Source organism: Pteronotus mesoamericanus, unplaced genomic scaffold (genome assembly GCF_021234165.1).
Source record: "Pteronotus mesoamericanus isolate MK-2021 breed Mesoamerican mustached bat unplaced genomic scaffold, CSHL_Meso_final scaffold_99, whole genome shotgun sequence".
NCBI classification, from domain to species: Eukaryota; Metazoa; Chordata; class Mammalia; order Chiroptera; family Mormoopidae; genus Pteronotus; species Pteronotus mesoamericanus.
Window position 1 is genome coordinate 1,226,279 of NW_026555330.1, and position 144,179 is coordinate 1,370,457.

The 144,179-nt window shown below is 44.9% G+C and overlaps 1 protein-coding gene across 3 annotated transcripts; it reads left to right on the forward strand.

Annotated features, from left to right (window-relative positions):
• The first annotated feature begins 13,053 nt into the window (after nucleotides 1–13,053).
• Nucleotides 13,054–112,841, forward strand: TBX15 (T-box transcription factor 15). 3 transcript variants are annotated; one of them, XM_054564932.1, is made up of 8 exons: nucleotides 13,054–13,410; nucleotides 68,020–68,233; nucleotides 73,319–73,420; nucleotides 75,110–75,281; nucleotides 76,301–76,468; nucleotides 85,595–85,659; nucleotides 99,329–99,426; nucleotides 110,162–112,841. In XM_054564932.1, the coding sequence occupies exons 1-8, from the start codon at nucleotides 13,206–13,208 to the stop codon at nucleotides 110,944–110,946; spliced, it is 1,809 nt and encodes a 602-aa protein (XP_054420907.1). In that variant the 5' UTR covers nucleotides 13,054–13,205; the 3' UTR covers nucleotides 110,947–112,841. The 3 variants fall into 3 exon arrangements, with proteins under 3 accessions (XP_054420907.1, XP_054420908.1, XP_054420909.1); XM_054564933.1 differs by lacking the exon at nucleotides 13,054–13,410 and adding an exon at nucleotides 55,129–55,863; XM_054564934.1 differs by lacking the exon at nucleotides 13,054–13,410 and adding an exon at nucleotides 55,697–55,755.
• The last annotated feature ends 31,338 nt before the right edge of the window (nucleotides 112,842–144,179 follow it).

Sequence of the window (144,179 nt, forward strand, 5' to 3'; positions counted from 1 at the left end):
ACGCTTGGGGCAGGTGGTCTGGCACCAGGTCTTTCAAGGAACTCGTGCTCTCCAAGGAGCCCGCCGCTGCCTGACTCCCGCCCGTTGCCCACGCGGAACCCGAGAGGCCAGGGCTTGACCCCCTCCTCCCGGGGCCTCGACGCCAGGGCTCAGCGCGCTGAGTGCAGTCCGGGAGGCGCCCAGGCGCTGCGCTCTGCACTTCCCGAGGCGCCCGGCGGCGCAAGGCTTCCGGTCACACTTCCCAGCTGGCAGGCTGCGGGCACGGGGCTCTGCCAATGCCCGCCCGGCCCTCTCTTCTCCCTAACCCCCTAGTTATCCGTATTTCTGCGCATCCCCATAGTTATAGGGACGATTTGTTTAGTGAAGCTCCTCAAACAATGGAAAGTTCCGAGGTTTCCTGGACGTTGTGTTGGGGAGGCGGGGCCGGGACCCGCTGACGGCGGCTTCCCCAGCCCTGCTCCCCCCCTTCTCTGCCCCCTCAGCCAACGGGCAGCAGAAGGAGGCGGCCAGCCTTCTCCTGCCCTTCGGCCGGACGAGCGACGGCTGCCCCGCGCCCACCACCTCTGCACCTGCCTGGCTGAGGTGAGATGCCCGGCGCGCGCCGCGAGGGCGCTGCGCACAGCTCCAGCTGCCGGGGCGATGACCTCGAGTGACGGGCGGGAGAAGGGTGTTGGAGGAGGGTGGAATCACCCACAAGGGAGTGGGAAGAACACACATTTTTTGGTGAACTGGCTAGAGGTTCCTAACTTTGTCGCTCAAGAACCTAGGGCCAGACTACGAAGTTTAGGGACCTTGGTTCTCTTATCTAGAAACGAGGATAATCACACCTGGTTGCCTCGCTCAGGGCGGTCGCGAATCTCCCCTGGAAGATAGAGTCCCGCGGGCGGCGGGGGAGACGCGGGGTTTAGGGCAGGAAAGAGCAGGCGCGCGCTCGGCCGTTAACCCATACTGCTCAGGCAGGAAAATCAGAAGTTTAAGCCATTAGAAATGGCCACGCAGGGCAACTCAGATCAAGTGCAATCGGGGTGACTTTTCTTTCCAGGAAAGGAAAGACAGCCACGGTTTGGGAGAAGCCCAGTCTTCTGGCTTGACCACCTCTTCCGGGCCCGCCCCAAAGGGCGCAGGGAGTCCAGTGGGGACGTGGCGGCCCCCTGTTCTCCTGATGTGGCTGCCTCCCGGCTCCACAGATAACCTCGCCGCGAAAGCCGTGAACGGCCAGCCCCTCCCTGGATTCCCTTCTTTGGCCGCAAAATCCCACAAGCTCTGCGAATTCGCAGCGCACCCCTCGCGACTGCAGGCGCGAGCGCCCCGGCCCACTTCCGAGCTCTCGGCGTGGCTGCTGCCAGCCCTGAGCTTTGCTCAACGAAGCGCGTGGGGGCCAAGGGAGCTCCGGCCCGATCCACCAGGCCTGAACAGCCGCCCCGTGGGCTGCCACAGAGAAACAAATCCACCATCAAGAGCCTTGCTCTCTGCTGCCTGGAAAGCTCGGGACTGACCCGGGTCCCCCGAATAATCCGAATTCTAAACTAGTTCTCCTCAGTCCTTCGGGCGGAGCAGAAGTGACCTGCCAGCCTGAGCCCAGGGGAGGCTGACAAGGAAACTCAGGCAGATGCCTAAGTAAGAACGTAGCGATTTGGTGGTGTCTCCGCGGTGGATTTGGGTATTTGGCGACCCCGGGGCGTGATTAGCCACCCTCCCCCTCCCGCGTACCACGCCCTCGCCCACCCCTCCCCCACTCCGGCACCAGCCCGGAGTCTGCGTCTCAGCGGAAGCCTCGGGCTCTGAACGCTGTGCGGGCGCCTAGTCGGTCACGGCCGGGTGTCTCCGCGCACACGGAGCGCGCGCAGCGTCGCGCTCTCCCACTACGCACCCCGCGAAGTGAAGGGGAAGAGAATTTGAAATACACTGGCCAAAATTCACTCTTGAGAACACTTTGAAGTTGGGTAACTGTGACTGCGCCACTCTCCGCCTCTCCCTCCCCCAACTCCCGCTCAGCCAGATGCACCAGAAAGCGGCACTTTGATCTTGCAAAGCAGCAATTTATATTTCTTTAAAAATTTTTTTTCTGTAAAAAGATGATTGGACCGGGGAGAAAATAATGTAATTCCGCGGGCGCAGGGCTGAGGAGAGGCTTTCTGGGCCTGCCCAAGGGTGGGCCCGGAGCGCCAGGCACATCTGTTCCGCCGGGTTTGCAGCGCATTCCTCTTTGCCAGGGCCTTTCCTTCCCCTCCAGCGGCGGACCGGTCCTTGTGATTCACCCCAGGCAGGAAGCGGGGCTTTATTGGTGTTTGACCTAGAGATGCTGGGAGAGGTGTGGAGAGGTGGTGGCGGAGGGCGTAATTGCAGTGGGAAAAACTAAGACAGAGGATCCACGTAGGGTGAATTGAATTGAATTGAAAGACAGGGGAGGAGGAGCTCAGAGAGCAAAGCCACCTCCTGCCTTCAAGTGGAGAATGCGTTGCTCCCCACCCTCTTCCCCTCCCGGAAAAGGGTACGGAGTGAGGGCAGCCGCAGGCTCAGTGGGTGGAGGGACGCGTCCACCCCTTGCCGTCCGTCTTTGCAGCCAGGGGATAGACTGAAATAAAACCGATGTGTAACCTTTCCTGGCATTTTGACTAATAACCTCAAATTGGATTAAAATTTAGGAGAATATTAAACTACTACAACACTAGTCACACAGCAGACTTTCCATCAACTCCTCCCACCCTCACACCCAGCAGAAAGGCCCTGCCTCCGCGGCCTAGGCCGGCCTGGCGGAAGCCCCACCCTCCCAGGGCCGGAGTGGAGCCTCTGCTTCCCGAGGTCCGGCCCTGTCTCCCCATACCGACGCTCTCCTTCTATTCTCTAACTGGAATCTCTTCTCTTTCCTCTCAAGAGCTGAGGACCTTGTCCAACACATCCGTGCTTGACCAAGTGGTCCCGGAGACACCCATTCCTGCCCTTCAGTCTGTTTGTGCCCTTAGCTGACGGCTGGAAACCCTAGACGGCCGCCGGAGGGTCTCTGCTGTGCAGGAGGGACTTGCTCAGGAGACCCAACCCAGGCCCCTCCCTAAGCCCCTGCTCTGACCCAGCCCAAATCCTACCTTGGGAAAATGGGTCAGAGCGAGGGCCCCTGATTCCATGCCCCAGACCAGGCGTGGGGCTGGGGTTAGAGGGGTTGAAGTAGCCTGGCCTCTTCCATTTGCTGTTTCCTTGTCTTCCCTTTTATTATTTCTGTCTTTCTTGTTCTTTAATGTTTTTTGTCTTTTCCTTCTATCCTTCATATCCCTCTTGTGTTTCCCTAACTTTTACTTTCTCCAGCCTGGAGAAGGGCTTGGTGGTCCTCCCAGCACAGACCTTGCCTCTCCTTTGCCTAACACCGGCGCTCACTCACCTGCCTGCCCCAAAAGACACTGGCAAGGCTGACTGCCAGGCACCATGTAAAAGTTAGGAAAACAGACAGAGAGACGGCAAGCGGATGTCCTGGGCAGGTAGGGGAGAGGACCGGTCAGCGGGCTGGGTGAAAAAAAATGCATCTTCGGCACTGAGGGAAGCTCGGGGCAGGAGGGGCACGGATGGAGGTTACTGGTGAGAACAGGAGAAAGAAAGGTTGAGGCGCAGCGTGGATCGCACACGTGGGGCAGTGCGCACGAAGGAGACCAGAGCAACACTGCAGGAGGCTGATACAGTGTTCCCATAGAGCAGTCTGCCGGTGAGGCTGGATTTGCCATCAGGAGGGAGAAAAAAACACAGCTCGAGAAGAGAGACCATCACCGTTCCACCAAGAAACCAAAATCAGGAAAAGGATAAAGGAAGAGGGAAGGTCTTCTTGCGGTTCATCTCTTTCTGGATCTCACAGCTCCCTGCTCCCTGCAGCCCCAGCTCCCCAGGCCGGCCTTCACGGAAGGGGGGTGAGCGAGGGCTGAGCTAGGCCTGCGGCCTGGCTGACCGGAGGGGGCTGCAGCAACCCCTGCGGGAAACTCGACCAAACTCAACCTGAGCCTCTCAGAGCCCGAAGGTGACGCACGCAGGACTTTGGGGCATGACTGCCCAGATGTGCCCTTTGAGAAATGGGGACACCGATAACAAACCTGTGTGTCCTGGGCGTCCCGCTTCCACGGCTGCTCTGTGGCTTCAAGGGGAGCCCTTCTTGGGGGCCCAGGACCTCTGCTTTACTCCTCTCCTTCCCACCAAATTAAGCCAAAAAGCTTTCTCTCCCAAGCCAAGGTTTTTCTCCCTTACCCCAGGCCCCACGGACCTAGGTGTTTCCTTCCGTGTCCCCTCTTTTGCAACAAATCTGAGTTCCAAATCCTTGGTAACTTTGAGGAATGAACGAGCGATAGGAATCAGTGCTCAGGTCACAGGACCTGTTTCTCATTTGCATGTCAAATGGATCAGAGCTGTAGAAATAAGGATTATGATATACAAAGGATCGGAAAGAGCGTGGGAGAGGAGCCCTGTGAATGCCTGCCTGGGTGCAGGGGGCAAGAGAACAGGAGAACTCAGTGTAAAACATTTGAGGGCCCATCCTAGGGAGCAGCTTCTCTCTAGTGGCCTTAGGAATAAGGCTCCCAGGCCGCTGGATATGCCCTGTACTCAGGAAGCTCCCAGTCAGAGGGCGCAGATGGTCTGCAGGGCACTGGTTACCTTCCTGGAGAGGGGTGCAGCGATGGGGGGTGCAAACTCCCCTGGAGAAGGACAGGTGCTTGGAACTGAGCTGGAGCTCATTTGCTGTCTAATCGCTCAGGTGCCAGCCCACAACTGCCGTAGGGAGGATCGATGGCCTGGGGAAGGGGGGTTGGGGGGAAGGCAGGAAGCCTTGGGGAATCGGGAATCGGTGGTTTGGGGGTCGAACCAATAAGTGAACCCGCACTTTAGAGTGAAGCATCCCCAGCTGCGAGGGAGGGCCCAGCTACAGAGCCTGCGGGGAGAGGCTGGCTAGGGCGAGTGTTTGGGAGCCACTGCAGCCCAATGCAGCTTGGCGCCTTGATCTTAGTTGACCGAGCCCCCGCCAGGAATGACAGTCCTATTCCTGGAAGCAACTATTGTGGCTGGTAGCTTTACGTCTCTCCTGCTCAGCGCCAGGCTACCCCCCCCCCCGCCCCGCCCCAGGAAAGACCGTGGAACTCCTGCCCTTTTATCTTCTCCTTGCTGAGGAGGCCTCCTGTGTGTGTGCATTTTAGATGAGGGTAAGCTCTTTTCCCCTAATATGAGACAATTCCATCGGTGCTCTCTCCCCCACTCCATCCCCTTTGCCAGAGTCATTTTCAGGCAGAGAGAACCCAGGTGTGCAAATTGCATATAAGTGTGTTTGCACCTAGAGGGCCTGGAGGTATCGGGATTAAGAATTCTGACTCCAGAGCTAGCATATATGCACTCAAAGCTGTGAGACACATACCAAGTTACATAGCCCCTCTATACCTCAGTTTTCTCCTCTGTGAAATGGGGCTGGTAACACTGGCTCTTGGGTCATAGAACTGGAGGGGGCGGGGTGCATTAGTGCATGCAAGGCGCTCAGCGCAGGACTGGACATAGAGTAAAGAGCTTCATAAATGTTAGTGCTTCATAAGCGGTGCAGACCAAAAAGAGGAGATGCCGAATGGGACTTGGCAACAGGGGAGGAAAAATTGTGAAAATAAGCACTTATCTTTTCTCTGATTTTCCTGGGAGCCGGGGCCTCTGGATAAAACGGCCTTCTGCTGTCTTGTGAGCTGGGTGGAAAGTTCTCGTTTCCCGTGAGGGCAGCCTGGGAGAGCAATATTGGGGGCCGTGGCCGTGGCACAGTCTCGGCCTACCCTCTTGCTCTTGCTCCTCAGAGCTCTCAAACCGCGGGCCCCCGGGGCTGCGGACACCATTGAGAATTAGGAGAATGTTGATTCACGCATTGTTCTGCCCTGGGAACGCCTTCGTTTGCCTGGAATTGTTGACTGTCCTATAAAGCATGTGAAGTTAAGTGAATATTTTTCCTGATTAGGGATAGAGAGCTTTCCTCGCCCCTGGCTTTCTGGGGTACTTGGCCGTGGGCCAGAGAGCAATGTCTCCTGCAGCTGTTGGAGTGAGACCGGCGTGGGGCTGGTCCCCTCCCCCACCTCTGTCGCAGCTCGGCAACCCGGCCTCTCCGCAGACACCCAACGCGTCTCTGTTCTGGCAGACCCGCCGAGCTATAAAACAACTATATATGTACGAGTATATATAATTGGTTTTATATTATATGGTACTTAATATACATAATATGCATACACTATCCATTGGTTTTTTAATATATAAAAATCCATTTCGAGGGCTCATTTCTCCAGCTATCCGGGGCTCCCCACGTAGATAATCTTCCAACCTCACTAGTTTTGGTGTCACCGGAATCTCCACGCACATCACCCAAGAGTTCTGGATGCTTTCCCACACCCTTTGATTTGGTTTTACCTCCGAAGGGTTGGAAAGGTGGCCTGCGAATTACGGACCAAAACTAACGAAAAGGTCCCGTGACCAAGCTCACCTGCCCCCTGCCGACTCCCCCTTGCTCAGTCCCAGGGCTAGTGGCAGCTACTGCGACACTGGAGGATTAATCCCTCAGCCCTCCCTGGGGCTGTGCAGAGGAAGAGCTGGTTTCCATTCTCCTTGTATAACACACAGTTGGTTCTCACGGAGTGGGAGAGATTGATCCATAAGGAGCCTGTAAAAATCTTCTTATCTGTATTTGCTGGTAATGGCTCTGGGCCGCGCCAGCTGGCATAGTTCTACCAAGGACGTGTTGCCCCTGGGTGGCCCATTTTTATTTGTGACAAGTGAAATCTAAACACTTCTGGCAAAAAAAAAAAAAAAAGGCCCTGTGCCTCAAATCATTTGACTTTAGCTGCTGGTCCTCATGGGTGGCCCCATGGCTGTGCTTGGGCACCTCTCGCCCCTGCCTGACTCCTACCAGCCCCCTCCCTGGGGAACCCCAGGTACCTTCTTTAGGTCCCAGGGTCCCAGGCGACTGTGTTAGGCTGCAGGGCCTGGCTAGTACCCCCTTGACTGCATAAACTTGAGATAATCCTTCCTCTCAGTGGAAAAACCAAACAGAACTCTTAACTTTGCTTAGCCAAGCACCTGCAAAACCAGCAGGAAGGGGGAGATGGAGTCACATTTAGGGGGCAAACTTGGAAGAGCTGGGACTCTGTGTCAAAGGGACTCAAAAGAATGCTCTGCCTAAGAAATGTCTGGCTCCAGGAGTTTGGCTTTCTGGCCAGAGGCCTGCTGGCTGGAGGCCTGCTGGCGAGAGGGTGGAAGGGGCTGCATGCGCTTAAAAACAAAATGCGACCAAACCCTGCTGCTCCTGCTTTTGGTGCCAGCTGCCCAGTCTGCCAGTCCCCGCTGGGTCTCCCAGGCTTTGGAGAATGCCCTAGTCTTGCTCAGGCACTGGATGGCTCTCCCAAGGGGCCCAAGGCTGGGTACTTAGCATGTTCCCCTCCTTTTGCCACCTAAGAGACCTTGACCTCATGGGGTGGCTCTATGAAAATGAAGGCGAGGACACCGTGCGGGGGCGGGGGAACAGCCACATGGATTAAGCTTCAGGGGGCCAGGGAGAGCCAGAGGGAGCTGTGGAGTCGGAAGAGATGAAGCAGGCAGCAAAATTCGTCTATATTTCTGCAGATTTAGGGCCAGTTGAGCGTGTGGCCAGGTTGTTTCCCCATATGACTGTGTGTGACGCTGTGTACCCAAGCATGTGTTGTTTCTCCTTGCATGTTTGATTCTAGAAAGGTATGTGTGTGCATGAGTGTAGCTGTACATGTGTGTGTGTGCTGCTGGATAGATATAACCATGGCTTTGTGTAGTCACACAAAATACATACACAGACCTTGTGCTTATAGGCTTACTATACAAAGTACCCACATTTATTTCGGGAGTGGGGCACGTTGGTGGCCTCAAAATCCTCTGGCTTTAGGTTGAGTTGCCTTGGGCTGCCTGGCAACCCTGAATTCCTGAGGGTGTGGAATGTTACCTTGCCGCCCAGCCCAAGCTGGCGAAGGAAGGGGCCGGAGGGCATTCCCGGAAGCGCCCTTGCCTCAAGCCCCAGGCCGGCCTTCGTGTAGCGCCTGGGTATCCAAAGCCAGGCTCCTCCCTTGCGTTCGGCGGGCTCGGCGCAGGCTGGAGGTTTCGCTTCCTGCGAATGTTGGCAGGGCCCTACTGACGGGGCAGGAGCTGGCGCCCGGCGGGGCGGGCGGACACTGGAGGCCAAGGTCAGGCTGCCAGGCTGCAAGATTCGCCGAGGGGAAGGAGAAGCGGAGCCTGGGGGAACAGGATTTCCTCGCCTTCTGGGCGCGGCTGCCCCGGGCCTGGCCGCACAGGCCTCCTTTGTGGAGGGCCCAGCTCCTGCGCAGACCCAAGCCGGCGAACAATAGCGCAATGTTGCCGCCCGCCGGGCCAGGCTCTCCCGGCTACACCGCGGCCGCCGAAGGCGAGGAAACCGGGTGGCGCTTTTTTATGGTCACAAATATAAAATTGGGGCTTTCTCCCCTTTCGCTCACCCCCTACCCCAACGCCGATAGAAAGCAGATAAATTTATGAAGGGCGAGCTAAGAGAATAATTACAGAGTGAAGGCCGTTAAATTTTATTTCCAGTCCCAAAGGCAAAACTTGCGATTTTATTGCAAACATCTGGAAGGACCGAGAGGAGGGCACACTGCTGGTTTAAAATAAAAACAAAAGATTTTATTTCCCGAAAACAAAAAAACATCATTAATGACCCTTTTGCCCCCACGGGCTTTTATTTTTTTAAAGTGTGAGGGGGTAGCTGAACAGTCAGCGACGCACGACGGTCCCGCAGCTCCCGGCGGCTGGAGACGGCCGTCTACAGAAGTGGGCCGCGCTGTCTCCCCGGGACTGGCGTTGAGCAGACGTTTCCAGAAACCAGCTGCCTCCCACGTCCACCCGAGGTCTCGAAGCCAGTTAAGCCACCCCATAACTGGGTGCCAATTTGGGAAAAGAAGTGAAAAGTGGGTACTTGGCCTCACATTCCCGGATGATTCAATCCCAGCAGTAATAAGACTCGGAGTATGTCCAGCCTCCCACCCACTATCTTGCCTGCTTTGCTTGGTTGTAAAGTATTTAGGGAGCCCTCACCCTGCCAACAGGGAAACTGAGGCACAAGCCGACACGTGACTTGCTTAAGGTCAGAGTTTGGAGCTGAAAGGCATCTGGTTGCGAGGCTCTACTTGCCTCGGAGTCTCCCTGGTTTCCTCCCACCCAACAGTCTTCTCATAACGTTTTATACCTGCCTCCTCAGGCTGAATTCATTGTAATTTCCAAACCCCCAAAGGGTATCCTGCCCACGTGTTTAAGGGCAGCCTGACGTGGCCTGCTGGCCAACTATGTTTAACTTTGTTTTCAATTACTCACTCAAAACTGCAAAAGCTCAGGGTCTGGAGGCTCACCTTGGTGTTGAGGCATTAGCAGTGGTCGTATTTCGGGTGGCGTTTAGTGTGGCGAGAAACAGGAGGAAAGGACAGGGATGTGGAGGAGGTACAGGCTCCAGACTCGTGACCTTACGCTGCAGAATTCTGTCAGGTGTCTTTGAAAGCTCAACATATCTGGACACGGTCAGTGTTAGGTGAGCCCTCTGCTGTCCTTCCCTTCTGTGGCTTTCCTCCTATCAAAGCGAGGCCTGGGCAACCGCCCCTTGTGTCCCTACAGGTGGTCAGTGAGTTCTTCTCTCCCCTCACTCCCTCCTATATCCCCACCCCTGACTTTTCAGGTGCTTATCAGACTAATGATCCATCTTTGGGGCCCTGCAGGGGGTAGGGTGAGGCCTCCAGCTTAATTCTTGCCCATCAGCTTCAGGCCTGAAATAGACCAGAGCTGGATTTACGGCCTGCACACCCCACGCAGGGCCCTAGGTAGAAGCCTGTAGCTGGGAGCGTGAGCACTGTCTCACGCACAGGGGACCCTGCTCTTATTCCGAAAAGTTAAAGGAGAGAGAAACTGGGGGAACCAGAGGGAAATTGGAAAACCTTCTGATATAATTACATGGGAGGAAAATGCATCCATTACTCCCAGATTCTGACATTGAATACCCTAACCCTCTTCCTCTTTGCAATCACCTAAACTTACACACCTAAGTCACAGATGTTATGTTGTCCTGCTTGATCTTTCCCGAGACCTTCTTCCCCGTCAGCACAGGTCACACACCAAAGAGTACATGCCCCTGGGAAAAAACTTAGATTGACCTCTATTGTCACTAAAAGAAAATGTCCCGACACGCCCCTCCCATTTACCTAGAGGAAAACTATTTTCCTGGCTGTTTCAAACCAGCCTGGCTTCATTACCATCTGATTTGTTTTCATGGCCTAATTTACTTTTTAAGGACGTGCGTGTACACAGAATGGGGGTGGGGACGACTTGTGGAACCTGAAGGAGGGATGCAGAGGCTCCTGTGAGCACTCTCCGCTTTGCTTTGGGGGTGCTGCAGATGCCTGCCCTTGAAGGCTGTGCTCGCTTCTCTACGTATGTCTCTGGAACATGTGTCTATGGACACCTACGTCAAGCAGGCCTTCTGGACCTGCATCTAGGTGTGTAGATAACCAAATGGTCCTCTTTTTGAGAAACTATTATAGCTTCAGGGAGAGTGTATGACCTATGGTGCGTCTACTTCTCAGCCCAAACTGGAAGGCCTAGGTGAGAGGCTGCCAGAGGGAGATGTGAGATAAGACGACGGGGAGGAGGAACCTGCTGGGAAAGAACGGGGCCGCTCGGTGGCTACCCCGCCACACCTGGTCCGGGCAGGCTCCAGCCGCCAACGGGGAACCCAAAGCTGGAACCCAAAGAGAGGTCTGAGCTCCTGCGTGTTCCTGGCAGGTGTGGTTTCCGACTCCTTTGCTGAAGCCCAGTGGTGGTGAACACTCCATCACTGCAGGCAGCAGCTCCTGGAAGCAATGCCGAGGGGTGAGCGAGGTGGGAGATGGGGGGCCTCACCACCCCAACTCCCAGTCCCCCAGAGTTTGCTCCCTGTGGGAGACGGGGAAGGGCTCAGCGCCCAGCTTCTGGACCCCAGGGTTCTGAGAGTGCAAATCAGAAACCAGGCTCCTGGAAGACCAGGGAGGCCAAGCCTGGCTGAGTCACACTCATCCAGTGGCTTTTTCCACTATTCTTTCTGCATTCGCTGTGCTGCTATCTGCTTCTCATCTGAGCTGGAGCCCAGTGTGAGGGGGCTCCAAAAGTGACCTGTTTTGCTCTCCCGCGAAAAGACCCAAGTACATTCAGGACACTCGGTTGCAGCCTCCAGACCAGAGCATTTCCAAGTACAATAGCCAGGACCAGATTTCCCGGGCCCCTCGGCGGTCAGGAGGGGAATGCGGCATTTCAGAGGCCTCACAGGCCCTCCCTTCTCGCCCCAGGGTGGGAGGACCCGCTGGGCGCCCCTTCCAGGGGGGCCTATGACATGCCTGGGCCCGTCTGCCCTAGGCTCGCGGGTTCAGCCTCTGGTCAGGGCCCGGCTGTCCGCGAGAGCTGTCTGCTGGGCCTCTGGATCTGCTGCTCGCGCTCGGGGGCTGGCTCCTTCCTGCCTCTTCTTGCGGGCATAGAACTGTCTCGACTAGGGCGTTGGGACAGGAAGATCAGGCTGTGGCGAGGTTGTCGTCCGCGAAACCCGAGACTCTATTCCAGCTTGGTAAGATCAACTTCTGAGCCCCCTCTGAACTTGCTTTGCGCCGGGCTTGGCTCGGGCTTTCCCTGCGGCCCCGCGACCAGTAGCTAAACCTGGGAAGGAGTGTGGGAAATCAGAATGGCCAGTAGTATTGGACTTTAAGTTCCTTAGAAAACTCTAGCGACTGCACTGCCCTGAATTTTTTTTTTTTTTTCCGTAAGGGTGGTAGGAGGACCAGCGGGGCGGGGAGAGCCGGACGCCCAGGATGATCGTATTTGAAGGGAATTTTGAAAAAGCTCCTTCTCCGCTTTCAAGTTCTTGACTGCCCTAGCCCAGCCCCTCTCCGTGGGTTCTCCAGAACCAGCGCCCCGAGCGGGCGAAGCCCGGCTCAGCATCCGCGCCGAAGGAAAGGCGAGCCTTTGCTGTGCGCGGCCCAGTGGGGGTCCGCCTGCAAGCGCGCGGTAAGCCCGGCGCCCCAGCCAGCCTCCTGCTCTGAGGGGCCTATGTCTCCTCGTCTCCTTCTCACCAGGTAAAGCTGGAAGGAGGACATGGCCTTTAGAGTTTGAACGACAAGATTCCGAGTAGCAATAGTGCTTTTTGTTTGTTTGTTTCTTTCGTTTTGCGTGCACCAGAGTAGTTTAGAAATCGTTCAGCAGGAAAATAACCTGTGTGTCGAAACCCGGACGGAACCGGCAGATCTAAAACTATGTGGGGGCAGGCGCGAGATTATCACAGGCGTTTTCTGGCGTTTTGGGCAGGTTGTCATTTTGTCTGTGACCCCAAAGTCCAGACGTGTGATTAAAATGACTCTGGCCTTGCAGCTTCTTTGAAACCGAGAGGATTTGGGAGGAAAAGGTACGGACTGGGGGCTGGCAGGAGTTCGTAAGTGCACAGATCAGACCTTGACCTTCAGCTCCCCTCTCGCCCCACCACGAGGAACCCACGGGGCACCGGGGAGCCAGGAGTTAAAGTCGGCCCGGGAGCATCCCGGGGACGAGGGCGCTGAGCCTTGGCCCGAGCCTCAGTCTCTCCCCTCCGCTCATTGGCCCGCGCTCTCAGGGTTTCTCCTGTTCCCTCCTCGCCATTGGTCGGGGGCTGGCTTTTTTCCCCCTCAGTCTTTCTCTTCCTCCCCCCGCCCTCTCCCTCGCCCCAAGGACAGGAGTGCACCGCCTGCCCCCAGCTCCTCGGGAAGGGAGGAATTTAGAAAAAAAGTTTCCCAGAAGTTTGGATTAGAGGAAGGACGGGAAGACGGAGAGAGGAAGAGGGAGAGGGAGGAGAAAAAGGGAGAGGGAGGAGAGAGAGAGAATAAAAAAAAGATGAAGTCCAGTCTGCACAGCCTGTGAGCGCCTGCCCGGGTGGGTGGGAAGCAGGACGCGGGCGCTCATGCTGCGAGCAGGCGGCGCTCCGGGCGCTCGTGCGTAGCCGCTGGGGCAGCTAGGGGCGCCGGTCCGAGCCGGCGGCGGAGGGCGGGGGAGGGCGCAGAGGGAGGGTGCCAAGGACCCGCGGAGCCGCCGCCTCTCCCGGGCCCGGCCCGGCGGGCGCTCGGAGCGTGAGGGCGCGGGCTGCTCCCTCAGTAGCGGGGGCGAGCGGGACTGGGGTGCGGGCGGCTAAGATGAGTGAAAGGAGAAGATCTGCAGTCGCCCTGAGCTCGCGAGCACATGCCTTCTCCGTTGAAGCCTTGATCGGCTCAAATAAAAAACGGAAACTGCGAGACTGGGAGGAGAAGGGGCTGGACCTGTCCATGGAGGCGCTGAGCCCCGCGGGCCCACTCGGAGACGCGGAGGACGCGGCCGCACACGGCCTGGAGCCTCACCCGGGTGAGTGCGTAGGGCCAGACCGCGGGAGGCGGGCGGCCAGCCCGGGGGCAGAGCGGTGCGGAGGGAGGCCCTGGCCGCCCACGCCCTGCCCTGCTCCAACTCGGATTTCTTTTTCTTTGCACAAATGCCTTGAGCCTTCCCCAAATTCGCCGGAACCAATTTGGGGGAACTGGCCTAAGCCTTGCATTTCGTCGCCAACCTCAAGCAAGGAGGTCTCCTCGCTCGCATCCCCTTCTCCGGGAGCAGAGCGCAGCGTTCCTGGTGCCCGCCGCTGAGGGGCTCGCAGGGCCTTGGGGTTAGGAGGGGCGCCGGTCGCGGACATCGACTGGCGAGGAGAGGAGCTGGGACTCACTCCCGAGAGCTCGGGAGGACTATCGTGGTGGTCTTGGCCCGACACCCCCTGCTAGAGAAATGCCCCGTTTATTCCATTTAGCTTTCACCCTCGTTCCTCGCCCTTCCCCCACCAACTTTTCTGGGTCTTAAGTTGTTGAATTTCTTCTCCTCTGGTGACGAGAGACGAGGGAGCATGGCCATGTTTCTACACCGTTGGTTTTTATGGAAAGAGGAATGCATGTTAGACCCCTCACCCTGTTCCCTGGGTCGGTCACTCTTCGGGGCCCACATCTCTGCGTATTTGGGGGTGAAGCGGTGCGATTAATTCGTATCTCGGGTCTATATGCACACAACACGTAACACACAGGGAGGGTGTCGATGACAGTATTTTAACATAATCCAGGGGGTGGGGTGCGGTGGGGGGGGAGACAACTTAACGTTTTGTGTTAAGTGCCAAGATTTCAACTGTGCAAAACAGTCCCAGGGAACAGCTGTTGTCGGAGGAATCTCGCGCGGACGCGCGCGCGCGCGCGCGCGCACACACACGCACACGCGCACACACACAGAGACTGCAACTTGGGTTAGCGGCTTCAGAAACTTTCCAGCCAGGACTTCTAAAACTATTCTGGAGGTGCTCCTTCTGACCTGCTATGGCTGGGGAATAAACCTGGGCCAGCGCGCAGGCAAGCCGCGGTGGGGGCGGCGGCCTGCATAGGGATGGGGAGGCCTTGCGCCCAGGAACTTGGGGGCTGGAAAACTGGCCGATCCAAGGAGGGACAGCTGTCGCTTACATTTTCTCTTTCGGCAGTGACAGTTCAATTTCCATGCTCCCGAGGCTAATAATAACGCGATTAGCGGGTGACCTGCAGAGACAGAGTTTTATGAATTCTCCGTGTTCTTGTGGCCCGTTATGGTATTTGGGTTTAGTGCTGGGGAATTATTTTTATTAGTCGATGAAAAGAAAATTAAAAGGAGATTTATTTCCTCTGCTCAAGTTTTCCCCTGTATTCGGACGGGGGTGCCCGTCCACGCGGACCACTGTGTGGGCAATCCAGAGAGGAACGCGTGGCTCACGTGTTTCCCATCTCCGGCCAGACCCTGTTTCCTCACCGCATTTATTTGTTGTCAGAATCTCAGTTGGGCCTTCACATAGTTTAATGGACGTTCTTTCAGGCCTTATGACACTCACGATCTGGAGGATGGGTTTGTTCAACGTTCCCGACGGTGAAAAAGGCACAAAGTATTTAACTGCGCGCGGCAGGCGCCCTGCCCCTAGTGCTATTCTCTAGGGAGAGGCCAGGTCTCCCAGAGCGGTCCTCCGGTCGCACGTTCAAAAAGGACCAACATGCAGGTTCGTAATCAGAGACTGAGATCTACGTTTTCTCCCTGTCGGTCTTTGCAGCCATGGTCGTGGAGAGAACAGTGAGGGCTTGGGGCAAGGAGAAACCAGTCCAGGGGCGTGGACGCGAGGACCTGGTGTCCAGGATACTGTTCCCTCGCTCGCGTAGTTTGAGAGTAGAGGGTGAGGACCTAACAGAACTTTACAAAACGGAGAGTTCGGTGGACCTGGCCTTATTACCTTCGTCATTTTTTAAAAGGGAAAAAAGAAAAAGAGGGGGCGTTTGGGTTTTAGAAAACGAAATATGTCTGCGGGGCAAAGGTCCGGGAGGAGGAAGCAGCCGGAAACCTAGAGCATTCACGGGCCTTCTGCGGAGCCGGGCTCCCGGCCGGGCCTGGCCGCGTCGTGGGCCGCGGGGACTCCAATCTGGAGATTTTGTCCCCTGGGAGGTCTCCAAGTTGGAGTTCCGCAGTGGCAAATGCTTTCGTAGGAACCGGACGTTGGACGAGAAAAGATCTCTCAGAAAAAGGGCGCGGTGGCTTGGAGACTAGGCAGCCCCGGGAGCGGAGGAGGCGGAGCTGCGGGCTCTTTCTGCCCCGGAATGGTAGCGGGAGGCAGGGCCAGGGCTCGGGGTCTCCTGCAGGTCTGTCTGTCTTTTGGTCTCTAATACAGAGCCCTACCAAACGTACACAGGGCCACATTAATGGTGTGTGTATAATGGTAAAGGTGGGAGATGGGGCCCTGGCAACTGCAATGTGTCCAGAGCCACGTCTGCCTGGCTGGGCCTCACAATTCTGTTTTAACTCTCTTTTCCTAATTAGGACCGAGGGGGCGGGGGGGGGGGGAGTGGGGCAGGGGGAGAGCTGGACCTGCTGCGTGGCTATCCCGCCCTAGGTCGATAAGAGTCGGGAAAAGAAAAGAAAAGAAACAAACAAAACCTCCAACAAAAACCAAATTGTCACCGGGCCGGGGAAGGATTAAACGCTCAGGACCGACGCCCAGCGCCACTGTGTTTGCCATCCTCCCCATCCCCTCTCTTTGCCTGGTACCATAGTCTCCCGCCCTCCCTGTCCTAGCCTCAAATTTTCGGGGGCCTCGGACGATCCACGGGTCAAATTCAATGTTTCGCTTTTATTCAAAGACGTGGCCTTTTGCTTTTTCGCAGCCCGTTTTTCTTTCCGAGTACCGACCGAGCTGGCTGTAGTTGGCGCCCAGTGTGCGCAGCCTGGGGCGCCAACCTGCGGCAGCGGGGGACCAGCCAGGCCTGTGCGCTGTAGGCACTCACACATCAGAGGACACACAGTATGTATTTCAAAGTTTTCCACCGAGCCTGGTCTCAAAAACTTCCTGAGGCCCCCAGGGCCTTGGAGAAGAGCCTGCGAGGTGCTCTCATTCTTATACGGTGGCCAGCACTCCGCGTCTTTTGGAGGAGCCGCTCGGACTCGGCGGCCGTGGGCTGGGGAGGTCTCAAAACCCCTCTTCGAGGAGCTTGGCTCTCGGGCCTGCTCGCCCCCGCCTCTCCCGCAAAGCAACGGAGGAAACTTTCGCCGGGAACAGCTGCTCGGGCTGCGGCGGCCTTGAAAGTATATTTCAGGCACGTGGCGGCGCCAGCGGTGCTCCTACCGCAACCCAGTCTCCACCCGGTTCCCCAGCTCGGGTTTGGGCCTCTGCCGCTCAAATCCACATTCGAGGGCGGTCGAGGCCGGGTCTCCCGCGGAGCGAAATAATTTAAACCCTCTGCGGGGTCATTTCCCCTTTCAGAACTCGCGATCTTGGATCTTAAATCCGCGCGCTCCGGCGGCCTAAGGAGGTGGCGAAATACGCGGGTGGGCACACCCGGGAACACGCGGGTAGATCGGCACCCCGCGCACACGTGCGCACACTACTGGCGCTCGCCTTCTTCCCCACACCCGTCTACGAAACCCCTAGTGAAACGACACAAGAGAAGCCGTTGCGGTGCCCCAGGGCACTTTCTTCTCTCGAGTTAGCAACTGGTCCCGAGAATTAATATGCCAGTTTATGGCTTGTTTGCTCAGAGTAGAGCTCCAAGATTTTAATCTTAACACCACCCCTCTATCCATCCCCAACCCCCAATAGAGAAACACAGGGTCAAACGGAGGAAGTGACTCTTCACTGACGTCTAAGTAAGGGGAGAAAAAGCGATGAGTACGAAACCGGTGGGGATAATGTACTTGTGCGGGGTAAGCACCAGCCAGGGCGCAGGTCGGGCTGGCACCGCAGTGCAAGGGTGTGCAGCGACGCGCAAGGGATTGCCTGGGCTAAAGTCCCCAGCGAGGAATTCCCCGGTGCTGAGCGCGCCCCTGCACCCGCGCAGGCCTCGAGCGCGCCGGGCCTGTGCCCTGCGGACGAGCCAAGTGTGGGGCCTGCTGAACGTGAGCGAGGTTCCCGCCTGTTAGGTCCCAACGGCCTTCCGCGGCTGTTCTTTGGTAAGTGACCATGTGTGAAGGGAGACGAATTAAGGATCTGAGTTCAAGATTTGAATTCGTCCTATTCCAGCGAGGACGGGGGTTCGCTTGGAATGACTGCCAAACTATTTTTTCGCGCACTGTGGGACGGTGGCTAAATCAGACGACCTCCGAAGGCGAAGGCGCCGGGCCTGGCGGGGCGCACCTCAGTGGCCTGCGGGCATGAGGAGGGGTACCATAGAAGCCACCAAGAAGGAGATACTTCTAACCCTCTCTATCCCATAGACGGAACCAAGTGCTGGAGGGCAGTGGGGAAGACAGCGAATGGGGAGGAAGAACCGTGGTGTCCAGAGTTTGGGTTGCGATGGAAAGAAGTTGAGTGTGCTGTGGTTTGCACCTCTTCAGGCCCCCCCCACCTCCCCGAGGGGTGTTCAGAAAGCCGTGCGATGAGTGTGGAAGGTACGAGGGTAACAAAGGAGCGTGGGGGACACTATCTCGATCCTTGGCTTACTCCCAGAAGAAATGCGGGGCAGCCCCTCCTCCCGCTCCGACGACACCCGCCTCGCCGCTCCGAGACCCGTCCAAAGAGCACAAGCCTAATGGGCGACCACGGCTGTCCTAGGCAGGGCGGCCCGCAGGCTAGGGGCTCAGCGACTCTGAAGTCATGTTTTCCATGCCCAGCTCAACGCTATTTCTCATTAAACACTGTTCAGGGGTTCCAGAGCTGGCCACTTTGGGTTTCTTTATTTTACAGGTAAAACTCCTAGAAAGAAAAGTTCATGAGGGGACGCTCCTGCAAGGAGAGGGGGGCATTCAGTTTCTTAAAGTGGAGTTCGGGCTGAAATTACGTTGACACGCACCCGCTGTCCTTTTCCTGGCGCCCCCATACCAATTACTTCGACTGGTATCATAAACATCTTTTAATTATTAAAGCAAATTGGCTTAAAATCTTTTTAGTTAACACACAAGGCACTTGAGGAGCTAGTGAAGAATGGTATGAGATGCCTAACCTGGGAGCCAAAACTAAAATGATGGGGGTTGGTGGTTCATGTTTTCCTATTGATTTGTATAATTTCCTTTGCGTGTGTGGACTGGAGTTTAATGGAAGCAAGTCCCTCATCATTAATCCTTCATATTAGGCCACAAGGAGAGAGGGACAAGCACGTTTTGGCTCCCAAGGCTGAAACATTTTATTCATCCAGGCATCTCCAAGGGCATTGCTAGTATTACTGAGTGAAATATTCCAGTTCTGTCACAATCACCCTCTCTGTTGCCAAAAATATAATATTAAGAAGATGAGAACATTTTTTGAGATTCTGATTTTGGACTCTGATAAACATTGATTTCTCGTACTAGGGGGGGAAATGACTGCAGTACTTCTTAAATCTGTAAGTTCCTTCTCTAGGTGACTGTAGGACTGTAGGGGTGGGGTTTTTTTTTGTTTGTTTTTGTATTTTTTTTTAAAGCAAGGCTGAACGGTGCAAATTCCAGGATAAAGAGCAGGCTGGCATTTTGCTTTCCTTTCTGGAAATGCATAAGTCCACCCAATGATTATTCGGGGGTATAGCTGGTTATTACTTTCTTATTCCCAAAAGACGAAGTCATTCAGCAGGAGAAACTAAGTGGTTTTCTAGTTTTGACCTTTAGGGATACTCTTCCACAGGGAAAACTAGGGAACTGGTGGAATGTGGAATCTTTCTTTCCTCCATGTGGTTTATTTTTGCTTTGCATTTTCCTGGTTTCTAGTGAGCTTTGAATTTTATATGTGCATGACTGAGATACCCAGGGGTCTGCACTGGGAACAGCAATTAGCAAATTTATAAATTAGGGTCTGTTTACACTTCTTTGGGCAAGGATAATCATTAGTTAATTTAAGTGAGGCCCTCGGTCTAAGTGTCAGGGTGGAAAATGAGACTCAGTAGGGACGACCGGAGGTGAAATGGGAAGAGGTGGAGAATTCAAGCAACTGGTGACGACAAATCAACATTTATTCGGTGCCATTAATGGCTTCACTTTGAGGCAGGACATTTTGCTGACTACAAACTGATGACTAGCTCTTGATACCAGAAGTGGAAATAGGCCTTGAAATCGCTCCTTCTTATCCTGTACTCTTTGTATCAGCCAGTGTGGAGCTTTGCCCTCTATATGAGTATAAAATGTATTCAAGAGTATAGACACAAGTATAGGTGTTTATACACAAGTTTATGTGGGAACACCAGGTTCTGAAATGGGGCATAGTTAATATTTCAGAGAAAAGAAACTGCTTTGAGTGTGTGTGCGCGCGCGCGTTTGTGTGTGGCTAGTGTCACAAATTGAGAGCACCTAAAATTTTGAGGCCAAAAATTTGGCCATCTCTAGACATCCTTTTGACAATTCAAGAGAATCCCAAATTTGAAAGTTCCAATTATCGGCAGAAAACGGGGCTGTTACAGATTTAATTTAAGAAACCAGGAAGAGCGAGAGTTTTCCTAACTCGATTTGGCGTTTAGTTTTGTGAAGAATGCATCTTCGTTTTGGAAGAGCAGAATGCTGCTTTGTGTTCTGCAGAGTAATTAACTTCATGTTCTCCCACGTTAAGGGACTCATTGAGAGAAACCGCGATAATAATTATGGTTAATAGAAGTAACGAGTAAAACATTGTGATTTGGGAAAACAATTTAAGGACATAAGCAACCTATGCAAAACTATAGTTGCTGAGGCTCCCATGGGCTGTTACCAAATCGCCACACACTTTAGAGGATTAAAAAAAAAAAAAATCAAACCTCTAATTCTGGACTGCACACGTAAGAGCTTAGTATAGTCCCCTTTTAAAAATCAGAGCACTCGAGATAACGGTAGAGTTCCCTTGGAAGGGATCACTAGGGGTCATCATCCTACGCCCAGCCTGAAGCCTTGGAGTTTTAGCGCCTAGTTGTCCACAAGGTGAATCCAAATCCCTACGCCGAACACCCGCCGCCTCCTCTTCACGGCCGCGCAGCCCGGGGTGGGTTGTCAGGCCCCAGAGCGGGGCTCGGGAAGCAGTTGACCCTCCTTTTCTTCGCACCCCCCACCACTTCCCTTCACCTCCGCATCCTGTACATCTCCCTTCCCCCAACCTCCTACGCGCACATAGAAAACGCCCATTTTTTTTCCACTCTGAAAAAAGATTTCAGATGACGTTTTACCAAGGAGGGAATCGGGATTACATCCTTTTCCCGCGAAACAGTCCTGGGGACAGCGGGCATTTCGGGGGAACTTTACAAGTCGGCGACGCGGGCCGCGGCCGCCTCCGCCCTTGCCGGGCCCGGGCCTGGCGGCGGGGACTGAGGCCCGGCCTCCGCGCGCGGGCCCCCGCGCGCCTGCCCCCTGCGCTCAGGCCCCCCGGGCTCCGCCGCGTCTCCGCGGGTCTGCGTGGCCGCCGGGCCTTGAAACCAGGGCCGCGTCGCCCTCGGCCCTGCTGCAGTGCGGAGGCTGCGGGATAATCGGGAAGGCCTCGGCGAAAGACCCCCTCTCTCCACCCCACCCCCCAAAAAATCAAGGGGAAAAAACCCCAAACCAACCAAACACTGAACGGAACCCGTGGATCTTATACCTCGCGCCCCGAGGGGAGTTTGAGCTTTTGCTTTCATCAGGCTGAACAAATTTTCGAGGAATCAAACTGACTTCAAACATTAGCAATTAGGAACCAAGAATCCCTCGGACTGAAAAACTTTTAATCCCTAACCATTTCCAAATGGGTAATTCTAGGTCAGCAAATATCGTAGCCGGCCCGTTAGAGAGGAAAGCCGTGCTGTTGGTTCCAGACGCGGAGGATCCCCGGGCGCTGGGACCGGGAGGCAGGGGTGCCCGGTGTCCACAAACCGGCGTCGCCGCCGAGACAAAGGGACGGCGAACAACTGCCCTTCACGCTCTTACGGAGATTAGAAACAACAGAGTAATTCATTTCTTAAAAAAGAAAAGGAAAGCAAAGAAAAGCCACCCAACCTCGCAAAGTAAATTGAGAAATGACTAGAAGCCTGCGGGCCTGGCTTCCAGTCCCGAGCTGGGCGTTGGCAGAGGGGGAGACCTGCCTCCAGGCACCGTCGCCACAGAGCGCCAATCACGCCGCCGAAATGAAGACCTGGGGGCTAGGTGACTTGGGTGGCTCAGGGCTTCCGTTCTTGCTTCTGAAAAACAAATAATTGATTTTCACAGTGGGGAGGGGCAGGCATTTGTGTCGGTAAGTGATTGTAAACACAGCAGTCCTGTCTCTGGGTTTGACAAAGCTTCCTTAACCCAGAAGCCCAACTAACACTCTCTCTCTCTCTCTGTCTCTCTCTGTCTCTGTCTCTCTCTCTCTCTGTCTCTGTGTGTGTGTGTGCTTTTGCGGCAAAGCTAAGAGAGATACACGCACATATACACATACAGACACTATTTAGAAAAAAAAAAGGAAATGAATCGTATAGACAAGCTTGTAGAGGAATACTGAATGGTAAAACATTTCAGAAATCTTAATTGCTCATGTGGACATGAGTCTTCACTATACCCCAAAGCTTTCAACAGGGGCCCTCATAATCTAGATTGTATCCATGTATTATGGTAGGAGGAGGGCTAGACTAGCTTCAAGTAGACCTAGATTCTAGTGCTAGCTTTGTCATTCATATGGAACTGGGGATGTTTGCTTTAAAGGCGGACGTACAAATGTTGAAAAAAATGTTTTCACGTTGTTTCATGGGCACTGTTAGGGTCTCAGGTCCTGGTTTGTGAAATGAGGGACAGAGGCTCAAATGACACTTGAGGCCTGTTTAGCTTTAAGAATCTGATCCTGCCAACTTTTCTTTTTTTTAATAACCATTTTCTCCTAATGCACCTTGGCCATCACTTGACTCACCCTTTACTTTGCTGGTACCAGGAAAGCTTTCCTGCAGTTGTAGAAAGTAACAGTATAGCAACACAAAGCCAAAAAAAAAAAAAAAAAAAAAGTTTTTTTCTTGAGAAGTGTTTAGATTAATATCACATGTTCAGAAGTCCTGAATTGGTGATTTCTAGTCCCTTGTGTTTGATGTAACCTGCTGTTGCTTGTGTGAACGCCCAGGACCCTCCTGCCAAAGCAAGTCTATGGCATTAGTGAATTAAAAGGAACTGTAAGGTTATTTTATGCTTTGAGCATTTTTTATGCCATTCCCACAAATAGCTGAAAAAACTCTGGATTTGAAAAAGGAAGACTGAGAAGAGCCAACTTCATCACTTGTAAATTGAATTGATGGAATCCCCCCCCCCCAAAAATCAGTTGCCCCTCATTACTATTTGAGCCTAATGGAAAGCACTGGTAACTATTTTCCATGTCTAGTCTGCTAAGCCGAGATCTTGATCTGGCAGAGATGTGAGAATGCTAAAAGGATGACTTAGTAACAGGCAAAACGCTTGTCAACAAGATAGATCAGAAGACAGCTTAGCATTCAAGACCTCTATTCATAGCTGCTGAACTTGATGGCAGGGTCAGACAAAAAAGCTGGGCCCAGCACTCACCTAGGAGGGTTTCTCAGGTTTCTATCTTGTGGGACTTTATTTCCTTGCAGACTTCTACAGCTGGGCTTCACACCCTCGTGACAGCTCCCCACCCTCAGCGATGTCCCCGTTCTCAGCAGCCCCTGCCCCCTGTGCAGACCTCTGTCACCGCGGAGCTTGTGCATTGACTGGTCATCCGCTTTCACTACTGCCCTGTAACTGCGTGGGGCCGGGACCTTGTCTTCATTGCCGTTGTATCTCCAGAGCCTAGCACTTAGTAATGATAAAAATTTAATGATAGTACGACAAAAACAGTGGTAACAAGTAGTAACGTGTATGGAGCACTATGTGCCAGCCACTGTACTAAGTTATATGTAGGGCTGTTATATATATTCCAAATATGTGTCTACATATATAATACATATCCTAAATAATAATATGCAACAATTATATATTTCAATTAATATATAACTCTATATATTTGTATATATATAATTACTTATACATAATACATAAAATTCCAAAACACTCTAATGATAGTTAGATAGCTATTCTTACTATCATTCTATTTGGTGCAATGAATGAATGAATGAATGAGTGAGTGATACAGTGGTTGAAGGCTTAGGTTCTTGGGGTTAAACTGCTTGTGTCTGAGGCTCGGTTCCAGCATGTATAGTGTAACCTTGGGCAAGTTACTAAATCTCTCCCAAGCCCAGTTTCTGCATTTGTGAAATAGTACTAATAAATGTGTCCATCAAAAGAAGGTTTTAAGGATGAAATGAGATAATGCACATAAAGAAACAAAGTATTTAGCACCATGCCTGTTATTCCTATCAATTGGCTTGGTAGTGATTACTCGCCTCAGTGACCACCTTGGATAAAATGCTGCTGCAGGTCGTCAGGTACAGTGGCCACCACCCACGCCCCCAGCCTTTTGCTTTAAAGGCGATGTTGGACTGGGAGTGGGATCGCACTTGGTGTATAGTGTGGTTAGAAGCAGAATGCACAATCCGCGTGCACGTGCCGATCGGGTCAAATATATAGGACTTTGAGGGCTGTTGTCATTCAGGGTTTCACTGAGGCAGATGCCAGCACCCCAGGGGGCACCTGGGGGAGGGAGAGAGGCTTCTAAGGGTGGGCATCAGCCTCTAGCATAAGGTAGGGAAAGGGGGAGGGACTGGGGATCCCCAGCCTCCCCAGCTGGACTCTGGCAGAAGACAGAGGGGCCTTTCTGAATGCACGGAGGGAAAATAACACATGCATGTTTCTTGGTGGTTAGTTTCTGATATGTCTTCCTGAAGCCCAGAAATCCCAAAAAGGTCAGGTTAGGGACTAAAGGAGGTTCAGTTGCATAAGGCCTTTGTTTGAAAGGCCTGTAGCTTTATGAACCCCAGAAGTCTGGGCAAGATGTGGCCAGTTGCATCAATTAGTTGGGGCTGCAGTAAAAGATTTGTAGTTATTGCTTTCGGAGGCCGAAGGTGCATTCCCTGGGGAAGAGGATCAGAGGGAGGGTCCCTGTCAAGGCCTCCCTGCTTCCGGGAGCCCAGGGTGCATCAGCAGCAGCCTGGCCATCCAGAAAAGGAGGAGGAGTTTCTCTGCCTTGGTTGGAATTCAGGCCTCAGGTTCAAACCAGCCTCTGTGCCCCGCATTTTATCTCCAGGACGGATGTTTCTCTACTCCCCCAGTGTCATCTTATCTCAGAGTGCCCACAATGCTAACCAGAATAAGAACTTCCATGGGTTAAGGGTGCATCCTGCACCAGGCACTGTGCTGATGGTTTTATTCACATCATTCCTTCATTGCACTCCCCCAATAGTCCTCACAATTAGGTCATTATTTCCTCATTTTACAGATAAGGAAATTGGGGCTCGAACAGATTAAACGACTCGCCCACTGACACACAGCTCCAACCCACTTGAAGTGGACTGGCCAGAATTTAAACCCAGCTCCCCATGGCCCCAGAGTCAGTGTCCTTAACCACTTGCCTCCCCCTGCAGATGGCTCGTCAGTGCTCTAGGGGGAACTTTAACTTTTGTAGATGAAAATTTATGCTTGCTGTTCATTCTGTCCTCTCAAACAGACATTGTTAAGCCATAAATGGTAGAAAGCTGCTTACAGTTTCTGGGTCTCTATCTTCCTTTCCTATTGTTATTAGTCCCTCCAGCCCTAAGGTGCCTTCTGCCTACCAGCTAGCAGATGCCACGCAGGGCTGACTTTCTAAGCTCTGGCTTTTCAATGGCGCATGCGCAGCCTTCGCGGCATGACTCGCTTTTCTCTTTCCTGCACAGAAATCTCAGTGTCTGAAATGCGGTGGCCACATATTGAATTTGATCTAAAACCTCCTCATCCTAAATCCCCTCGTGCAGTGAAATGCAGTGTGCTCTGTTTTACCCATTCCCTTCTCCATTCACAACCGGGATGGAAAGAATCTGATTGGTAATTGATTCAAAATGGAACAGCTTAGAAATGTATCAGTTGCAGTGACGAGCAATTCGTGCATTTCTAAGTACTGCTGGTTTTTTTTTTTTCCTTTCAAACTCAGCAATCACAGCTGAAATCCCTTTGCCATGGATTGAATTTACAAAGGAAGAGATTCTGATTTCCACAGTGGCTTCTTTTTAATGCTCAAGGATTAGGAAACCGCCTTGAGGACCCACAGCAAGTACACCCGCTCTCAGAGTCGCGGCTTTAACTTTAACCTCTGAGTGACTGCTCTGATTCATTTATTTTGTAACAGCTCTATTGAGAGCGGCCTTGTTTGGTATGGGATCAGTTATTTGCAGAAATCTCTCATCCTGTTAAACACTTACACCCCTTGCTCTTTTGCTCTTCTGACACGCTGTAAGTGGATGTGATCCCAGCAGTGAGTTGTAGGCAACTTAACATTGGTTTTCAGGGGGGTTTGGTCCACCTGTTCACCAACTTTCCACCAGTTTTCCTCTCACTCCGACTAACCTTCCTCTCTTAGGAAGTCTGGCGTCTCCAATGGGGATTTGGAGAAAAACTAAACCCCCTGCTTTCAGTGGGTGGACTTTAGCATTAATGTGTTTCTTGGCTGTCGAACTGTAAAGTCTATCACATTCATGTTTGTTGTGCCCAGTGATAGGAGAGTGGCTTTTTAGAACTAAAGAGAAAAAGATGTAAGTCCATGTCTGTTTTAAATCTTTGCTTTCTCCTCTTGCCCACCCCACTCTGTGCAGGCAGCGATGGATGGGATTTGATAAGCTCTTGTAGCAACAGAAGCATATGAATCTCTGGGCCCATTTCCTTTCCCAAAGAACCCAGGTGGAGCCAAACTCTTGAAATATAGAGTGTGGCAGAGGATGAGGTGAATGCTGCAATCTTGGGTGATTTACTGGATCTTACCCAGGAGATCTGTCCAATTAGAAATGTAGATTCTGCAAGATAGGCAACCAGCCAGGCCTGGGCCATTCGTTTTTCCTCCAGTGTTAAGAGCTCTAGTTGCATGACCAGCAGTAATCCTGGGAATGCTGGATCTCATCTGGTGCAAAGGCGCATTACCCAGATTACCCTGGGACACCAGAGATTTGAGACATCTCTGATATTCTGACTGGGTGGTAGGGACCGCAGGAGGCGCTTCCTGCAGACACAAGACCATTTGACTGCTGTAGGGGTGAGCAAACGGTAAACCAAGCCCAGGCGTGCGTGCGTGTGTGTGCGCGTGTGCGTGCGTGCGTGCGTGTGCGTGTGTGTGTGTGTGTGTGTGTGTGTGTGTGTAGGGGAGGGCTCAGAGAGGCGTGTTATGAAGGGTTGGGTGTAACGGTTCCCCAGCCTGCGTGGGCGAATTGGTTCCGGATGTTAACATTTTTTTGCTTGGGGCTTGACTACATTCTCCTTTTTCTTTGCCTGTTTTCCTGCCCAAATTGTTAGGCCTCCACAGCTGTGTGGCTCATTGCTGGTGAATGTTGAGAATGACAGATCTGGCTTCAGGGGCAGTTTTTGGGCATGCGTTTAGGTAGGCTTTTGAGAGGTTTACACCCAGCAACTTCCCTAAACTTTGAGTCCTTTTCTGTCCGTCTTGTTGGCTGAGTACCAATTCTCTCCTGCACTGGATGGCCGCTGCGAGGCAACGAGGATGACTTGTTATAGAAAGCAGATGGCCCTGCCGATGCTAGAAGCAGGAGACACTGGCTGGCTGGTGTGGGAAACAGAGGCAGCAGATCGCGCGAGGTCTGGGTCAGGGAGATCTGACCCAAGCACACAGTTCTGGCTGCGTGACCTTGGGCAGGTGACTTAATTCTGTGCCTCAGTGGTGTGCATATGAAACGAGGGTGACAGTACCTGCCACAGGGCTGTTGGGAGAATGAAGCGCACAGTGCTTGGCATGGTGCCAGGTGCATGGACTGTGCTTGGTATTATCCCCTGTCTACCTTGCTCATAATTGTACTTCCGGTGAACTGAGAAAACTCAGACACTCTTCAGTGTTCTTATGAGAAAACTTTTGATGAGTGTCCGACACAGGACCGTCCCTAACTATCCTTTTTAGCTTATCTCCACTGATGTCTTATTCATAGCTCATCCCTTCACACAGTGTGATTCTTCTTATGATTGACATATATATTGTATATGGTTAAGGTATACAACGTGGTGATTTGATACATTTTTAAGTTACAATGTGATGACCACCTTTTATGGTGAGAACATTTAAAATCTAGTCTCTTGGCAATTTTAAAGTATACGGCATAGTATTTTTGATGATAATCACAATGCTGTGGGTTCGATCCCCAGGGCTTATTCAGCTTCCAGCTGCAAGTTGTTTTCTTTGACCAACATCTCCCCATTTGCCCACCCCCGGCCCATGGCGACCACAATTCTCCTCTGTTTCTATGAGTTCAGCTCTTTTAGATTCGACCTATAATATCAATACCATACAGTATATGTCTTTGTCTGCTTTATTTCACTTAGCAAAATACCCTCAAAGTCCATTCATGTTGTCACAAATGATAGGATTTCCTTCATTATTATGACTGAACAGTATTCCATTGTGTGTGTGTGTTTATATATATAAATATATACATATCTCTCACATCTTCTTGATCCATTTATCCATTGACAGACACAGGTAATTTTTATATTTTGGCTCTTGCGAATAACGCTGCAATAGACACAGGGGTTCAGGATCCTTTTTTCATTTCCTTTGGACACAGGATGACTTTTTTACCATCCTCTGAGCAGTTGCTTCTGCTCTTCTGTCAGGAGCACTTTTCTCCTTCTCCTCCCCTAATTTCCAGGGGAAGAAAGTTTAGCCTATTTTCAAGACCCACGTTAAGCACCTAATGTGACAGAAATATCCCAAGATGAAAAAGGGCAATTCAATAGAAATATTGACAGGATGTACAGAGTCAAACGTAGGATGACTTCAGAAGGAAACTACATGTGTCCACGCAGGGCTTACATGCAGTTTGGGTTCTGCTGCCATGGAAGAAAGTTCTCCGTTGTCACCAACTGTATTTTCCCCGGGAGCCTACTGGAACGAGGTCTTCTTTCAGGGGTCTGTGGTTTCCTCTAAAAATGGTGCGAAGCATGCTTCTGGGATTTTAGAAGGAGTCTCCGCTAGGTAACGTGCAACTCTCAAAGGTGTAGCCGAGATGATAAAAATACAGGAGTCCCCCTTTGGTGACCATCACCAGACAGCTACTCTTGAGGGGAGGTCTTTGCTAAGTAGCCTGATTAGACTATTTCAGAGCAAGGCTTCTGTCCTGCTCTGAGCTTCACAGAATCGCTGCAGGCTTCACATTAGCAGCAGACCAGTAATTTGACATTAGTCCTTTCTTTCCTTGGCAGGATGAACACCTGTTCTCTTCTGGTTGTCCTATTAGATTGGCATTAACCTTTAGGCTCTTGAACAGTTGATACCTGTAGCCACGGAGAGAGTGACTTTGGCCAACTCTGTTCTGCAGCCATCTTTGTGCACTTATACACACAGACATGCTCACATGGTGCCGGCTTTTTTTTTAAATTTTTATTTTTTAAAGATTTTATTTATTTATTTTTAGAGAGAGGAGAAGACAGGGGGAAAAAGAGAGAGAGACATCATTGTGTGAGAGAAACATCACTGGTCATTTGCCTCTCACACACACCCTGGCTGGGGACCGGGCCGGCAACCCAGGCATGTTCCCGGACTAGGAATCGAACCAGCGACCTTTCGCTTTGTGGGACAATACCCAGCCAACTGAGCTACACTGGTCAGGGCTGACATGGTGCTTTTGGTCAATCTTTTCTACATTTAAAAATGGGTCGCAAAAGAATGGGTAAAGTAGAAGCCTATAAAAATTAATACTTTGTACCTTTCTTAGGACATGAAACACATTTCGCCTTGCACAAAAGCTTTTTGGAGGGCACATGTGTTTTATAAGCTGAGGAGACTGGGAAGCCCTGGAGAGCACTGTGTCTTACTCATCTTAGAATCCCTGTGAGCACCCTGTGAACATTTGTTAAACACAACTGGTAGTTGTCAGAAGTTAGTGATGGACTTTGTAGCCTCTACAGCCACTTTACAGATGATTTGGCTTCAAGATGGTCCTGGAGGCCCCGCAGGAGGTGTCTGCCAGTTACCTCTAGGTGTGATCTTGGATGTGTCAATTGATATCTTTATACTCTCAAGTCTCCATCTCTAATGGAGATAAGACCAGTGGATTTTACTAAGAAGGATAGAATAGTGAATGGTACTACTAAGGAGACATTTTTGTAGCTAGAAATTGCTGAATGCTGTCTACATGGAGTCTGTTTCAGAGCTCTCTCCTGATGAGGTGTTCGCCTTTAGAAAAGCAATATGTTTGTGGGAGCAACTGTCCCCCATATTTTCCTATTTTTTTCAGGTCTTGTGTTCATTGCAGCCTCTGTTTCCTGTCCAGCAAGGGAGAAAAAGAAATAGAATAAAAAGCAATCTGAAAATCCCCAGTGTTAAACAGAAGTGCAGAAATATCTCTAAATGAAAGACACATTGCCTGAGGTTGCCTAAGAACGTGGAGCTGGGTTAAGCTGAAGCAGAATGATAGAAATTCTTCTTGCCTTCCCATGAGCAGTGGGAAATATGTGAGTGAACTGACCGTGGAGGGGGGTCCCAGCTCAGGGCTCAGCCCGGTGATAGGGGAGCAAACATGTTGTCGAAAGGAGAAAACCCTCTGAAACCCAAGGTCACCTTTGAGCAGGATGGAGGGCTGAGGAAGGTGGCACAGCCCCATAGGAATGCATTCAGAACAGCACAGTCTCACAGAGAAGAGTCAGGGGCCGAGATATATAAAGTGCCAGGTACCATTTGGTACCTGTCAAATTGCCTATGAAATCCTTTCTACTGTCCTGGGTGTGGCTCAGATGGGCTAGGAGAAAAAGAGCCTCACTTGGCTATTTCCTTTTGTCCTTTGTCTTGTGACCTGCCTTGCAGCTCTGTGTAGCTGGAACTTGCATTGGAGGAAAAGGCTCTCCAAACTTGTCTTTGTGTGGGCCCTCAGCTACCCCGTCTCCAGCAGTGGCTGATGGCTGAGCCCCACTGAGTGCCATTATGGGTTCTGCAGAGCTGGTGGCTTCCAAGCCAATGTTAAATTGCGAACAGAGCAGAATGGAGACCAACTTACATGGGGGCTGGCTGACGGGGATGAGTTAATGCCTTGAGCTCCAAGTCGAGTGAAGGGAGCTTCTCTGCACTGTGTCACGTCAACAACCAGGGTGGCTCCAAGTCTCTCTCTCTAGAGATTTATCTTTCATCCTGAATTGTGAGGATACTTCTGCAAGATGAGTTTGTGGGCCCCTAAACCTTTCTTTAAATTTTTTATTTTTAAAAAAGATTTTATTTATTTATTTTTAGAGAGGGGAAGGGAGGGAGGAAGACAGGGAGAGAAACATTAATGCGTGGTTGCCTCTTGCGCGGCTCCCCCCACTGGGGACATGGCCCGCAACCCACACATGTGCCCTAGACTGCGAAGTGAACCGGCGACCCTTTGGTTCACAGCCAGCACTCAATTCACTGAGCCACACCAGCCAGGGCATCTTTTTTTTTTTAAACAATTAGTAAAAGTATTTTCCTCTTATATTTGCTTTATATCTTGCTTCACAAAGTTAGGAAGTTTACAGCATTATACCAAAATGTAAGAAAGCTAAGCTATTTGCTTATAAACATTTTTGCAGTCAAATGTCATCTGATTTAATTCTTCTAATTCATATTCCATTTAAAAATTCAGATATCAGGGGTGCTAGAGAAGCTTGGGGGCGTGCATTTCTCTTAAGCAGGAGAAAGATCGTCAATAGCCTTGACTCTCTCCTCCCACAATCCAATTTGGCTACTATCTTGAATTTAGAACAAATCTGGGAAACTCTGGTTGCCATGTGAGCCAGCAGGGCCACAGACCTGACCACAAGTTCTGGAAGGTCAGAATTAATAATAACCACAGATAGTAACCCCAGAAGGTCACCTCCTCATGGTCCCTGTAATATTCACACAGAGTGAACTCTCTTCTGCTTCACAAAGATGTGAGCCCTATTGAGTGAAGGAGGGCACAGGATGACCTTGAGCTGCAGGATACTGGGAGAGGCCTCTTGAGCTTCACCAGGCACAGGGAGGAAGTGCATTTGCCCAGGATGCTAAGGAATTTGGTGCAGATACTCTGGGGAAAGATGTTCTGACCACCGTGCCTGTTGCCTTTCATTACTTGCAAGACAGCTTGACTCAGATCTTGTTAACAGTCCCTGCTATAGTGATTATGACATTTGGGCCACTTTGTCTTAGGAAAATCCAAAAAACTGACTTTCTAATCTCACCCACGTTTATACTTTTCAAAACCTTTTGAAGCACCTGGTACTTGCATTTAAAGCCTGGGGTCTCTATCTGGTCAAACAGGGAAGCTCCCTGCGCCTGGCTCTGGCCTGAGTTCATTGCAGACTGTAATCCAACACCCACATCACATGCTTCTCTATAGATGGGAAGTACGGCACCAACGCCCTCTCTCAGGAGGCCAAACCAGAACCACCAGCCCCTCAAACAAGAGCCGGTGCCTGCAGCATCCTGGTCTTTCCTTCTTTATTTGATAGGAGTAAATAAAACAGCCTGTTTACCTATGAGAGCAAAATATTACCACTACCATTTTTGATATCTGAGGAGACTCTGTAAAGAAATTTATACTTAATTTTAACCAGTGGGACTTAGAGCTAGGTGTGCTATATCTCATTTTTTGGAGTATGTAAATTTTCACGAAATGTGTACATAGACTCTCTGGATGATAAACTTGCTTTTCACAGTATAAAGGGTGTTTGTTGCTTTGGGTTGTTCCAGCATGAAATGCTATTAGTGCAAAAAAATTTTTTTCCATTGATAAAATGAAGACAAATTCCTGTCACTTTGGTAATGCTAGATTTTCACATGTGAAATTTGCTAAAATTAAGTCAGATTCTGTATTTCTGTTGGGGCTTGACTAGGCACCCATTTTGTACACTTGTTTACTGGGATTTCGCTTCCTGCATTGCCAAGTTCACTGGCTCAACGTATTTTTTAACTGCAAATCAGAGCGCCTAGTTTCAGGGAATTTCTTAAAGAAAAATTCACAGTGCTTGGCAGAGGTCAACTTCTAAAACATCGCTTAAGCTGTAGCTAGGGAAAGGGCCTTAATTCCACTGGCAGAGGAGAATAACCGACAATACAGGTAGACCATCTGCCCACGCTTCGTCCTTGCTTCTCATGTAAATGAGGGGCAGCGCAGCCTGCCAGCCAGCTACCTTTCAGAGGTCTTAGAGCTTTGTATGGCAGAGACAGGCCCTGGTTACTATTGTTGTTCTCTTTCAGGCAATTAAAACCCATTTCATTAGGAAAATCTCTCAAGAGGAAATCACCACGACCCCTGGGGGATCTCATCGTCCACTTTTAAGGGCATCCATATTTTATAGTTTTATGCATCCTCTTCCTCTCTCTCTCTCTCTCTCTGGAGCATTTTATTTATATTTATTTATTTTTAAAGATTTTATTGATTTAACTTTAGAAAGGGGGAAGGGAAGGAGAACAAGAGGGAGAGAAACATCGATTGGTTGCCTCTCATACACGCCCCAACTGGGACCGAATCCGCAACCCAGGCATGTGCCCTCAGCTGTAGGTTTGCAGGATGATGCCCAACCCACTGGGCCACACCGGTCAGGGCATTTTAAAGCAAACCTCAGACTTTATGTCATTTCACCACTAAATACTTAGGGTCATTTTCTGACCTAAATACAATGCCATCATCACATATAACATGATTAATACTAACTCTTTGATATCATCTTACTCAATCCCTGTTCAAATTTCCTTGATTTCTTCAGAAGCTGTTAGGTCTTTCTTCATTGCCTCCCACTTTTCTCCTCTGATTTGCTCATGCCAATTTAAGGATGCCTCTCTCCAAACAAGGGTCAATCCTACACTAACTACCCGGTGTACCTGAAGGGCGCTTTACCAGGATGGATTCTGGGGCCCCAACCTGGAGGCTTCTTTCAGGAGGTCTGGACGGGAAAGGGGAGGTGAATCTGTGTTTTAGAAAAGTCCTAAGATGATTTTTATGGGCCGCCAGGTTCGGAAAGCACTGTTCTGTATGCTGTCTTCTCCTTAGGAACGCCTGGGAGACAAGGGACAAGTTAGTGCATGACTGGCGTATAGTAAGAGAGCTTTGGAATCTGTATTTTTAAAATTACTGTAACAGTTCTACCAGCACCCCCAAAAATGTCACAATGGAGAGCATTCCTTATTATAGCAAGGTCAGAAAATCACTTTTCACTTTAATAGGAATGACTCGTGGCGATTGAAATAACATGGAGGCAATAAGCAATATCTGATTACTGGCTCCCTAGGCAAGTGAAGCTCAGGATGTTTTTCTGGTTGTGGCAAATACAACTTGTTATTTCACAGAGGTCACGGAAAATGAAACTCCTCCAGGGTTTTCACATTGGCAACAGAATACCATTCTGGAAGTGAATTCAATTAGAATTAAATTTAATTTTATGCAGGTTAACTCAGGGAGTTCTGCCTAACGTTTGCAACTCAGAAGCCTATTTAGACCTGAATGAAACACCAAGTTGAATAAAACACACACTTAAATTGAAACATTTGGTTAACCTTTTCTTTTGCCTTACATGGCTTTAACCAACTTTTGCTTTGTCTATTTTATCTCTAACTTGTCCCTTTCCCTCACTCAGTGGGTGGACGTGATCCGCTGCATTGGCGGATGAGCTGCGGTTTTGAGGAAATACATCCTATGTTTGTCTGGCACAAGGAGAACATCAAACCCGAGCTCGATGGTGGTAAACAGAATATGGAAGTTGTCGTGATTAAACTATTGCCCAGTAATGCTGCCAGATACAGGTCATTTCTTTAATTACCCAGGGTTCCTATCACTGTGAAATCTGAAATGACCACCAATTATGGGGTCATTTTTGGTCCTTTAGTTTTGAACTTATTCAACGACAGGATTGACTAAGTCAAACCAATGCTAAATAAATATGTGGATTAATATGCTGTTTCAAAAATTACTACTAATCACTTGCAGATTTCTTTACAAATGTACAGTTTAATAAAGTTTTTATTAGTCTGTACACCTTGGTATTTGGTGGGTCTGTATTTGAAGGCTGATACTGCAGGTATCACACGGTCAATCCTTTGGTTTTTCCGCTGAGGCATCTTGCTTGTTCCTTTAATAGAATACTGTAGTGATGACATTGGAGTTCAGTTATCCGTTCATGTGTCCTTTGGACTAGACCTGGCATTTTCCATAGGTCAGGAGTCTGTCTTCTCTATCTCTGTGTTTTCAATTCTCACATTGACCCTGGCTTTTAATAAGTGCTCAATAAATGTGTGGGCAATCAATGAATTAATCATAGCTTTGGGTTTATGCTGGTCTCTCAGAATGACTGTTTTAACTGAACCAGCTGACTGGACAATTTAGTCAAATTGCTGGAAAGATCACCTGTATGATACTGCTAATGTTTTACATTTATATAGCAATTTGTTTTTTCAAAGCACTGTGAGTCTTAGGATGGAATATCATGTCGATAATCTCATTGGATTCACTCAAAACCACGCCAAAGGGAGGCAACAGTCATCTTTTCTTAGAAGTAAGAAAACAAATGAAGACAAATCGGCCAAGGTCCCAGCCAGGTATGAGCAGACCTCACTGACCTGTTGACTTCTCATTGCCACCCCTTGCTCTCTGCTCTCATCCAGGTGGGAGGCTGGAGGATGGGCTGCAGACAGGCAGGACACTGTTTTAGCCACCCAGGGCCACTGCCTGTGTGGTGGGTTCGCCCCTGGTCCCACCAGGGTCTGGCTGAGCACTGGGCCGGCAGGCAGGCGGCAGGGACTTGGGAGGGTTCCGTTGCTCCTCCCGAGGAGCCAGTGTCCCCGGCCCGGGACGCCTGCGGTGCGCTGCCCCGGCTCTGCCCGGCGGGCCCAGGGGCACTGCCCTGCACTCTGAGTTCCTTCCCTGCTGAGTGACAGCGATCCCTGGACACCTCCTTCTGGGGATGGGCCTCTGGCTACCTCTGCACCTGTTACATCTGTCTGCTTGGCAAGTGTGTTGGTAGGTTATCCCGGAAAGGCTGAATCAAAGCCTCAGAATCACAAGATGGGTTCTATTCTTTGTTTCCGCTTGAAGTACCAGGCCCACCTCCATGTGTTAGACAATCCCATCCTCTAATACCCCATCCTCTAAGAGGTTCTGACAGCTGTTACTTGGCCTCCTCTTTTACTTATCAATTTAAAAAACTCAGATAATTTATACACATATAAACAATTACAATTCAAACAGCACACAAAAATCACTGAAAAGCATAAATTGATGAGTAATCTACCAGCTCCAGTTTCCCACTTTATCATCCCAGGATCAACCGCTGTTACCGGGTTCTTTTGCATCCTTCCAGATACATGTGTGATGTATGTGAGTCATTGTATATACATATACAAACTTTAAAATTAAAAACACAAATTGTGGCATAATAAACATAGTACTTCGGACTTTATGACTTCAGTTTCAAACTGTTATACTGGAGATTGTTAAATCGACATACTTATAGGTTCCTGCTTCCTGCTGTTTTAAAAGCACAAAATATTCCATTGTGTGGATTTATCATAACTTTTATGGCACCCACTTTAATGGGCCTTTAGGTTGTTTTTAATCATTTGCTTCTATAAATAAAGCTCCATGATTACTTTTGGACACATTTGTGATTGCATTTATAGAATAAGTTCTCCAGGTGGAGGTGTGTAGTTGAAATTATGTCATTTAAATTGTTGATGTCCATTCCAAGTTCCCGTCCAAAAAAGGCTGTTCAGTTTATACCACTTCCACCCACAGGGTATGACCACCTATTTCCCCACCCACTTGCCAACAATATATTAGAAAATGTTTCCACCTTTGCTAACTAATATCCTTGTCTTTGAAAAATGTTTGCAAAATTGATCTTGTCATGACTTCCCTACAGCTCTACCTCCACTTCCCTGTGCTTTCCAGGTACAGAGCTTATGTTTATAGGTCTGTGGGGGCAATTCTTTCTTTCCTTTAAACAGGCATGGGGTTTTGTTTAATCTCTCAGGCTTCCCTGCTCCTCCATTTATTACCAATCATTACTTTAACTTATTCTTTTAGGATCCTAGGGTGCAAGCCATCAGTGCCGGAGGCTTTCAAGGTATTGAGTAAATAAGATATGGCAGCAAACAGTTCTTGTTAGTGAGGGAGAGAATAAAAGGCATGTCACTCAGGGTTTCTGGGCACAACTTTGGTTCAATTATCTTCAGATGTTTAAAATCAAGCCTGTTTCCAGACCGTTTCAAAGAACAGCAGGGCAACCTGCTGAGAACTGTGTGAAATGAACACCCTGTTACAACTAATTAGTGTTACTGTTTTCCTTGCAGTTGGGGGTGAGAGGAAATATATGAAGGGTGTTTATCCCTTCCTGTAGTAGGAAAGAATTGGAACCACTGGGAAGGCCTGGAGGGGGACCCAGAGTACGATTCCCACGTGACCGTTCCCACCTTCTCCAGAGACGGGCAGCGAGCAGGGGCGATCCTGGCTGCTTATTTGATCCCAGGGCTTCTGCCTTTCTTGGCCTGTGCACCAGCTCTGCTGCTGGTTTTGCAAGAAGCCTAAGATGAATAGTTCCTTCGGCTAAATCCAACAGCTATCCATTGAACACTTACAGTATGGAGACGAGCAAGGAATGGGCTCTGCCCTGTGGACTTGAAGATCTAGGCACACACACACACTCGCACAATGATAGGAAGGGTTTTGGAGCCCCTGTAAGATTTCAAGGAGGCTAGTGGTCATGAACTTTGAGTTTGAGTTGTGACATTGTTCCTCCCTGGATCTGAAAACTTGGGCAGGTTAACTGAACTTCCCTTGACTTCCATTTCCTCCTCTATAAAGGTTTGTTATAAGAATGGCATAAAGTCACCCCGAATTAGTGATTAAATAATGTTGTAGATGTTTTGTCATTAGGGCTAGGCCTCAGGAAAATCCAGATGACAGTGGTATCTAAGGTGATAGAGTGAGGACTGGAAACGATGAGGAGGGGGAGATCAGAGTTTAGTCAGGATAGGTTAGGCCACGCGGCTGTGACAAACAAATCCTGAGCAATGCTCCTGTGCCCCAACTTGTGCTGTGCAAACGAACTGCACCCCAGCGTAACAGCAGCAACGCCCCCATTTCAGTGGAGGGAATGACGCACAATTTATCATAGCAGTAGTTCACTCACTCATTCAACAAACAGTAACCTAGGCAGACAGGCTACTTCTCTGCTGGGAAGCAGAAAGCTGAATAAACACCTCCCTGCTCTCAGGAAGACAGATACGTAAACAGGCAGACAGGGTGGCGAGAGTTCTTGCTCTCATTATGCAGGGTATGTACAGCCTTGGGGAGCCCAGGGCAAGGGCGCCTGACCCAGCCTGGGTGCGGAAGGAGCCACAAAGTGATTTTTAGCCTCCTGATTCCCACCAGGTTTCCCAGAAGCAGGGCCTGGATGAAGGAGGACCCAGCATAAATTTCCGGTCCTTGTGCGGTCACCCATCTGCTGCTGTCCCCACTACCGAGCGGCCACTCCTGCTGCTACTGCTGTCTGTGGGTCACTGGCTATGGCTGCCCAGTGTCCATGCCAGCAGCAGTAACAAATTGTCCCTCCTTCACACTGAGAGGATGGGTTGGGTCAAGCCCAGGATGATTCAATTGTACTTCAAGCCACTGCTGGGTTGACCGGGCCTTGGTTCCTGTCTCCCCTCCCCGATATCAAATCAATGAGTAGCAAAACTTCTGCGTGATTGAGTCAGAACGGCCACTTGTCTCTGTTTCCTCACACCTGCTCAGCTTCGGAACATGAAGGCATGATCCTGAGGGACACTCTGCCGGCTCACACGCTAGCTTGCTTGGGAGGCCATGTCACGTCCTATAAATGACACCCCTGTACTTCCTGCTCTGACATGCATTCCCTCAGGCTTCCTGGTCACCCTATCTTATTGCACAAACTTGGGTGCCTTCTGGGACTGGTTCCCTCTTCTTGGGTCCTGGGAAGCCGGCAGCTGTGGACACCAAAGCCTGGAGAAGGTCAGTCATTGTATCTGGTCACTCCAGTCAGTCACTTCCAAGGTTAGATGGGGGGGCTGGGGGCAAGTGCAGTGGTGAGCTGCATCTTCTCTGTGTCTCATTTGCGTCGTTTCCATCCAGAGGCAAAAATGCATTGGGCTTTTGAAAGCAGAGCTTCCTGGTGTGGATCAGACGAAACGTGAACTATGTGGAAGGAGGCACGTTTTCGGCAAGCCCAGCGGGTGTACTCGGGTGGACAGTCACTTCAGGCCCGTGAGCCCAGCGAGGTGGAGAGGCCGCCCACAGCAGAGGCGGAAACAGCGGAGGGGTCCTCCGTCCTGCCTCACTCCAACCCACCAGCTCCTGCCAGACATCCCTCCCCCGTCCACCTCCCCTCCTTCTCTTCTTTGTTTTGCTTCCTTTCTTCACCTTCTGTTTTGCTCCAGGGACTTGCCGGCTAGCCCACAGGCTGCAACTGTCTTGAAGTCTCTGAGGAGCTGAGGCTTTTCTTGAGGTGCCGGAGAGACACAGGGGGGCCCTCTCCCTCGGGGCTGCTCCTCTCTGGGAAGCCACAGGGGCGTGTGTCTCTGCTCCACCCCACGGAAATGGAGTCCAGCTGTCCACACAGGAGGGAAAATTGGGTCCCCACTCAAGTTGTAATGAGAATGTTTTTAGATGTGTTGAACTTACTGCAGATATTTGTGTCTATTCTGGTTTTGAAGGCAGATATCACCTCTTTCTCCTTTGGTTGACAAGTAACTCTCATTGCCCCTGGAATTGAGTCCATTTTCTATTTAATAAGGTAACAACGAACTGGGGAACTGGAGCAGGACGGACTCTGTTCCGGAGAACAAAACTCTCTATTTTGTTAGTGCTCAGAGTGTTAAGACAATTTTGGGAGACGGGTAAAACACAATAGGAATCCAATAGGTACTGTGGCAACAGCAGCTCCAGGGAGCGCTCAGCTCGGCTTGGCAGGGCTGGTGTGTTTTCTGCAGCTACAGAGACGGGAGCCCCTGCGGTGCTACAGAGGTCGGGTGCTGGCAATATCAGGGATCATTATCTCTCAGGCGCCGGTGGAGACGTCTTGTACATTTCGTGTTCAGACACAAAAGCCTTGCACACCTGGCAGAGCGCAGCTTTCTGCCTTCCCGTGGGGAGAGCTGACGGTCTCTCTTGCCGATGTCTATAAACACATACTCTTTTTCACCTAGGAGCCCAGCGCCACGAGTTGGGAGGGTTCAGTGAGGTCCTGTGGAAGAAGCACTGAGCATAGATCTCGATGCGGAGCAGGCATTTAACAGTTGACCTTCCTCCTTCTCGTCTACCTTCCTTTTCTTCTTTATTTGGAATCTACCTTCTCTCTCAAGGAAAGTTACCAGAACCTGCATTTACTTTCCCATTACATACATAATGGAATTATGTCTGGTAATACTTTTTGCTGTCTGGTAAGCCATTGACTCTCTGACTTAGACTCCCTAGTAAATAGTATTTACAATACTGGGACACTGACCACGTCCTATCATCGTTTATCTCTTTGCCATCTCACCTACTATTCCAACCTCTATCTTTGCCTCTTCTGTGCTAAGACATCTGTTTAATATTTTCCTTCTTTGGAACCAGACCATTGGAAAGCAGAAGAGGCAGCGCTGGCCAGGTAGAGTTGCCTAACGAGGCAAGACTTTGGTACAACGCAGGCCAGAAGGCATGGGGATGTGACCGCTTTGCTGTGGGAGGGTGGGCTGGTGGTGATGTGTGAGGATGTTGTGGCGGAAGCAGAGAGTAAGCCTTAGACAGTGTTTCCTAGGGCAGGGCCAGGATGAGGGTGAGGCAAAACTTTCTCACTAATCAAGATAGGTGATGTTAAACAAAAAATAAAAAAGGTTAATGTGTAAAAAAATGCACAGTTAACTAAATGTCAAAAATTTGGAGTGATATGGTACCTGAGGCAAAAGGAAAAGTTAGCAATACTGATCTTGTCTGTATGAGTTGGCTTGGGCTGCCATAGTAGAATACAGCATCTGGCACAAATAGCGCCCCTATTTAATCACAAAATCATAAGCATGTAATTCTGCCACAGAACAATATCATTCTCAAGCATACCATATGACATTTTAAGTGAAATGTCCAAGTGAAAACTATAAATTATTACACCCATATTATTACCCTACCAACCACACTCAAGCAGGCGTTACTTCTGCCGGACCCTGTATGTAAGTTGGGTGGCTCAGCAATAATAGTGTGGAGGCTGGGAAGTCCAAGATCAAGGTCCAGCAGAGGTGGTTGCTGGTGAGAGCTCCCTTCCCATTTTGTAGATGGCTGCCTTCTCACTGTGCCCTTACACAGTGGGAGTGGGTGGAGAGGGAGGGAGAAAGAGAAGGGAGCTCTCTGGTGTCTCTTCTTATAAGGGCACTAACCCCATCATGGGGGCCCCATCCTAATGACCCCATCTAACCTTAACTATCTTCCAAATGCCCCATTTATTTTGTAGGGGACACAAACATTTAATACATAATGCTGTATTTATTTAATATTTTGATATTTTGTTTATCACTGATTTTTGATTTTTAAAAATACTATACTTCTACATTATTTCTCTTGATTACTGAATGTTTGATGCCTCCTTAAGTTTTGCACTCACTTCATGTTAGTCCTGGGGCTGCCCTGGGGAAATCGCAGCTCCAGGATGCGGGGCGGGAGCACTGGGCCAAGGCTTCGAGGTCTGGCCACTCACTGGATGGGTCCAGAACTGACCAAATCCTTCATTTCCTTTTTTCTTCTTGATTTTTGTTAAGTAGTTTGTTGCATTTTTCAACACTTAATTATTTTCATTGTTTCACAGTACTTTGCATTTTACCCAACAATGCAGTAATTAGTCAAATAAAATATTCCATAGTCAAGTCTAATTTCCTAAATTTCTCATATGAATGGAGATAGGCAGAAACCAGAGAAACCATTTAGAACCTTCAGCTTTGTTAGGCAAACTTTTGTTGGGACTTCTGTACTTTGGATGTGCCAGCAGATTTAATCTAGTTTAAAGACTATGAATGTTTCTTCAGCTCTGATAATACAGTGACTTTTTTTAGTCTTTCTGATAATTTCACTGAAACATTTTTTAACTTTTGATTTTAATGTAATATAAAGTTTATAGAAAAGTTATAGGAACTGCACAAGGAACTTGTGTCTGTATACCCTTTACTCAGTTTCACTAATTGTTTATATTTTGCTTTAATTGCTTTGAGTGTGTGTATATATGTGTATATGCTTTTGTATGCTTATATGTGGCTTATATATGGTTATGCGTGTATATATATATGCTTAAGCATACATAAATAAGCATATACACACAAATGCTTATGTATGTGTATATAACACACACACAAACATACATAAATATATAAGATACAAATTAAATACATTTTTGCTATTATTATTTTGAACAAATAATAACCTGCTAGATCAATTAATAAGAAAAATAAAATTTTTTATTTTACTTTCATTTATTTATTCTCTGATCCTCTTCCTTTCTTTACATTGATTTGAATTTCTGGCCTCTGTCATTTTCCTTCTCTCTGAAGAACTTCTTTCAACATTTCTCATGAGGCGGGTCTACTGGCAACAGATCCCCTTGACTTTTATTTGACAAAGCCTTTATTTTTCTTTCACTTTTGAAGTGTAAGTTTTAAAAAGACTTTTATTTATTTATTTTTAGAGAGAGGGAAAAGGAGGGAGGGAGAGAGGGAGAGAAACATCAATGTGTGATTGCCTCTTGCCTCCCCCCTACTGGGGACCTGGCCCACAACCCAGGCATGTGTCCTGACTGGGAATGGAACCAGTGACCATTTGGTTCGCAAGCCAGCGTTTAATCCACTGAGCCACACTGGCCAGGGCTGAAGGATAATTTTGCAGAGAACAGAATTCTAGGCTGGTGGTTTTTTTCTCTCAACACTTTAAATATTTGACTTCACTCTCTTCTTGCTTGCATGGTTTCTGAGGAAAAGAAGTAATCCTTATTGTTGCCTTTTTATAGGTAAAATGTTTCTTCCCCTCTGGCTTCTTTCATGACTTTATCTTTGATTTTATTAAGTTAGAATATGATACGTCCAGGGACAGGTTTGTATATTTTTTGTTTTTGTTTTGCATTTATCTTCCTTGGTGTTCTCTCAGATTCCCAATCCGTAGTTTGGTGTCTGACATTAATGGGGGAAATTATCAGTTCTTATTGCCTTTATTCCTGTCTCTCTTCTTCTTCTGATATTCCCATTACACGTATGTTATGCCTTTTGTAGTGGTCTCATAATTCCTGAATATTCTGTTTTATTATCATCTTTTTCTCTTTGATTTTTAGTTTTGGAAGGTGCTATTGTTATAGCCTCAAGCTCCAAGATTCTTTTCTCAGCCACATCCAGTCTACTAATGAGCCCATAAAAAGCATTCTCTGGTTTTGTGAGAGTGTTTTTGATCTTTAGCATTTCTTTTTTTATTTTTTTTAAAACTTACATATCTCTGCTTATATGACCCATCTATTCTTGAATGTTGTCTGCTTTTTCCATGAGAGCCCTTAGCGTATCAGTCATAGTTATTTTAAATCTCTGGCTTGATAATTCCGACATCCCTGCCATAGAGTCTGGTTTTGATGCTTGTTGTGTCTCTTCAAACTGTGTTTTTTGTCTTTTTGTTGCCTTGTAATTTTTAACTGAAATCTGGGCATGCTGTACTATGTGAAAGGAACTGCAGTAAATGGGCGTTCGGTGACGTGGTGGTGAGGTGTGTGGGGTGGGGGAGGGTGGGAAGGGGAGTGTTCTCTAGTCCTGTGATCAGGGGACAGGTGAGCTGGGCTCCTGGCCTGTGAACTTCACCTGTGCTTCTCAGTTTCCCCCTCCCCCCCCTCGGGTGGGACAGGATAGCTAGAGGATCTGAGGTTGAGTATTTATTTCCCTTCCCCCAGGTATGGTAAACTGCTGTCAATAGTTACTTCTGAGTGCAGGCCTTATTGAGAAGTTCTCTGGCATGTTTCAAAATCATTCCTTTTTTCTATGGAAGCATGAGGGGATTTCTCTAGTTTTCACTGCGAAGAGCTCCTGGAGGTAAAACCCACGAAAGCCTGGGATCCCCTTATGGCTCTGTCCCCTAGAGCTTTTAACTCTCGGCCTTGTCCACGCTGAGCCTCGAGCGATTCTTCAGTTACAGTTTAGGTTCTCCGGCCCGGGCTGTGGTTCCTGTGCAGGCTCATGCTGCTGGGTTTCTGCTCCTGGAAGTTGTGAGTCTCCACAGTCTCAGGATCCGCCTGACTGTCCATCCGCAGTGGTTTGCTCCGTGACCTCATTTCTCTGACATGTCTGCAAGGAGTTGTTGACTTTTCCATTTGTTTGGGCCTTTGCTTGTTGTTAAGATGGAGTGATGACGTCTAAGCTCCTCATGTGCTGGGCCTGAAACTGAAAGTCCATTGAGGATAATATTTTCATCTCTATCATCTTTTCTATATTTATTAGCTGACCTTCCACTATAAGGAAGAGCTTTTATTTTTTTAGTTAATTAATTAAAATATTTATTTATCTATTTATTTACCTATGTAGTTATTTAAATGGACTCAGGGACTTATGGACCTATTATATTTAATGCATTATAATCTGTTCTTATCATTATTTTGATACTCATATCACTCCAATTAGCTTCTGTGTACTTTGAGATGTTCCCATTATTTTTGAGCACTTTCTTACTTTCTGATGCAACAAGATGTTCTAAGTTTGTCTTATAGTTTTTCTGCCTAGCTGCTAAAACGTATGATTACATTTTAATTCATTATTTTCCTTTTGGGGGAGGTTATTCGAGCTGAGGATGGAATTTGGACTAAACTGCGTGTTATTTGTTGGGTTCACTGTACTTTACAGCACATTCTCTATGTGATACCATCAGCATTTCCTGTGAGAAGGTGTCATCAGTTAATCTTTTTTGAATCCATTGTTCTCCTTAGGTTTGGCCTTTCAAGCCTGGGTATGATTCACAGAAGTGCTTGGTGTATTGTCTGGATGTAGGTGATTGTCTTATTGGGGTATGCTTGTTAAGAGCTGCAATAAACACCCCACTGAACTCAATATGCTTCTTCTGTCTTGTGATGGTCGGCTCTGTGCTTAGACCTTGTTGATTCTGTAAAGCAAAAAATGTGGCCCCTGGTCTCAAGAAGTCTTACATACCTATAGGGAAGACAAGAAGAGCATACTCTAAGCCACGGCAAATACCATGTGAGAGTATATAAATCACCACCGTGTTCTGTGGCGCCAACAGTAAGCCTACCCATTCTGGGGAGGTGGCTATGGATGGGGATAGAGAAGACAGGCAGGACCCCGCAGCTCAAAATGGCCAGGACAGAAGGGCTTTGCAGGCCCAGAATGAACTCTGCAAACTTACCTTGCCTGGGAAGATAAACGCTTTTATAGGTCGCCTTTCACTCCTGAGCTATACATCTAATGGGTCACACTGAGAGGAGAGTGGGCTGCTGGAACTAAGCTTTGGGTCTCAGGAGGTGTCCATACACACGCATTGCTTGGAGCCTAGGACAGGTTCATGAAGAAACAGGAGAGCAGGACCTCCTGTGATTCTCTGCCTTTCTTCACTCCCTGAGGGCCCTAGAGCAGGGAGCTCTTACTCTGTAAAATTGCTCTGCGAGCCGTGTTTCCAGATCTTTGCAGAAAGTGTATCACCTGGCAGAAAAGCATACCACATATTGGTTTTCCTGGCCCAACAATTTTATATTTTCACGTCTACACTCTAGGTTGTAAATGCCTTGGAAGCATTTACATATTGGCACCTCCCCACTAACCATTGTATGTGCTTATTGATTGATTGGCTTTCTGCAACAACCCTGACTGCTTTGGGACGTGTGAGATGGGAAATACAGTGATGAGATTCTCGTTGACTTGTATAAATACAAAGCTTTTGTTGTGTTAGCTTAACCTTATAGCCCTGGAGTGGCTCTAGGCTTTCCCATGTAGAAACAAAATCACTATAGCAGTTCCAGACCTTACTTTTCCCAAGCATATTTTTTTTTTAACTGCATTGTTCCTTATTTAAAAAGCAGACGGCCTTTTAAAAGAAGGGGGCTTCTACATATTGAAAAGTCTCTTTTAAATAAAAATAAAACCATAGTCTAGATGATTTCCAGTGTTGAGTTGCAAGCAAACTTAGGGCAAGAGAGATCTCCCTGGCAACCCTTAAATGACACTGTGGGTGACTTCTATGCTGCCCATGAATACGTCTTCTGGAGAGGCTTACATTCTTCACACTCCATCTTGGGCCTAAAACTTGGTTTCATGTAATTCCTCTAGCCAAGGGGGTCTTAGAAGCCTGTTCTCTTAATGGTAGGGGTAGGTGCTGGTAGAACTCGAGGGCTGCACTGGGCCCGTCAAATCACGCAGTGCTCCCAGCAGGGAGGTCGGTGAGCGTCACTTGTGTAAACCAACAGTTGGATTAAGGAAATCCCCCAACCTGAAATGAATATCGGTTTGAGTTATTAAGCCCAGAAATATTTCCTGTCTTTGAGATTTGCTGGTAGGCCATGCTTGCCTTAAGTTAAGGGGTTGGATTTTCCTGTAAGCACTTGAGCTCTCTTGCTATTTTGGGTAATCACCTCTCCACACACATTTGCTTCATCAGGAGCCGGAGCACAGTGAGTCTGTCGACATTACGGTCTCTTCCTCGGCCAAGTGAATGCTCTTGATGGGTCTGCTCCCTTCTGTGATTAGGTTGTAGGGCTTTGATTAGACACTGTTGTATGTCATCCATCCCCATGTGAACAGGCATCCTTCCAAGTGACGACAACATCTCCCCCGTGGTGGATGACGGCTCTCCCCTGGGATCTCCTGGGGACAGGCTGGTGCTTTTAGAACTGCCGTGTGCCTTGATCTTAATTTATCTGTTGTATTCAATATCATTGGAAGCCGGGAAAAGGCCAAATGCCTGACCTCCGTTCCAGGGCTGTGATATTGCACCCACTCCAAGCTTCCTTTGATTCCTTTGATCCTTTCCTTGGCAAGCCAAGTAGGGGAACTCCTTAGCTTTCTTTGGTCCCCAAAGGTTCATCTGACTTTGTCAGTTTGTGACATTTAGTCTTCAAATTATAGTTTGATTTGATTGTAGTTTGGAGAAAAAGAAGGCTTTGACAGTCTACTGGGAAGTAGCTGATCAGACTGAGGCTTTTCCAAGTGTTCATGTGAAGATCAGTATTTCTCTCAGTCATCACCTGGAGTCATGTGACAATTCTTGCAGGATAGGACATTGGGGCTTTATTTGGTCTTCCTGGTTATGAGAACTCAGAAGGGTGGGCAAGAGCCAATATAGACAACTTACAATATTTATGTGAAGTTTACTCCCACTCCAAATAAAGACAGCTCCTTGGCCCTGTTTATTTTAGAATGTTTATTTAGAATGAATTCAGCTCTTGCTGAAATAATATCTACCTTTGTAGGGGGCAAGAAAATATTCACTAAAAATTTTTTCCTGTAGTGAAAAGGAAAATTGTTGACTTTCTTGAACGTGCAGACCAATAAACTTGAAATAAAAAAAAAAAAAAGGAAAGAAAGAAAGAAACTTAAAAAAAAAATCCCTCTGTGTAAAATGTCAGCGCTGGGTTAGGAGGACGTGGGTTTCAGATAAATTCCCTTATGTGTAACATTATACGCATTATAGGCACACAGCCTTTCTCCTATATCTTCCATTCCCACCTGAAATCTTACAGTGTGAACTGTGAAATCATGGAAATTCACTTTCAAAATGTGTTTTATAATTAGAATCAGTGGCCTTAATGAATTTTGTCACAAAAATAAAGTCTTGAAGAGAATATTCTCAGCTGTCCGGAGGCCACAAACAAGCCATGGCAATAAAGAAAAAAATGTCAGTGTTGGGTCCATATATTAAAAAATATATATACCTCCAGCCTCCTTTTGTGGTGCCCTCTCTATTTCTATACTGCTCTGAGGGGCCCAGGGAGAGCGTGGATATAAACGCAGGATGCACGACTCCTTCAAGCGCTAAGGGCTTTTCCTTGGTGGTGTCCTGTGCTCGGTTTTCTGAGATGGCAGGATTTCAAGTAAAAGAAGTACTTGACTTCTGGCTTCTGTGGGCTCTGATACAGGTTTTCGGCCCAGGAAAAAGTCCTTGTTAGCCTCCCCAGAGCCAAAGAGTAGCTCTGATTCTCCTCCTGAGCCTCCTGTGGCCAGCCCACTGTGGGAGCTCAGCCGTCTTTGTACCCAGTGTGGGCCTCGCTGGGCGTTTAAGGCTATGTTAGGGCAGGCTGCTCTGGGGACAGAGGGGTGAGACATCTGGAACTGATGAGGTCTAAGACTGTTGCCTCTCAGTGAGGGCCCTGGATGAGAACAGAACTCACACCAAAAAGCGTTAAGAATGGAAGTTTTGGTTTCAACCTGAAGACATGGTCTGCTTTAAGCACAGAAAATTAGTTAAAAAAATTACACTCCTTGCGTGCACTTGTATCATCTTCCACCCCAGCACTACCTTCCTTAAAGCCGAACACCCTGCCCGAGTCACATTCTAACGCTGGTGGGGACAGGGCCCTATCACACCTGCGGGTAGGGCTGGCATGCGGCGGGGGTGCGTAGCTCTGGAGAAGCAGCAAGGCCAGTGTCTGGACAGGGGACACTGACATGAGGCTGGTGACCTTCGGGATGAGCAGTACAGATTGGCAGGGATGGGAGCAGAAAGCAGCCCTGGCCCAGGTCAGTGGTGACCTTCAGGTCGCAGCACCGGGATCAGGAACCATGGGGTGTTGCAACCAAGGCCAGGAGGTGAAGCAGAAAGGCACCTGTGGCTGCACCAGGTGGACTTTAATGACGGCCAGAGAGAGCTCAAGAGTCATTCAGAGACCAAGGGGGAGGACCAGGGCCTGGGATTCTGCGGATCTGCCCCGGGTTTGGAGCCAGTGACTGTTAGGCTTGTTATGGAAACCCCTGCGGGGCCTTTGTCCTGCAGGGCGTCGCAGGGGCAGCCAGCTCGTTGTGGTCCCTGAGCAGACATGGGTCCCTGCTCTGCTCCTGTGAGCTAGCACCCTGGCAGTGGCCTGTGTGAGGCACAGCACAGAACTCGGTGGGGGACTCTGCTAAGATTTTGGAATACCAAACTGACGGGGGACAGTACCTCCTCCTGTTGGGAGATTCAGCTTTTCGCCTGTTATTTTGTTGTCCTGACAGCGGGATTTGGACATCTCTAGACTTTGGGGAAGGAGAGTCTTTTCTCTGCTGTCAAGGAAAAGTTTGTTCCAAACGGGGTGTTTTATGGCCTTACCGATGAGGGTTTTTTTTTCCCCCCTAGTTATTTGTTTTCTGGAATATTCTGTTCTTACTGCACATCACTAGGCTGTATGACATCTGAACTGGGGAATGAATGATTCTGCGCTTAAAAGTCGGCCTTCGTTGCAGAAGGAAAGTTGCTCACGTGCACTGCGTTTGGGGGCGGACACGCCGGCGCCTGTTCGAGTGCCGCAGGGACATGCTGGGCTTTCATGTTTTCACTGTCTCCTTTGACAAAGAGCCAAGGTCGCAGACTGATGTTGAGACTGACCCACCTGCCCCTCCCCTGCGACAGGGGAGGCGCGCGTGCTTTCCCAGCAGCGAGCTTGAAGTTTGGAGGCTGTTCTCTTTCTTACCTCTCATGGTGTTTGAGCTCTCCCTGATATTCCGGGTAAAGCACACCCCTCGTTATCAAGGTATAAATATCAGATATTCATTGAAAAGAAAAACAGTAACAGAAAATCCACATCAGAGCTTATGCAGCCCAGGCCAGTCCACTGAACAGTCTTTTCTGGAAGGCCTCAGCGTGGCCCTGCATTTGGAGTTTGTTCCGAGGGAAGGTGCTATGTGTTTTCGTTTAGAGCTATTTGCAGGTGCTTCAGTGGTCCTCATTTAAACCAGGTTTAAGGCCAAAACAATGAGACCGCATCGTGGGGGCTTCTGCCCCGGGGATACTGGAGGAGAGAGGTTCTCTCTATGCCCGCGGGCCCCGGCTCTGCATTGGCCAGCTTCATCTTGGGTCCTTCATCTTCGGTCCCCACATGTCCCCTCCCAGTGGAGACCAAGTCGCCTACGGCCCTGCCCTGATGAAGCCTCAGAACTCAGATCAGAAGAGGAAATCTCCATCACACGTCACGGTGCCCAGCCTCCAGGCTATGTGTTTCCGTGGAGGGCGACTTTCTGTTTCTGTCCCATAAGAACAGGCTTTCACAATTGTTTTGAAGTTGTGACACTCTTTCCTCCACTCTCCCTGTTTATTTCCTCCAGTCATGCCATGTGGCCAGGACATACTAAATTAAACTGAAGTATTTATTGTGTACTTCTGCTGAGGGATGGTTTTTCAAGCGAGATATTAGGATATCATCTCCTGCCTGTATCCTTTTAAGGCCAGTGTATTTCAAGGACCACAGAATGGAATACTTGCAATTAGGGCTGTCTTAGAGAATTGGGGTTGGGTGATTGCTACAACTCCAGGACAAATAAAAGAAGTTTAGGGCCAACCTTACCTTGAGATTGTTTGTGAAACTCAGGGAGCTATCTGGAGACAGCCTGAACTGTGGATCACACTTTCAAAGTGTCTACGTTTTCTTCCCATTTGCTGCCTGTTCTCAGGGTCCTGGTGATCTGGACCTCCTTAAGCCACTAAACATCACTAATCGATCTGGCACTCTTCTCTCTAAGCCTGGATTGGTCCTCATACTCTATTTTGTGCTCTCCACTGTCCCCATCAAATGACCAGTGTTGACTGAGAGGCAGATAAGGTAACACCTGCTTCTGTGGCCCTCGGACTCAAAGGCCTCACTCAGCTAAGGGCCTCCCGCCAGGTTCCTGCCAAGGCCTCCGGCTTTCTCGAATGACTTGATCACACAGCGATGGTTCAAGGCTGGGTGCTCCCCAGCTGGAGCCCTGAAAACACTTGCGTGGCATGCTAGAGAAGGGAACGAACTTGAAAGAAACTCCCACAAAGTAAATCACCAGGACCGGATGGTTTTCATCCAAGAGCTGGGGAGGGAAATGAAGTGTGAAATAGCACAGATACTGATGAAGACATTAGTTCTCCATTAAAACCACAACTGTGTCAGAGCAGAGGAAGTCCGCGAACATGATGACCTTATTGCTGCGGGGGAGAGATTAGTGGCCTCGCTGCTGCCCCTGAAGAACCTGGCCCACTTGCAATGAGTGACGCAAAATATAAACAATGACACAGTAGCCTTTGTCACCTTAAAACAGGTAAGAGGGACAGTGCAGCAGTTCATGCATGGTGGCATTTCAGCAGAAACCTTGGAAAGAGTCAGATAGTGAGTAGGAAATGTGTGGGGTGCTATCCCTACCCCCGTGCGCATGGCAGATATCGCTAATCAACCTGACACTCTTCTCTCTAAGCTTGGATTGGTCCTCGCACGCTAATTTTGTGCTCTCAAATGTCTCCATCAAATGACCAGAGTTGACATATATTGTTAAAATTCACTCACTCTCTTTGCCTAAGAGGACATATTTTATCATGGACCATATTGGCTCATAATTAAATTGTAAATAATGACACAAAGGAAGTCCTTCACAGGTACTTTGGTTCGGGAGCATGACAAGAAACATGCCACATTCTTTCTTCTAAAGGCTGAGTTAGCAGAACATCTATCTCCAGGGACAGCAGTTTTGTGAGAACTGGATCCAGATGTGTAATTCCAGCCCTAGCCATGGGAGGGTCTCGGGGAAAGCAGGGAAGTCACTTCCTCTGAGGCAAGAAGCAGCCTGCTTCAGAAGGTCCTTTAAGAAATGAGAATCAGCGATAGCACCTTCACTAGGCATGTCCTTGTAGACACTGGGGTGTCCCCCTGCGGCCCACAGGCCACATGCAGCCCAGGATGGCTGCAAATGCAGCCCAATACAAAATTGTAAATTTACTCAAAACATTATGAGATTTTTTTTGTATGATTACATGTCACAATGTATTTAATGTGTGGCCCAAGACAGCTCTTCTTGCAGTGTGGCGCAGAGATGCCAAAAGGTTGGACGTCACTGTGAGTTTCAGGAAAGGTGTAAGCACGGTTGAGTCCCGCCATGGCAGTGACTCGGTGGGGCTGAGATATGAGGGAGTGTTGAGAGAAGAGCCACACGGAGGCTGAGAGGGAGATGCGATAGGAATGTTGGGCCTTGAGGAACCTGAGTAACTGGATGGGAAATCCGAGATGTCACTGGGACTGGCCTTTATTTCATACCCAGGGAGCAGAAGGCCAGGGAATCCCAGGGCCTATGCACAATGCATTTTGCCATAGGATTGAGCAAAGCCTCCTGTCAGTGGTAATGATTAAAGCAATTTGTCTACAGTAACTATCCTATAGCCTAGTGACCTCCGTATTGAGGGGTATGTGATTGGGCAGATTTGGAATCGACTGAGATCCGACCATTTGAAGAATGTATCTGCCTGCCTCATTAGGGACTGGGCTCTTTTGCTTGATCAGTGAAAAGATGCTCCACAATTTGATGAACAGAGAATCAGAATACGATAAAAAGCACTTAGCATGGGAGAGACCCTCATTGCTCTCTGATTTCTCATTGATAATTCAGGATCTTGTTGTACCATGGGGTTGCCACTGGGGGGCGGGGCAGGTGCTAAAGACATGGCAGCAATGATATAATGGCTTCCAGTTGGTCAGTGGACCTGGGTGCTAACCCCCATTTCACCACTAGGTGCCCTGTGACTTTGGTCACGTCTAGCAGAACCATAGGTCATGGAACAAGATGCTGGGGAGGACATTTTCTTTAGCTCTTTGACTCACAAGAGCTAGGGATTATAATCTTCATTAAAAAAAATTTTTTTTCCCTCATCCAAGGATATGTTCATTGATTTTTGAGAGAAAAGACGTGGGGGTGGGGAGAAAGATCAATGTGAGAAACATCAATCATTTACCTCTCCCACACGTTCTGACCAGGGATCAAACCCACCACCCAGGTATGTGCTGTGACTGGGGATTGAACCCCCAACTTTCTGGTGTACGGGATGATGTTCCAAGCAACCAAGCCACCCGGCCAGGGCTATAATCTTCATTTTAAAGCGAGGCAGTAGTTGCTCAGCAGGAGTAGATGAAGCGAGCGCTGTGGGGAGGCATGGAGGAGGAAGGGAGAGAATCCAGGCTCCCAGAAGGCAGGCAGGCCTCACTTCACCACCTGCTTCTGTGTGTCTAAGTTTCCTGTCTTTAATGGGTGCTGTGAAGCAAGGGCGGGCTTAGCCTGATGTGTAGAGCACAGGGAGGAGTCTCTGTGGGTTAAATGATTAGATGTAGTGCTGATAACGTGCATTTCTAAGGCACTTACAGTTTTCTAAGTGCTTTCATCTCCTTTATTTCACCCTGCTGAGGACTCATTGAGTTGGGTAAGCAGGAGGATTCCTTAAACATTTTCCACAGATGCGTCAACCGGGACTCAGCTGGATTAAAAGGCTTCCTCAAGGTCAGATCAAGGTCAGCCCCGGGGCTCAAGCTCCTACCCTGTGATTCTGAATCCAGGGTTCATTTCACCAGAGAATGATGGATAATGGAGCGTTTACCCTATTTATTATGACAGTAGAGGCTTCGCGTCACAGTGTGATAAAAATAGGCTGAGGGCAGGGAGGTTCTCGGTAGCAAACAAACTGAGCTCACCAAAGTGTTCTCTAGGGCAGGCTTGGTGGCGTGGCCTTTAGGAAAGCCTTGGCAGTCCCCGCGGGCAGCGTCACCTTCTCACTGTGCCCAGCTTTCCCTGACGAGCTGCCCGAGAGGATCTGGGGTGGGGGTGGGGGTGGGAGGAGTTGGGGCCAGGGACTGAGAGCACGTCCCCGGTGAGGAGACTGCACTGTATGTCCTGCAATAGCCAGCTGGCTTGGCTCTGTCACACATCGGGACAAACAGCCTGGCAGGCCACTGATGTTTTTCCGAAAGGCAGAGGGAAGGAGGGCGAAAGAGTCAGGAAGAGTGAACGCAGCAATTTTCATTCACTTAAGGATAATTTACATTCATAAATATTAATAATTTATTAATGATTATTGATAATAATAATAATAACCCCCTTCTTCCCAAAATGATTTACTATGGATTGTAGTAAAAAACCAAACCCACTTATACATACATGCAAATGTGGTTAAAATAGAGATAAAAGGGGACTTAGGAAGCACACAGACAGCGTTTGGGTGGTCCCTCAGCACCATTTCACGCTCACAGAAAACAACCTCTTGTCTTCATGAAAGAGACAAAGAATATATTTTTATTAAGACACAACTCTATATTCTGTGTTGTATTCTTTGGACTATTTCTCCCATTGGAAATATCTCACTGAGGAGAAATGCTCTACATTATAACAAAAGGGAGCCTGGAAAGTGGACGTTTGTCTCACTTGAAGAAATACTATTCAGCCAGTGGTCCATGTCTCTTTCCAGCTAGAGATTCTTTTGAGAACCCCATAAATACCATATCCTCCTTCCAGCAAAATGCAAGCTCCTACGAATGTAACTTAAAATTCTAGGTCACTTAGAAACTCCCAAAGCCCATCCATTGACTTTAGGTTAATAAGCAATATGTTTAAAAAATTAAAAACTAATATTTATGGAATAAATTTTCCTTTTCTAAAAGAGTCATTGCATGCAGGTAAGATGATTGTATTTGAAGATGTGAATATATAACCAATGTCCCACAAAAACTCTGATTTCTATGAAATTCCCTAGCCTAACACATTTGCATTTTACATATGTAGTTATTGTACATTCACGTAACATTTTTCTTAGTCTTTTTTGAGGGTCCTTTTAAAGATGCTATGCTGTATGTAATCCACTGTAACTTGTATCTGATAACACGAGCAACGTTTGGTGTAATAAGGAAGATCTGCCTCCACTGTTAAATCCATTTTGATTCCATGTAGAATATGGCATATAAAGTAATACTTTAATATATACAACAGCCCACACGCCATCAATAAGATCTCATCCTCCAGACTTGTGAATTCTTGGAAAAAAATTACTTCCACATGTTCCTAAAACTACTTAAGATTTTTGACTGGTTGGTGGTCTATTGATTCTAAATATCTGACTTGTCAAAACGCCATCTTTAAACTTCAGTGATGCATAGAGGTTTGGAATTAGCGGGGCTGAATTTATTGCAGAACAAAGGGAGGTGATGATTAACACGCCCATCTGAGCAGTAAGGGGGAAAATAATCCTTGAATGGATTAGATGCCATGATCCTAAAACCACATTCTCTGAATGTTGGGCCCTTGCCCAGAAATGGGGAGCGGCCAAACACTGGTGCCTTTGACATGACAGGGTATCTGCGTGGAGCTCGGATCAGAAACACTGGGGCTGAGCGTGGAGGGTCAATTGGGAAAAAGCCTTTCTTTCTCCTGGGGTATAGCAGAGCCGCGGACCTAGACCCACGCTGTGTGCAGCGGCCCTCAAGACTGAGAGCCCATGGCATGAGTGTTGTGCAGTTACCCGTCTGCCTGCCTGGGTAGAGGTGACATTTACATGCAAACAAATGAGATTTTATTTTATTTTTTTTACCACTAACCAAGAATCACTTACACAGTTTTGGGCCTCCAGGCAGCTCCTTTCAAGGCTGGCATAGGGGTTACCAAGATGCGGTGCATTATTTCGCACCACCCTGCTAGGAGCCAGGAGTCACGGGCAGGCTCTCTCTGTTGACTGGCACTATCTGGTAAATTCTGGATGTAATTCCAGGGAAATTGATCTTTGTAAGAACAGTCCATGAACAGAGAGCATGAAACCCGTTTTCTGGGTGATTTTCCCATCACCCTGCTTGCCTCGCAAGCTTTATAAAAAGCGTGGATTTTTCACATGAGCCCAGGTGCCCAGGAAATCTCCTGTCACTCTGAGATGGGCTGGGACACGGTGCCATGTCCGAAGCTTCTAAATACAGTTCAGGCTGGGTCATCATGACAGATGCTGAACTGGCACTGTTACAGGGGTTGAAGTGGGAACTGTGACAGTGCTTAAATGCCACAGCCCCTGGCCCCGAAGTCTTCCTGAGCCGGGACAGGGAGAGGCCGTGCGCAGCCCTATGGGAGGAGGGAAGGAGCAACTTTGGCAAGGAAATCCTGCAGCTTCGGCAACACTGCCGCGGCTTGGGGAGGCAGCCGACACCCGACCACACTTCAGCTATTTTAGAAGTGGTCAGTTTCTGAATTGCTGACACACTTGGAGGACACTGTCTCTTCAGTGGTCATTCTGACCCTTCAAGGTAGGTAGGCCTGGGAAAAAGAGAGTCACGTTATGGCCACGGTGTTGGCGGAAGGACGGGTGGAAGTACGTGAGCTGATCAAGATGACTCAAGGAGTCAGGTGCGGAGGTAGGAATAACGTATCAGCTTTGGGATCCCCAAATCAGTCTTTACACAGGAGAGAGTGCTAGGCAATCCCTTACCTCACTCCACCCTCTCCTGTGTGCCCATCACCTAAAATCTACCCCGGAGTTAGCTTTCTTTGACAACTCATTCTCTTCTGGCGGGGCGGGGGTGGGGGGTCTTCAGAGGAAAAAAAGGAGACAGGAGAGACATGAGAGATGGGCTTTCCCTGGAAGGGTCTAGTGATATGGGATGCGAGGGTGGGATTCTAAGTTGCAAGTGTCCCAAGCTGGGGTTGGTGAGTTGTAAATATAAAGACACTGCTATGAATACAGTCCATCTGGGGTGTTTGTTTCACTCTCAATGTTTGCCCTGTGCCCCCAAAGTGGGTTCCTTTTTGTTGTCAAAGCATTTGATTTCAGGGTTTTTGAAGGTAGAATGGGATGGTGAATAAGTTCAGGCTTTGGAGTAAGGCTATGGTTCTTCTCTTCTCTCTGATGCTTCTGGGTGGGTGTTGCTGGGCATGTTATTTTGGCTAAGGCTCAAGGATCTCACTTGTCAAAAAGGGTTATACTGCCTGACTCAGTCAGGTCTCACCCTTATGCTCTCGGAGACTTCCTTAGGCACCAGACCTTTTCTGCTTCCTCTTGAGCCAGAGGGTGAGTGCTCTTAACAAGGGTGTCAATTTGGAGTCCCGTCTTTCCCATCTCTCGTGGAGCAGCGCTCTTGGGCTGCTGCTTCTGCCACGGTTGGCCTCTTTGCTTCTCTGCTCGAGGCCGGGATTTGCTTCCTGCCTCCATTTACTTGCTGAAAATCCAACATACAGCTTTTTTCAGTGGACCATCCTGTTCTATCTTCTTGCAGATTCTAGTCATTTTCCTTCCCAAACAGCGAGGCAGCCACCATGGGCCAGGAGAGCATCACTGAAGTAGACCTACACACTAACAGGCTTCCCTAGCTGCCATTTGCACTATGTCTTTGCTTGACCTGCCTTCCTGCTGTTTCTCCTTCTAACATTATTCAATTTTGACAGTTTTCACTCCAGGCCCTTAATTATTTCTTTCAGCATGCCATCTCTCCCCGTTCCACATTTAAATGTTTCTGCATTAGGATTTGCTTTCTTCATTTGAAACAACACAAACCTTCTTTTTCCCTCTCAGATATGGACAGGGAAATGACTTGGCATATCTAACCCCTGTGGTCACCTCCTTTTCCAAATGACGGAAGCAACTAACGTTTAATATATTCCCTCTGTGTGCCAGGAGCTTTACGGTGAGCCATCAGCGTTCCTGTTGTTTAGGTGAGCTGTTGGCTCAGATAGGTCAAATCGATTGCCCAGAGTCACACAGCTGTGTGCTCTCTCCCCTTCCTGGAAGCTCCTCTGGAAACCCCACTTCGCTGCAGACAGTAGGGACACAAGGGGTACAGAGGGTGCAGCAGCTGCCTGTGCAGGAATCACTGTGCTCCCCAAGGAGAGGACATTGCTGTCACCCTCCCAGCCACCCCCCGACAGCATCACCAGCTCCAGCACTTGGAGAGTTTTCTCCTTTCTCCACTTTACCCTCAGGACCACAGGCATCAATCTGAGAATTTTCTAGATGATTGACCTTGACTCCAACTCATAGAAGTGACTGAATGCACTGAACTCATTTGATGCCCCTGAAAGATTTCAGGTCAGACCCTGCCAATTAGTTTCAACTCATAGTTGAGGGAGGAAAAGGTAGTGCGATTCCAATAGTTCAGAGTGCATGTGGAGGTGACCTTTCTGGGATGTCACTGGGAACATGGCACTCAATGAAGATACCTCATTATTAAGGATATATGGGTCTCCTAAAGAAGATCAGAAGAAGAATAGCATGCAGATTCTTCGCCTCGCTTGGCCTACCCTCCCTCGCAGCTCTTCTCCGGCCACACCTCTTCTTCTGCTTGATTAAGCATACAGCATTTCATTCATTCATTCACTCATTCATTCATTCAACAAAAACACCATTTTATTGAGGCCACGATGGGTGTCAGGTCCTGTCATGGGTGCTGAAGATACACGAGGAATAACACAGATGTGGTCTGGATTACGTGCTGTTCCCTCAGCCCAGCTGGTAGACTTGAGTGCCGTGCCTCCGCTGTAAAACTCCCTTTTCCTGGAAGATCCTTCTCTGTCTTCCGCCAACTCTGTCTTTTCATCTTGCGGACATCTCTTCATCAGGCCCAGGGAAGACCCCTGGGCTGAAAGAGGAGCTTCTCCCATAGCACTTTGTTGATACTCCTCTTAGATAATAATACATAAAAATTGGCATTCATATGTTCCTTTTACTATTCATAAAGTATTTACATAAACACACAGACGCACACACTGTGTTAATGATTCATAAAAAATTCACAAAGTGGAAATAATCATCTCCTTATTTTATAAGTGACAAAACTAAGGCTTGGAAGTGTCCACTCGTTTGAGATTAGATAGTTGGAAAAAGAGGGTGAGCGTTAGAACTTGGCCCTCAACATGCTCTGTGCCATGCTGGATTTTGACAGTTCTAATTTCCTTAGCTTATTTATTGACCTGTGCTGTCTCCTAAATTGTTTTTGTAAGTTCCTGAGGATATAGGTCATATCTTACTTAATGTTGTGTCCCTTACAGTACCTGATGCATTGCTAGGCCCAGACTAGATAATTGATAAATGTTTGCGGAATAAATGATCGATTGAATGAATGGACAAATTCAAAAGATTACTGGAGAGGTTGTTATATAGTTGCCAGCCATGTAGCTCGTATACTCATTAAACAGGCTGGTCCCCTAGGTTTGGCTTCGTAAGTTGAGTAGATTTTAAACCTCACATAGCTGGTGGTCTCCTGAGTATAATTTGAAGAGCATTACATATTCCTGGCTGTCCTACTTACATGTTTGAAATTGCCACCTCCAAAGGGGACTGCCTCCAGAATGGTTAAATGGTTTATGGCTAAATTACACTTATTGATTAGAAATTGGTTGCTTAGTTCTTCCCTTTTAGGTTATTAGCATGAATTTATTTATTGGCGCACAGTGAGAATATCCTAACAAGGTAGAGAGCAAGTTCTCCTAGGACCTTTGGGGGTGGCTTCCTCATCACTTCCTAGACATTCAGACGTGGTCGACATCCGATGGTGGTGGTGTCAGGATGGCGGTGGGAGGTCACAAGTTGTGGTTGCACAGAGCAAACAAGCCTTGGCTCGGGGATGAGCTAACATGTCACTTCTTCCAGAAAAAATGTCAAGAGCCTCAGGGAGGGGCCTGTGTTGACAGCTGCTGGCCTAAAATTGGCTGGTAAATCTTGAAGACCACCCAGTCCATTAGGATCAACTTTGGGAGGACCTCAGATGCAAGAGGTATTTACATATAATATTGCCATGTGGCTTGTGACCAATTTTTGTTTATTCCATTTATTCATTTTCTGTGCTTTCATCAGGACCATTTTCTGAACCAAAGGTTGAACTTAAGAATTTTAATTTTATGAGGGGAATGAAAGAAAATATTTGAAATTAGGACCATTTTAGAAAATCTAGGACTTGTAGGTATTCTCATTTTTTCTTCATTTTCCTGATTAACTTGATTATCGGCATGTTCCCTTATATGTTGATTTGACATTTGGCTGTTTATAAAATATATTCACATACTTTATTATCAGATGACTTCTCCTCAAGCACAGATAGCCATTTGAAACAACAACTTTTAGACCCTGAACTCTGGCCTGAGTTAAGCCTAAATAAACAAAATTTTGCACAAGTAGGAACTACTTCAGCTGCTTTTTGTGTCTTTCAGTACTGTTTTTATGCACTTGTCCAAGTTCAAACATCCTTCAGTGTGACTTTGTACCTTCTAATGTTATTTTGCTTATGGTCTAGGATAAAGCAAAAGAACAATTTGACATTGACTGTGATCTTCAGTGATCTGTCACATTTGGATGTTTTGCCCAGGGGAAACTGGGGACAGGAAATGAAATACAACCAAAGAAGGCCTTTACCATTGTACTTACTTACTAAATTATATTAATTTTAGGAAGAGCTCTTAACTATTCATGAACCATAACTACCATGCTACTGGGGAAGACAAAGCCCCACGTGACCTTGGCCCCTCCCAAGGCTCTTGACCTTGACCTGAATTTTCTCTTCTTGCAAAAGAAATGACAGGGGGAGCTCACAGCTCTGCAGATCTGGTTCTGAAAATGAGCACCACAGTATAGTGGCAAGAGTATCACCTCTAGAGTCAGACTAACTCAAGCCCCACCCTGACACCTAGTTATGCAATGTGAGAGAAGCACCTTCATCTCACCAAGCCCTAGTGTTCTCGTTTATCAAATGTCAGCATGGTGCCCACTTTCTAGGGTTTCCTGTAAAAATCGCATGAGATAATGGAGATAACCGCCCAGTGTAGTGCCTGTTACTTCTACACACCCCCTACTTTTTGCTTCCACCTTCAAAGCATGCTGGAGCGCCACAGACTGACCCTTTGATGACATTGAGTCACCTGATCAACAAGAAATAGATATAAAACATACTGCTGCCACTTCTTTGCAAAGCCTCTTTCAAAGGCTCGGATCTCAGGGATGACTTTTGGGCCCTACCTCTGGTTCTGTGTTTCACTGAGAGAGGTGCTGGTTGTCAGGTGGAGAGATATGTGCTCTTACTCCCCTTAATTGGCTTATTGGCATGGGAATTGCAGGCTTCAGGTTACCTCCCCCTTTTTCCCAAATAGAACTCGGAGGGCATGGAGAGCTCAGAGACTTCATTCCATTACTAATCATCTAACGGGCTCATTTGAGAGTTTGTTATCATCATAACTTTATTTTAATCCAACCTGGGTTATAGTTCATGCCCGTGAAGCTCTGGACTGGGTATCAAATTTGGGCTCAGTCCGTACTCAGGTCAATGCCAAATGCTCTGCTTCTGCCATATTTAGACTTACTCTATGAAAACTTTCATCACCAGGTTTCTCTAAGCTCCCTGATAGAATCTGACATCCCAGAACCAATTTCCACTGCAGAGGTCCTCTGGAAATAGGAGTTTACTTGAGCCTGGTACAGAGAGTGCTGTCTGGGTTACAAGCTTCTGATGTCTGTCCTGGTGTGAAGGAGAGTCCAGAGATGGCTGTGGGGGTGTTGACTTAGAGACTTTGGGGCTTAGGAAGTAGACCACGGAGCGGTTGCCCTACCAGTGTCAGATAGGGAGTACCACTCAGTGTGGTCATGTCTCAGGTACTGGCAAAAAACACAAGCAAACAAAAACACCACAATTGTTTGGTTATCATGCGGGTTGGGTCTTTCTCCTTTGTTTCAAACTATTTTCTTCCTTGGGGTAAAAAATGATAGCTGAGGCCCAGTCTTATATGGAAGTGGCCTCCATCTTTTATCTGACTCTACAGTAGTCATCCATTACCCATCTTCAACAGTGAAACCAGGTGATTGTATATCAGTCATTCAGGACATGTGGCAAAGCATTCAACTCAGCTTATGGAATCATAGTTGGAAAGGAAGACAGAAGTATCATCCCCTTTATTTAAAAGAAAACTTTGGTATAAAGAAAATAAAGTCTAGACTTCATTTTATGATACCCAAATTTTTCCTAGACTATGACCTCCATGTGGCCAGGGATTACTGTTTTTATCCCTGATGATGTGTCAAAAATCCAGAAGAATAAGTGGCACACAGTAAACGTTAAATAAATTGTCACTGAGCTGAGTCAAACCTGACTTTCCACCTTCATTGCTTATCTCACTCCACCTTCCCTTATGTATTTTAAGCTCTGGACATATCAGTGTGCTATTAGTTCCCTAAAAATGACAAATCTTTTAAAATATATATACATACATGTTTATTTTTATTTTTAACCTTTATTGTATTTTTTCCATTACCATTTAGTCCCCTTACGCATCCCTCCACCCAGCAATCACCACGCTGTTGTCCATGTCCATGAGTCCTTTTTCCTTTTCGCTCAGTCCCTCCACTCCTTAACCTCCCCCTCACTAGCTGTCATCTGCTCTCCATCTATGAGTCTGTCCCCATTTTCCTTGTTAGTTTAATTTGTTCATTAGATTCCACATATGAGTGAAATCATATGGTATTTGTCTTTCTCTGACTAGCTTATTTCACTTAACATAATATTCTCCAGGTCCATCCATGCTATTGCAACAGGTACAATTTCCCTCCCTCCCTCCCTCCCTTCCTTCCTTCCTTTTATGGCTGAGTAGTATTCCATTGTGTAAATATCCCATAGTTTTATTTAACCATCTATTGATGGACACTTGGGCTGCTTCCATATCTTGGTGATTGTAAATAATGCTGCAATGAACATAGGGTTTTTATGGTCTTTTGAATTAGTATTTTGGATTTCTTTGGATATACTCCCAGAAGTGGGATCACTGGGTCAAAACGCAGATCCAATTTAAATTTTTTGAGGTATCTCCATACTGTTTTCCACAGTGGCTGCAACAGTCTCCATTCCCACCCACAGTGCAAAAGGATTCCCCTTTTTCCATATCCTCCCCAGCACTTGTTTGTTGAAAATGACAAATCTTTACTTGTGCTATTTCCACTATCCTAAATTCTGTCCTCATAATTTCTTTGCTTGCTTATGTTGAATTTATAGTTCAAGTTCATCCTAAATGTCATTTTGTGAAGTCCTCTTGATCCTCTCATCATTGACTTCTTGCTCTTCAATGTTCATTAACACTTTGCTCATACATCTGTCAGAGCACCTATCACAATTGGTCTTCTTTAATAATTTTGTGTCTTTCTTACCAGTTGGTGAGCTCCTTCAGAGCCAGAACCTATTGTATCTGTTTTGGTTCATTAATATATAACCTGATCTCTACAAAGCAGAAATGTTTGCTGAAATAAAAATGGAATTAAATACAGTCTCGTATGCCTGCAGTCCTTAGGAGATCGAAATCATGTTATCTGGATTTGGATGTCAATAATATATACAATGGAAATGATAACTCTTAGATCTGTTCTATTAAATGATGTTATATATGGAAAGTCTTAGCAGAGAGTCAGATGCATGGTAAGTGCTCAGTAGATATTGACCACTAACTCTTCGGTTGCGAGAGTTCATGTGAGCTCATATTCATCTCACCCTCTGAAGTCACTAATTTTATCAACACAATCACTAGATTCTATTATTACAAAGATAGAAATGTAATTTTTTGACCAGGACTATATCTCCCCGCAACCCCTAATAGTAAAGACAAGGAAATAGTATTAAAGATAAGTACATAGTAAAGATAAGGGATCTGAGACTCTGTGAAGTGTCTTTTCTCACTCGTGGTGAGGAGCTGAGCCATAGGAGGAAATGTGGGTTGTTTGCTGTGGTAATGAGTGATTCCTTAAAATTATTAGTTAAGTGGAGATCAAAATCACCTGGAAGACTGTGAACTTTGTTTTAAAAATGTCTAATTTTGATATTAAGTCAAAGTACATATAATTCAGGCATTTTCTATACATGTCAGCCAAATCAACTTCTTAAGGATTGTTTGCTGTTGTTAGTAGACCTGGTGGTCTTTAAGCTGATCCATCGTTAAACATTAGACTGAAAAGGGGCTTTATAACACCCCTAATTAAATGTGCATGTGCCGGGCTATAAAGATGAAGGAATGCGGGGACCAGAATGGTTATGTGACTTGGCCAAGATCAAACCTGGTAAGCCATTTCAGTTGTAAGGATGGTCAAACCAGTTGAGAAATGTTAAAGAATTGCTGGCTGCTTTGGCAGGGTTGAACCTCGTATGAACTTGGGGAGACCTGATGGTGGGATCAGAGGGCAGAAGGCCCACCCCCGATGCCAGCAGTTTTCAACCTTTTTCATCTTGTGGCACATGCAAACTAATTGCTAAAATTCTGTGGCACACCAAAAAGAAAAAGTGACTTTTTGCCAGTCTTACAAAAAAAAAAATAAGTATAATTTTGATTCATTCACATTGTTGTTGTGTTGGTTGTTGTCACTTCTTTAATTTGACAACCTAAGGGAGAAGAGGTCAGTGTCCCCGACTAAATGTTCAGGTACTGCATGTTTTAAAATTCTTGCAGCACACCAGTTGAAAATTGCTCTTCTAGGCCATGTTGTTTTCAATTTTTCTTAGTCTCGGTTTTCTTATTCACAAAATGGACATAAAAATATATGTCTACTTCATCAAATGGAAGGATATGTTAGACAATGTATAAAACGAATTAAGAGGCTTTTATAATTGCTGGGATTTTGCATGAATTGAGAATTGAACTTGCTCTAAGCTAAACCCCACTTTCTGTGGGAGCTGAGTATCCATTTTATCCACACGAGATAGGTCAGAGGTAGAAAATGAATGATATTTGAACTGGTGGTTAGAATCTCTCTTTCAGGGATTTTTTGCGATGGTCATAAATATGGTGGTTTGACCCTTTGAGTCACACAATGTTCTCCCGTGACTTGTAACTGCCTCAGTGCTGGTTCCCTAAATTTTTTCTTTTAAATGCTTTAGTTATGTGTAATGTTGTCATTTATGCTCCTGATTTTCTGAAATTCTCCTTGGTAAAATACTAGTCACAGGAGATATCTGATAACCAAGAAGTCTTCCCAGGTCATTCCAGTGAGTTCCTAATGGTTATTTTTTGAAGGCAGGAAGTCACAAATTGCCAAGAATAAAAGAACTTGAAAGCACAGAGGTGTTTTCTGGTCTTCCAGGGACTGATTATATTTCTGAGTGGACGACCTGATTTGATTGAAATAACCTGCTGTGCATTTCTTACATTCATGACGTAGGTAACTTGATTATACATCCTGATTAGTAGCGGAAATAATTGATCTGATTAGCCTAAATATTTTGTAAAACTCTGATTTAGAAACGTATTTTACTTCTATAAATTTTATTTGTACCTAAGTTGTTGGTCTTGGCTCTGAGATTACTATTTTAAGGCTATTGTAAGTAGCTTATGTCACAGGTAGTAACTACTCTGGGAGTTTTAAAAATATATATAAAATATGATATTAATTTTTATTTCCAAATTATGACATCTAAGAAATAGTTGAGAAGGGAACATTACATGGTGCATTCATTTTATTGCAGATGTGGGCTGGTGCCTGTATTTTGTGTACGCTAGTCACTTGGACTCTATTTCGTGAGGGACTGAGAATCTAGGAGCACAGAATATTTCCCAGGAAACAACTGTCTCTGGAAATCTTCTTCGTGGTCAGATGCTGCCTATGCCTCCACAGACTTGTCCATTTCTCTCCCATAACCATGGGTACTCAGGACTGTTCCAGTCTTCTTGGGTCCCTATCTTTTCTGGATTCCTATAAGACTTAGAAGATTATATGCAATGATGGGGAAAACTGTATGATTATATTTGTTCTTGTCTCTGATTATTTGTGAATGTGCCCAGGTTCCCCTCATTCCCCTTTATGTACTTCCATATTTCCCAAAGTCTAGCACAGTATTGGGCACATAGTAAGCACTCAATAAACATATCATTGATCAACACTAACCAGGAAACTTCTCAAGTTCTGGGATTCTGTTTCAAATTATCTACATGGTACCTCATATAAGGCCACATGTTGATAGGTGCTTATTGACGGATTTGATTGCAACTATAACCAGAATACCCATTCAGTTCTTTAACTCCTATGATGATGCGAATTTGGGCCCCCAGTCTTTTTCCTCATTTAACTCATCTGGCCAAAACAGTTTTAAATGTGATGCTTCTAATTGGGTTTGCCTGGGCTATGACTGAAAGTTTCATTAGAGAAATTTCTTAGTTCTTCAAGTCATCAGAAGTAGAAAAGATTAGGAAACTTTTCAATTCAGTCCTTCTAGTCACATGATGAGGAATTACCTCCATTGTAGGTTAAGTGACTTGTCCAAGATTATTCATTCACCCATTTAATGTTACATTTTGAGTGTCCATTTTATTCCAGATGAGGCAGTGAGTTCAGAGGAGAGCCTCTTACTTCCAAGCTCCCCAGTCTTAGTCCCTGTTCCAATCCCAACCTCAATTTGTCTACCATTAAGTATTTATCACTTGGTGCAGTGACATCTTTCCCTCCCCTCCCCTTTCCTAAACACAACATTGGTGAAATCATAGGTCTCACATTTCTGTCGGGCCCTACTAAGGATGTCTGTTTCCAACTTTTTCATAATTACAGCACTCTATGGCAAGGAGATTTCATAACAAAAAAAAAAAAGTAGGACAAGACTATTTTATTAAAAACCTTGCTGAGGAGTTTTTGAAAATTCACAATATTTGCGATAAGTGAAAAGCTCTCGGCATATTGTGGAAGCGATGGGATTTGGGAGTGCGTGTCTCGGAGGAGCGGGATCCCTGCGTTTGGCCGAGGGCGTGATGGCGTCATGGCTCTGCTGTTGGAAGGCGTCCGGGATCGGGCTAGGAAGGCGGTTCTCCACGGCAGCTCTCATCTTAAATAAGTAGCTCCAATTTTTGGTGCCTGAAGGAGACCAAAATTAGTAGCTGCCGTTGAGTCCAGGGTATAAAATTATATGCTTGGACATGTAAAACTAAGTTATAAAACTTTGTGTGTGTATGTGATGATGGCGACTGGACTAGCGATTGCGGCGGATACACGAAAGATCGTGGGCAGAGACTTCCCTGCCATTTAGGAGCCTGGTTCAGTTTTCAGGCCCCCAAATGCCTTCAGAAGCTACGGGCGAGGAATTGGGGAGGGTGCCGAGAAATGGCACTTCGCTCCCTGTGGGCTTTGGCAAAGCTGTGGGAGATTCTTGCCAGAAATGCTGCCTGGCCTTTAGAGAGGAACCCGTCAGGGCTGGAAGGAAAGAAAATCAAAGGTATCGTGGGCTGCCTTGTCCCCAGGCCTAGAATCCTGCTGCAGGTAAGTGAGCGTGGCAGCAAGGTGGCCTGGCATTCCATGCGATCCTTCCCCCTCCCTGCTGGTGTCGAGGATGATGCCCAACAGGTCATGCCCTTTGACAGCATTGAAAAGTCAGGTGTGAGTGTAAGACACCACTGTTTCCAGCCTTTATTTGTGAATGTGCTGGTTTCCAGGGGAGGCAACCAGATGTTAATGGTTGCTGAGAGAAACAAGGTCTTAGGCTTGGCTTAAAGTGTCATGTGACCTAAGAAAATTGTCCTAGCTAATCCGGGTTTAGAAAATCTTAAGAGATATAATTCTTGGCACTGGGCCCCTGAAAATAAAAAAGTTTAAAAATTATAGGAAGTTCTCTGGTAAACCTGATGCTAGCCTTCTCCATCAGTCTGCGTGCCTCCCCTCCCCCCCGCCGCCAGTACAGAAGACACAGGAGGAAAGGACCATCTGGCCCAGCGCGCCAGCTTTTTATTTGGTTGCTCTCAATCCTACCTTCCTGTTTGGATCACCCCTCCCCTCTGCCCATACTTCAGAAACCAATCAAGGTGTCTCCTGAACTCATTTATTCCCTTTGTTTCAACCGCCTTCTTGGGTAACTTTTTCCATATGCTTACATCCTTGCCTCACAACGGATTTTTTTTTCCATCCAAAATGGCCTGATTGAACTCTTAGGAAAAGCCATTTACTCAAATATATAACAAAGTGCTTCTAAAGATCCCAAACAACGTTTCATTACTTTTGATGATCACGATATATGTACATGGAGGGAAAATTGCTGTGTTTAAAAGCAACTGACTGATGGGCAGCGATGCTGAGTAGGATGGAATTCAAGAACACGTCGTTGTTAGCATCAAATCTGCTCCGGTCCCTGCCCCCACCCAACTGAAATAGTCTAATCTAGATTTGGAGCCAGAGGCTGTTGTTGTTGTTGTTGTTGTTACTATTACTAAAGTGTGGCCTTTATTTATTTTGTTGCCCCAGTTTGGCTTTGAGCCCTTCAACATGGTGACATTAGTACTCTTTATATTGCCTGTTGTGGACCAATTTTCTTCAGCTGTTGCTAAAACTTACTAAAATGCCAGATGTCACGTTGGAAACACGAAACCTGAAAGAAGGTCATAAATCACAAAAACAAACCATAAAAAAAAATAATAAAATACCCTGAGTGCTGTGCTCTGGAGCTTCCCAGCTTTCAGTCCCCTTTTGTTCACCCCTCTCCCACCATATCCCACCCCTCCCTGTGCCCCCTGTACTTTAGAGTTGGGGTGTTGCAGGGTGGGGGGTGCCCAGCAGTTTCTCACCTGAGGCTCAATGGTTTGTTTTGCAGATTCTGAGCAGAGCACTGGTTCAGACTCGGAGGTGCTCACTGAGCGGACCTCCTGCCCCTTTGACACTCACGCTGACCTGGGCCCTGGGGCTGCGGGCCCTGTGCCTGCTGCCATGTCTTCCATGGAGGAGATTCAGGTGGAGCTGCAGTGTGCTGACCTCTGGAAGAGGTTCCATGACATTGGAACTGAGATGATCATCACCAAAGCAGGCAGGTAAGGACAAGTTCCTTGGAATGGCCACCATCAAAGAACAGAGGACAAACTAGGAACTGTTACACTTCTTCTTTCCACTTATTTGTGGTAGGTGGTGTCAGTGAAGCCAAAGACATGTGCACTCCCATTTTTTACATCTGGACAGCTTGGCAAAGGGATCTTGTATTTTTTTGTGATTTTGTCACTTTTTTTCTCCAAGGGCTACCAGAATCTAAATCGCTTCCACCCTCGCAAACATTTTCTGCCTGCAAATGCATTTCAGTTAACACTGGAGGTCCGTGGTATGTAACAGTCAAACCAATTTCCACAGCAAGTGTTGCTTGATCATCCAAACATATTCAACATGAAAAGTTTGCTCCTAAGCAGCAGCTTGCATCTTCTAAGGCATTTAAAGCAGCCAGATGTTTTTGTAAGAATTTTGTTTTTGATTAGAATTGGTTTATCTTCTGAACCTCGCTTGTTGATCCATTGTTTTTTTATTGTGGGCTTGGAATTATTACAAAACTTTAATGGAAACCTGGTGGAATCTCTTGCAAAACTATTTATGTAGGATAATAAAAGTTTTAAAAACACAGTTTCTCTTGAAATAAACTTTTCATTAAGCTACTCTTTCATTGGTATCTTTTAATTTTCTTGAAAGACACAGTTTTGTTAGGTATCTATTTGTGTTGGATACTCAACATACACTACATTATTTAAAATTCACAGGAATCCTTTGAGGTAGGATATGATCATTCCATGCACAGATGAGGATGTGAAGGCCGAAAGAAGCTAATTAACTTGACTAAGGCCACATGGGCAATAAAGGGCAGCTCCAGCATTCTACACAACTCTGACTGGTTCTGCAACTATGGTCTCAACTACTTATAACTCTTCACTGTTAAGAAACAGTTGTAGTCTTTGCCCCTTGGATTCAAAATAAAAATGATTTAAATAAAGACAAATTGGGGCTATTCCTCTTAAATCTAAAGGGATAGTTCATTGAAATGAAAACAGTAAGGCTGCTTTCATGTTTTCCAAGCCAATCTGCATAGCCTCATGTCGTGGAGACCAGAAAGGCCCACCTCAGTGATCATAAGCTGTCTTCATGAACATGGATGTTTAAAGTCAAAGGATATTTTGATTAGGTCCAGTACACATGAATGAATATAGAGAAACCTCCCAATATATTAAGACACCATAAAAACATGAGGTTAAAATGAATCTGAAGTCTTACTCATTTTCTTTCTCTTCTGGCACCCTCTTCTTTCTCTAAGTTTTAGCAGTGAATAAAACTATTAAAGGGTTTCTTAGGAGGAGCACCTGTGAAGGAGCATTACTTTCGGTACCATCTCCTTTTTGTTTTTTGTTTTTTAATTAATTAGTTAATTTATTTTTTAAATACATTTGTCTCTGCCTCCCCCCCACCACTTTCCCTTGTCCCCTCCCTCTTTCTCTCCCTCAGCTCTTCCCCTTTGGTTTTGTCCATGAGTTCTTGCTATATGTTCCTTGACTTTCCCCTTCCCTTCCCTTTCCCTGCCCACCCCCCTCCTTCCCTCTTGTCTCTGTTGATTATTTCTTTTCCTTTCAGTGTTGCTGGTCATATTTTCCTTGCATCTTTGTATTGTTGGTTAGGTTCCGCTTATAGGTGAGATCATATGGTATTTGTCTTTCGCCCCCTGGCTTATTTCGCTTAACATAATGCTCTCTAGTTCCATCCATGCTGTCGCGAAGTTTAGTAGTTCTTTTTTTCTTTCTGCTGCGTAGTATTCCATTGTGTATATGTACCATAATTTTTTGATCCAATCATCTACTGATGGGCATTTAGGTTGCTTCCAACACTTGGCTATTGTAAATTGTGCTGCTATGAACATTGGGGTGCATAGGTTCTTTTGTATTGGCGTTTTGGTGTTCTTAGGGTATAGTCCCAGCAGGGGAATCACTGGATTGAAAGGCAGTTCCATTTTCAGCTTTTTGAGGAAATTCCACGCTGCTTTCCACAGTGGCTGCACCAGTCTGCATTTCCACCAACAGTGGACTAGGGTTCCCTTTTCTCCACAGCCTCGCCAGCACCTGTTGTTTGTTGATCTGTTTATGATGGCCGTTCTGACCGGTGTGAGGTGCGGTACCATCTCCTTTTTGTTGCTTGCGTTTCAGTCTACTACAGTTCCACATGTTATGGCTTGGAAGGAAATAGAACAATTCAAGGAAAAAAATATTTATTCTTTTTCTTAGGTTTTTTGGCAGGAGGCTTGGTTTGGAGAGAAGGGGAATATTACTTTTTTTTTTTCGTGTATGGTTTTCCAGTTTTTATTTTGGTTTTCACTTGCTACTATTGAGTTTGTGTAGTCCAGTCAGTTTTGTTCTTGATATCCTACTCTTGTTTCCTGCACTTCAGAGAATTCAGTTCACTTGAGCACCTCTTGACAATTCTCCCACGACCTCATTTTGTGATTCCTTCTGTAGTTTTCTTTCCCATATCTCTACCTTCACAGATTTACTTTGATACCTGAATGTATCAAGATATTCTCAGCCCAGACATACAGCTTGTTCTTTAGTCATATCCCTTTATTTAGGTTTAGAAATTACATTTTTCTGCTTTTGTATTGGATTGCCTCAGGTGTTGCTGTTGCTACATGAAACTTTGCTCAAGTCATTCTGGAACAACTCAGAAACATACAAACAAGGCTTTCTCTTCTGTGAACTTTGTTCACCCTCTCCTCCAGTACCCCAGTTGATTTCTTCCTTTTCACTTTCTTTTTCTTCCTATGCAGTGTCTTTATCAATTTTAATTCTAATTTCCATTTTCTTAGTTAATGCTAGTTATGTATGATTTTCTGTTCTTTTCCTGCTCAGGAGAGCTTAGTCACTATCTACTTCTCACACCTCAAACTGTAATCCTGTTGATTCAGAACCACTGCTGTCTACAAAACCCTCAATTTGACTGCACCAACATAATCTGCGTAATCAGCACCATGGACAGAGGTGCTTATACGGATTAATGGGTTTGGAAGATAAAAGAATTGGCCTAAATTTAGTCAGCAAAATAAAACCAAACACATCCCATGTTGTAAATATGGAAGATTAATTTTTCCCTAGGGTGTTATAACTTCACTTGATATTCTGAGCTAAAATAGTGACAACAAGAAAAAGCAACTTCTGATATATTTTAAAGAAGGTAATTCAAATATAGTTATAGAATTTTGAAGCAAGAGGGCACTTTGGAGATTATCTAGTCCCTTTCATTTGTGTTATAAGTGATTGGGTTAAGTGACTTATCCACAGTCACACAGCTCATTCATTTTAGAACTTGGGTACTGGGAAGAGATAAGGAGCTTTTCTACTCTGGGTCATACAAATGTTCCAGACGAAACAGACAATGGACTTAAAAAACATCTAATTCCTTTTCTTGAAGTCAACAAGAAAAGAAATTCATGTATTCCAATGTAACAAACCTCTACAGATGAAAGGAACCATATTTTCATATCTAAGCAAGTGAGAGGATTTTCTCTCCATCCCCAGCAAAATGCTCTCCAACCATTCATACATACAAGGCAATTTTAAGTCATCTTTATTAAGAAGGGAATTTCTAATCTATACTTAGATCTATAGACCAAGGTTCTCAAATTTTTAGAAAGATTAGTGGGTCAAGGTGTCTAACCAATGCCTAAGTGTCAGATTTAGCAATTATGAGTAGTCCACCATCAAATTTCATTAGCCCACCATAGACTAAAATATAACGTTTTCTAATTAAACTTGTGAGGATAGAGGAAGAAAATCTAAAACGACATACCAATAGAGGCTTCTGAAAAATTAAAAAGTGGGAAAGAAGAATTAGCCATTATCCCTGTTAAAGGTCTATGGTCCCTCTTGTGCTTGCCCCGAATGTGATTATGATGTCACTGACCTACTACAGAGGACATTTGCTTTTTAAGTTGCTTTTGGTGGAATGTGTGACTAGCACAGAAAGCCCGTCAAAGAAACAACCAGTGCACATTTGCAAGATGGCTGTCTGGGGCCAGGGTATGGTCTATGGCCGTGAAATGGAGCAAAGCCAATTAGGCCGTATGTGGATCACGCCTGTGACCTTGACCTCATTAGCACCGTGCTCTGCCCAGCTCGACTAAATGGCCCCAGATGGTTAAGCTTAATGTAGCATTTTGTGTACAAGAACCCTACAGAACATTCAGGGCAATCCACGTTTTTGAACCAAGCACTTTTTACGTCTGGCTCCTAAATGAATGACACACAAAAAGGAGCTTAATATTTTTCTTCTTTCTTACAGTTAAAGAAGAATAGTGAAATTTATTCGAGACTCCTTGAAACACAATACCTCTTTTGGGTTGCTCCCTCTTCAATTATGAGAGTAGTTGTAAAGTGCCATATCCTGACCTTGCTTGCTTTGGCAAGTTTAACAAGCCATTGTGGTAGAAACAAGGTATTGCCCAGAGGCCACGAGAATTCCTTTGGTATTTGCTCCCTATTCCACAGGGTCCTTCCTCTGACACACATGTTGACAGCCTGAGAACTTGCAGAAATTTTTCTACAGTTTTATGCATTAAAAAAACCCATACCTCTGGTGGCCCTTTGTTTGGAAACTGGTAGCACCTTCCTTCTTCTTTGTCTTGAGACATTATTTTTAGAGTGGTCATTTTCAAAGAGACTCAGTCAATCAGAGATATTTCATGATCAGTGACAATCAGCTGTGATAAGCTACTTGGAGAGTAAGGTGACTGTAAGTTATTCAAGTGTGTTAAGTATAAAAGAGTATAAGTATATTCAGGAATGTTATAGTCTAATAGGAAATGCATGGGTGAAAACACACACATTGTCTGTCTATCTATCTACCCAGTAACAGTTATAAAGCAGGATATGTTATAAGCCTTTGAATGTATAAATCATCAAATAGGTCCGTGTAAGTTAAGTCCTAAGCATATTTTATAGTGATAATTTCCAAAGTGAAAAAAATTAACCTACTTTGAGAACTAGAGGACATTGGATTTGATGTGCTTAAAGTGCCTAATTGAGAAGAGACTTTCTGAGCTTTTACTTCTGCTACTGCTCCCCCTGTGATTGCCGAGTTTCCCACTTTATTTTCCTTCACAGGAGGATGTTTCCTGCCATGAGAGTGAAAATCACAGGTCTGGATCCCCACCAGCAGTACTACATAGCAATGGATATTGTGCCTGTGGACAATAAAAGATACAGGTAATGAATGACTCTGGGATGTGGAATTGTGGGTATCACGAACATTCCAGAACTATTCTTTAAACTCACTCAATGGAGAATTTTAACGGTGCACTGTATAATGCACTGTGCAGGGAATAAGAATGGAGGATATACCAATGGCTTGTGGCATAGTACCAGGCAGGAAAAGTCACTAGAGGCAGAAAATCAGGACTCAGTGATGGGTGGGTCTGGGATCCCCACTACATGGAGAGAGTGGGATTATATAGTATCTGCCAGGGTAGCAAAAATCAATTGGATGGTAAAGCTAAAATTAATTCAGTTAGCATCAAAAGTGATTAACATGTTGAATGATTTGGTGAAATGCTAAGTGAATTAAAATGATTTATTTTGAGAGGGGAAGGAGGAGTGAACCGGTGAAGTACATTCAATCATATATCTGATGGATTACCCTGTGGAGGATGGAGGAGAGGAATAGGAGAATTGGGTCAAGAAGAACCTCTAGTTAGGGAGATTTATTATTCATTAGTATGTGTTGTGAGCAAGTTCGTTAAATAATTTCCCTTCAAAATCATGAAAAGCCAACATAATCTCTATGTCTCTTGGATGGCTTACATGTAGTTCTTGTTTGAAATAAGTTGTGCCTTAACTGATCTCTTGAGATCTCAATACGATCAATGAATCATGGCTTATTTTTTTAAATGTCTGAGAATTTGGCCCTAAACCCACGAATGTGGAGGAGAGAGGCAAATGGCGAAGACCAGGACTAGTGTGGCAGGGTGAGAGAGCTGCCAAGATAGAAGTGGCCGTGATGGCAAGCCTGAAGAGTGGAGAGGCCTTTAATCTGTTTTAGATCTTGGGAGTTGAGATTTGGATTGAGTTCCTCGGTCCGCCAGGGCCCAGGGCCGACGTGACCCTTTACTGAGAAGCAGGATGGGTCAGATCCATGGAGAGCACTCTCCAGAACTATAGGAGAATAGGCAAAGTCCGGAAAACTGAGCTTCTTTGCTACCAACAACATCTCATTTCCAGTGGTTTTGTGGGGGAAATAAGGTGGGAGGTGACGATGTTCAAAATGAGGTTCATCAAAGAAGACACTAACTGGGAAAACTTGGTAGTGTTTCCAGGGATGGTTGCACTAAGGCAAAGGCCCTCCATGTTCATAGAAATGCCTCAAAATTGAGATCCTAAGCCAGGAAATGGTTAACAAGTGAGCTGCTTGGAGGGTCTCTGCACATGGCTGTGTTTTATAGGACAATATGGAAGATGTTTTTAATAAGGAACCAAATCCTGAACAAGTGGCCAAAGGATTATATGGTTTGCATTTGAAAGGTGAAAGGTTGCAGTAAAATACCGTTTCCATAGCTGGCCACGTGGGTTCAGACTGCCTGTATGCACACAGGGGTGCAAGGCAAGGAGAGGGAGAAGGAGGAAAAAGGACTGTGAGAATGTTTTCCTTGTGAGAGCTGCAGCTTTGATCATTAACTGCAGCAGGTCTCTGCTCTCCCCGACCCGGTCTCGTGCTCCATTTCCATCTCTCTCTCATTTTCCTGATGCTCTGCCCTTCTCTTTTTCTCCTTTGTATGCTGTTTAATCTCCATTACTTCTCCATTCCTATCATCTCGCTGTCCCTTCTCTCCTGCCCCTGCTTGTTTCCTGGGCCTCTATTCCCTCCCTGCATATATATCTGAATTCTGCTCTCTCCCTCAGATACGTGTATCACAGCTCCAAGTGGATGGTGGCTGGCAATGCCGATTCCCCCGTGCCTCCGAGAGTTTATATACACCCGGATTCTCTCGCTTCTGGAGACACTTGGATGAGACAGGTGGTCAGTTTCGACAAACTCAAGCTGACCAACAATGAACTGGATGATCAAGGACATGTGAGTCAAAGAATCCCATCTCCGTCTTCCCCCATCTTCCCCTTTTTGCTTTCAAGTTGACTAGCCCCAGGCTTTTGCAAACAGGTAAAATAAGTCACCTTTAAAAAGTAAGCATAAACTTTTTTCTTTTTGCTTCCTGTGAAATGTAATTTATTACAAATCTAACATTTAGCCAACGCCTGCTATGCATCAGGTTGTGTTTATCAGACAGAAGTCTTGTGCTCCAGGCACTCACGGTCTAGTCAGGGGAGAATTCAGAGGCAGAAGCACAGGGCAAATTAAAAAATGGTGAAAGAAAGCACAACATTCAGTAGAACAATTCGCAGGGAAACAGCTGATGAGACAGTCCTAGCTGAGTGTCAAGAGAGGAATTTATAAATTCTGGCTGAATTTATAACAGAAGAATAGGCCCTAAGGCTTTCCAGGTATAATTGGAGCACCTGATGCTACTAATTTACCCTTTGCAGTAAAACAGCCACTGAATTTTCACCGAATGACAGGGTCCATACTGGGTGCTATGGGAAGACTGAGGGAGCTAAAACCACGGCTCCTATCTTGAAGAAAAGGACATTTTCCTGACGAAGGAAGAACACACAGTACTCCCTCTCACATGACATAAGAGACTGTCTATAAATTCACTAACAAAGTGCAAATAATAGCCTGTAGAATTCAAGGGCAGCAAGCAGGAGGGGACCACTGTCATGTGGCCAAGGGTCTGGGACCTTTTGGTGAAGTGACGTCTGCTGGTAGCAGAACAGCCATTCAGCATTTACCCAGTTAGAGTAAACACCACATCCACATCCCACGATCAGGATACTCTGCTGTATGGTTCCATGTAATGCTCCCCAGTCACTTAGTCCTCCCTGCCATGGGCAGGTTCTCGGTTTCCTACACGTTTCACCCTCAATCGGTGCTCTTTCTATAATGCATCCATTCTGTATTTCATTCGCACGAGAGCTTGAAAAGATGAAGGGACCTCAGAGCCCACCCTAGCGTAATGTTTCCCTTTCTCATTTCAGATCATTCTGCACTCCATGCACAAATACCAGCCTCGAGTTCATGTGATTCGCAAGGATTTCAGCAGCGACCTTTCACCCACCAAACCTGTCCCTGTTGGGGATGGAGTGAAAACGTTCAACTTTCCCGAGACCGTGTTCACCACAGTCACGGCCTATCAGAACCAGCAGGTAAGAGGCTCCCTTGGCGAGTCTTCTGCTGTTTCTGTTCTCAAAGGAGCTTATGCAGGCGTTTGGTAAGAAATGCTTAGTCCTTGTACATGGCACTGAGGAGCAGGGAGTGAGAGACAGCAGGCTTGCTGGGCTCCCAGGGCACTGGTGATGACAAGGCAGTAATGCCTAGTGGCAGCTGGCATGGTCTAGATTTAGATCAGAGACAAGATCTTTGCCCAAGAGGAGCAAACCTCCTAAGTCATCTTCATGTCTCTCTGTACTTGGACCCATGTTCATAATCTCTGCCACATCCTGGCAAGTGTTCTTCATCATATGCAAGTACTGAGGTTTGATTCATTCCTTCCCTTTTCATGTATTCCTGCACCTGGCTGCATTAAACTCATCAGGCCTCCAAAACTCGATTTAAGACCCACAGCTTCACTTATATTCTCAGACTAAATTTACTTATGTGTGATCACCAGTTACACCCTAAGATCCGTATGTTTTAATGTCAGTAATATGTTCCACTCATCCCGTAAATATTGAGTGAGAACTTACAATATTCCAAGCTTACTAGAGAAATGGAGCAGGTTAAGACTCACTTCTCCCTTAACAGAGTTTTAGTTGAATGAAAGACATGTAAATACATAATGATAATACAGGGGAATAATTTAACAACAGATGTAGACAGGGTGTTGTTTGTTTCTTTGGGAGAGTGAGGGGAATTTTCCTGGAAGAGCTGATGCTTTTCCTGATGTCAAGGTATATCAATGAATTAGCCAGATTAATGGAAGAAGCAGCCTGTGGGTGGGGGAGAGGGAGAGAGACCAAGTTGGGAATTATTGGCATTCTGAGCAATGATTATTTTTATTTTTAGATATTCAAGTGATCTAATTCTGTGCAATTCCCTAAAAGCTGCATGTGAATATCACTTTTGTAAATGAGATTGTATTTCATCTTTTGGCAAATTGTCTAATTAATAGGATCCTGCAGTGAATCCTTTTCTTTGAAACAAAATGTTTCAGCTTGTTTTGCTTGAAAGTCTGCATACTTTTATTTCGGACCTGCTTGGAGCAAGATGACATTGTACTATAATACTTACTGCCTTTTTTAGATGTATTTGATACTATGCTTAGTGCTCAGACAAAGAAAGCAATAGAGGAAAAGCATGTATTCACTAAAAACCTATCAAGTACTTACTATATGAATGTGAGTTATATAATGAGTTCATATAAGAAGAGTGTTTCTATCTTTCATGACACATCTGGATGGGGGTCCTTAGGTGATCCTGCCTTCAGAGGAATTTGAAATACAAAAACCCCTTAGTCCGGTAAATATTAAGTTTTCTCAGCAGCTATGAAGCATTCCCAATTTCAGATTTCCCTTGTGAATGCCATGTTTAACTTGAAGTATAGGAAGAGCTTTAATTTGCTTTGGGCACTATTTAAAAACTATTAAATCCTCTTGAACATCTTAGATGGCAAAATTGCAGTGGTCATGGAGTGTCCTTACAGAAAACCCTAATCATCAAGATTTTTCAAGCTCCGATAGAAGATAGAGCAGCAACATAGACATAGCCTTTGGAGCAACTGGAACCTTGGGGTTAACTGTGGTTGGGAAGAGGGGAAGTGTAAGTCTCAGTTCTTTGAATAAGGATTGGACTTTTCTCCAAGACTACCCCAGCCCCCATTTTAATCATTAATTTCCCCAAAGGCAGAGATGTGGCAGTAAATGCTACAAGTTTAGAATTTAGTTTGTAGAGCAAACTAGAACGGTAATGAATGAAGTAATTGAGATCAGTTCTAGAGGCCAAGAGCGTCACTATGGTAACACAGGCTGAAGCCAGAAAGCTACAGCTCACTGTGACAAGGAAGGAAAACCAAACATGTGTACCTGAAAGCCCTTTCTCGTCCCCAACCTTCTCTCATAGGCATTTTCCTGCATCTGAGTACATTCTAGTTGTATAAATATTCTCTCTATACCTGGACTGGGGCAGAGGCCGTGGTGGGCTTGGTGGGGCGGGGGAAACCATGATTAAGATCATGGTGTTAGGCAGCAGACATACCTTGTTCAATTTCTAACTTTTCTACTGATGAATGTATGACCTTGAATAACTTTCTTATCTCCTTTCAACCTGTGTTTCCTGGTCTGAAATGTTTTAGTCACATGAGTCCTAGACAAGGGAATGTGCATAAAGTCACCAACACGAGCCTGGCGTCTAATTAATGGCAGTCGGCTGGCATTGCTGAATGACTGGGTCGACACAGACCTGAAGGACAGTGGGGAGTAGAGGCCACTTTAAAGAATAAATTGCTCATTAAGGAGAAAGGGGATTGTTGGGAATTGGAGGAGCCGCCTTGGCTCTTGAAGATATTATAATCAATAGGTAACTACTTTGATCTTTCTGTTCTCATGTCATGTTGGTGAATTCGTGATATGCTGACATTCAAAGTAGATGAGTCATACTCAGTTCTGCCCATTTTGAAGTCAAGATAACAGCTTGTTTAACAAGACTCCCATCCCAGGATAAATCAACAAGCCTGATTGTTTAACATTCCCCTTGGCTGCATAGATATGATTTAATGTAATGCAGTGACTTGTAGTAAAGCAAACTAACCTAAGCTCGTTCCCCCAGGAATCTTGAGGTCTGCATCCTGTAAGTCAGGGCTGTGAGCTAAACAATCATTTTCAGACTTGTCTTGAAGAGGCCAGGTAGCATAAATTGTTCTCTTTTGTGAGCTATACTCACCTATTACTGTGTTTTTATTGCCCCCAAACTTCCAGAATGAGAACAATTACTATTTTATGGCAAAACTGCTTACTTATATTTTTTACTTCTTATATTTTTAAGGGGGTGGTTAGGAGGTCTATGAGAGTAAAGAGCAAAATATCAGTGGTAGGTTCATTGTTTGAAGGAACACAGCGAAGAAAGGACAACAGAGGGAGGCATGAAATGCTACCCAGCTTCCTAAGGAGAGGCAGTGTCTTGTCCACAATCAGCTGTGTGCTAGGTGTTTGTAGACCTGGGCTTTAGTCCTAAATTTTCCACTAGTTACCTAAGCCACTCTAATCAAGTTATTTTTTCTTTCTGGGCTTCAATTTGTTCTTCAAGAAAATGAGCAGTTGGCCTATGCTTTTTAAGGTCTCCGTTAGCGCTGAATTTGTAATTTCTCCCTCCTTTTTCCCCGCATGCTTTATAATGAGGGTTGGGAGCAATTTATTGTTATCCAACAGAGGCAGTTGACACATGATTTTCAAGTATTAAAAATTATGAGTGTTCATGTCTGTAAACTTGTTTAAACCTCTCCAGTAGCCTAGACCAGTGCAGTTCTAGTAAGTCCACACTGGAGAGGTGGGGACATGGCGTTTTGTTGCTGGTAAACAAAACGCTCCACACTTCACTATTCATTTGTGATTGCTTTCTGGTCCTCCCCATTGTCGAAGCCGGTGCTTCCTGTTGGCTTCCATCTTGTTACCCAGGCTGCACACCTGACTCCCCCTCATCCAATCTGCCACTAAACTCTGCTGCTTGTACTGATGGAATATTTTCTCCTTTCCACTCTCATTGCTTCTGCTCTTGCTCTGGATCTGACCCACCCCCACCCATGCCGTGGGCTACCCCTCGTGCCCTGCCCCATCTTGGGCTGTTGCAATAGCTTCCAGCAGAGTCACCTGGGCTGCAAGCTTATTGTCTTACCAGCCATCACTTATATTCATTGCTGGTTGCATCTTCCAAAAGCACAGCTCTGACCATCATTACTGTGTCAACAATTGTCCGTGACTCCTTCGTGCCTCAGGAGCCAAGCCCAGGATCCCCAGTCTTTCTCTTAAGATCCTCTGTGGCTAATTACCAACTATATTTCTAGGCTTATTTCTCATTAATTCTCATTAGGCATTCCCAAAAGTTCAGCAGTCTAGTTTGAATTTTACTGCTTGTGCTTCGTAGTTGCCTCAATTTTGCACGTGCTGTTGTCTCTGCAGGAACGCCCGTCCCCTTCATCTGTCTGTTTAGATTCCATTTGTTCTTCAAGTTTGATGCACAAACTATGCCCTACCACCTTCCTTACATTTTCAGCTGCAAATGAGCATTCCCTCGTGGAATGGTTAGTGAGTGTGCCTGTCTCATGACCCTCTCTCTTGCTGACCTGGGTGTGTCCAGACTTCCTCTCAATGTTTTAAGCTTTTTGAAAACAAAGGTTGCAAATTCTACAAAAAACAGTGCAACATGATAGAAAACATCAGGTTAGAGGTACCACCTTTGACAAATCACCCCACCTCAGGATTCTCACTTGCGAATTGGGGGTTTGGTCTGAATCAGTGCTTCTTGACACTAGTCAATAAAGAAGATTTTTATGGTCCACTGAAAAGATGAGAAAAATAAAGACAGTATAGATAAGGACTTTTTATATATGCAAACATTCACTTTAATAGATTCTACATTTTTAAATTTTGTCCTTTTTACTTTTTTGATGCCAAAATGTCATTTTATAGACTAATGATGACAGGAGATAGTAGGCTTCAACTCTCTTCACTTGGTAGAATAAAAAATTGGAATATCAATGTTGACCTTTCAAATATTGGAAGGGGGGAATTCGAATTGACCTACGAAAATTTTTTAAAAGATTTATTTATTTATTTATTGGGAAGGGAGGGGAGAAAGAGAGGGAGAGAAACATCAGTCTCTTGCCTCTTGCACGCCATCAAGCGGGAACCTGGCCCAAAACCCAGGCATGTTCCCTGACTGGGAATTGAACCGGCAACCCTTTGGTTCTCAGGCTGGCACTCAGTCCACTGAGCCACACCAGCCAGGGCTGGCCTATGAAATTTTGAAGCTCAGAAACCACTAATCAAGATGAAGGACACTTTCATCTCCATAATTCTAAGACATTTGTGTCTGTCCCATAGTGCAGAGCTCTGGATATATCCTTGGAAAATGACTGAATGAATGATTAGTCGACACACTTCTACTACCAGTTTCTTTATATATCTGTGGTTCTGGTTTTTTTTTGATATAAATAGTAGTGAAGTGTGAAGAAAGACTTTCTATTTCACTAAATATCTTATGCTTTCTTTTCCTCCTTTCCCATTTCTTCCTCCCACCCTTGCTGACTGACCCATAGACTCCTGGGGCTGCTAGCATACTGAAGTTATTATTACTGTTATTTGCTCTCAGAGTGCCAACTTGGCCGGCCTGTGGCAGAGAGGAAGGTACACCATGCCCAGAATCTCATCGTGGAGAATAAGGTGGTAAAAGTTGGAATAAAGGTGACTCCACACTTTATGCTTTTTCTTGGAAGAGGCTGATGCCAACATGTCCTCATGGAATTAGCAGGAAATTTCCATTACAGAATCTTTGTCTTCTCTAAGGGAAAAAGCCTGCTGAACCTTGAGGGTTGTGTTTTTTTTTTTCTTTTTTCCCCCCAAACAGGAAACTAGATTTCAAAAAGATACAGCCCCATTCTCCTCAGGTAACACAGTCTTATTTCTTGATGAGAATTGGCTACATGAGCCAGCTAGAAAGTCGGCAACCACAGCCAGGTTTGTGTAAGCAAATCTAATAGGATTTCTGAGTTGCTCATTATATTTTAAACTAGTAAGCCAGCTTTACCCTAACTTTCCAATCAAATCAGTGTAAAAAAAATTTTTTTTTACACATGCTACGGTTTTGTTTCTTAAATTCCAGTGGAACACCCTTCAAACAATATGGTAAAAAAAATAAGAATAACTAAAGAGTGTTAATAAGGGCAGGCCCTTTCCTCCTTGATCCTGTAAAATCATACTCAAGATTTCATTTTCTTTGTAGGTTGTGCTATTTTTGTCGGCATTGTGCATTCTGGGGTATATATTATCTCATTTATTAACTGCCTCTGTGTCAGTAGGCAAAAAAAGTCAGTGAAAATGACTAAAATTAATGGTGGCAGGCCAGCAACCACCCCCTCACGGACTACAGTCTTCAATAACTCAGACGATACAAATCAGTATACGGTTATGGAAATAAAATCAGTGAAGAAAAATGCTTTCATAACCTCTGCATTTTCCATGTCTCCTCATTATCATTGGACTGAGTTTGAACAAGACTCCTGTAGAATAGCTTTGGCTGCACAGGAAGCTACTAATAGACCTTGTTCTCACTGAAAGGACATTTAAGACTCTTGTCTGTATTGCCTGCAGTGAAAGCAAGTAGGATTGTGGGAATTGTTTGGTCTATAGTCTCTAAGGCTTATTGCGGCTTTGGGACTGGAGATCCCTGCTTCCCACATCATCCTTCACTTATCCAGTCATTCATTCACTGAACAAATATTTATTAAGCATGAATAGCACGTGTATTCTGCTTAATAAAATGGCCTATAAAACAGACAGCGTTCCTACATGTAGACCAGGGGGAGAGACAAATAGTAAATATGTGAACAAATGAAATAAATGTATAATTGCCAACTGGGTTAAGAGCCAAGATGGAATTCAAGAGGATGCAGTTCAAGAGAGTAGTGGAAGTATACTGTTTTGGAGGGGTGATCAAGGAAGGCCTCTCTCAAGAGATAACATTTAGAGTGAGACTTAGGAGGAGGAGAAGGCATCAGCTATGTGCAGGGAACAGAAAAGAGTGTTTTTGTCTGGAAGGAGAGTGAGCGTGAGGGGTCTCAGCAGGGAGAGAGCTTGGCACATGCCAGCACTGAGAGCAGCCCACGTGGGCTGGAGCCCATGAAGCAGGGGCAGAGGAGTGTGGGTGGGGACGGAGAGGTAGGCAGGAGCCAGGGCAGGCTGGTGCTGCCAGGCCAGGCACAGAGCTTGGCCTGCATTCTGAGCACAGTGGTAGCCACGGAAAAGAATGACATGATCCAATGACATGTTAACTAAGACCACTTTGGTTGGTGTAGAGGAGATTGGACAGGGACAAGAGTGGGAGAAGGGAGATCGGTGTGAAGGTTATTTGGAGTAGTTTAGTCAGTGGATGACAGTGCCCAGTCTAAGGTGGGGAGACAGAGACAGACAGGCATATTAGGGTCTAATTGATAAACGTAATTATGGAGTAGGGTTGAAAATTAACTACTCAAATGTAGTTCGTGTGCTACCTCCAAGGTGAGCTCAGAGCCTTTCCACTTGGACTATTCCCTACCTTCTCTAAGCTCTCATGGCACTCTGCCTTTATGGCAAACCTCATCACTTTCTGTTTTACATTGTAATTATTAGCATCTGTGTGTGCTTTTCTCTTCTAGATTATAAGATTCTTGGGTTGGGCAGAAAGATAATACTCAGCCACTCACTGACTGCCCACCAGTCTGCCACCTGTGCCACCTATCACATTGCTTTGCACACAAGAGGCACTTGATAATAAATCCATAGTGAGTAGTTGAACAGTACTCTCAATAAAGTTCTCTGAATCTCACATAAAAGCTTTGAAACAAGTATAAAGGTGTTGTTTTTCCTAACATTTGGTGGCATTTGACTATTAAATCTCCATACAGGACCCTGGGCCTGAGATCCAGTGAATTGTGGGAAATGGGTTTCAGCCATTTCTCCTGGGCCTATGAAACAGAATGTTATATTTACAGGGTCTTGGGAGGCCCCCAGAACACGGCAGCACAATCATATATCAGAAACCCCTATCATAAATGAGTCAGACAGGATAAGCCAACTTGAAAGAGAAAATAAAATATTATAACCCCAACTTGAAAAGAAAATGTGGTGTGTGGTTTATTGCTGTGGATTATGAAGAAAGAAAGAACTGATTTTAAGTCAAAAACAGAACACAGTGACAGTCTTTAAACTCAGTTCAGTATTCACGTGGCAGACAGTGGACTTTGGAAAGCCGAAGCTTCAGGCTCCTGCTCTGATCTATAAAATAAATGTAAAATTGCTTTTGCTGCATTATTGGGGCTACATTGTTAGTATGCCATTCTAGAGGCAAGGGATGTTGAGGGGAAAAATAACTTCGGTACTTTCAAGTTTGTTCATCAGACTCTCACACTGCGTTTTAAAGACCCTTAAAGACTGTGGCTTTGGGAAATTCCACTCTGATGGGAGATTTGCAACTTTGGAAAGAACTCGAACCATCCTAGTGATAAGTTCTGCAATTGTCAAAAAAAAAAAAAGATGATCTCAAATAAGGAGATTCTCTTATTTCTAGAATCACCTTCTGCTGAGAGTGCCTTCCCTCCTTTACTGAGTTCCCAAGCCCCCATCCCTATCGCTTGAATGTCTCTATTGCTTGAATATAGTAAGTCATCAATATCAGGTTTAGGTGTGAAGTTGCCGAAATGTGTCTCATGACCAAGGCTGAAAGTGGAAGCACTAGGGTGCATATGGAACTGGTTGGTCAGGCTTGTTCTAGTCTAGAGGCACGAGGATAATGTGTACAGCCCCTGCGGAGACTGAGGGAACTAGGACGGGATGCAACAGGTACCTATGCACTGAGTGGAAGTTGACCAGACGCTCCCAAGGACTTGCTCAAGCTGGCCCGCACGGCTGTTTGCACTGGCTTGCTCAGCCTTATGAAGCTCCATTTCTTCTGGTTCTTTTGTGAGCCTTGGAGACTAGAGGAGACATGCTGCATTCTGTCCCATCTAGTCACATGTTTTTAGACAAAAGAGTAGCTACTTCTTGTGTCTTTTATGAGACCATTTCAGGTCATTAAAGGAATAATCCCTAGTGACTGGAATGGCACAATTGAAGTATAATGATTAATGCAGTCAGTTATTTGGAACCTTCAGGTGAGCAGATTGTCTTGGTGATTCCATCTGATTGGATTGGCTGAATCCATTCATTCATTCTTCACTCACTTATTTGTTCATTCATTCAATAAACACTTTTCAGGGACCTCCTGTGTGTCATGTACTATGGACCCAGTTCTCCATTGCAATACTTTTGTTTATCACCATTTTGGGGCAAGAAAGGTGAGTAGAAAGGAGTTTAGAGTCATACTGGGAAAACCTTGTGTTTTAGGGAGATGTGGGTCAGGTGGGTCAGACATCTGTGTGCCAGGCCCTAGTACTATATCAACTTCAATTTAAATCTCCAATTAAAAGGAAACTAAATAAAAACACTAGCTGTTATTACTAGAGTGATTTTTGTTAAATTTTTTAGGAGCAACCAAAAAGGAAGTCCGTTAATGAAAATACAATTCATGCTTTTTTAATTGGTTTCCAGATCACCAGATTAAAAATTGACCGGAACCCTTTCGCTAAAGGATTCAGAGATTCTGGAAGAAACAGGTAAGAACAATTGGGAAAGAGACTCTGGGGCATTTCTTTTCTATGTGACTATTATTCTCACCACACCCCATTGGTGGCTTTGGCTCCTGCTTTTTGGAAAGCGCCTGCATGTTAAGCCACCGTGCAAAGAGAAATAGATAGCTGATCTGAGAGTGAAAAAGCTGCTTCCCAAAGGCTGAATTATCCAGATTCTTTAACACACTAAATTAAGCTAGCAGATCAAATCCTTCATGGTGGTTTCCCCTCTATATCATAGTTGGTCATTCAGTTGCTTAAAACAAATTTGATGTGATTTATCATCATCAAAAGTTTGCTCCTTTTTCTGAAAAGCATCTGTATGTGGCTTCAGAATCTACAGTGATATCTCATTGTCAAGAAATAAGTAATTGTGGACAAATCAAAATTTTCACAAAATTATTAACTTTCAGAGCTAAACTTTTGTTAAAAAATTAACCATTTTCCTGGGAAATATTTCCAAACTATATCAGATCTTTTCTGCTTTATTAAGGAGAGTTTATAGCACACCACCTTTCTGGGTGGCCTAACATCATTATGATTGGGTTGTTATATAGCGAAACTCTTAGGAATTGTTGATGTTTATAGACCTTTCTCCTGTTGTAAATGGTCTTAGAGACTATAGTGTTTTTCTAGTTAATTCTTCTTCCTTCTGTCTAAACCCTCCTATCTAAAATTATGCATAAAATCTGTTATCTGCAGAGAGTGAGGAGAGAACTGAAATTGCCAGGGAAACCAGATTGATCTAAGGTTGTTCAATCAGAAAATTTAATTTCATATAAACCACACTGAAAGAGCAAATGTGACACACGTGTCTTATAAAGGTGTAGGCTTTGCGATAACTGTTTGCTTTGTGTTAAGACATTTTCCAAATTGGGGGCATTTCTTTACATCGGAATGACACAGGTTGTCAGGTGTTATTTTTGCTATTTTCTCTGCAAGAGTTTTCAGATAAACTAGTTTTATATTTAGAATCACTTCATAATCCATGCGGCCCCTTATATTTGAATCCAGATTTATGCCAAAAATTGGTTGTAGTGATCATTTCCTTTACAAAAGGATTTATGCAAGTAATTCTTTATGAAACCCGTATTGTAGATTTCAAATACATTTAGATTTCTATAAAGTTTCATTTACCTCAGAATTTTTTAGGGTCACACCCATTGAATAAAGTAAAATCCACATTAACTTCCAGTTTGCAGATGACAAAACTGAATAATACGTTTTGGGTCAAGCAATTGGTTGATGATAGAGCTCAGTGAGAAATCAGACATATGGATTCCAGGTCAAATATTTTCCTGTTCAACGATTCTGTTTAAAACAAGACAAAAAAAGCCTTTGCTTTCAAAATTTAGCCAATGAAGAATGGATACCTGTTCCTTTCATTTCAGAGGGGCAGTCCTCTTCCTTCCAACCGGGTTTCCACCCGTGAGCTGTTTCCTGCAGCATCCTTTTCGGGACTGGCATTCCAGGGCTTACTGAGGACCTTGTAAATGATAAGAGCCACAATACAAGCCGTCCTTTCCTAAAGAAGCCGCTAGGGTATTTAAGATCTTTAACTTGGAGTCTAGGTATAGATCTCAGAGGTTGTGTGAGTTTCCAGGTATTGTCAGTCAATTGTGTGTGGATGAGCGGGTGTGCATTTTTCTAGGGACAGGTCTGTAGCTTCCTTCAGATTCTCAACAAGCTCTATGACCAGAAAATAAGAATGTCTGCTGTAGACATAACTGTGTTTGTCCAGAGGCCAACCAACCCCACTGTCTTTAGTTATTTAGGTGCTTTCTTTTTCTTTCCTTCTGCCTCTCCAGTGGCGTTTAGTGTGTTTATTTTCCTCTTGGCATGCCAAAGCTTCTTTTTTTCTGTGCTTTACTCTTCCATTGAAGTCCCTGTTTGTCAGAGGCATGGTCTGGGACAGAAAATTAGAATATATCAGCTGCATGAACCAGCGTTAGAGCTATGCTGTGGGAATTGGAGCCCCATTTTAATGGACTTGAGAATAAGGCCATGTATCTTGAAGCATTTGCCTCTGGTTAGGAAGTTGTGATGACATCTCAGTTCCAGTCCTGAGGTCCTCCTGTCTCCTGGGGACAAAAGGGACCTTCACACATCATGCAGCCCTGGCCTGTTTTTGCCCTTAGGACTGGTGAACAGCTTACCTTCCGGGAATTGTCCGTCTTACCTGGTGAACAGCTTTTTGTAAGGACTCCAGGAAAGCGGAACTATGGAACCTCATTAGCTCATTCCAGTGCTTTATCTGGTTATTTTTCTGATCACATCGAAATTCCTCACTAAGTCCCATTAAAACCTGCAGGCTATTTTAAGTAATATTAGTAATTATAGAAGTTATCTGAGATAGAAGACTTACTGTGTCCCAGACCTTTTGCTTTTGTTCCTTCTAGTCTTCAAAACAGCCTGTCTTTTACAAATAGGGAAACTGAGACTCAGAGAGCTGAAGCAGCTTCCCTAATGTCACGCAATGGAGCTGGAGCAGGGACTAAAGCCCAAGTCTGCGTGAATTCAAAGCCTATGCACTTTCTGCTCTATCATGCCAACAGCTTAAACTGGGCTTATTTTATGTTCAACAGATATGGAGAATAGAACACTTTCTCTAAAAATCCTTCATCTGTTTAAAGATACTACTCAAGTACCCAGAACTTCCTATTTTCCAAATAAAATGACCTGTATATTATCTGCTTGTCTGTACGATTCCCCAGGACTTTGTCTTCTGCTTGCTCCACCCCTGTGAACAAGGGGTTCCCAAGTAGAGGACAGGAAGTCAGGCCAAACTTTCCTCACAAGTGAAACTGTGAAACAATGACATTGAAGTCACCTGTCTCACTGTGGAGGAAGAATGAATCATTAAATATAGAGGCCAGTTTATCCGGCCTCTGGGAAGTCAGGCTAAAATAAACTTGTTGGTCCAAGTACAGTGGCCCTTATATTTTCTCCTTGCAAAGCTCAAAATTACCTGATTAGCACAATTTAATCCTCGCTGGCTGCTTGCAGGATCTTATGAGGGCAAGAATTATTAATGTTGTCTTGCAGATGGGAAGGATTGGGGATCTAGAGGATCATCTCTAAATCTCCTGGTGGTTCCTCGCCTTCCAACCAGTGCCTTGTCTATTGCCTTTCTCCTGCTAATAGAGCTCTTATAAATCTGTGATCTTCCACATGCCTTTTAGACATCAAATGACTCATACAGATGAGCATGGTTTGTTGAGTTGCATATAAATGTACCCCAAACATACGGCTTACATTTCCTTTTAAACACATGGGCTTAAAAATTAGGGGGGAAAGCACTGGGCTGGCGTTTTTTGGTTTTGCAGAACACAAAACATTTGTGGAATACTTAAGAGTTACAGAATTTGCCAAACCTCAAACCAAAACACGTTCAGGTTTGTTGATTTCAATTCACCCCAGTGCGATCCAGGAAGGGAGGCGCATGAGAGGAAAGATAGGGAGGACACAGCCACCCATGACGGTCTCTTTAGATGCCCCCTGTCAGTCTCTTGGCCATAAGCCTATCACTGTAGCACCAGCCATTTCATGTGGCTGGGTTGACGGCAGTATCCTCTGAGGGTGGCTGGGGTGAGGATGCTTAATTCCCATTCTTCCTATTTTAATGTAAAGCAATATCCTTGGAGAAGTATTCCTGGCTTCTACCCCTGTGGCTTCCTCCTTCCTCTCGATGGGAACCAGAGTGTCTGGCCTCGTTGCTGGGCCTGGGAGGAGGACTTCTTCAGGACCGTTTCGCCTGCAGAGAGCTGACCTTCTGGGCTCTTTCTGTTGGATGGTAAGCCCAGCAGAGGAGACCCACAGTTTGGGGGAGTCAGCTTATCCCAAGGGAGTTCTGGCCCCCCATTCAGCCCTCACACCTATTCCTTAGTCTCCAGACACTTTCATCAGTAGTCAAACTGATATTTTGGTCTCCATTGCATCAGCCTCCTAGGTCTTTTTTGGAATTTATTCTGGGTTCAAAAGGACAAGAGGTGATATTTTGGGGGCCTTCCAGAACCCCACTAGGAGCCCTAGTGAGTCCAGTGTCAGCCCCGTGGTGTCACCAGCATCAGAGCCTGTCGCAGTTCTCCCTACTTCTCTAGGAAGCGTCATTCACACACCTCGTTGTAAGAAGGTCACCGCCCTTCAAACTTGACTTATGGAACTTTGACTTTTTTCATTTCCATGTAACTATGTCCCTGATCAGAAGTCTCCACCAGAAGAGCATGCATGTGTGTTTGTGTATGTTCACATATGTGGATGCATGTGTGCTGGGAAGAGTGGTAGACTCCCGGGCCTTTTGGAGTGGAAATCCTGACTGATTTTGCTTCCAAACATTGTCTCTGCAGTGGGAGGGAAATTGTGTTTACTTCCAAATTGTTCCTCCTCCTAGATTTCTCAGAAATCATGTGGTCCAACCAATCAATGCTTGTCTCCGGCATTGATATTTCTCTCTTTCCCTTCCTCTCTCTCTAAAAGCAATGATAAAATGTCTTTGGTCAAGGATAAAAAAAAAATGATGTGGTCCAAAACTGGCTTTGGGTAGGAAGTAGGTCAGTACATGTTTACCTTTAATCAGGCACAATACCCAGAGTTCCCTGTGGGAGGTGCCTCCTGCCAGGAGGAGAGAGGAAGGCCTTCCCGTTCTGGGGGGAGAGTGGGTCCCTTCAATTTGAGATGGTTTTTTGTCCTGTGGTCTGTGTTCTGAGGCTCTGTGCTTGCTAGAACGTAAGCTCCTTGGAATGGGACTGTACCTTTTTCAGGTTTCTATTTTTAGATTCTTTTTCCTATAGTGCCAGGTGTACAGAGTAAAATAATACTTGTTCAGTTAGTTACAAAACAGTAACTAGAGTCCGGGAGTGGCAGAGAAACTAAAAGCCAGGAACTCTGGAGTGAGAAAGCCTTGCCCAAGCAAGGGTGAGTCAGGTACAGCAGCAGTGGGGAGCAAGTTTTAGACACCAAATAAGAAGGGAAAAAAAGAGTACATTTATGAACAGGCTTAGTTTGAGTGACTAAAGGCAATTTTGATTGCAGTGTGAGCTAGACTGATGCGGTAAGACATGATTTACTTCATGGCGATTAGACACGTGCACCCTTCAGGCCTACTGAGCTGGCTCTGGACAGCGGGACATGTCTGTACTGTGGGGAGGACACCCAGTCAGTTTCAGAGCCTGTGAGCCTCAGGAAAGAAGGGGTCCCAGGGGCTGAGCCCAAGCAGAGTAAGGCTTGGTTGAGAAAGGTCACTCCGTAGCAAACTGAGAGATAAGGTTGCATGTTTGAGGGGAGCCACCCCAATAGGAGCCCCGTGCCAAAGAGAAGACAAAGGTGATGAAACTGAAGAGAAATAAGTCTTTGCACTGAGTCTCCTGGTGAGGAAGCCACAGCAGGAGGTGCACCCAGCCGCATGCCTGGGCAGCCCACCGTGCTCAGCTAGAGGGAGCATTCCAGCTGCAAGACCCTGCACCGCGAGGGGACAGCCAGAGGGGCAGACTCTGTGGGGGCTCTTGGCCCACATCTAACGTGAGAGCCTTGTTCCTGTTAGGGGTGGCTGCCAAGATTTTACAGAAAGCCCAAGTCAGCTTGAGAAATTTTATATAATTCCCAGGGACTTCCTCCAAAGCAAACACATACACATAAAAAGGAGAAGATTAAAATTTTGATCTGTGTGGGGAGTGAGAGGTTCTACGAACTTGTTTTAAAAGTGTAAATATATGACACTGGCCTTTGACCTTGGGCTCTACCCTCACTCTCAGCCTCATTGTGTCTAAGATAACTGCAAGGGGGGCTGTCCCCCATGACATGCTTTCCTCCCCATGCTCCCAGCTGGCACGCTGCCCCGGAAGCCGCTGCCATTGGTCTCACAGTAGGTCCCAGGTAGAGAGGCTCCTCTGTCGTTCAGGGAGCTGGTGTAGCTTTCAAGAGGGCATCTTTTCCCCTGTGGCATCTACCCTTGCAGGCTTGAACCAGGCCACTCAAAATCCAGAACTAAAATCCATCAGAAGGGAGCTGGAGGCAGGCTGTGAACGATGGCGAGGATGGTTGATGTGGGTTAATAGTTTTAACAGGTGGCCCCTCACCAAAAAAACCATAGAGGCTGCAGGATGCGGTGTCAGAAGAGGCTTGAGCCTGAGCTGATTGTCAGCCGGCACTGCTGTTTGCTGGGAACGTGGCTGGCGGTAGTCCTTCTGGGTGCCTGGTCTCCCATTACATAACGTTCCAGGGGGTGGCGCTCTAAAAATGGAGCCATTAACTGCATTACAGGGATGGATGGATTTGCTTGCTGGAAGAGGATGCTTAATGAGACTCACACTTAACCCAAAGGGAGGAGTCTCCGCTGGTGGTGGGGAACATACTTGGGAGTAAAGGATTTTTTTGTGTCTCCTTCTGAAGCAGCTGTGATCTCAAGGCCCTGCTCACAGAGGGAGAGACCATCTCCTTGGGCCCAGACAGGAACCCCAGTCAGGGCCCAGACCCCCCTCACAAAAGACGAGTGTGCAGCCAGAAAGAAGACCATGAGGTGGGGAATTAGAGTGGCTGAAGTTTGCGATAGAAAAAGGAAACGTCAGCTAGAAATCAGCCCTGGGTCCGTTCATCTTTGTTTAGATCCCACAAGAAACAGCTGTTCTTTGGGAGTCAGGGGAGGAACGGTGCAGGGAGAATCTCAGCTACAATCAGTTAGTAGAGCTCTGTTATAACCAAGTATCTGAAATCTTGTCTATACCCTTATCTACCTATCAAGCTGGACATAAAAAGTTACTCTATTTATAGGTCAGAATGATAAAATGGCAGTAATTTTATACAGTTTAACCTCATATATTTATTTCTAGTTACTTAAATAGTAATAATCACTTCATATGGTATCTGTGGTCCAAGTTGTCCATTTTGATCGCCAAGCTGATAGGTATTAGTTCAGTGTTCCCATTTTACTGATGGTAAAACTGAGAACAGTGGGTGAGTAGCTCACAGAATTTGCAAATCCAGCAGGGACAGCATCCAGAGAATGATATCACTCTCCTCTGTTAGGCACAGCTTGCCAGTCAACAGGCAACCTTGCCTTCATCCACCTCCGGTTCCCTGTCACTCCTGAAGGCTCCCGTGGCCAGCGTAGAGCCAATGAGCTGACCACTTGCCTTGTTTCCACCAGCGTGAATTTCCAAGCGTCTCACTTTCAATTTCTGTGTTTTCATTTGTTCTCCCTAGAGCCACTGGCTGTGTTTTTTCAGCCAATCTCCTCCCGTTCTTTCCTGGCAATCTTTCTAGCCTCCGTAGATTTTGCATACTCTTTTGTTATCCCTGGCACGAGTGACATTTAGCAGAGCTATGGGAGTAATCAGTACTGACTCTCTCTCTGGCCGGCACAACTGCATCTACAGTTCAAGGTAGCTGGCCCTGTACTGGACTCGGGCAGCTGCCTGCTGCCAGACTCCTCCCATTCATCCAGGCCAGGGCTGTTCATCATGTCCCCTGGCTTAGGGTATTTAACATTTTTCTCTGCCTTGTTATTTGTTCTCCCTCCTCCGTCATGAACCTTTTCCACCATTGTCCTCTTGGCCATGTGGATTCGCCAAGGACGGTTGGCAGCTGTTTTATTATCTATGGCTCTTGCCCAGCGATGGTGTCATCTAACAGAGTGACGTCTTTTTAATGGCTAACATATTGGAGTCTGAAATATCTGCAAGATAATGAGGCCTACAGAGGCTTGAGGGACACGTTTTTGGTTCTTGGAGGAGAGAATGAGAAATGGAATTAGGTAACGCACAGATCCCTCCACATTCAATCCGGAGCCAGAGGGCGGACACAGCTTTGAATTCCAGCAAAGTAAGAGTATTTTCTCTGGTTACAGGTCACCACCTGAGCCATTGGAGAGATTTCTTTTGCTTGAGTTAGACCCGTGGTCCTCAAGCTTTTACTGTTTTCATTCTTGTTTTGATATATTTTGTCTCCGATTGATCTGCGTTTATTAAGTCACAATTAGGAGGGAGCAGTACCATGGCCTCCATGTTACAGATAGGAGGCGGCTTAGGCATAGGAAGGTTATGCCACGTGGCCAAGTGGGCGTTAATGAGCAGCCAGCCTACACCGTGAGCCCAGGCAGTCTGTCTCTAGGGCTTGTGTTCTTAACCACTATGCTAAAGTGCCCCTTAAGTGATTCAGTCTTACCTTTGTCTTTCCCAGTCATCTTTTATTAGGAGTTAATTACAATATGAAAGAATCCAGCAGTGCTGGGCAAAGGTCATCGTCAGGAATGTGGAGTCCACACTGAGCCCTCTTCAGTGGTACTTGCATTGTGCTCATGTTTGAGTTCCTTAGAAGGCAAGCAGTAGCTGAAAAGGACAGATGCTGCCTGCACCATAGAAACCCCGGAGACACCTGCTTTCTTCCCACAGACACATTTGCTGCAATACTGGTTGTAACCTCTTTGAAATGCTCCAACAATGCCTTTAGTGGGTGAAAGGTGCATAAGTATCCAGCTTGGCAGCTCCCCTATTTTGACATCCATGAGTTTCTTCTTCAGTGTACTACTGATGGCTTCTTGGAACCAGGGTCAATATTACCAAATTCAAGGTAGACCCTTCCAGCCAGATGCAAAGAAGCTTAATACTTCAATCAGTTTTCTTTGTGTTTTCATGGCTTTTTATTGTGTTTCTTGAGGCAGTGATAACTCCTTAGGGACTGCTATTGTTATCTACTCAGACTCAAAGGGGACAGGGTTCCCAAGTTGGGATCGCTGCATAAGAAACTGTTTTAATTCAACTCCAAGCAATTTTCCATTGGAAAGCTACTTGCTCTTCCAGTGACAGCCAATTAACCATGTAGATACAGTTCGGTACCATCTAAAACCAAATTTTGAGGGATGGCTTGCTTTGTTTTGTTTTGCCAATTTGCACACCTCTGTTGGGTGGTCTTTCGAGAATATCCCCAAAAAACAAATACTCTGAGGAATCTATCCAGATGTAGGAGCCGATTCCAGATCCAGTAAAGGAGAAGGCTGTGTGGAAGGTTCGACCTCACCTTGGTGGACCATGGGCAGTCTCAGAGGAAGGATTTGGCAGTTAAGATATAGTAATGAGATCTCAAAGAACAGTATATTCTTGTTTTGTGTCTTTTCAAATATTGGAACAAGAAGAGAGAGGAAGGTTGCTCAGAAGCACAGTACGGCCCATGGGACAAAATCTAAGCACCTAACATGGAATAAACATCCATGGTGTCCCCACACCCTCCCACCTTCATTTTGCACCCAGAGCTTCAGTCACCCTGAACTATTTCCGGTTCCCAGAACATGCCTTCTCTTTTATACCTCCAAGTCTTAACATACATTGTTAACTCTACTAAGAAAGTTCTTTCTGCCTCCCTGTAGCAGACTGCTGAGTACTATTTAACATTAAGCTTAAATAACTGGCCCTTTATGGGCTCTTCCTTGGATTTTTAGGCACATTAAGTACTTCTGGCTCAGTGTTCCATGGTATCTACATATCTCCAGTGCAGCACTTATCACACTTTTCAGAAATTAGTCATTTATGTGCTTCTTGTTGAATAGGATGTGCCTAAAGGATAAAGATCTTGTGTCTTTTTTACTTTACTATCTCCTGAACCTAACATAATTGTTTTTTTTGGTTGGGTAACTCCCTTATGATTTCAAGATCTTGATTGGTAGACTTCCCTTAGCTTTTGACTGTCTTCTATTGAGAAATGACCAGTGGTTTTTTTCAACTCCTAGCATATATTCCCTTGTTACCAGTAAATAGGATGAGGGAAGAGTCCAAAGGCAGAACTAGAGAGAAAACAAGCAGAAGAAACATAAAAGTAGCCCTCTACCTCAAGACAAATAAGCGGACATGCATTAGTGTACTACCTAATAAGTTCCTGAACATAGTTGTAATTGTTATAATTCTCAAATATTTGCTGAACTTTAAATGGATGGTCCCAGCAATTTTTTTTTGAATGAGAAGGTTAGGAGAATATTTCTCTATAGTCTGGCTATTTTTCCAAATCTGTGGATCTCAAAGCATCATCAATTTGCAAGAACTCTTTGACTTGCCTCCTGTCTTTGCTTTTCTCCTGCTTCTTCAGCACTTTCTGTTGGTTTGGCCAGGGAGCAGGCTGAAAAGTCTGGAGAGGAAAGGCCTGGAGAGCAAAGCAGTGATTACAGCCAAAGGACTGAACAAAAACAGTTTGGATATGATCTCTGTTGTCACTGGAGCAAACAGGGAAAAGTAAGCAAGAGAGGGACACTTGCCAATTTGATCGTCTCTGATTGGAAACCTCAGAGATGACATCAGGTCTCTGGTGTGCAACAAACCCAGAGTGGCTCACCATGTGGAACATGTTAATGATATTTGGTTACCTAAGACCACTTTTTTTATTTGTTAGACAATGAATTCACATTTAAGATCCTTGAGATAAAAAATAGGATATAATGATGATGAATAAGTAAACAATGTGTTACTCAGGATAAACTTTGAAAAGACATCCAAGTGGCCAAAGATGTCAATAGGTGGTTGGCAAGAATTCTTGTAAAAGAAGAGAAGGGTAGAATGGACTGGCCTCCCTGTGGAAGGTCAGAAATTCCATGACCAGAATGGAAGAAACCGAAGGAAAACTGAAACCTCTCTGAGACCTGAGTCAAGAAAGGCACTGTCAGTGACAGAAATAATTCCCAAGTCTCCAAAAACAGAGGATTCCTTCTGTCTTCAGAGTCTTGGTTTTACATCAAGTTGTTTTCCTAAATTTTAGGCTTTGAAGAATGAATGCTGGTTGAAGTTCATGGAATGATGACTTATCTCCATTGAGATCTTGCCATGTAACAGGCATTATGCTAAGTACTGGGACCTAAAAAGTCATGGGATCCCAAGCAGACATGCTAGTCTTGATGGAGGTGAATTATCTAATACTTATCTTGCCACAGCACTTTTCTAAATCTTGATATATAAAACTAGTACTTTCTAACAATTAAATCTAGCCAATGAAGCTTAATGGGATTTGAGGACAAATAAGATGTGGCATGTAGTAAACAAACATGGTTATTTTTTCTAAGAAGAGATACACTTTGAATACATAAATTGCTTCAGTGAAGGTCTAGGATAAAGCTATGAGAGATGGATCTGCAATGGATTCGTAAAGTGTTGTTAAGAATAAGTGTGGTCTTAGCCAGTATTTTTGGGTAGCCGTAGTCCCTCCCCCTCAATTCCATCATCAAAATGGCCCTTGTTGTGACAGACCCCTGGACTACATGACCCGGGGTGCTTCCCTATGTGGCATGTTCCCCATTACATTTTTCACAGCTAAGGCAAGTCTCCATGATGAGGACGTGGGAATGTCGGGCACTCTCACCATTCACCCATCAGTAATGGAGCCAGAGGGTAAAAGTTACATTAGATATTTCAGCCCACAGTCAGAAAGAACTTTTTAATAGATCTTTCAAAGAACTGAACGATTTCCTTGGGAAATACTCCAACAGAGGCTGTATAACCACCCAAGATGGTGTCATAGAAAGGAGAAGTTAATGACACCCAATATCTCTCCTATTTTTAAAATCTATGATTCTATAACTCAATCTTACAGTTTGATTTTAGACTTGGATAAATGGTCACTGTCCTATATAGAGTTGACTGCTTTAAATAAAATTATTAATAAATTTTCCACAGTCTTTTTGCCTGTTATGAAAATGAAATCAAAGTTCATTTTCTCTTTCTTTAATGAATATAATATTGGCAGCACACCAGTATGTTATTGTTACTGTACAGTCTTCTGTCACCTTACTATAAAGAAGAGACTGTTCTTTGTCCTTGAGCTAATATTTTGTCACCATCATCGGTACATGAATGGAATAAGGAGGTGGAACAATAAATACCATGCTATTTGCAGTGAGCCACCCATGCCACTAAGAGGAACCCTAAGATGTTCTAATGGGCCACCAACATTCCAAAACGAAGTCGTAAGAGCTCAGCCTGTCTTATTTCTTACATTCATCGAGACGCAATGTCGCTTTACCTGCCTATCCCCTTGTTATTCTGAACTTCCTAATTGCTGGGACTCTTTCTCTCCACAAATAGTTTCATGTACTGTATTCAGCATTAATGTAGGGTGACTATGTGGAGATGTCTTCTATTCCTACTTTTAACAGATTAACAGCTAATAAACACCATGCAACACCCTCTTCTCTCCACCTCTTCTAAAAATACAGAGTTTGATTTGCCAACATTGGTGTATTTAAAGCCTCCAAGATTCCAGAGAACACTTTAGAAAGTTAACTGTGTAAGTAAGGCCTGCTCAGAGAGGAGATTTTCCAACACAAAGAGCCAATCAGTATATCAGCAGCTCATCTGAGAAGAACCTCAGGGGATCTTATAGTCATTTATAAGGAAAGGATATTTGTTCTCACTTAAAATAAAACCTCTCACTTCTTCTTGGTATGCAAGACTGAAGAGAACTCTGGAAATATATTTCCTATTTATAAGGAAGGGATACTTGTTCTCACTTAAAATAAAGCTTCTCACTTTCTTCTTGGTATGCAAGACTGAAGAGAATTCTGGAAATGTATTACCTAGGGAGACGGACGAGCAGCCTGAGTTTCATCTCAAGAGGGAAAGCTTGTCTCTTCTAGGAAGGGACACCATGTTACCTTACAGTGACTTATGCCACTTCTCTATTTTCCTTCTCCATTGTCCCTGAACTTTCCCTTCCTCCACGTAGATAGAAACAGTTGATTTTAAGAAAAAGCCAATAATCAGAAGCTGTGTTGAAAGCTTCAAATGAAACCCCAACTAATACTCTGTCTTGACAATATGGAATATCAGCAAGAATATGTCTGAGATAACCTGGATAATTATGTTAAATTGATGTCTGCCAACACCTCATATATGTGATACAGAGAGAATTGATCAAAGGGTAAAGTAGCAGGGCATGGATAGTTCAATTAATGGAGTTCCCAACATCAGCGAAACAGAAGCCTTAAAGTAATATATCTGGCAAACTGCTGGGTGTTTTCTGAAGTCAGATGACCCCAGATATCTGACCCTCAAAGACCAGCTTGATTATTAGATTATAAAATACAGATAAATATTTGCAGAAGTGTGTCGGTCTTTTGGTTTAAGGTGTAATTTCTGGGATCAGTCCCTTCCTTGGCCTTCAGGTAGGTACTTCTTGTTGCAGCAGAAACTCAGGTATATTTGATTGCCTACCTCACCTTTCATTTCTCCTGCCCTGCTTGTCAGTTTCATTGACTCCACCTACCGAGTGGTGGAGTGGACTCTGGGACAGGCTGTGTCAATGCACTCTGGTAATGATGACGACATTGTCCTGTGCTAGGGACACAGCCAGTGCTACTCTCTGCTCAATTCTGTTCATGACAGTAGCGACCCTGATCTAAACGTGTTCTGTTTTTCATGCAGACCAAACCTCCTTTGGAGAAAGGTTAGAGGGAAATTCCATCATAGTTATGACTTGCTTGCAAATAACCTGCATTGGGTTCATTTCTTCCTCCTTCTGCCACCCAGTGTCATCTGTGCCTTGTGCTGGGCCAGGCTCATTTCCTGGTGGTGCTCTCTCTCGTGCCTTTGTATCTACCACTTTCCAGACAGACCACCCAGGATCTGTAAAAGTCAGTGTAATTCTTGGGATCATTTACAACTTCCTCTGCTGGCTTTTCTCTCTGCAGAACCGGACTGGAAGCCATCATGGAGACCTACGCGTTCTGGAGACCCCCTGTGCGCACACTCACCTTTGAGGACTTCACCACCATGCAAAAGCAGCAAGGTAGAGCCCCGGGCATGGCCTCTGCTCAGAGATAGGGCCGGGGAGGGAGAGGGAGCTGAGCTGAATATAGCACGCTTGGCCCCCAGCCAAGCCCGACTTTCCTGGAACGAGGAGAGCTTGGTAGCTCTGCAAATAACTAAAGCATTGCCACTTGTGCTAACAGGCCGGCTCCAGGGGCAGCGCCTCGCCTGGCACCCCACACTCCCTCTGCCTTCCTAAAAGCAAGGATGTACAGGCATGATTAAGATGGTGGGGGAAAGGATCATTTCTATCACGAAGCATTCACAAAGCTCTTGGCACTCGAAGAGATCTTCATAATAACTTCATTTATTCCTCATGGCAGCCTTATCAGTTTTCTTACTCTAGTTTTGTGGATGAGAAAAAAAAAACTTGGCTTCAGGCCACGGGAATAAATCACCCTGTGTCTGACAGTGAGGAGGGGCCGCTGTAAACCCACTGGATCTGTAACTTGTGCGCTCTCCTTTTTTGCTTCTGTGGAACACACCTCTCAAGGTGATGAGCTTGGTAGGCTTCCCCTCCCCCACCGCTCTGTGCTTTTTGCTGAGTTTCTAACTCCCCTTCCCTTACAGCTCAGGCTGGGAAACCTGTAGCCACGGGTACAGATGGCTCATGGGCTGTGCACAGGTGCCTCAGTGACTCTCCCTTCATCAGGTGCCAAGGTGAAAATTTCCCCGAGTGTCAGACACCTCTGAGTTTCCCTCTCCAGCCTTCTCCTGCTCAGCAGTGACACCAATCAGAATGACAGACTGAGCCTATTCTGTTCCATCCAAAGGCCACCGTTCATGGAATCCAATTTTGAGTCTGTGGTCCTGTGTTATGGGAGGCCATTCTAGGACTCTGCAGTCCATTATGTTATATCCCCTTCCCAGGGGAGCTCCTGGCAGTTTACACACCAAGAAGGGTTTGTAACCTAAAACACCAAAATCTCTCCAGTTTTAAGACAAATACAGAGGTGAAAAGCATAGGCGCTGCAGTCAGAAGGCTTGGGCTGGACTCTTGTCCCTGTTCCTTCCAAGCTTTGTGAACTTGCTCAAGTCCCTCATTTTTTTTGACGCTTAGTTTTCTCATCTGCAAAATGGGAGAATACAACAGAAGCCTTGTGAAGATTAAATGAGATAATGCATTTAAAAACATAGACAGCACTGAGTACATGCTAGCCATTGTCATCAGCATCATCATGACCATCATTGCCGTTGTCGCCATCATCGCCGTCATTTTCGTCCCCCTTGTGTCTCTGTATTTGGATACCTAAGAGGAAGATGAATCAGGGTCAAAAGATACTGCTTTTCTGATGATTGTTCATAACATCCTCTTCACTGGGATCTGGTGAGGCACATGATTCAGAATTTCTATCTCTTTTTCCCTAAGTGGAAGAGAAATGGAAGCCCCTCCTACGAAGTGACCTGCTCCCCATAAAGCTTTCATAGAAGCAGGTCAGTCGATATTCAGGGTGTTACTTTCAGGCCTTTGTGGCCCTTTTGGGATTGAGGTTTTATATGGAGTCAGGAAATCTGGGCCCTTATCCTTGATGGTCTATATTCTATATAATCTTGGGCAAGTTGTTTCTCTGGGCCCCAGTTTTCTCACCCACCAAAAAGTGACAATATTTTGTGAGGCCCCTCATATAAACATGCTTTATAAATGAAAATGTATCCTGCAGACACTTGACCCTGTGTATTCCTGAGGTACCTTCTTGCTTATAGGCCCATTGCTCATTGACGCTCCAAGGTCTGGCTAAGCAGGCATTTGTTTCATAGAGGCTGGTATGGAAAGGTTGGCAGGGATATTGGCAGTTCTTGAAAACAGGCGTTGGTGGTGACGTTGTGTTCACTGCTGTGTCCCCAAGATTTACTGCAGGGCCTGGCACCCAGGAAGTACCTAATGCACAATGAATGAGGTCACATGGAGGCGTTGTGGCTCAAGGAGGCAGAGTCACTGTTGGATTATGTCTGGGAGCACAAGCACCTGCTATGCGTGGGTGTGGACGTGGACCTGTGTCAGGGCTGCAGACTGCATTTCACCTGCCCGGTGTGGGAGCACTGGGCAGGCACGTGAGTGGCTCAGGTGCCTCACAGGTTTCACATCACAGGTTTCATGGTGCTTCTGCTGAAAATGTATTGATATGAAGACTTATTGTTGAAACTTGGCAAACCGTGGTGGAAGAGAAACTAAACTTTCAAAGTAAAACATCACATTTATTCAGTGACTCGGAGGGGGAGAATGAGCTTGAATTATTGAATACATATGGCAGTGCGATGGGCTAGGGGAAAAGCCAAGACTCTATTAAATAGCTTAATTGAAATACATTTTTGAACTATACACTGAACTTGATCCAGATTCTCATTATTAAAAATTATGTGCCTGGGTTCCTTGACGTTAACAAAGGATGTAAAAGTAACAATACCCATTCCCTCTTCCCTTAAGGACCAAGAGTTATAGTAACTCTGGATAGTATCCCTCATAAAATGAAGAAAAGAGGCCCAGCCATCTGTGTGGGACTGTTTTTGCATCTTAGAAGAAGTAGGGAGTGGCAAACCTTGAGAGGAAGCCTCGGTGGCACACCAGAGGCGTAACAATTACTGGTCAGCGAGGAGAGCCTGGGCAGGGTGGCACTGAGCCTGACCTCCACGTGAGGACGGACTCGCCCAGGTGTCTCCATGACCTCCTTGCTTCACACACGTGGCCACCCAGCCTTTCAAATACGTGGCTCAAGACAGTTTTGAGCTGCTGCTGCTGGAGGCTATGTCAACCCTTCTGCTTGGATGAGGTTCATCCATTTTTCATCCCGCCCTTGCATTATTTTTATTTCTCTTTTATTAAGATCCATCTGTTGATAAAATTTCAAGGAAAGCCTTTAGGTGAATTAGCCACAGTTTTGCAAAAAACCCAAATCCTCTGTTTTTAGAAAGAGATTGAGTTCTATATAGTTGTTTTTTCTTATAGGAAACATGCATGGGATTCATTACCCTCTGCCTTCTACACAAAAAGAAACTGAGGCACAGAGCAGTCTAGTACTATATCTGCAGTTAAGTGGTGGCAGAAAACAGAACTGAGTTAAGAACTTTAAAGTGAATCTCTTACTTGAGAGTTTCCACCAGACCACAGTATATTCCTTCATTATTACTTAGTACAGCTTTACTTTTCTATGAAAAAATTTTAGTTTAGTCCTGGAGGGTTTCATTCCAGGTTGGGGCATGTGTCTGGGTTGTGGGCCAGGTCCCCAGTTGGGGACGTGCGAGAGGCAACTGATCGATATTTCTTTCCCTCTCTTTCTCCCTCCTTTCTCCTCTCTCTAAAAATAAATAAATAAAATCTTTAAAAAATTTAGTTTACTCTTCCAGTTGGTTGTTTATTGTTCAACAATTTGTGCGTTAGCTCTAAGTAGGTCCATATTTCATTTTAGTGAAGTCAGGTGCATGGTCTCATCTTCACACATACTCATTTAGAATTAACAAGGGAGTTTATACTTGTGAAGAGTCTGGAGACAGAAGTTATATTTCAGGAATGGCTTTGCTTGGATGCTGCTAGTGACAGGGACAAAATGAAGTAACCAACTAAGTTATGCTTGGGAAAGTTGACTGAGACAGCACAGAGACAGAAGAAAAAGAAAAATAACAGCCCAGGCCAATTAGCAGGTCCCATCCTGTTGTTCTGATGATGCTGAGACGTTCTGATGCTGATGCCGTCATGATGTAGATAATGGACGTATGTGTATGGCCAAAACTGAGAGAGCATTTGTGAGTGGTGTCTTGAAGTATATCTGACAACAGTCATGCTAAAAGGAGGTCTCCAGGACCTGTGACCCATCATTATTAAAAAATATTTGGCTTTGTTTCTTGACATTAATGTGGGAGGTATGTCTCCACCTGTGGAAAGGAAGCAACAGACCTGCCTTTGACAGGAGCCCTCCCTCTCTTCAACTGGCAGCAGACATCCCTAGACATACATTCCTAGACAGACGTCACCACTGTTGGGTGCTCTAATGCTTGTCAGGTAGTTAAAAGGTAGAATTAAGAGGGCCTCTCTTGGTTTGGGGATTTTGCATTAATTAGAGGTTCGTTGTGAGAGTGATCGGTTATTGAGCAACTTCCTACTAGTAAGAGGTTGGGAAAGGAGAGCAGTCATATGGACGGTGGCCTTTGGACAACTGTGTCATCACTGAAATTATTGTAAAATAGTCAAGTTCATTTATTGCTGAAATAAGGAATAAAGCCCTTGAGAAGCTCATGACAAGGACTGGAGAACATCTCACTTCCATCACTAAACCTGACAGTTATTGCTTACATTTTCTATTTTGTTCCCAAAGCCTTATATTCAATGTGTCTAAAACTGGGTCTAGGGGCTACCTCACATATTGGCGCCCTCTCCTGGAGGGACGGCACCACCACCCTTCCATTTGCCTGGAGGGGCCCCTCCCCCACCAGACCCAACCATTGCTGAGTCCTTATGTCCATCCGCATCGCTAACCTCCCTTGCCACCACCCTGCTCCGAGATGTCATCGTTTCTCACCTGACTTTGCTCACAGGCTCCCCAGGGTGGTAACTTAGCTGCCAGTGGCCTTGAACTTGAATCTTTTTAGGTTTAAATCTGATGGGAAAGGTCTTGTGCCTCTCTCCTAAGGTTTCTAGCAAAATCTTAGAGTCTCACTGGCTCTAATTGAGTCACCTGAACTGAACGCCGTGGCCCCTGGGGGAGGGGAACACCATGCCTGGATTGTCCTCGCATGAGTTGCATTCTTACCCTGGTGGTCCAGCAAAGGGGTGAGAGTGGAAGAGAAGACGTTTCTCAGTGGGGAAACAGGTACGAATGCCAGGACAGAAGCGGATCCTGTCTAAATTACGATAGCAACAGATGCACACTGCAGAAAGGAGGCAGAGAAACAAACAAGAGAACAAGTTCATGGCAAGGGAAGAAAACAGGGGCAGTCCACCTAGGGAATGTGGTAGGCATAAATCAGGGCCATCTGAAAAGCAGAGAGACCAAAGTGAAAATTGAGAACCGGGCGACGATATTCAAAGCTGTTTTAAAGAGAAGAGTTTTGGGTCTATTTGCATGTCTTTGAACTTCAGGGAAAAGGATGCACTTGGAGTCTTTCTAAGACTGAAACCACCCAATTCTCATTAGCGCTCTACTGTTTCACACTTGCATTTTGAGAAGGGCTTTAAGGAAGGGTAGTTTCTTGGTTGGTATGAACAGGGCTGTGATCATTAAACTTTACAGCTACTGGGCTTATTCCCTGGAATCAGGCCACAGGGTGCTGACATTTTCCGTTTTACCTGTTAGAAAGCCTCAAAGAAGGCGTCTCAGGGATGCACAGTGAATCAGCACTACTCAGGGACAGATGCCATCACATTATATGAAAGGAGTGTGGCTCGTGGAACCAAGTAATTACATGGAAATTTATTCTTTACTAGCCCAGATGGGGTTTTGTTTTACTGTTTTCAAGTTTTGGGGTTTTGGTTTTTTTTTTTGGTGGGGGAAGCACAACAAAATAAAGCCAAAAGGAAGCTGTAAGCGAAAGCCTCTGTATTACAATCTGGAAGTGATCAACTTAAAGATGCAAAAGTCAGCAGGTTTGCTATTCAGGATTTTCACAGTCACATTTAACTTGTCTTCATGATGCACAAGTATATTCTAGGCTATTGTCCTCATATGGAATCACTGCTAAACATGTATTCTTTTTTGTTATTTTGGCTGTTAGCCTTGAATATTGGAGCAAATTAATACCGCATTTGAATTTTAATGAGCATCTCCTCACTTTGGTCCACAAATAAAATAGAGTGCAGGAGTGGGGCTGGGGGGATTGGACTTGGGATGCCAGAGACGTTTTGGTTACTTAGGTTTTTAAAAATATTTTATTAGTTTCAGGTATACAACATAGTGATTTGACATTTATATACCTTACAATTTGATTATCATGTATGTAAATGTGATTATCATGACAAGTTTAGTAAATATCTGCCACCATACAAAGTTATTATATTATTGACTATATTCCCTAGCCTGTATATCCCTGTTCATTTAAACGTGGAATCTGAGAAACAGAACAAACAAACAAAAGACTCCCAGAGACAGAGAACAAACCAATGGTTGCCAGAGGTGGGGGGAGGGGGTGGACAAAAAAGGTGATGGAGATTAAGAGGTACAAAATTCCAGCTATAAAATAAAGAGATCGAGGGCGTAACATTTTAATCATACGTGGATTAAGTCCTCTGCCTACAGTCAGCGGTCTTAATCCACTGGGGAAAAATACCAATCTACCTATCCCTGTTCAGTTCTGCTTTGCTCGATCTGAGAGTAAATGGAGATGTGGGGCATCCATGTCTGTGGGGCAGAGGGAGGGGGGAGGGGCAGATCGTTCAGAGAGGAAACAGCTTTGGGAACATGTCCCTTTGGGAATATGGCCCTGGGGGGTCCATAACTGTCACGTGCCCAGCGCGCCATCATTCACGGCCATGGAGGCTCCTCGAGTCGCTACATCAGGGCGTCCACCTGTGGTGCCTGCTCACCAGTGGAGAGGCTGAGATGCTCAGCTCCTGGGACAGAAGCCAGCACCTGACAGCTGTCCCATCAGAACCCAAATGCAGCGAGAGTCCCTTCGCCTTCCTTCACTCCCTCACTCCTCCAAGGGGAGAGGAAAGGAAACAAATGGTTAACACCTATATGCACTCTGTTATATATATTATTTCATCTATTTCTTGAAAACCCCTACCAGGTAGAGATTCATAATTCCATTTATATGGAAAGGCTAACTTGCTACTAAGGTCAGGAAAGCAGCTGGAATTAGAAGTGGGTTTGTTGGGCTCTAGAGACCATGCTCATCATTAAATGAGGTTTAAATCAAGAACCTGCACTTTTGGGCCCGGCGGGAAGAGAGGGGATGAGGGTGCAGGAAAGGGAGGCACGCTTTCCTCCAAGACGCAGCCCAGCCCCGCTGCATCAGCGAGGCCCAGCCTCCCGCTCGGCCCAAGCTTTTCTGCGATGGGAGGCCTCCAGGCAGCCAAGTGTTGAAATGCACAGGGAGGGCAGCCTGCCTCCTTCTGCTTATTTAGCACTTGGCTGGCACTCCCAATCTTGTTTAACAGCTGACAAGTTGTTAGATCATAAGAGAGTAAAGACTTCTGAGTTTCTCGGTTTGCTTCTCTGCAAAATGCATAGCACAGTCTTCTCTATGTGGACTGTGAAAACTCGCCGTTATCTGTATGGAACACTTTAAGTGCATCAGAGCACTTCTTCAACAGGAATGGAAGCATTATGACCTTGCCCTGGTCAGGTTTGAGCTCCCCCTTCAAACACTAGTTCATATGGGGGTCTTTCACCCCCTGAAGCTCAACAGGCCACCAAGTCTCATTTCCAGTGAGTGTCATTGAAAAGCCAAAGCAAGCTGACTACAAACTTTTTAACATGTGCCTCTCATCTGCTCAGCAGAAATCCCTGTAACTTGTTAATAGTTCCCTTCTTCTTATTATTTTTTTGGTAGTGAAACCAATTGAGGCCTTAAATCAGTACCATTCGTTCCATCTTGGGCCATCCGAGAAAACCATTTAGAGTTGTAAAAAGTCATCTGCTCCATCCCGCACTTCCTGCTGCAGGGCGAGGGCCAGCGGCTGATGGAGCAGACCTTGAACAGGACAGTACGGGCGGCTGAACAGGGGGCCTCCTGGGAGACCACATAAACACCAGCTCAGGGAGAGCAAGCACGGGCTTTCAAAGTGAGGAGACCAGATACATAGCCCATAAAGCACAACTCTCTTTACAGCTGGAGTCAGGTTTCTCCATGTGCATCGTAGCATTTATTTCATGGGAGCTCACGGCATTTAGGGTGAAAGACAAGGAAAATGTGTAGAATGCCTCTCAGAGGAACCACACGCTGGCAGAAAACGAGCTCCCGAGCTCCCCGGGAGGACCGCAGGCAGAGCACTCAGAGGGGTGAGACGTGTGAGAGGTTCTTTCTCATCCTTCTCAGTCCTCCCCTTCCACACCCAGATTCCTGGAAAATACTTGTTAGTGGTCCTTGACACATGGGCATTAATTAAATCCTCACTCACAGATATAATTCTGAGAAAAACAGAAACTGAAGTCTGTCAGTTCAAAGCCCCACACATCACAGGTGAGAGGAATTAAGAGGTAGCCTACCTTGCCTATGGGCACAAGCTGGGTGGATGCTTGTGGACCTGGAATCAGGCTTGGTGCTCTTCCTACCATGGTCAGCTGCTGACTCAGGTCTTCCAGAGGTTTTTACAATGTTGTTCTTAGTAAGGGGTGTCCAGCCCATTACTGCATGCGGCCCAGGATGGCTATGAATGTGGCCCAACACAAAATTGTAACTTAAAATTCTTTTTTTGCTCATCGGTTTTTGTTAGTGTTTGTGTATTCATTGTGTGGCTCAAGACAACTCTTCTCCTTCCAGTGTAGCCAAGAGACACCAAAAAGTTGGGCAGCCCTTACTAAGAGTCTTTTTACCCCTCTTAAAGAAATTTGAGGCATGAACAAGAAGCAAGGAAGGAGAATTTCCCGAAATGACTCTAAAATCAGCAGCTATTTATAGCTCAATCCAGTTCTACCTTTGAAATGCATTGGGGAAATTCCTTTGACCAAGGAAGAGACATTAGTCAGGCTCTGTAAAAACTTAACTCTGAAAAAACTATCAAGAGCTAAATTTGTATTTCTACACCCAATACTACTACCATATTTGTAGATGTAGGCTGAGGCCTTTTTTTCCTGCTAAAAATTAACTTTGGCTTCTCTTTCAGGTATCTGCCTCTCTGTTTGCATATCTGGACCCTCCTCCCTGGCACATGAGGGATGGTTTCTTTGTATTCTCAATATCTGGAATCTTTCTGGTTCTCTTAACAGTTCCCTCAGTGATAAAACCTTATTCTTGTGTTTCCCCCCCTGAAAATGTCCTTTACCCTTTTATGGCAGCTCAGGCTCTAAGAGTCCCTACGTGAATTGTGGATGACCTAGAGGGCACCATGCTCCTTGGGGAATCATAGCTCGCAATAGTTCTGGGGAACTCCCACTCTTGCCCTGAAGGAGGAGCTCCACCATGGGAGGTTCCCCAGGGAAGACCAAGCAGCTACTCACTCTGGAGAATTCAAATGAAAGATCCAGCAGTCCCAGCACTTACCACTGTCTTGAACTTCCAGTGGGGAGACAGGAAGTGGATACTGTACTGTCGCTTCCTGGCCTGGGAAAGGGGATGCTTGGAGACGTCATTTTTGATCTTCTTAACCCACCTGAAGGCTGAACTAGGTTGTGTTGAACTGGCCCTTCGTCTGTTGGTTCATCAGCCACCAGTCCTGTTCTATACGCACACATCATCAGAGCAACCTTTTCCGATACAGGAACTTGATGAGTTGAAAGGGACCTAGACGTTCTCTAACCCAAAATGTGCTCCCTAGACCAGTAGCATCAGTACCACCTGAGAACTTACTGGAAATGCATATTCTCAGGCTCTGCCCCAGCCCTAGAGAATCAGAAACTCTGGGGGTGGAGTCAGCGCTCTGTGTGTTAACAAGCCCTCCAGCGATTCTCAAGCATGCTCAAGTTTAGGAATCACTACTTGGGTACTTTGAAGTAAGGAGTTTGGTTTTATCATTGGTTCTCAACTGGGGACATTATAATCACTTGGGGAATTTTAAGACAATATGGATATGGAGGTCTCATGCTCAGAAATTCTCATTTAGTTGGTCCGAGGTGGACTCCTGGGACTTCAGCAGTTGTTGAAGCTCACAGCCTGTCCTCGCTTGAAAACCACTGATCAAACTCAAGTCCTCATCTTCTAGAAAGAGACTGAAACCCCGAGGGGGAAAGGGTGTGCCTAGGGTCAGAGGGCAAGCGGGTTAGTGCAGCCAAGTTGTGAGTAGAGTGCAGATCGCTGGGCTTCATGACCCAGTTGGCTCTTGTCCTCATAAATATCCCAAACCCAAGGACCACATTTACAATTTGTTCCAGCCTCTGAGACTGGGCAGACTTTTATAAAAGGAGATTAGCAGAGCCTATGGATCATAATGATTTCGTTTTGGGTTAGTTTTGCTTTATGCTAATCTAGCTCTTGCGATTGTGCTGGTAATGCCTTTCATATGACAGAACTTTAACCCCACCCCAGCCCCCACTCCTTGGGCCCCTCTGCTCAGCCCTCCCAGGCCTCAGCCTTGACTTGGCCGCCCAGGGACCACGTTTCCTCTGCAGTTAAGGCCCTGAGACTTGATAGCCTATATTTTTTAGCTGAAAGACTAAATATGGTGAAGTAAGCAACAGTGCCAGGTTAAAATACATTAGTTAATGCATTTCTAGTCAGAATGGGAAAAGTTGAAATGTTGAGCTAGTGGATTTAATGCTCATTACCACAGATCTTACACTGAAAAGGGAAGTTGATGGCAAGAAATGGTGAGGCGCATTTTAGAAGGTTTATTTTATTTTATTTTATTTTTAAGAACAAGACTTACTAAGACTTACTTCAGAGAGAAACAAAAGAGTTTTGTGTTCTTTGCTGTCACCCTCTTTGTCCTCTCTCATGGAGTGTGTGTATGCACACACACAGGTGGAACTACTTAGCTTAAGTTTGCTGAGTTAAGAGAAAGCAATGGTTCTGTACGAATCAGCCCAGCTTGGACATCTGAGGGTACCTCCGGCGTGGCTTGCATCTGGCCCAGACAGACTTGACTTAAAAGGGCTCTGTCTCAAGGGAACTCATGTTTTGTTTTTCAGGGGGCAGCACAGGCACCTCCCCGACCACCTCCAGCACTGGCACACCATCCCCTTCAGCTTCTTCTCATCTTTTATCTCCATCCTGTTCTCCTCCAACCTTTCATCTGGCCCCCAACACTTTCAACGTGGGCTGTCGAGAGAGCCAGCTGTGTAACCTGAACCTCTCTGATTACCCACCCTGTGCCCGAAGCAACATGGCTGCCTTGCAGAGCTACCCAGGGCTGAGTGACAGTGGCTACAACAGGCTCCAGAGTGGTGCTGCTGCAGCCACTCAGCCCTCTGAAACCTTCATGCCTCAGAGGACTCCATCCCTGATCTCAGGAATACCAACTCCGCCCTCGTTGCCTAGCAACAGCAAAATGGAAGCCTACGGGGGCCAGCTGGGGTCCTTCCCCACTTCCCAGTTTCAGTATGTCATGCAGGCAGGCAATGCAGCCTCCACCTCCTCATCACCACACATGTTCGGGGGCAGCCACATGCAGCAGAGCTCCTACAATGCCTTCTCTCTCCACAACCCTTACAATCTGTACGGATACAATTTCCCCACCTCCCCTAGGCTAGCTGCAAGCCCAGAGAAACTGAGCGCCTCTCAAAGCACTTTACTCTGTTCTTCGCCTTCCAATGGGGCCTTCGGAGAGCGGCAGTACCTGCCCACGGGGATGGAGCACAGCATGCACATGATTAGCCCTTCACCCAATAACCAGCAGGCGACTAACACCTGTGATGGCCGGCAGTATGGGGCGGTCCCAGGCTCCTCCTCCCAGATGTCCGTACACATGGTTTAATGGCCAGTCCAGACACCACGGAGCCTACAGCAGCCAAGGCCCCAGAGTCTCCATGGGCAGATCCTCCTCTTTGGGAGCCCAATGGCTTTGAAACACAGGAACTGCATTTTTTGTTGTTGTTGTTGTTGTTGTTTTCTGGAGGAGAAAAGCATATACCCAAGAACAACAAGAGACATTTAAGCCACTGAAATATACTTGCGGTGGAATCATCTCCGACTCAGTGGCCATTCTCCTGCCTTCCCAAAGCTTAGTTTTATAAAGCATTGTCTACTCCAGAGTGGCCTTTGAAGAAACTGAATAATCATTTTATAATAATGTTAAGGGAGATGCTAGTATTTAGCAGCCATGAAAAGTTAGCCACACATACATACAGACCTACATGCATGCATGCATGCATGCATACACACATGTTCACACACACTCATACACACACATACATGCACACTGACTCAGAACTGGGGGAACTCTGTGGAGGGAGGCCCGGCATAGGGGCCTTCATGGAGAACGTCTGTGTACAACTCTAGATGGACCGGGCCAGCAGTAGCTGCCCGCTTTTCTCCCCTGCAGCTTACCCTGTTTCTGGAATGAACCATGTATCTTGAACCGCTTCCCATCGGTGAGGGTGGAAAGACATCGGCACTACAGCTGGACTTGGCTTCTTGAAGAAGATTGCATTTAAACTTTGGCTGTCCTCACTCAGCACGCGGGCACTGGTGTTCCAGTGGTCCCACGGAAAGGTGGGGACAGAGAGCGAGAAAGAGGAAGAATCGAAGGCGAGAGAGGTGGAGAGCAAGACTGACAGAGGCAGTGTGAGCCGCGTTGAGAGATTTAATTCACCAAGAAAGTTTGGTTTGGGTTTGTTTTTCCCCATCCCCCTACAGGTTATTGACAGAGTCATGGCGTCATTGAGGAGTAAAGGTCTCTGGGACACTGTGCACAGTCAAGGGCAATGGTGAGCGGGACCGGGCAAGGAACATGTCTTGATCCCACAGCTCTGACCCTTGTGATCCAGGAGAGGGTGCACCACATGGGAAGTGCCGATTCCAGAGCATGCAGCCTGGCAGGGAAGGGACATTGCTGGCGGGGTGGGGTGTGAAGACAGAGGAGTGATAGAACCCCGGCAGATGAAGCCAAGCGCAGAGGCGATGAATAGAGGACTGGGCTTCTGCACGTCAGATCCAGACACCTGGCCTGGATCAGCTGCCCCAATGTCCCCGTGGCAGGAGAAATCCTGTCGTGTTCCAGGGAATTGCAGATGGGCTTTCTACATCCTTCCACCTGCCCTTAGATCTCCATTTTTATCAACTAGTTCATTGCATTTTGATGTTTGGGTTTTTGCCTTCATCTCTCCCTTCCCCTTCAAATCCTTTAATGATAAGAAAAACAAGTGGCGTTTGGTGCAAGCTAAACTTTTTAAATGGTGTGGAAATGCAAATAATACCAAGTAAAATAATACAGATATTATTAAGATTTTTGGTTTTGAGGTGTTGTAGATAAGTGTATTTATGTGCCTAGTGGGGAATTCAATATTATGAATATTAAAAAAGGGGGCAATAAAAAGGGTATGTAAAATATGTATGAAGAAAAGGTGTATAAAAGTTTGCCCTTATGCACGGAACTCTGTTTCTAAGTGCCAAGCACAGAAAGCCGCTAAATAAAATCTTTGCCATTGTTTCCTGCGTGTTTGTTTATTTGGATAAAGTGAACAGCAGCCTGTGCACGCACACGGTGCTTTACGATGAGCACAGTGCTCTCATTTCCACTACTTCACATGATCTTTATTCAGACTCCATGAAGGATATATTACTGTCCTTATTTTATGAGTAATAACTGAGCTCCAGAGAGATCGAGCAAACTATCCGGAACCAGACAGCCCATCAGAGAGGGAGGTAGAACTTGAAAGCAGACCCAACTCCTTCCAGTGGGAAGTTCACCTTCAGATTAGCTGTAGAAGCCAGTGTGAGTCTAATAGTTGTCCTCATCTTGGCCGTGTGCTAGACATCACGTTACTGTCTCGTCGAATCATCTCACAATCCTGCTTGATAGGTATTATTTTCATCATTATTTTATAGGTCCGGAAATAAGCTTTAAAAAGGTTAAGTTCTTGACCAAGGCCTTCAGGTAGCAAATGACTGAGCTGGCAATTGGACTGCAATGAACACTAAGTCACTCCTCTGGAGCCCCACCATTCCCACGAGGAACAATCAGGAAGGAAGCTATTTTCAAAGGGGCTGAGCCAGGCCTGCCTCTGTGGCTGGATTTACTTGTATGTTTAATTATAGATCTATAGGCTCTCCTTTGACTGCACCGCCACAGCATGGGAGGAGTGATTTTGAGCTGTCATGTACCAAATGAGAACTTCTAGAAGACTCATAATATGCCTACGGCTCTTCCACATGCAAGCACTTTCCATATTATCTCATTTGAACCCTGCAATGACCATGGGGTATGGATAGGGCAGGAAGTATTGTTTTGTAAATGGGACACTAGAGTTAGAAAGATGGTGAAGTGCCTGTATTTAGATAGGGCGTGGCAGCGGCAGAGCCAGGACTTCAATCTCCTGTTCTTACCCCCGCCCCGGCCTGTTTCCTGGCAGACAGTTACACTGGGGGCCCACTGACCCACTTCACCAGGGCTTGATTTGGGGGCTTGAGTTGCTGACACCAGACTCGTTCACTGGGACTGAACATTGGTTTGGGGGAGCAAAAACCTTAATCATTGTTCTGGTTTTATAAATAACTTCAAGGAGTGGCATGCCAGTCAATTCCATGAGCCACCGGACCATTGCCAAAACAGCTGGGACAATGGCTGACTGAGGACCTCCGTGGTCTGTAGGCTCTCTGGGCATCATCATGGGCCTCAAAATTTAAAAAGACTCTTCTATTTGCAAATCTTTTAATCAGCCTTAGATGTTATAATGGTAGACCTAATGCATGAAGCTTACACTTATTTCTGTCTGATTTAGTAGCACACCACACACGAAATACTGTTTTCTGGTCTGTGTTTGAGGATTTGGGTAATAGATAATCATATTGTCCCAAGTAACAAATGACTTAGAAATCTCCATATTTCACTTACTAGTAAGGACAAGAATTTCAATAATTGTTTAAGAGTATTAGACACAGAAAACTTACAGAATTAGAATAATCCAAATCAGTTACATCTGAATTATGGCATATATGTCTATCTGTAACTAAGTAGTAAAAAATATTTATTTTTAATACAAATTGGATAAAGAATTGTCAAGGGTATGCTCTTGATTCTCTTAAATGTAATGGGGAAAATTCATTGTAATTGGTATACTGGCTACATACAAAGGGTTATTAGATACTATTACATACAAAGACCCATGGAAGGATTATTCCTCTATGAGTTAAGGTGCGCCACCCTCGCTCATGTTTCTTGCGGTACAGCTGCCTCATTCCACTTTGCATCCACAATGACTAGGAAAGTTCCTGGCCTATAATTGAATCTCAATACATATTATTAGTGCTGAATTTATCAACCAAACCGATTTTTCAAGGATAGTGCAAAATGGTCACATGGCTGAATTATTCACTCCAAATTAATGGGTCCTTAGTTAACAAGGATTCATTATTTTTCGTGTTGTATTCTTTAACAGATGTATGTGAATTTCATTTAGATACTAGCTTGCCAGCATCCTTACACATGTGGGAGTATTAGAAAAAATACATGTCATGGTTTCTTTCTTGAGAGGGTTCACTTCTCCACAGTCATGCACATGTGAAGAAAATGCTAGAAGGTGCTCTCTGAAAATTCAGGAGATGCTCCATGGAAGAAGGTGAGGGTGGGGTTGTTGTCACTGGGGAGGCAGAACTTGGTTGAGCTTTGAAGGATGCTCCGAATTTTTGTAGAAGTAAGGGACGATGGGCTAGGAAGGAAATAATCTTTTAGAAGTCAATAAGCTTTAGAAGAAAAATGATAGCATCTCAATTCAATCCTAGTAAGTTACTAAAATGAGACATTTAGAAGCTTCTTGCAGCCTCTAGACTAATATTCTCTTTTATGCAATACTTTTATCATTAGTGAGAGACTCATGGGCTCAGACTGACGGGCAGAGCTGTTTGGTTGATGCCAATTGTTTCAGCCCTTGCTTGGCACTTTGAGAATTTCAGACAGGCTCTGCTGTACCAGTCTGCATTTAACAAGCTAATGGGGAGCTGTCCTTCAAAGGAAACTCAGCCACAAAGATAAATTTTCACAAAGCTTATCTGCTTATCAGTTGGAGATCTGATTTCCAGAAAGGTCCATGCCTGTGACCAGCTTCACTGATTGACCTGGTTCAACTCAATAAAGAATTATTTAATGCCAACTCTGCATCAAGAACCACACTTGAATGAGTCTATAGCAGTGAACAGTCAGACATGTTCTTGTTTTTGAGGAGCTCTTGGTCTAGGGGGAGACTGATATGGAATACATTAGTCCCCCCTTATCTGTGGTTTTGCTTCCACAACTTCAGTTATCCACGGTCAACCAAGGTCTGAAAATTTGAAGTGGAACGTTCCAGAAATTAACAATTCACACGTTATACATTACACACCGTTCTGAGCACTGTGATGAACCCTCATGCTGTCGCACTCCATCTTGCCTGGGACACAAGTCATCCCTCTGCTCAGGGTCTGTACACTGTATACATGTCTCTCCAGTTAGTCACTTAGTAGCCATTCCAGTTACCACATTGATTGTTGTGGTATTGTAGTGCTTGTGTTCAACTAATCCTCATTTTACTTACTAAGGATCCCAAGAATACTGGGATCCTTCCAGTATTCCAACTTGGCATCCTTCCAGTATTCCTTCCAGCAATTCCAACATGGCAAAGAGAAACTGTAAAAGCACTCCTTTAAGTGAAAAGGTAAGTACAGCACAATTAGACACCGAGACAGACCACATCCACACAACTTTTATTATAGTATATTGTTATAATTGTTCTATTTTATTATTATTATTGTTAATCTCTTACTGTGTCCACTTTATATATTAAACTTTATAGGAAAACACATAGTACAGATGATCCCCAGCTTACAGTGTTTCAACTTACATATTTTGACTTTACGATACATACTTTGAATGTTGATATTTTCCTGGGTTATTGATAGGTGGTACAGTACTGTCTTGTGATGCAGGGCAGTGAGCTGCTTCCAGACAGCCACGAGGTTATGAGGCAAACAATTGATTCCCCAAGTGTAGTGTGTTGCCAGCATTTTTGGATATTGTGTTCTGAACTCACTTAAGGTAGCTTATAACATTTGGTAGGTTAGGTGAAGTAAATGAATTTTCTTTTCTTTTTTAAATTTTTTTAAAAAATCATGTTTATTCTATTCAGATTGTCTCATTTTTCCCCCCTTTGCCCTCCTCCATCCATCCCACCCCGACCCCCACAGTCAATTCCCATTCTGTTGTCCATGTCCATGTGTCATTCATACATGTTTTTTGTCTAGTTGCGTTCTCCTTTCCACCATTGTCCTCCTTCCCCCTCCCCTCTGGTCACTTTCAGGCTGCTCCATGTTTCCGTGCCTGTGGTTTATTTTGTTTGTTAGTTTATTTTGTTGAATAGATTCCACTTAGAGGTGAGGTCATATGCTATTTGTCTTTCACCGACTGGCTTATTTCACTTAGCATAATATTCATAAGTTCCATCCATGTCGTTGCAAAAGGTGGGAGTTCTTTCCTTCTTTTTTTCTTTTAATGCAGATTTTATTTACTTATTTATTTATTTATTTAAATGTCAAAATCCATTATAAAATATTAAAAAATTTAAATTCATTATAAAGTCTCTGCAATTAAAGGAACATGTCACCAGCACAGAAATAATCAAGTAGATCGATAAAATAATATGAGCATTCTAGAAACATGTGTCTATATCTGTCTAGCAATGTAATATATGGTTAACTTGATATTTCAGATCAGTGGGGAAAGTAAGGCTTATTCAACAAACAAAGTGCATGGACCACTATTACTTGAAATAAACAAATATAGAGCCCTATTTCACACATTATACAAAAAATATTCAGGTGAGTTAAAAATCAATACGTAGAATCTAAGGAATTTTAGGAGAAAATACAAACTAATATTTTTCTTACTCTAAAATATTCAAACCCAGAAGCTATAGAGTAAAATATTGACAATACGACTACATTAAACATTTAAGACTAGATAGTAATATACATAAAAAAAAGTTAAAGGACAAGTAATAGAATAGGGAAGTATTTGCAACACATCTAAAAAATGGATTAAATAGTTTTTTTTTGTTTTTTTAGGGAAAAAAATTCTACACACATTTAATAAAAAAATGGATAAAGAATACCAAAAAGTCATTTAAAGCTTTTTAAAAATAATAGAGATAGGCAAGAAATATACAAAAACAGGTTTAGTTTTGACAAATAATAAAGTAACACTTAAAATAACACATCATTGTTACAATCGGATTAATAAGTATTAAAAATATTGGTAATATCAAGTACTCGTGACTGTGAAAGGAACTGGATATTCATAGACTTGTTTTCTTCATCTTCTTAAAGCAGTCCCTTTAGCATATCTTGCAATGCTGGTTTGGTGGAGGTGTATTCTTTTAGCCTTCTTTTATTTGGGAAACTCCTTATTTTCCCTTCCATTTTAATTGAGAGCCTTGCTGGGTAGAGCAGTCTTGGTTGTAGGCCTTTGCTTTTGATGACTTGGAATATTTCTTGCCATTCCCTTCTGGCTTGTAGTGTTTCTGTTGAGAAGTCAGCTGCTAGCTGTTTCAGGGGCTCCCTTGTATGTCACCACCTCTTTCTCCCTTGCTTCCTTTAGGATTCTCCCTTGTTGTCTTTGATATTTGCCATTTTAATTATGATGTGCCTTGGAGTGGGCCTCATTGGGTTCCTCTTGAATGGGACCCGCTGTGCTGCCTGGACTTGTGTGACTTTTTCTCTCCTCCAATGAGGAAAGTTTTCCATCATTACTTTTTCAAACAAGTTCTCTGTCCCTTGTTCATCTTTTTCTCCTTCTGGTATCCCTATTATATGGATATTATTACATTTCAGTTTGCCCCGCATTTCCCTAAATGCCTCTTCATTCTTTTGGAGTCTTTTTTTCATTTTCTTGTTCTTTCTGGGAGCTTTTTTCTACTTTATCATCCAGCTCACTGATTTGATACTCTGCCTCATCTAGCCTGCTTTTGACCCTTCTACTGTGTTCTTCAACTCAGAAATTGTATTCTTCATTTCATTTAATCTCTTCTTGATAGTTTCTATGTCCTTTTTCATGCTGATATAGTTTGCAGTGAGTTCCTCATAGTTTCCCTGTAGTTTTTGTAATTCTCAGAGAGAATTTGTATGTCTCTCTGAGAATTACAAAAACTACACTGAGCTCATTGTGCTTCCTTAGAACTGTTTTGATTTGAACTCAGTATCTGCTAGTTTACTTGTCTCTATTTCATTTAGTTCTCTTTGTGGGGATTCCTCCTTTCCCTTCGATTGGGGGGTGTTTCTTTGCCTCCCATTATTTGTGAGACTCTTCTTGTTTGCTTCTGCTTCTGAAATGGATCCGTCTTGATTTCCTGACTTCGTGGTATGAACTTCTATGGTAGGAGACTTCTGTTTTTTCTTTCTGAATCTGCCTCTGATGATGTCAGATGTTGACCCTGTCTGACCGTAGACAGTCTTTTCAAGACTTCCAGAAATCTACTGTCTGTGGCTGTCTCCTTCATCTGTTAATCTAGTCACCCTGCACTCGGCAGGCTGGCTTAGACACCACAGGACCAGGCCAAGGCCCTCCTGGGGGCAGGGTTACTGGGTCCTCTCAGGCTGTTACTGTTCAGGGGAGTGGACTGCCTGAGCAAGATGGCTGCTGCCGTGTGGGGGATGAGTCAGCAGCAGGATCCCGCTGGCTACTCTCTCAGTTCTTTCTCCAAAGCCTCCTTCCACAGTCTCTCCTCAGGCACCTTCAGCCCACTCTGCCCCTGCCTTTGCCGGAGACCAGGGTAAGTGGCTGCAAATAAAAATTTGGGCATTGGCCCTTTAAAAGCCTCTTTGCGTCTCCAGCCACCTGTCTCTGGCAGAGAGCAACCCTGCCACTTTTCACAGCTACTGTTATCTGGGTACTTTTTAGGCTCTGGTGCTATGGGCTGGCGATCTCCACTTTTGATTTCGACCCCACTCTTCTCAGGGGGATCCAACTGGCCGTTTCAAGATCCTTCTGGTGCTGCTGCCCTTGGGCGCCCCATCCTCCTTCTCAAGTCTCTACTGCACTTCTTACCAGTCATGTTCTGCTAAAGCTGATTCTTCTGTCTGTCTGAGGTTATAAGGCTCCTCTCTCGCTATTGTTCAGTTGTTTGTTCCAGGTGATTTCTCCACAATTTATTTGTAATTCCAGATTGGTCCTGGGAGGAGGTCAGTGTGACTTCCACTCACTCTCTGCCATCCTGATTGTCCCAGGAAATGAATTTTCAACTTACAATATTTTTAACTGATCATGGTTTTATCTGGACATAACTTCATTGTAAGTCATGGAGCATCTGTAGATACAGGATTTGGTACCACCCCTGGTTTCAGGCATCCCCTGGGGGGTGTTAGAATGTACCCTCTCTGGATAAGGGGGGACTACTGCACTCTAGGGAAGAAATGAATAGTATAATTTCAGGTGGCAAAAATCATGTTGAGGAATTTAAAAATAAGAAGATGATAGAGAATAATTGGGGAGTAAGGATAAAGGCCCACTCAGACAGGGTTTTTTTTTTAATAAGTGCAGCCATTATGTTAAGATGTACTTATGCTGAGGGTGGCCATGTCCTCCCTGGAAGATGCATCTGCGAGTCTTGCATCAGCTGAGGCTGGGCATTTTTGTCCTTTAAGGGCTTTGTGGCTCTGCTGTTGACTGAAGTCCTGCTGCTGGCCTTCTGGGACTGGGGCCACTTGCAGATACCCCAAAGCCTCATCTTCTACATAGTCCCAATGGAGCCCTATTTTTATGAAGTCCTTGGCAGAAGGATGAAAATCATCCCTTCTATCTGACTTTATTGAAAGGTTAAAGCTAATAAGTAGACAACCAATGAATAACAATCAGATTGCTAATGAGCAACAACAATTAAGAAGAAAGTATATTAACTACAGCTTAGTATTCTACGATTTCCTCAGAACTGCCCTATGTTATATGGGGATATTGAAAATTTCTACCTTGAAGAAGATTTCAGCTTGGTTTAGCAGTCAAGGTCTATGCATATGAAACAGTGAACAATCAAAGTATTAGATCGGTGGTTAAGGCCATGCAGGTACACCTCTTCTTACTGTACTCTGTGTTATTACATTTTGCAGATGCTGGGGTTTCATCAGTATGGACGTAAGACCCTACACCAGCAAAAAATTATGACTTGTTGGAGGCCTAGGTGATGTTTAGCATTTTTTAAGCAATAAAGTTCTTAAAATTATGTACGTTATATTTTAGACATAATGTTATTGCACACCTAATAGACTACAGTATAGTATAAACATAACTTTTATATGCTTGGGAAGACAAAAAATCACGTGACTTGCTTTATTGCGATATTTGCTTTATGGTGGTGGTCTGGAACCAAACCCGCAATATCTCTGAGGCAGGTCTGTCTAAGCTGCACAATTTTAGAAGGGAACAAATTTTTATTGAGTGTTTATTACATGTTACACATTATGCAAAGTTATCCTATAATCCTTGCAACTACCTTGAAGGATTTGTATTTCAACCCCTATTTTATAGAAGGGGAACTGAAACTCATAGAGGTTAGTAATGTGCACAAGATCGTAGAGCTTGTGAGTAACAAAGACAGGGCTCCAACCCAGGCCTTTCCACTACTGTGCGCTTCTAAAAATGAGATTTATAGGGACTATAATAAAGAAGTGTTGGTGGAGAAGGCTGAACTTGAATTTTCCTTGAAAAAATTCATCAAAACTGCATACACTGAGGAGAAAGGAGGGTGGGAAGCAGCACAGTTTAGAAAAGTATTCTCCATATGGGACAATGAGATGGGGCAGTGGGTTTGGGAAAGAACACATTCACTCTCTTCAGTCAAATCTCTTAAAGTCAGAAAGAGAAAAAGTTCTCCCTGCTGTTCCCAACACTGTGTCTCTGGATTTCCTCCTTCTTGCGTGCAATGTCCTAGCCTTGCAACTTGGACAGTTCAGGATTCCACCATGTCTCATGGGGAACATTCACCTGGGGAAAGACCAGTAGGGACTGGGAGGTGGTGGTCAAGTTACGTTCTCTGCAACACAGCTACCCCGCCCACTCTCCCCCCAACCAGGGCCCCAGGGGGAGGGGCACCGCAGCCCTCTGAGGCCAGCGTTGCACAGGGCCGTTTGCCCCCCCGCAGCCAGGCATGAGTGCCACGTGGGCTGGCAAAAGGGGACATTGCTGCTTAGGGCCAAGAAAACATCCATCGTGCTTTCCTTCTTAGCTCATTTTACTGCTCACAGCACTCATCTTTTATGGGCCAGCCTAATGGCATTTCCCACTTCAGATGCTTTCTGCTCGCACTTTCTGCCTCTATTAGGCTTTATTGCACATCCTGCCGAGGCACAGAGAAGCAAAGAGATTTTGAGTCCTTTTTAGTATTTTCACCCAGTAAAGCTGAACTAGACAAAGGGGGCTGCCAAAGGATTGCCACGTCAACCCTCCAGCAGCTCCTCTTTCCAGAAGAAGTTCTGGACCCCAAGAAGAGGGTTCTTGGAGTTCTCTCCATATTTCCACACTGCACACCTTCCTCCACCCACAGAAAGGTGAAGCACCTCCTAAGTTGTCTCTAGATGATGTGCCAGAAGAAACCCCCACATTAATACACTGATGTTTCTTTCCCACTCACCTCACAATCCAGCATGGGCTTCCTGGGTCGGGGGCTCTTCTCCAACCGGTGATTCTGGGAACCAGGCTCCTTCCTGGCTCCACCATCTTCATGGTACCTCTCCACCAAGGGAGCTGATAGAGAAGATTGGAAATGAGGTCAGCAATCCCTTTATCCAGAAATGGCTCCCAGAAGCATGGAGGCAAACTGCTGTAGGTTCCACTTCCCACTTCCAGAGTCTGCTGGTCTGAGGAGACTCTCATGCTTCATCAAAAAAGCACTGCCTTTTTCCTTGGTGCTGGTTTTGTTTCTTTGCAACAGGGGCTTATATGCATCTTTTCATTAAAGCTCTCCAAGTGTCACCCTTGCGTGGGCTCATCCTCCCAGGCCAGGGAAGGTCTTTCTTAACCATTCAGAAGCAGAGAAGATTGAGCCCCAGTGAAATAATCAGGCAAAAAGCCAGTAGATCCAGAGTTGGAAAGACTCAATTTTCTACTTAATCAACCATGACACAAAACTCTTCATCACCCAGAGACATCCTCTCCTATGTAGCTGGACAGAGCTACCCTAAAGCAAACTGACAGTGTTGGGATTAGCAAAGATTATGTCTTGGGAACCCAATCTATCTCTAAGAAAGACACATGCTTGTGTAGTAGGCAGAAAGTTGCTACAGAAGGTGAGGGGTCCATACATCATATCAGATGATCTGGCAATGTCTGTGATGCCTAGCAAATCCCTTTGGGAGGTTCTTAAGGAAGACACTGCCAGATGGTAGTGAGCTATAGACAAAACTGAAGGCTGTCCCAAGTGGCTGCTAAATTGCTCGTGTCTCACAATCAAGAGGGGAGTCAGTCATCCCCCTCAATGTGGCCCTCCACAAGACCTGGTAAATAAAGCTACCCTTTGAGTGTTAAACTAATTAGTCTTTCTGTGGTGACAACTTCATCTGGCTGTGTATTCTTCTGTTCGAGTGTCAACACAAGCCATATTTAGCATTTCATGACAAATAAATACTGGCAACAAAAAGAGTTTCTGGGATAGAATTAATATACAGGCCTGGAAATAATATTCACCCAAACTTGTTCCACTAAACCTGCAACAATGTTTCATCAACATGCACTGAACATCTACTTTGTGCAGTACATAGTGCTAGGTTTTGGTAACATAGAGATAAGTAAGAGCTGGCCCATATAATTTAGGAGCTCAGTCTGGTATAGAGACAGCAGAAACAGAATCAATGACTGTTGTGAGGAAATTCTGACACAGAGCAACATGGATGCTGTGAGAGTACAGAAGAGAAGCGGTTGGGTCAATCCAGAGTTCGAGGAAGACTCCTTGGATATAACAATGGTTATAAGCAAGGCTGCTTAACACAGACATAGGATAAGCTGGAGGCCAGTGTGACCTGCAAGAATGCTCCTAGGAAATGCAGAAGCCCTCTGCCACACAAGACAGTATGACTGTGGAATTCTGGGAAACTTCCTCTAAGAGGAAATGGCTCTAGAATGTTAGGAAATAACCAAACATGCTCTAACATTTAGAGTCCAAGGGATGAGGTGCCATTAGATATGTGGAAGCTCAGTTTGATTTAAAAAAAAAGTGCTGGCTAGCTCAAGGAGATACAAGAGGTAGCATCATGCTGACATAGAGACATGTAGGGCATACATCATCTTGCTGTATCATTTTTATCCATAATTATTCCAGAAAGGATTGCATGAACCCAAGCAGAACTTCAACCCTCTTGCATAGATGAAGAGTGAAACCATGTATGGCCATGTCATCGTCACACCAGGAACCTGCCGATGAGAATGTGTGCAGGCACTTAACCCACCACAGAAAAGCCAAGCACAGAGCGAAAAGGTCACTGTGGGAAGGTGTGAGATGTGTGGGGAAAGCCAAATCACAGAAGAGGTACCCATGCAAGGGCCAAGTCAAGCAAGCTTCAACAGGGGCCGTCTTGCCTGTTCAGGCATTTCATAAGCCCGCACTCAAGAGTGCTAGCAGAACCCAGAGATCAAAAATTATGAGTTATTTAACTTGGCCTCCAGCATGACTAGCTCTTTTGTGACTTGGCTGTTCTTGGGGATGTCACACCTTGACTCTAGTGGGCTTTACTGAAGAATATTTTTTTAGGTGCATTTTATACTTTCAATGACATAGTCCTTTTTCTGTTTAGAGAAGTAATTAAAGAAGAATCAGGAGTAGGGGATATATTCATTCCAGTTCATTATCTCAGGGAAAAATGCTGCTTTGCAAAGGGTTGTACTACATGAACACAAGCTCCAATGGGTCCTGCAGTTGCACACAAAACCATCCTTATTCCCCCATTGCAGTGAGTAGTAGACCTGTTCAGAACTAGCAGGCATTAAGAAGGAGATCAGAAGATGGTAGAGTAACCCTTAGACTTAAATGAGGAACATCTATTTTTGGTTTCAGGCCTCCTGAATTCCCACCTCCAGAAACTCAGAGGGTGAGATTTATAGGACCTTTAAGCCTAAGGCCTCTCATGTGTTCCAAGGGAGCACAGATTTCACAGCCTGTCCAAGCTCAGAATGGAGTGCTGCTGGGATCAGAAGAGAGCAGGAAGACCAGGCCCAGAAATCAGGAACAACAAGAAATGAGCAGAGACTCCTTTAAAGCCCAAAGGCAGCGTCTCTCCAAGAGTCTGGTCTTCTAACTCACTTTTATAGGCCAGGAGATGACAGAGTGAAATTCACTCATTTAACTTCCATTGACTACCCCTTGGAAGCAGAGATTTTATTACCATGTTTTGCTTCTAAAGAAGCTATAGTCTTTGGGCCATATCCAGTGCTTTTCCTGCCACATCATGGAAGGCAGCACACAGGGAACATGCCCTAGATATGTTTTTAAAAGGCCTGGATTTGAGCCTTTGATTCTATTGTTTATTAGCTGTGAAATGGGGATCATAATCCCCCTCCTAGATTGTTACAAGAGCATGTAATCGAAGCCCTGTTCTCAATAAGGGCTGTATAATAGGCACTTGATAAATGCTAGTTGTGATGGCGTTTGTCCATCTGTCTTCCTGATATAAAGTAATGAGTTAGCAAAGGCTGTTTAAAATAAGACATGACTAAACTGGCATGGCTGCTGGTTCCATCCAAGCTGATCTGTGGAGCTTTGAACCAGTGAGACTCTACCTGGGTCAGACTGCATTTGGTGGGAGCCCCTGCCTGGTAAACAGGGTCACCTAGGAATGCTAGTTTGATGTCTCACTGGGTCGTTCATGAGAACGAGAGTGGTGTGCACAGGCCAAAAGGGTAGTAGATTCACGATCCAGCCCTGCCAAGTCCCAGATGGTGCATGACGGTCTTCAGGCCCCACAGTTTCCTGTCTTTAAAAGAAAGATGTCACAAGAGGTTGCTTCTAATATCTCTGCCACCTCAGATGCTCCATGAAAACAGCTGGGTCATGTCCATGATTCTGGTCAATCTGGGGAGTAGATTCTGCTTAAAGAAATGAGTGAAAAGCAAGATCAGTAATAACCGGACGAATATTACTGGTGTAGAAAGTCAAACTTGAAACGGGTGTCTCATCTCTGCCTAAGCACTTTTAAATAATTCTTAGTTTGTGTTGAAATATCCTTGCTTCTTCACAGCCATGACACTCCGACAAATGTGAAACCCAAAGAGGACATCCACCTTTAAGCTTTTGGTAGTGGAGATCCCTAGATTTAGAACCACAACCCAGTTTTTCCATTTGCCGTCATTCAGTTTCTCTGAACCTCAGTTTCCTTCATCTATAAAATATGAATAATTATAGCTTTCATACTTATGAAAGGGGAAGGACTTCATTACTTGGGTTAAGCATATATATACATATACATTTGTATATATACATGTGTGTATGTGCATGTGTGTGTATATATATAGATATATGTATATATGTATATATGTATATATGTATTGGGTAACAAATACAAAGTGGGGCAAAAGTAGGTTTATAGTTGTTTGATTGGAAAATAATGCAATAATTAACAAATAATAATACAAGAGTAAACTTTCACATACAACGGTAAATGTACTTTTGCCTCACCTTCTGTGTACACACAAACACACACACACACACAAATACATTATGTATACATATATTTATGTATATATGTGTGTATCTATATTTATGCTCCACTAGCAAATTATAATACTCAAAGATGGGAGATTTTCTTTTATTTTTTGATAGGATTTAACACAGTATTGGAGTCACAACAGATGCTAAATTAATTATGAGTTGACTTTATCTGATAGGAATTCAATATTTTCTTTACATATTCACTTTTTAAATTTACCAAATGACCTCCTGATTGTTGTAACAAAACAAAATACATTCAATAAAAATAATTTTTTTCCTGGTACACTATTGTCGTTTGGTATGCGTCTTTCCAGGTTCTTTTTCTGAGCCTGTTCAGCCCACATCCTCATATGTCTAGTTACACTTACACATACACTCACATAGGTTTTTATTGCCTTCTGTCCTTAAAAGTTTTTAACCAAAAAGTGATAATACTATATACATTATTCTCTAGATAGCTATTAAAAATTAATTTCATTTATCCCATAGCTGGCTGTATCTGTTTCATAGGATGAATGTACTATTAAATTTTATTCAGTTTTGTACAAATAAACATATAGGTCATATGTACCTATTTATCTATCATGCCAATCCAAACAATGCTGAAATAAAGATTTTAAACCTATATTTTGGCCACTTGTAGGCATTAAATCTTAGCTTACACTAGCTCTAACCTTTGTGGGTTGAATCTGTTGGAAAATTGTGTTGGATTCCAAAGATAGACTTGGCTCTTAGTGACCTATCAAAGCTTCTTTAGCTCCCACATAATGCTCAAATGAGCGAGGCTTACTCAACAGCTGCCACCGACCCCGGCATCCCCAAATGGACCATCTTGCAGGCTTCAGCAGACCTGACCATGAACACAGTGCGTACTGGCTCCAGTAACCTCTGTCTCTCTTTCCCAGACGTGGAGGGCAGGGGTGGGTTCTCCTGCTAACCATACATAGACAATTTTAGCAACAGCTTGCCTGGCATCTGTTTCACCAGCTTCTTAATCTCACCACCATTAGTAAGTGACACCATAAATAAGATCACCGGTGAGTGCCTGGAATCTTGGGATGGGCCAGGAATTTGACCTGGAGATTCTGGAGGATCTGACAAGAGCGGTCTTGCGGTAAATTAATATCTGTGACAAAAAAAGGGGTGACTCTAGCACATAGCTGAGTGGACACGCAGGTTTCCCAGCCTGGAGGTGCTCCATAAATAAGATAAAATTTCCTGACCTCTCTCTGGGATTATCTGTAGTCATGGTTACAGCATGTGGCAGCCACAAGTCCCTTCTGGGGCTTCAGACTTCAGACTTTAGGCCAGAGGTTACAAACTACTGGTATGTTGTTAGTAAACATGTAAAATGCTAAATATTTTTAAAAAACAATTTACCAACATTAAAAAATTAGGAGGTTTTACATGAGAGTCTGGATTTCTGGTATCTCTTGGGAAAAAAATAAAAGACTATTCATTGACATCAACGCCACAGTTTCATGTCACGACCCTATTCAGAGGGTCGTGAGCTCTCCAGTTTGACAGTCTTCTTTGGTCTGCCTCCCTGGCCTCTGAGTCTATAACTTCTGGTCTCTGTCTTGGATGTGGTGACATTTACAACTCAGAACTTATGTTACTGCATATTGCTAAGTGAAAGAGGTAACCCCTCACACAGTATGAATTTAGTGTAACCTTCAGTGCTCCCGACTCTCAAATATTTCCTTCTTTCACCTACCCAAAGGGCAAAAATGCCAGCATTAAGATTCACTTGATGATAAGTAAGAGCCAACATTTATCCTAGCAGAATTATTACCCCTTTCTTACAGATAAATAAACTGTGGCCAGGGAGGTTAAGTAAATTGTCTGAGGTCACCAAGGCAGTAGGTGGTAGAGTCAGTATTTGGACCCAGGGAGTCTCTCTCCAGAAGCTGTGCTTAGAATCACTATATCTTGCTTACCCAGTCCCTTCCAAAGATCAAAAGGCCTCCAGATAAAGGGAGACTTGGACTCTTCAGCTGATACCACAGCTGATAGTTAGTTGACAGCTATGTCTTTAGTTTATAAGTCCACGAGGGTATAAAAGGACCTGAAGGAGGGTGGGCAGGGCACTGAGAAGAATCTTCCAGTTGATGATCATAATGGGGCAGGGGAAGAGCCCTGGTGTTTAGGAGAATAGAATCAAAGAACAGTGTTGATACAAGAGATATGGACTCTGGATGAGGAGCAGAAGGCGTATTCCAAGGACCTAAAAGAAGCAATGATCACCCACATGACCAAGGGGTTTTAGGTGAAAGATGGGGGAGGAGCTTTGCATCAATGTACAAGTTAAGTTGAAGCTTGTGGAAGAAAATAAGTCTCCTTTTGCTAAAGCATGCTCAATCCTTTAATGAATGCTTAGAATGTATGACAGATATGAGAGAGAGCAAAGACCTCTGTTTCTAACAAGTTTCCATTTTCTTCACCAATGAGAGGTGTCTTCATACTGTAAAGTATAGAATAGATATAAATAAAAGGGAATCAAAGGCCAAGATAAGTGAGAAGACAGAATGAGAATCCTAATAACAAGGGAAGTATGGCTTGGTTAGTGGGTAGAGCCTAGATGTTGGACGTGGACTGACTTAGGTTGGATTCCTAACTCAGTCTGACTCTAGTTGTGTAACCTTGGTCAACTCTATTCTCTGAACCTCAGTTTTCATGGTTAGGGTTAAATGAGTTATGTATGTTAAATGCCTAGTACATAGCAAACCCTCCACACATAGCTGAGTAGACATACAGATTTCCCAGCCTAAAGTGCTCCATAAATAAGATTAGGTTTCCTGACCTATCTCTGGGAGCATTTGTAGTCATGGTTACAGTATTTGGTAGATGCAAGCATTTTCTGTGACTTGAGGAGAGAACTTCAGATGTCAGTAAACTGAATTCTTTAGATCCAGATGAATCAGACCTTGAGTACCAGAAGAATTTATAGATGAGATGAGGAAACTATCCTTGTAGGCATTGAATGAATATTGAGAAAGGTCCTAGAGATATTGAAGAAGGGCAGATGTTACTACTTTGAAAGAGGAATTGGAAGAGATTTTAAATACTAGGAACTTGCTGTCAAACCCAGGCAACATTCTGGAATATATTAATAAGCAGATGTTTTGAGAAGAAGATAGAAAGTGGTCTAGAAAAAACAACAGATGGTTTATTAAAGACAATAAAATAACAATTACTAGGTGTCATTCCAGGATTGTTAAGAAGAAAGTTATTCTAAGCAAGTCCCATTTTAACTTTTTGTTAAAATTACTGAACTAATTAATTAGGAGAACACTTTGGATCTGCTAATCACACCGTTGGTGGAACATTTGACAAAGATTTCAAGATTTTTGTTGAAAAGATGGTGAGACTTAAGTTGAATGACAACACAGTCTAAGCTTGTAGAACTCAAATACTGTTCATAAGTAGACCATTCTCAATTCCTGAAGGAGGTCCTTCACCCTCTGGCTATGCCACAGGATTCTCTACTTGGTCTTACCCTCACTAACATCTTCATCAGCAAATAAGATGAAAATAAATGACATGTCAGACAAATTCATAGTTCATATAAAAACAAAGAGAATAAATAATACACTGAATGAGGAATCAAGATCCAACAATATATTGTTAATCTTTAAAATCAGCCAATGATGAAAATCAGCAGACTCATCAGAAGTGCTTATTTAGTTTTAGCTTTAAATTTTAGAATATTCAGTTCTTGAAAGAACAAAAAGGAGGAAAACTATGTTGAAAGAAGCACATGTAATAGGAGATCTGGTTTTCTATTTTCTGTTTGGAGTTGTTGATGGATATTTTAATATAAATCAAAGTATGTTGTGACTCCTAAAATAGTGGATTCAATTTCAGGCTGAAGTGAGATAGTGAGATAATACATTGGACTCCAGTCAGACTATGTCTGCAGTAGGAGTAATTGCAGTAGTGGTAGTGATTGAGGTGCTAATATTTATCAAGCACTTTATCTACACCTGAAACTGTGTTTTTATATGAATGAATTAGCTCAACATACATAGCAGTGTTAGGCTAATGGCTGAAAAAACTCTAAAATCTCAGGGACTTAATATAATGAAATTTTATTTTTGCCTGTTACACACTGGTGTGGGTCAGGGGGAGGGGGTGAGGAGATGCAATCACATACAGACTCAAGATCTTTCCACCTTGTAGTTCCATCTTCTTCTAGGTCATTGGAATAATCTCCATTCAATAGGCAGATGAAAAAAGAGAAGAAAACTTCCAGTCAAGATGGAGACATAGGTAAACATGGCTTACCTCCTTGTACAACCACAGCAAAAATTACCACTAAATTACAAAACAACTATTACCCAGAATCATCAGAAAATTAAACTGTATGGAAGTCTGACAACCAAGGAATCAAAGAAGTCATATTCATCCAGATGGGTAGGAGGAGTGGAGACACAGAGATGTGGTGATGTGGAACAGTGGTCCCACACCCACATGTGTTAGATAAAAATCTAGGGGGATGCCTCAGGAGCAAGGGATCCCAGCTCCACACAAGACCACAAAGCCCAGGGTTCCAGTGCCAGGAAGATAAGTCCCCATAACTTCTGGCTGTAAAAATCAGTGGGGGTTGGGGCAGTGAAAGAAACTGCGGGATTCTCAGTCATCTCCTATTAAAGAACCTGCAACAGTCTTAGGATTTATGCAGACTCACTCCCTCTGGCCTTCAGCACCAGGGCAGCATCTGACAGGGCCCCAGTGGTATACCGGGAGAAAATGAATTGTCTGGCATCAGGGTGAGTGCCATGGGACAGCTTTCTCCCAGGCAATACTTCAGAGGCCAGGCAGCAGCCATTGTCCCTTTTCTGAGCTCTCCCATACACAGAGCCACAGAGCAGTGACACTGTATCTGAGACTCCATCAACGTGGTTCACACAGGTTGCCCCATCCTGGTGATTACCTAAGGCTCCACTCCATCCTACTTGCAGGTGAGCTCTTCTAGAAACATGAGCTAAATGAAAGACAGAATGAAACTCCAGAAAAAGAGCTAAGTAAAATGGAGGTAAGCAATCTCTCAGATGCAGAGTTCAAAACACTGGTGATAAGGGTCCTCAAGGAACTTACTCAGTAATTCAACAGCATAAAAAATACCAGGCAAGAAAAGTTACACTAAGTAAAATAAAGAAAAACTTACAGGGAATCAATTTGGAGTGGATGAAGCTGAAAATCAAATCAATGATTTGGAACATAAGGAAGAAAAAAACAGCCAATCAGAACAAGAAGAAAAAAGAATTTAAAAAAATGAGGATAAAGTAAGGAGCCCATAGGACAACTTCAAATGTACCAACATTTGAATCATAGGGATGCAAGAAATTGAAAACTTATTTGAAAAAAATAATGAAAGAAAGCTTCCTTAATTTGGTGAAGGAAATAGACATGCAGGTCCAGGAAGCACAAGGAGTCCCAAACAAGATAGACCCAAAGAGGACCATACCAAGACACATCATAATTAAAATGCCAAAGGTTAAAGATTAAGAGAGAATCTTAAAAGCAGTGAGAGAAAAGCAGATAGTTACCTACAAAAGCTTTCTCATAAGACTGTCAGCTGATTTCCCAAAAGAAACTTTGCAGGCAAAAAGGGACTGGTAAGAATTATTCAAAGTGATGGAAAGCAGGACCTACAACTTAAATTGCTCTATCCAGCAAAGCTATCATTTGGAATTGCCTGGCAGTTAAAGTGCTTCCCAGACAAGGTAAAGCTAAAGGAGTTCATCATTATCAAGCCATTATTATATATGAAATGTTAAAGGGACTTAAGTAAGAAAAAGAAGATCAAAACTATGAACATTAAAATGGCAATAAATTCACAACCATCAACAACTGAATCTAAAAAAACAAACTAAACAAGCAGAACAGAAACAGAATCATAGATATGGAGATCATTTGGAGGGTTATCAGTTTGGAGGGGGAAGGGAGAGAAAGGGGGGAAAGATGCAGGGATTAATAAGTACAAATTAGTAGGTACAGAATAGACAGAGGGGTGTTAAGAACAGTATAGGAAATGGAGCAGCCAAAGAACTTACATGCATAACCCATGGAGATGAGCAAAGGGGGAATTGCCGGAGGGAGTGGGGGATACTGGGTAGAGAGGGGCAAAGGAGGAAAAATTGCGACTTTTCATTAACAGCATAATCAATAAAATGTATTTAAAAAAAAGAGAAGAAAGGTTACACAAGAACATTCTTGGGGGAAGAGAATAGATCTGAAAGTGGTCTGTATCACTTCTGCCCACCTTCCATTGCCCAGAACTCAGTCCCATGGCCTCTGCTGACTGCAAGGGAGGCTGGAATAGTGCTCCAGGTATGTGTCTGAGAGGATGAGTAGAATGCAGGTACTGGTCAGCACTCACAGTTTGGAGCAACACACACCTATGAGGTAGGTAGTACTATTAACCCCATTTTAAAGATGGGAAAGACAGATTCAGTGTGGCACAGTTCAGATCGATGTATTATACCTGAATAAGAATAATGACAAGTGACATGTTTCACAGAAATAGGACCGATGTCTTTATAGATGTCATGTGAGTTTGCAGAATTGTTTATGTAAAACTTGTGAAGGAAAAGACACATGGATTCTAGGATAAATATCTTCAAATAGTTAAAGAGTTGATTTGAACTAGAAGTAAAAGAAATGATTTTCTAGAAGTTGAAGTCATTCTATAAAGTCATGATTCCTGGCATTGCTTCTAAGATCTCTTTGTCCCTAAACAGTTCCTGGGGAGACAGAAGGAGTATCTTTGAAGAATATTGTTAAAGAGATTCCCAAACTGGGCAGAAGCTTTTGTTCTATGATTTTATGAGATGGGAAAAAGAAAACATGCTGCCTAGTTAAAATTGTTGCCATGGACCTCCACTTTCTCATTTGGCATCTCAGATGGAAACAGGCTTCTACAAATTTACCATGCAAACACAGTAAAATGTCTTTAATATCGATTTACTGAGCAGGGTGTGCATGTGTGAAGCTGTGGAAGAGCTGTAAAGAGGAACTAGGTAGGATATAAGAAGGCTGATTTAATAAAAAATTAATAAGACTATTTTTTAAAAGAACTTTGGTTTATCCTATAATTTTTAACTCAACTCTTACCTCATTTTGTATGCTTCTAGTGAATAAGCCTAACTTAACTGTATGTTCATTTTTAGGTAAATAAATCAATGTTTATAAGTGGGTAAATGGTTTTTATTTTTTATTCAAGGGAGTTAAAAGCAAATTCCCTCCATTCTTCTATTTTTTCTTCCACTAATTTGTTTAGGCCATCTTTCTTAATATGTACCAGAAATGCAAACTAAGTTTCAGACCCTGTTTTAAGCGTGAAAAGCTGAATTTTAGAGCCATCTGAATTAGGGCCATTTGAGTGAACAAGAACCATATAAACAATATTTTTTCCTTAGGTAAATCTTTGAAGAATTCCTACTGAAACTTCACTTAGGTGAAAACAGTAAAGTAAAACTGAATTACTTTGGAAACCTCCTTTATTTGGATTCATGCCTAATTAGGACTAGCCTTCTTGTTCTCTCTCCTCTTCCTTCCTCTTCTCCTTGGCCCACCACCTGCTTACTCTTGATTAAGTCTGACTGTGGGGTTTTGGGGGTTTTTTTTTGGAATCTTCCCTTCTCCCCATGAATGGAGGCCGCGATTATATATCCTGGGCTCTAGAGCCGTGAGGAAGCTGGGGGAGGGCATCGAACTGCCAGAATAACGATTTGCTGAGATGACTAACATTTGCTGTGACTTGTTTGAAGGACTTTATTGGTGGTATGTAGGCCCAGCCTTATGCAGGTAGGGCAGAGGCCATGGGCTGCAGTCACAGTCCTGCCTTTCATGAGCTATGGAAACCTAAGCAAGAGTGTTAACCTTTCCGGATCTCGATTTCTGCATTTTAAGAATGGGACTAATATGATCGCCACACCTATCTTCACATGCTTCTCAGAGTAATGGATCAATGCTACAGAGTGTGTGAACTTTCTTTGTAAGAAGTTGCTTTGCTCCTCCCTCAGCCCCGTCTCCTTTCTTTGTTTTTTTTCCCCCCACTCCATTTCTTTAAACCTTATTCCATGGACCACTGCAGCCAAAAACATGCTAACTTTTGAACAATTTCCCCAGAGTGACCCTTAATGTAAGGGAGGAGTCATGTCTCCATGACTGAATGGGTCTCCTCTCCTGGGCTCCAAACATCCAGAGCTGAGCTGAGCACTGAGAAGCACTGGGTAGAAGTTTTTCACTTTCTCGAGCAACGGCACAAAAGCACCTTCAGCAGACAGAGGTTCCGTGTCCAGGGCCAGGCAGAACGGTCAATTCCAACAGAAAGCTCAATGCTTTCTGAGAAAACAATGGCTCGAGGACAACCTCCTGCACATTCCAGGGAGATGTTGGACTAATTGAATCCCTTGCAGGTAAGAATCCAGAGTGGATTTGGCTTTGGCACTAACACGAAGTGAAGTTTGATGTGATTGAAAATGCAACTCAGAGCCTTCCAAATAGACAGAGAATAATGACCAAGGACATAAGTACTTTGCCCTGAAATCCACAGCCTCACTTGTACCTAGGCCAGGCCTCATGGGAGCTGCCAAAGCTAATAATTGAGCATGGTGAGGACACAAAGGCGAGAGCATTCCTGGGAGAGTGGGGCTCAGTTGACAGATGACTAACTGGCGGAGAGACTCCCCAATGGCTTTGGTGCTCCCTCCTTAACACAGAAACCTCGGACACTTCCACCCAAGTTTCTCTCACTCTCCCTTTCATTCAGACTGAGACTTGCCGCTGGTCTGAGGGTTACTTGGTCTGATGGCTTGTCCATTTTCTTTTTTCCTGGCTCCATCTCATTTTCCTCATGCAGATGTTTCCCCTAATAAAATCTTTGCACATTTAATCTGAGTTCGAGTTCTGCTCTTCAGAGGATCCAGAAGAACACACTTGACAAATCATTTAAAACTCTGTTTCAATTCTTATAATTTTTCAAATTGGGGCAGTTGGGTGAAAGAGAGCATAGCCAGAAGAGGGGAAAGACATTCAGTGTCTAGCATGTGCCAGACACAGTCACATACATTATTTTACATAATTATCACAGCAACTCTGCTGTGGCAGGTAGTGGTACCATGTTACAGAAGGGGAAGCTGAGGGTCAGAAAAAAAACTTTTTTTAAAGTCATGTTTATTCTATTCCAGTTGTCTCAATTTTTCCCCCTTTGCCCTCCTCCACCCACTGACCCCCCTCCCACAGTCAATTCCCACCCTGTTGTCCATGTCCATGGGTCATTCATACATGTTCTTTGTCTAGTCCCTTCCCCTTTTTTCCCACCACTGTCCTCCTTCCCCATCCCCTCTGGTCACTTTCAGTCTGTTCCATGTTTCCATGTCTGTGGTTTATTTTGTTCATTAGTTTATTTTGTTGAATAGATTCCACTTATAGGGAAGATCATACGGTATTTGTCTTTCACCGACTGCCTTATTTCACTTAGCATAATGTTCTCCAGTTCCATCCATGTTGTCGCAAAAGGTAGGAGTTCCTTCCTTCTTTCTTTTTTTAATGCAGACTTTATTTACTTATTTATTTATTTTTTAAATGTCAAAATCCATTATAAAATATTAAAAAATTTAAATTCATTATAAAGTCTCTGCAACTAAAGGAACATGACACCAGCACAGAAATAATCAAGTAGATCGATGAAATAAAATGAGTATTCTAGAAACATGTGTCTATATCTGTCTAGCAATGTAATATATGATTAACTTGATATTTCAGATCAGTGGGGAAAATAAGGCTTATCAACAAATAAAGTGCATGGAACATTATTACTTGAAATAAACAAATATAGAGCCCTATTTCACACATTATACAAAAAATATTCAGGTGAGTTAAAAATCAATATGTAAAATCTAAGGAGTTTTAGGATATTATATATATCCTAAATATTATATAAAATAATATTTTTCTGAAGTAAAATATTCAAACCCAGAAGCTATAGAGTAAAATATTGACAATATGATTACATTAAACATTTAAGACTATATAGCAATATACATATAAAAATGTTAAAGATCAGGTAATAGAATAAGAAAGTATTTGCAACACATCTAAAAAATGGTTAATAGTTTTTCTTTTATGTGGTGGGGGAGAAATTCTACAAACATTTAGTCAAAAAATGGATAAGGAATACCAAAAAGTCATTTAGGGCTTTTTAAAAATAATAGAAATAAGCAAAAAATAAATAAGAACAGGCTTAGTTTCAACAAATAATAAAGGAACAATTGAAATAACACATCATTGTCACAGATTAATAAGTATTAAAAATATTGGTAATATCAAGTACTGGTGACTGTGAAAGGAAATGGATATTCATAGCCTCTGTTTCTTCATCTTCTGGAAGCAGTCCCTATAGCATATTTTGTAATGCTGGTTTGGTGGAGATGTATTCTTTTAGCCTCCTTTTGTCTGGTAAATTCCTTCTTTTGCTTTCCATTTTAATTGAGAGCCTTTCTGGCTAGAGCAGTCTTGGTTGCATGCCTTTGCTCTTCATGACTTGGAATATTTCTTGCCATTCCCTTCTGGCTTGTAGTGTTTCTGTTGAGAAGTCAGCTGCTAGCAGTATTGGGGTTCCCTTGTATGTTACCACCTCTTTCTCCCTTGCTTCCTTTAGGATTCTCTGTTTGTCTTTGATATTTGCCATTTTAATGATGATGTGCCTTGGAGTGGGCCTCATTGGGTTCCTCTTGAATGGGGAACCCTCTGTGCTTCCTGGACTTTTCTCTCCTCCAATGAGGGAAGTTTTCCATCATTACTTTTTCAAACAGGTTCTCTGTCCCTTGTTCCTCTTCTTCTCCTTCTGGATATCCCTACTATATGGATATTATTACGTTTCAGGTTGTCCCGCATTTCCCTAAACGCCTCTTCATTCTTTTGGAGTCTTTTTTTCATTTTCTTTCTCTTTCTGGGAGCTTTTTTCTACTTTATCCTCCAGCTCACTGATTTGATACTCTGCCTCATCTAGCCTGCTTTTGATCCCTTCTACTGTGTTCTTCAACTCAGAAATTGTATTCTTCATTTCATTTAGTCTCTTCTTGATAGTTTCTATGTCCTTTTTCATGCTGATATAGTTTGCAGTAAATTCCTCATAGTTTCCCTGTAGTTTTTGTAATTCTCTCTGAGCTCAGTGAGCTCATTGTGCTTCCTTAGAACCATTGTTTTGAACTCAATATCTGCTAGTTTACTTACCTCTATTTCATTTAGTTCTCTTTGTGGGGATTCCTCCTTTCCCTTCGATTGGGGGGTGCTTCTTTGTCTTCCCATTATTTGTGAGATTCTTCTTGTTTGCTTCTGCTTCTGAAATGGATCCGTCTTGATTTCCTGACTTCGTGGTATGAACTTCTATGGTAGGAGACTTCTGTTTTTTCTTTCTGGATCTGCCTCTGATGATGTCAGATGTTGAACCTGTCTGACCGTAGACAGTCTTTTCAAGACTTCCAGGAATCTACTGTCTGTGGCTGTCTCCTTCATCTGTTAGTCTAGTCACTCTGCACTCAGCAGGCCAGCTTAGACACCACAGGACCAGGCCAAGGCCCTGCTGGGGGCGGGGTTATTGGGTCCTCTCAGGCTGTTACTGTTCAGGGGAGTGGTCTGCCTGAGCAAGATGGCTGCTGCCGTGTGGGGCATGAGTCAGCAGCAGGATTCCGCTGGCTACTCTCTCAGCTCTCTCCCCAAAGCCTCCTTCCCTAGTCTCTCCTTAGGTGTCTCAAGCCCACTCTGCCCCTGCATTTGCCGGAGACCAGGGTAAGTGGCTGTAAATAAAAATTTGTGCATTGGCCCTTTAAAAGCCTCTTTGCATCTCCAGCCACCTGTCTCTGGCAGAGAACAAGCCTGCCACTTTTTGTTTCTGGCTGTTATCTGTGTACTTTTTGGGCTCTGGTGCTGTAGGCTGGAGATCCCTGCTTATGATTTAGACCCTGCTTTTCTTGGGGAAATCCAATTGGCTATTTCAATATCCCTCAGGTGCTACTGCTGTGGGTGCCATGTCCACCTTCTCGAGTCTCCACTGCACTCCTTACCAGTCACATTGTGCTAAAGCTGATTCTTTTGTCTGTCCTAAGTTATAAGGCTCCTCTATCACTATTGTTCAGTTGTTTGTTCCAGGTGATTTCTCCACAATTTAGTTGTAATTCCAGATTGGTCCTGGGAGGAGTTCAGTGTGATTACCATTCACTCCTCTGCCATTTTGATTTCTCTGAGGGTCAGAAAAATTACATCACTAACCTAGTTTTACTGGACAGTCTGGATTTGAACCAAGATCTCCTCTGACTTCAAGGTTATATCTTCTCTACCTCTTTCTGACCTTTTCTGGTTGCTTAATTGTGAGAATTAAGTGAGAGAACAGATACAAAGGCACCTTGAAAATGTAAAAAAGTATTACTCCCAAGCCAGATATTATTATTTCTGTTGGTTGCAATCAGTACCATTATGGAAATTGCAGACCTTGTGCAAAATGAAAATGTTCAAAATTTATTGAGAACTTCAAGATGACACAGCAAAGAATTAATTAAACCAGGTGTGGACCCTTCCAAATGTGGGACCCAGGAAGCCAGCACTGCTAACAGTAGCATTGTCAATAGAGGAGCAATCAAGTTGAATTTGTAGGAAAATTCTAGGAGAATAAATCAAGAAGTTAACTTTTCAGAGGGATAATGTAGACAAAAGTTTCTAGCTCCCTGGGACTCTCAATGCCACAGAAATGATCTTTGGGTATCTTTGGGAGAAGTCACCACACACTTCAAATAAGCAGAGACTTCTGAGGCAAAAGAATGCAGTAATGTTTATGGGAGAGCACAGGACAGAGGGCATGAAGTGCCTGTACAATTCCTTTCCAGTTCTACTGTTTCTGGTGTTGGATACCCAGGGTTTTTGTTTTTTTTAAAAGTCCTCTGGGGCCTCTCCTCCAAGTTCAAGTTAATGGAAAAGCACAGGTTCTTCTGCCTTCTCCACTGAGTTCCCTAAAGCCTTGCCTGCATAATTAGTTTTGGGCTCAGTTTTTGAGACATAATGGTGCTTTCTTCAAACATGGAGGAAACCCTATTTTGGGCCTGGCAAAAACTCACACCCACTTTGCAGATGCATAGTACCATGGTTCTATGCTATAGATTCAAGCAGCCTCACTAAGGGTCCCTGGATGTAGTATGATTATGACATTGTAAGGCAGGCAAAACACTGGTATGATTTCTCTTGTGGCTGGGCACATCTTTGGTTGGGTCAGGCATCCATTTGTCTAGAAAAACATACAGGAGCCTCCTTGTAAGGGAGTGTGAAGTATATGTGCACACTATACTGGTCCTTGGTGCAGTTGGTTTCCAGTGAGCATACGGATCCTCTTAAACTGGGCAGGGAAATCCATCAGCATTGTCCTCTCCTGTTTGGGTTTGACCTTCTACTTTGAGCTTTTGACATGGTTAATAAGAGCTACTCTGTCATTTCATGGCATAAAAGCTGGTGACAGCCTGAAGGAAAATAGTCATGAATCTTAGAGTTATTAAATGGTGGGGACCTCAGTTGTCCACCCCCATGCCTTTGGGCAATCTAGCACAAGACTCTTCTCTCATCACTTCCTCATCTGTTCTTTGTTCTAACTAATGCCATACTGTTTTACACTTGTTTACTCTTGTAGAAATCATTTAATTGGCCTGGAACACCCTTCTCTACTTGGTCCATGTGAGGAAGATATTGCTCAGAAATATCAGCTGCTTGCCCAATCCTCTTAGTACTAATTCAGAATTCATCTTATATATTGTCATCTCAATGAGTCCACGAGTATCTAAAGAACTGGAATCATTCTTTCTGGTCTCCATAGGCTTGAGGACATCAGCATTCAAACCACAGTAAATTTTCAGTATGCAATTAATGAATAAGAAGAGAATGAATGAATCAGCCCCTCCAGAGTTTCTCTCCCAGTGCCCTTCCCCACAACCAGATCATTTGCTAGTCCCACTTCCTCTGATTCTAGCTCTAGTGGAAATGTAGACAGCACTTCTATATAACAAACTTTAGACCATCCTCAGCCTTTTTATTTCACAGAGAAACAATCCTAGTCTCTTTAATAACATCATGCAAGCCTTATTTTTCAACTGTTCAGCTACATCCAGTGTTCTTCCCAGAAAATTCTGCAGGATGAGATATACCAATAGCAGAGTTAATTTTTCCAGTTCAATCCTTGATGTTCAGGAGGCCAGGATGCAGTCGGCATGGCCTGAAAGGGCAAGAAATGCCCGGCTCTATAAAGTTCTCCAGGGTAGTGTGTGTCCAGCTTGGGCAAGAAAAATTTCCCCCAAAGATCAAAGGAGGACCTATGTCTTGGGACCCAGGATAAGGTGTATCAAAGGCATCAATAATTCCACAGACGAAAATAGTTCATGGATTGCCGGAGGAATGTCCAGAGTCCATTCAATCTCACTCTTTGCAGGGGTCATGGGAAGTCATTTTATAAGAGGTGGATGCTGGCATATCACCTAGTTATCAATTAAGATTTCAGAGGGACATTAAAGATGATCTGTAAGACCACAAGCAAAGTTATAACAAATGGGAAAATTTTTTCAAAGCCAGAAGCATCTCAATAGTGTAGATCTTTTGAGAGAGAAATAAAAAACATGCCTGAAAAAAAAAAGAAAAAAATGCTGAATTTATGACTAAAAAAATACAGATGTCCAGTTCCCCATGCTGTATCTGTCTTAAGCCTGTAGTGTTTTCACATGTCTCTTATGTGCGGGTCATTGCACAATAGGATAAAGTTATAGCTCTTTGAGACACCCAGATTTGTCCGATGTACAATGGTCAGTGGTTTGTTTCCATGGCAACAGTTACAGGTGGGTAGGCCAGATCTAGCCATTTATATATCTACCCTATGAATCAGAGAGGAGGCTGCTATAATCCATGGAGGGAGGCCTCTGCAGGGATGTGTGAGCTCCCTTTGTGTCCAATCAGTAGGCCTTGTTAGTGGCCGATTTCTGCTCAGGATAGCAGGCGAGACCAGGGGAAGAAGCCATGGCACCTTGTGATTGCTCTGGGAGAATTTCCGAGAGGAGTTAGAGCACCTTAGTGGTGCCAATCTCATAGGCTTCTCATGAGGGGCTGAACATCTGTCCTGTGGCCCACTGTGACAGAGAATGGAGGCAGCACTGTGTGCGGGAGACTCACATTGGTTCGGATCTGTCCTGATTTCAAGTCGCTTGTCTCATTTTTAGACTATGTGTCAGATCACATTGTCTGAATTTCAGTTCCAAAAATACAGTTATGACCAACATGGATGATTTGCAATGGGCACCATCTACACTTCAGATGATCGTGTGCTTCCTCCTGAGGGATCTCTGTGAAATGCGGTATCTGGGAGGAGTAGCACACAGCACTTCTAACACTTCAGAGAAGCACTTTCCAATAAACTGTTAATAGGTGTTTATTTAAAATCAAGGCTGTGGTTTAATTAATATTGGGGACATTGGTTAAACAAAGTTAAATAGACAGTTTTCCTCAGGGACTTCTTGGAGCCCGTGATTTGCTAATATAAACCATGATTAAGAGAAGCTGTGTGGTATTTTCCAAACTTATTGCTTATGGAAATTTATGGCCTAAGGAAGCTTATTGCTCTGGGCATCTTTTGCTATAATCATTCAAAAGAACCTCTTTAGAGAATAGATTTTGTAATAGAATGTCTTTATAACTTGTCATTCAAACCAGTTTTGAGAGAAAAGGAGGGCACTATCACATCAACACAAGTGTAAATTGGGACAGTCTCAGGTAGATCAGGGACATCTGGTTACCCTCTTAGAAGGCATAAGCTTAGCTTCTTCCAGAACAGTCTGAATGGCATGGGTCTGGTGCATTGGGATTTTTAGGGAGGGGTGGAATTGATTGAGACTGTTGCCAAGGATGTAGGAGGCATCGGTAGCAAATTCAGTCGACTTAGAGATTCTTAGAGCAAAGCAAGGGAGGAGGACTTTGGAAGGTCCCTTGGCAGGGCTGCAAACAGTAGCCATCAGTAATGAAGGTGGGAAATGCATTGCTCTCCTTGGGCCTGGCCTTCTGCCACTCGGCTGACCCTACCCAAGCCTGGTATTCCAGTGGAATAATGTGGTCACAAGTGACATCAGGTCTCCGTGTGAGTGCCCGTGACCCCTACTTGTAAAATGGCCAATTGTAAAAACAAACAAGCAGCTTCAAGGACCCTGGGAAAAGAGGATGCCATTTCACCCAGGATCTGCCAAATAAAACAGTCTGGGGAAAACAAAATAAATAACTTTCTTAGGCCTAATGAGAAATGGTAAATGTTTCTAATTCAGGCTCCCTCTAGGTCTCCTCTTTCTGAAGGGCCATTGGATCTGGTCTTGCAGAAGTGGCTGCTCCTTGCCCAGCAGGCTGGGCCTGGCCCAGAGTTGGCTTACGTGGCTTGGGCTTCCTCTGAACGGCTGCACATATTCCAGGTAGCATAGTGCTCATTTCCTCCTTCCTACATCAGACAATTTTTCAAATCTTTCATCAGCTAAGGTCTTCTGTTTATTTTGCCAGACTCCAATCCTGGTCTAGCAGGAGACCATCCCAGCCTCCCTCTCTCCCTGGATCAGAAGCAGGCAAGCTCTGAGTCATTCATTAGTTCCTTATTTAAATACATATTCTTTTGTAAAAGCTTTTAAGCATAGAGTAATATAATTAAAATATTATTATTGTTGTTATTTTAGGAATGACACCCTAAGATAAACTTTATTTTAAAGCTCATAAAAGGCTTCACAATAACAATGACACACAGAACTCACATTTCTTCCATTTGACACCATTATTTTATTATTATTTTTAAAATGAATAATCCTTTTTAATGAATAATCCAATGGAAAGACTGGATTGAAAGGGACAATTCTGGGGGCAGGGAGGCCAGCAGGGAGGCTTTTGTAGGAGTCCAATCGTGTCTCTTCTTGTGCAAGAGGCAGAGAGATCCCAGCTCCTCCAGCTTCAGAGAGATTCTCTTGCTTCTTTCAAAGCTACAGAGAAAGGACCAGAGTGGGCTTATGTTTGCATATTAATTATTTGTACTTTTAAAAGCACTTTCACAATTATCTATATGATCTTCCCAGCTATCTTGAGCATTTGGAAGTGTAGGGGCCTATAGTTCCATTGCAGATATAGGGAAACTGAGTCTCGGAGTGGTTTTAGCATTTATTTTTTTAAATAAGATGTTATTAAATTTATTGGGGTGACACTAGTTAATAAGATTATGTGTTTTAAGTGTACAGTTCTATAATGCATCATCTGGATATTATACTGTGTGCTTGCCACCCAAAGCCAGGTCTCCTGCCATTACCACATATTTGACCTCCTTTACCCTTTTCTACCTCCCCCCTTCCTCTTCCACTCTGGCAGTCACCGTACTGTTGTCTCTGTTTATGAGTTTTTGCTTGTTTTACTTGTTTTTTGCTCTCTGTTTTATGTCTTACATATGAGTGAAATCATATGGTTCTTGTTTTTTTCTATCTGACTTGTTTTGCTTGGCTTGATATTTTCAAGATCCACCCATGTTGTCGCAGATGGCATTATCTTATCTTCTCGTGTGACTGAGTAGTGTGTCTGCCAGCGGCCCCTGGGGTGGTTAATGGAAGAGCCAGGGATAGAGCCCACCTCTCCTAATTTCCAGTCCTGAGTATGTTTGGCCTCAGCAAGCTTCTCACCGGACAGCAGGTCTCTCAGGCTTTGGGGGCGTGTGTGAGTCTGAAGGGGACGTGACAGACATGCCTCACTGCCCTGTAATGAGAAAACACACCTTCCATGCAGGTGAGACGTGGGCCCCTGTTTTCTTCAAAGAACAGGTTTGCCAATATATTAAATGGAATAGTAGCCCCCAAATTCACGTCCTTCTTGGAGTGAGGTCATGTTTGAAAAGAGTCTTTGCAGATACAATCAGTTAAGATGAGAAAATACTGAGGTAGGTCTGGTTCTGCATCCAATAAGACTGGTATCCTTAGAAAAGACTCAGACGCAGAAATGCACCAGGAAGAAGCCATATGACAAAGGAGGCAGACATCGGAGCGAGGCACCCACAAGTCAAGAAATGCCACGGATTGTCAACAACCGCTGAAAGCTAAGGGAGAGACAGGGGACAGACTCTCCTTCAGCACCCTCCAGAGGAACCGACTTTGCTGATGCCTGCTTTCAGAACTCTGGCCCCCAGAGCGGCAAGAGACTAAACTTCTGTTGTTTTTAGCCCCCCAGTTTGTGGTACGTTGTTATGGCAACCGTGGGACACTAATATAGCTATGCTCTGGAACAATGGTGTCCAACAGAAATG

What these genes read in the sequence shown, in the direction of transcription:
- TBX15 (XM_054564932.1), top strand. Translation starts at nt 13,206, where the DNA reads ATGAGTGAAAGGAGAAGATCTGCAGTCGCCCTGAGCTCGCGAGCACAT. An exon ending in ATCATCACCAAAGCAGGCAG is followed by an intron (nt 68,234 to 73,318) that starts GTAAGGACAAGT and finishes TTTCCTTCACAG; the next exon opens with GAGGATGTTTCCTGCCATGA. An exon ending in CACCATGCAAAAGCAGCAAG is followed by an intron (nt 99,427 to 110,161) that starts GTAGAGCCCCGG and finishes TTTGTTTTTCAG; the next exon opens with GGGGCAGCACAGGCACCTCC.